Genomic DNA, 144179 nt, shown 5'->3' with positions numbered 1-144179 from the left:
CCTCATCAGGTCGGTTGTTTCCCTTGGAGACAATAGAGTCATCCATCTGCTGGGATCTTCAGTGGACAATCCCAATAGCCGTGGGAAGATAGGAGGCCTTTGGCATGGCCATAATTTGGTTTGCGTTAGTTACTAATCCTCCTTTTGTGTTATGTAACCCACGCTCCTTCCAGATAACAGCTTGGGACAGGAGGATATGGAAAGCATGTTTGGAATCTGTGTAGATGTTGAGGGACTGTTCCTGTGCCAGCTGGAAGGCATGGGTAAGGGCTATTAGTTCAGCCTGTTGGTTGGTGGTATGAGCAGGGAGGGCCTGTGCCTCCACCACCTCAATGTCTGACACTATGGCATAGCCACCTTTCCTGGCCCCTTCATGTAGAAATGAACTTCTGTCTGTATACCAGGTATAGATGGCTTGAGGCAATGTGCCCTCCTGTATGTGTGAGGGATGAGGTAGTAGTTCCTCTAAAGTTTCAGTCCAGGAGTGAGATAGGGAGTAGTTAGTATTAGGTTGAAGAGGAAAATTGGAAATATTAAGAGGTGGGCATGATTGAAAGGTGAGGGAGGAGTCTTCTATTAGAGCTATCTGAAGAGAAAGAACCCTGGAGGGAGGTAGGGTCTGTAAGCCTTTATAAGTTAGGAGCCGTGACAGGTTATGAGAAGAGAGGACAGTTATGGGCAATCCCAAGGTTAGTTTCTTTGACTCTCGAATAAGGAGTTCAGCAACTGCTAAGGCACGAATACAAGGTGCCCATCCCTGGATGGTTAGATCTAGTCTTTTTGACAAGTATGCTACAGGTGCAAAAGATAGTCCCAGGGCAAATCCCTCCTTTTCAGTTACATAGAGGGAAAAAGAATGAGTCAGGACAGGGAGATGTAAGGCTGGGGCCTTAAGGAGAACCTGTTGGAGCCTTTGAAAGGGCTTGGTAACAGGTTTGAGAAGAGGTTCATTGGTGGGGCATAACACTGCTTCATATAAGGGGTGAGAAAGTAGGGAAAAGAAAGGAATCAGACTGAATCAGATTCTTTCTATCTAAGGTAATAGCCTTGTGGGTTGGGGTAATTGTTAGTCCCAAATAGGTGACTTGAGGAGTAGACAGTTGGACTTTAGAAGGTGAGACCCTGTAGCCTTGACTGTAAAGGAAATTTAGAAGAGCAGAGGTGTCATCTTGGCTAATCTCTAGGGAGGGGCTACAGAGAAGGACATCATCTACATAAAGTACAATCTTAGATCTAGGGAGAGATAAAGAGAGCAGGTCAGAAGCCACAGCCTGGCCAAATAGGTGTGGGCTGTCCCGGAATCCCTGAGGTAGAACATTCCAGGTAAGTTGGGTAGAAAAGTGGGTGTCAGGATCTGTCCAGGTAAAGGCAAAAATGTCCTGTTACTGGGTGTCTAGAGGGATAGAGAAAAATGAATCCTGAGAGCTAGGACTGAAAAATGAGAAGTCCCTGAGGAGATAGTAGAAAAAAGTGTTTAAGGGTTAGCCACAACAGGATGGAGGGGAACCACTGCAGAATTAATGCGTCTGAGGTCTTGAACCAATCGATAGATACCATTAGGTTTCTTAACTGCCAGTATAGGAGTGTTAAAGGGGGAAGAGGTAGGGCGAAGGAATTTTATCCTTAAGAGGTCAGAAATGATAGGCTTAAGTTCCCTGAGGCTCTGGAGAGAGAGAGGATATTGAGCTTGGGTGATGTACCTGGTAGGGTCCAATAACTGGATGACAACAGGAGAATGATGTTTAGCAACAAAGGGATTGTGGACATCCCAAACTCAGGGGTCCATCCAAGAAGCTGGTAAGGGAAACATGTTAGTGTTAGTAGGTTGACTGGCTAGAAGGAGTAGAGGAACTGCTGGCGAACTTGGGTTTAGATGAATTGGGGAAGCAAAGCAAATAGAGGCTCCCAACTTAGCTAAAATATCCCTTCATAATAAAGGGATAGGACATGTAGGCACTACCAAAAAGAAATGGGTGAGAGGTACACCCCTAAAAGTGCAACTAAGTGGGAGATCTGGTGAGGAAGGTAAGGTTGTCCTTCTACCCTGACAATAAGAAAACGCAAAGGTGAAGTGGGTCCCCAAAACTCTGTCAGGACCAAGTAAGCGGGCCCAGTGTCCAAGAGGAAGGAGATGGGTCTTCCACATACCATAATAGCTACCCGGCACTCCCTGCTAGTGATAGGCGTGGACAGGTTGAGAGAGCTCCAGTCCATCTGTCCTCCATAGCCAATCCTAGATCAGCTGAAGGGTTCTCTGGGAGTGATGTCCCTCTGTTCTGGATGACATGAGGGCAATTGATAGACCAATGTCACTTCTGATGGCACCTAGGACATGGTCCCCTTGGCTTGCTGGGGTTGGGGCAAGCCCTCACTGAATGACCTTGTTGACCACACTTATATCAGGGGCCTGGTGGTCCCTGAGCCTTCAAAGACCAGGAGTCTGGAATAGCAGCTGAGGCTGGTCAGAGAGACTTTGCCAGCATCTGGTATTTCTGTTTTTGGGCTTTCTCATCTCTCTCATGGTACACATTGAAGGCCAGTGCCAAGACTTCTTCCTGTAGAGTTAGGGGCCCCTTCTTCAATCACCTCAGTTTAGCTTTTATGTCAGGGTAGCTCTGGGGAAAAAGTAGGTCATCAGAATTTGCTTACCTTCTGGGTTTTCAGGGTCCAGATTGGTATACTGCAATAAAGCTTTTGTAAGGCGTTCTAAAAAACAGTTTTCCTATTTGTCCTGGTCAGCCTCTTGGAGTTTCTCAAAGTTTACTGGCTTTAAGGCTGCCTTTCTTAGGCCTGCCAAAACACATGTTATAAATCTATATCTAGCTAAGATACCACCTGTGGAATTATAATCCCATTGAGGATCCTGGTCAGAAACTGCCTCAGATCCGATTGGATATGTTCCATCTGTCTGATGAATCTGATCTGCATGCAGTTTTGCCTCTTCCCAAACTCCCCTGCATTCATCAGGAAGTAAATTGTTAATAAGAATCATATGTACATCATGAAAAGTCGAGCTATAAGATTGAGTGATGTACTCGAGCTCTTTAATAAAAGCAGAGGAGTTAGAGGTATAGGAACCCAGTCTGCTCTCTATTTAAGAAAGTTCACTCAGTGAGAAAGGGACATGTACTCTGACCAGACCATCAATTCCAGACACTTCCCTTAGAGGAAGGACAGATGCTGGTTTAGGTGTCCCTGGAGGAGAAGGAATTGGAGGTTTAGCTATGGCCTTAGAACTCGTGATAGGAGAGGTATCCTTGTGAGAAGAAGAAGCTGAGGTAGCAGTTTGGGATTTAGGCAGCATGAAAACAGGTATGCAATGGAAGGGAGGCAGTTCATGACCTGCATCTAAGGGTGTAGTTTCATCTAACCGTGGTTGAGTAGGTTTCATGGCTAAAAGGACCTAGGGTGGGGAACAGGCAGAACACATAGAGGTATTAGAGTGAAGGTAGATGAATGCTTGGATATAGGGAACTGCTTTCCATTTTCCAGACTGCTGTATGTATGTATGAAGACTCTTTAAAATGATTGGGTCTAGCATGCCATTAGGTGGCCATTTTGAAGCATTATCTAGAGGGTACTGAATCCTGACCTTATTGCAGAGTTGTATCAGTTTGGAAGGCCTCAAGTCAGGTGTTAATTTTAGAGATTTGAGGTTTTTCAGGAGACAACCCAGTGGGGTGTCTGGGGGTACAGTTGAAGACAATTTAGCACCCACTGGGTGATGGAAGTGCTGTTACCAGACTGTTCATATCGGTGTCCCAAGAGAAAAGTCAGTAATGGATCAGGCAGGTGACCTAGATATCAGGTTGTCACGAGAATATCTAGGGGCCCTGGCTGTGGTGAACTCCTGGAGATTGCCAGAAAGCAGATCAACCTGGCACCAGGTATTTATCGGCTGCTGCAAGAGCTTGGGGGGAGGGGAGGTTATGAACTGCTTTCTAGGAGGGATGTCACCCAAAGGCCTAAGTCCCAAGTTATAGGTCAGCCAGAAGGCCAGTCATATGGACTGGGGCATTAAAATGCCAACCCCTCAGCCCAAGAAAGGCTGGCCAGGCACTAGCTGGGCATTTAGGGTCCCTCCCGCCAATGGGAAGCTCCTTACCAATCAATATGCTGGTGTGTGTTTGTAGGCTTTTGCAGTCTAGTATCAGGAAAGGTAGAACCGAGAGGTCTGTGTGGGCCTGTCTGGCTGCTTAGCCCCCATGGCACAGCACCATGTGAGGGGCCACAGTGGCACAGCTCACGTGGTGGAAGTTCCATGAGCCTTGAAGAAGAAGCAGCGGGTAGAGTTGGTCTGCAGTCAGTGACAGCAGGTAGCAGCAGATGGAACCACATGGTTTAGCAGTAGCAGGAAGTGGCAGTGGCAGAGGTGGAGGCAGGCCACATGGCATCAGTCCTGCATGGTCAAAGCAGCCAGCAGCTGGGGCTGCCAGAGGCTTCACAGGTTGCAGTTCCTGAAGTCTTCGGTCCCAATGCACCAATGATATCTGTCCGCACGTGGCTTAGAACAGATCACATGGTTCCAAGTGTGGTTTATTCAGAAAATAGGGCAAAGATGGAGGGGTGAGAAGAGGAAGAAGATGGAAGAAGAGAGTGAGGTCAGGTGGTTCTGATTGTTTTATATGGGCAATGATGTAGCCTCTCCCAGGTAAAGGTGGAAGGTAGCCAGGTGGATTCTGGGAATGTATGGTGGTTGCCTTGGCAATGACGGGAGGGTCGCCTAGATGTGATGTCACTAGGTTTGGAGCCTGATACCAACAACAATCTTACAATTGCTTTCAATGTATTGTCTAAAATATTTAATCCCAACTGTTGTTTCTACCCAGCTTTTGATTATTCACTTCCAAGAAAAAAAGACATACATAATCTTTATAATACACCTTTATCAGCACTAGAGCTAGAAAGATATCTATCCCCCCATGCTATTGTTATGTCTGTTTCCCAGCTGTTAATCCGATAATCCTAATATATTTTGCCATGTTTCATCCGGGCTGCTTTTAACTCCAATTAGCCAGGCAACATGGCCATTATTCTTAGACTCTTAGCTCATAGTGGCTTCCTCTACTTCCACCTTCTTTTTTCTCACCATGTTCTTCTCTGACACACCCCACACCCAAGCCTGTCTCTTTTTAGCCCATCTTTATTCACCAATCGGTGACAACTTTGGGGCAAGGTTATAGAGCATCACCTGGGTACCTGCAGACTCTCTGATCTCTAGGGCGGCAAGGGGCATGCAACCAGGCCTTGGGGCCACTATGTAACATTACATTATGAGCGAAACAGAACATCAACAACATAGAGTTAGCACCAACATACTTTATATTTTTGAGGCCATTGTGAAAGGTGATGTTTTCCTGATTTTTTCCCTCTATTTTGTTTGTCATTTGTATTTTGGAAGGCTATTGGTTTTTGTACATTAATTTTGTATTCAGCTACTTTGGGGAAAGTATTTATGATTTATAGAAGTTCCCTGATGAAAATTCTTGGTTCACTTATTTATACTATCATATCAATTACAAATAGTGTATTTTTAATTCTTTCCTTACCATCCAATTTGTATCTTCTTGATCTTCAGCTGTCACACTGTTCTAGCTATGACTTCAAGTGCTAAGGACAGCATACAATGACAGGGACTGCCTGCAGTAGGCAGGGATGGAGACATCTCAGAAGCCTGCAGCAGCTCCTTGTAAAAGAGGATGGTGTCTGGGACCCTGAGAAACAGGAGACGAATCCCTCCAGGGGACCCACCATCTGAAATAAGGGACTGCCTGCAGCAGCTCTTTGTAAACAACAGTTGTTCCCATTTCTCCTAACCTTAGCCCTGGAAAATGGCCCTATAGATTTGATTTGTGTGTGACTGTTTTTCAGATAGCCTTGGTGTGCATAATTATTCTATTATATCTGACTTTCCTAATTCTTTCTTTTTCTGCTCTGGTGAATTCTGTGAAACTAGATGTTCCTTGATGTAATAATTCTTAAACAATTAAAAATTGAGGCACAGGGCACACAGCACAGTCCTAATGGCCCAGGTGCATGCTGTGAGTTCTCATCTTTGAAACAATGCAAGAACTGCACAATGGTAGTTCTAGATTAATGCCTGACTTACAAAGAAAGTTTGAAGAAATTATTAGAAAATGAAAGAGAGCCAACATTGGGACCCCAAGAAAGAAAAAAAAAAACTATTAAAGTCATGAAATAAGTTTTGCACACCATTTAAGAGTGATTACTGGATAAGCAAGTATAGAATGCATAAAATTATATATTAGTAAAACTAAATCAAAACACTGAGATTCTTAGGAGAGTCATTGTGTGCAGTGTACAGAAATAGAAAGCTAGTGGAACTAATGAGTTAAGGGTTAACTTGATTCTTTCTGGCCACTGCCTTGCAGCTTTGCTCATGTCATTTATCATTAGAGCTTCACAGGAAAATGCAAGTAGCTCTGAAGTATAATAAGTTAAAAGTTACAGTTTAAATAAGGATAAGTTTGCAATTATTATTTTGGCTACAGGCCTGGGAGCAATATAAACGGCTTTTACATGGAAGGAAGAGAGGAAAGAGAGGGAGGGAAGGAGGGAAGGAGGGAGGGAGGGAAGGAGGGAGGGAGGGAGGGAGGGAGGGAGGGAAAGCTTGAAACTTTGGGGAACAACAAGAATTCTTAATTCTTCATGGGATGTGGTTATTCTTTTGAGTTTGATTTGGCAATGATTATACAATGTCTTTTATTTTACCTGCTCTTGGAATATCAATAAAAGACTGCAGCAAGAGAAAGGCTAGTGAGTGAGTGAGAGAGCTAATGAGAGGCTGAATGAAAGAGCATGTGAGGTGAATGTAGAGAGCTTGAGAAGAGCATGTGAAGAGTGAGTGAGGAGAGAATGTTAGGTGTGTATGGTGAGTGTGTGAGTGAAGGAAGAGTGCATGTGGTGTATGTGAGATGTGTGTGAAAAGTGTGTGTGAAACAGGAATGTGCAGAGGTGTGTAGGAGTGTGGGAGTTCAAGAAAAGAAAGGTGCATAGGAGAAAAGCAGAGCATGCAGGAGAATGCGGAGTATGTGCAGCCTCAAGCTGTGAGTGAACGAGTGAGAGAGAAAGAAAGCAAAGAGTGAGAGAGAAGAGAGAGAAACTTTAAGCCTTGAAAAATTGCCTGTCAGCTTGTACCCCCAAAGTAGTCTGTGTATATTTATTAATGTGCCTTCCAGATATCCCTGCTTCCAGTTAAGAACGCCAATCCTGTGTTGAGGCTGGTCCCTGACATTCAAGTACTATATTGAATAGATATAAAGAGAGTGGATATCCTCAGCTTGCTCATGATTTTACTGGAATTGTTTGAGTCTCTTTCCATTTATTTTGATCTTGGTTTTAGGATTGCTGTAAGTGCCTTTGTTATGTTCAGTTATGTCTCTCGAATCTTTTATCTCTTCAGGACATTTATGGAGAAGGGGTGTTTGATTTAGTCAAAGGCCATTTCTGCATGTTATGCGATGAAAATGTCTTTTTTTTTCAGTTCTTTTATTTAGTAGAGTGGATTATATTTATTGTTTTTTGTATATTGAACTATCCCGTCATCTCTGAGACAAAGCCTTCTTGATGTGTTTGGTGATCGTTTTGATGTGTTCTTGGAAGTATTTTATGAGTACTTTTGCATGTATATGTTTCTGTTATTCCCTGTAATTCCAGTGTTTTGTGGTTTGGAATCTGGGTAACTGAAGACTCATAAAATGAATTGGGTTATGTTTCTTCTGTTTATGTTTTTTGGAATAATTTATTTGGAATAATACTATTTTTAACTATTCTTTGAAAGTTGTAAGATTCTGTGCTAAAACCATGTGGCTCTGGGTTTTTGTGGTTTGGAGACTTTTAATGACTGTTTTTATTTAACTATAGGTTAAATAGGTCTATTTGTTTATCTGATGTTTTTTCACTTTGGAATGGGGTACCTAGCAACTCTTCTTCATACATGTTGACCCTAACAGGAACATGCTCTGTTAAGCTCCAGAGAATGTCGAGATCATCCAACTTGTCCTCAAGCCCAGAAAACGAGACTCCACTCCGGCAGCCGAGCTTGACCTCACTGGACAGATATGGGTTTCTCATCATCCCCCTGCTGCTTGTTTCCATCCAGGCCTTACATATGGAGATTCGAGGTTCAAGAGACCCGGACAGATAACAAACAGTCTTTCCAAACAGGGTCAGGAAACTGCTCCATAGCTGGATGCCAAGAACCAATCCAAATTGCTATCATCCCTATATCTGTTATCCCATCTAAATATTATGTTCTCTACACTTGCTTTCTCTTTGACCAGATAGAAAATTATTGTAGAAACTGGCCAGACAATTATGGAAAACGCACTGCTATATGTACCCTAGAGTGGCATGTTCACTTCTGATTGGCTGTTCACTCATTACCCATAATACGCCCCGGGATGGGCAGTGACTTTGGCGCGCTTTTTGCCTTTTGCACCTGCGCAGTCAGTTGTTTACTAGTGGGAGAACAGGATGCCCGCGCCATCTTGTAATGGCGAATGCAATCACGCTCACGCGGTTCCTAACACCTATTTTCGTTTATGATTTTGTTAATTTGGATACTTTCTCTCCACCTTTTACTGAGTTTACAGAAGGGTTTGTTTACCTTATTGATTTTGTCAAAGAACCAACTCTTTGTTTCATTGGTTCATTGTGTTGTTCTCTACTTTTTCATTTTACTATAATTCAGCTTAGAGGTTGATTACCTCTTGCTGTCTAGTCCTTTTGGGTGTGATTATTTTTTCTTGTGTGAGAGTTTTCAGTTGTGCTGCTCAGTTGCTCATATGACATCCATCTAAATTTTAGTTTGTTTTTATATTTCTGTCTTGACCCATTTTTAATTCAATACAGAGGTGTTCGCTTTCCATGTGTTTGTGAGCATGGTGTAACTGAATTCTTCAATGCTGTGCCAAAATACACTGCTTATTTCCACATCTTAGACAGCCACAAGCTTCTCCACAAACCACTGAGTTCTCAACAGGAATTTTCTGTTCTTCGTATTTGAGTTCCTTTGGCATACTTCCAGGTCCAGATATCCACTCCAATAATGCTTCTTCACATCTTCATATTCACAATTTTTTTTAAAGTACTGAATACATTTCATGCTAGCTGTATATGCATGAGAACATCTCTGACGGGATTTTCCCTTTCTTCTTCCAAAGCCCAGAGTTGCTTATAATATCTCATGTAGTTGTGTGATGATCCCTTTCTCCCGTGCTGGGTTTTGAACTGAGTTAATCTTGTACAGAGTTTTTGCATGCAGGCACAGCTTCCATAGAACTAGTTGTGCAATGACATTCACGTGACAGGTATGCAAACCAGATCAGGTGTCATGGTTGTTTACAGGATATTTACATGAGCGTGATGTAGTAGATGATTTCCCTCATTTTTTTTTTTTTGAAAACTTGTTCTCTTGAACATTGTGGCAATTACCAAGATCCTGGAATTTTAATTTAGTCATTATTTCTAACTTTTGTATTTTACTGGTTGACTATTCGAGAAAGTGTCTTTTCTACTGGTGATGTGGTATCCCCAGAGAGCTTTTTAGATATTAGTCACATAAGTATCCATCTCTGATTTGATTGAATCATAAAGTATATTTTAGCAAGCTTTGAAGCTGTGGTTGTAAGCATTAACCTTTACTGAGGAAACCTTTTTCTGCAGTTAATTCTATGATGTAAATGCAGCATTCAGAATTGTTGTTTCATATGCTTAGTTCTTAATATTACACTTATGATTCTGGGAAAGTGAGTAGTATGCATGTTGTGAGACTATATAAGGCCACACTGTTTTTGTTTTTGTTTTTGTTTTTTTTTTTTTACAGATTTTATATGTGCTATAGATCAAGACAAAATTAGAAAACTTCTGTTCAATAGTTCTTATCATTCAAGTATATGAGAAAAATGAACTCTAATTGACTTTGGCTCTTTTTTTCCTAGAAAAGTAAACTCTCTATAACACATGACCAAACTGACATCATGTTGTTGGGTTTTGGCTTTATTTTGTTGAAGAAGTATATCATCATTCTTTTGTCAAGTCTGCCTTAGATCTTATCGTGGACACCAACCTGGTCCCAAAAAGCATCTGCTTGCCTCTGCCTTTTAAGTGCTTGAATTCTCTGCAGGGATTCAGATTGCTCAAACACCCCCTTATTTTGTTATTTAATTTCATTATTTGTTGACAATCAGGGATGTGACTATGGTGTGCTCTCAGGAGGAGGGGCAATGTTTGGATCCTGCTCAACTAGCTTTGTAAAGAGACTGGATATGCCAAAATTGTCCGTTTTCTAGATGTAAGAATAGTTTTCTTCCCATCTCCTTTTCATGGCTCCTGAAAAACTAGTCTGCAAGTATGTAAGCTTTGTGTGAATGAGCCTCACATCTCACAGAAGAAAATTAAATTCTCAGAGGAGAAAAGTGTGTTGCATGATACTGTAAGGCCCCCACGAATGGAGGACCTCACCCAAGCCTCGGGAAATCGCGGCCACCCCAATAACTGCAAGACACCAAACTTGATGTAATCAGCAAGAGGCATATTTTAATCAGTATACTGAGGTCAAGACCTGTAGCCCACACAGGGGCAATGGGGTCTGACCCCGGGGCTTTGGAGACAGAGAGAATTTAAAGCCCCAAACCACAACTTGAGGAGGGGGACCACAACACAGGGGGAGTAAGGGAGGGCTATTGGAGACCACCTGTGGAAAGTACCAGCCCATTATTCAGTTTGTGACAGGGTACAAGGAACAAGCTATTCTCTAAGAGCCTATACATCATCAGCCAAGTTCCTGGTATCTAGGATGTACGGGCACGCTGAGAACTCCCAACTCAAACTCTCCTGGTATCCAGGGTGCACAACTCAAACTCTCCTGGTATCCAGGGTGCACAGGAATGCTAACTTGAACTCTCAGCTCAAACTCTATTCAATCTATCTTATGGTCAGTTTTTAGTTTCTGGTACCCATAGTGCTTGGTCACGCTATCTTGAACTCCCAGCTCTGAACTCTATTCAATCTATCATCTATTTTATCTTGTGGATAGCTAGTTTCCTAGGACCCAGAACGCAGAACAAGCTGATCTGCACTCTTGACTCCATCTGTGGAAGGTTTAAAAATTTTTAACCCTTTCAATACTATGTTCTTTATGTTTGTCCTTGTAGGAGGTGTTAGTCTTTCACTTTCGTTACATGATAAATTCTAAAACACAGTGGAGTATAATGCTGTCATCCCAATCATCCCATTCAGTGTCTACACTTGTATTTTGTTTGATCTGTGGTTAGGAGTGTTGGGATTCAAGTACTGCCAACTGAAAATGCTTCTTAAGTGTTTTTAATATTCTAACCCTGCATGACATCTGGGGAAATCATTTGTAGAATCCTTTATTTTGTTTTCTCTTTATCTACTGAGCACAGTACTATGTTTGAAATCCAAGTACTTACAGAAGAATTACTATCTCATGTTCAGGTTTCATTGATGAATCAGACCTGCTCATTTTTATGCAGATCCCCAAGATCTGGAATGTGGAAAAAAAATGAGACAGTACAAAATATACCATTTATTTTGGAGAAATTAAGGCAGGAATGTTAAGGAGTTCAGATGAAAGTGGAAATGAAATAGCAAGTACTGTTGAGATGATCCAGCAGTTAATAGCCCTTCTTTGTCTTGAAAAGAACATGGGTTCAGTTCCTTGCACCCACATGGAGGTTGACAAATCTCCATAACTTCAGTTCCAGAGATCTGATGCTTTTTCTTACCTCAGTTTACACAAGGCACAAATACAGAATACTCCGTACATGCTGTAAAACACAGATACCCATCACATTCAAAATCAAATGAAAATTTTAATAATAATGAAAGAGCAAATGAGACTGCTCTTGCCACATTCTGTTTCTCTACGAGCAATTCTAGAGCAGTCGTTCTCAAACTTCCTAAGACTGCGCACTTGAGTTCTGAAATCTTTGATTCAGTTCTGATCTGAGTTCTGATATATATCTACATGTGAGCAGACCTACCTGGAGATGGATAGAGGAATTATGTTTCAAATCTTATGATGTTGAGACAGTCTATGCCAGAAAGTTTGGTTGATAGAGTCAGCTAAGACCCAGAGACTAAGTGGACACACACCCAAGACTTAAGCTACTCTCCAGTTCCTGCCAGATTCCTGGTCTGGAACAGGTGCTACACTCCCCACATAAGGAAACCTAAAAGATAGAACTGGAACAAAGTTCTCCATGCTAATGAGGTACCCAAGAGGTCAGTTCAAGAACTTTGGAACACTTGTCTCTCCAGTAGACAGAGACTAATTAACATTCCTCAGACCACAGGGGCTGGGGACCAACCTGCAGGTGGGGGAGACCCAGAGCACATGGACACATTCCACGGGACAAGGGAAGTCCATGCCACCTCATTCCCTAAAGACCAATCAGTTTAAAAGTCACACTGTTCTGCCAATCATACTGTACCTAGTCACTGTTTCTCTATGCTACCCCTAGAAACTGTATAAAGGTCCACCAAATGAGCTGCCCGGGGTCATCAGCTTTCCTTTTGGATGCAGGATGACCCCAGCATTCTGGAACAATAAAATTCCTCTTGCATTTGCATTGATCCCTGGCTCTGTGTTGTTCAGTCAGGGGGTCCCTGGTAAGCTAAAGCTAGTCAGAGTCTTACATTTCCTGGAGGCCCTGAGGGCTTAACCACTTCCCTTCCTAGACATTCCTCCCTGCCAAAGGTGTTTAATCTCTGGTCAGACCCTGAGAAGTAAGTGTACAACTATTTTCCACAATAAACAGCCAATAAATGATATAGATAAACATGGGTTGTCTCTTTCATCTACCCCCACCCCATGGGGAACATGCAAAATGCCTTCATTTACAAACCCAGAGCTAAATCTCACATAGATCCCATCTGCCCTCCCAGACAACATTTTCAAGCTAAGGACAATCACTGATGAGCTAAGCTTGTACTCCCCCTTCCCCCAATCCCAGGCTACACTCTATCCTCAGCCTGTGGGTCCCCTGATTCCATTTTCTCAGCCCTTCTGTGACTCCCAGTGGTTCTTAGTTGTCCAAGAGTCAGAGAACTCCTTGGCCTTGGCCTCATCGCAGGACCAGAGACCCCCCCCCCCGAAACAAGCTCCAGCTTTCCCACATCTCAGATTGCTTTCCCACCCCCGGAGTGGCGTCTTGGTGCTTCCTTGAAGCCCAGGACCCACCTGGTGGCAGCATGGGATAAATTCAGTCAAACTCACTGCATTTCACCTCAGGAGCTGTCGTCCCCTGAGGTGGGTGGAACACAGACCAACATATGACCATTGTAAATATGTGATTCTAATGGACTTAGATACCACCCACGCCAAGAATCACAAGCCACAGTTTGAGAACAGCTGTTTGAGAGTATTCTAGAAAATGTTATTTATTATTGTACATGACAGTAATGACATCTCCATCCTATTCAAATCTCTATTGTGTCTTTATATCAATACAAATGATTTTATTACTTTAAAAATTACTTATAGAATCAGGAAAATTTGTGTCTCTAGATTTGTTTCCAGATCTTTTACCTATGAGGGGTTTTTTTTTGTTTTGTTTCTTTAGATTCAATTTCTTTAATAATTTCACTCCCCATTTTCTAAAACAAAGCCCTCAGGACTTTGATAAGAATCACTGGGTATCTAGAATTCTTTCCACTGCATTTTTTTAGGACATTGGTTTGTCTTAGATCAGTTTGTTAAACTGCAATGACAGTCTCCTGAGGAGGAAAGTCCAGATCAGCCGATGTAAAAAAAGATAGCAAAGTTAGGATAAAGAGATCATGTCTTATGGCAAGCAATGTTACTAAGAAGTACAGCATCTTAAACACAATCTTTTCTCAAGGTGTAAATAGGATAACATCATAAAATCTGTATCATATAATGAGATGAACTAAATGGGAATCTAATCAATCTGTCTTGCATAAAGCATGCACAGGCTATCTCAGTAGCACCAGAAACATGCACACACATAGCACAAGCAGCCCTGACCCCTTGTAGTGCAAAGATGTGGGTTCTTTAGGGTAGTCATTTTTACCAGATGATTCTTAGCTCTGTTAAGAATATTCTTGGTTTTAGAAGAGGAAAGTTTTCCCTTCATCTATCAGGTCCTAGGGAAAGCCTTAGATTGATATTGCCATCACAATTTCTTGATTTGGGGGTGCTGGGTGATATAGATGTTTCATTTATCATGGGAGAATAGAATATTTAAAATTTAAAATTAAATTTAAAATTTAAATTTAAAATTTAAAATCCAATTTAACTCATTATTGTTTTATGTCTTTACAGTACTATTAGATTTACTGATGAAACTTTAGCACAACACCTTTCTTTGATTGTGAGCAAGTATTCAGGGACATTTGCCATCAAGAATTATTAGGAAAGCTACTATAGTGTATGCTTCCACAGTACTGATGACCTACCATTCTACTTGTTACTGACCTGTTTCCAGAATGTGACATGAATTCTCTAGCCAAAAAGAAACATCATATTCAATCATAATGTGGTTAACTGTAATACTTTCTTGTCTGTTGCTTTCATAAAGCACCATGACCAATGCAACTTTAATATAAAAACCTTAGTTGGCTACTGGTTCCAAAGGGCTAAGATCCCATGGTGGAAGGCCTGATAGCAAGCAGCCATGTTGATGGAATAGAAATCTGAAAGATCACACCATCAGCCATGACTACTAAGTAGAATGTCAGAACTAAGCTGATTGAGCATCATTTTTCATTTCTTGAGAAACTGAGGCACACCCTCAGGTAATGAAGCATTCTGGCCATTTTGGGTTTCTCTGTATGGTTCTTTAGAAGTCAAAAAGTCCTGTCATATTCTCCAGTAGCCACATTCAAAATTAAAAATAGAGTATAGATGAGATCTTGGAAGGATTTGAGAACTCCCAATGACTGCAGGACACCCTGGGGAGCAGAACTGGTAAAGTTAGTGCAATGAGGGAGAAGCTTGGCAGGAAAATTGTTCTTAGACATTAATATTATGTACCCTGTAAAGTTTACAAATATCATTGTGTACTTGCACTTACAACTATTGGCTCTGGAAGTTATTACTACAATTTGTTTCTGGTAAGAATATAAAACTTCTGATTGCTCTCAGTAAAATTGCCATAGCCTGTCTTATCGTGGCCTCTACAACCTTAGTTTAATTTATTGCCTGCCTTATCAGGTAAACTTAGCCCAGTAAGTACCTACAGGCTCTGACACCTATATTCTCTCACATGCCTAGTCAAGAGCATTCTTTGCCAGCAGATTTTTTTTTTTAAAAAAAAAATAATCCCATGAGGAACCAGTGCAGATTTGATTGATTCAGAAAATACAGCTTGAGTTGATTGACTTAAACCCCATAGTAATGGTTTAACATTTATACTTTTTTGGACATTTATAAGCAAATTTATACTTTCCATTAATTTTCTATCATACAAATGCACTCTGTGATGTAAATACAGCATCCAGAAATGTGTCTTCGTATGTTACTGTCTTTTGGTGGTATTTATTTAGTTAGTTTTTATTTTTAAGACTGTGTTTCATTGTGTGAGACAATGTACAGTGCCAGGAAACTTGGTGAGGTTGAGCAGGTCTAAGACCCTGGCAGTGAGGTGCCCAAGTGAGATGGTAGGCATCTCTCTGCTCCCTACCAGATACCTGGCCTGAAATATATGCCAAACTTTCCACATAGGAAATGTGGCCTGTGGTCATGTAGCCCAAACAGAGTTCTCCATGCTAATGAGGTATCTAGAGGCCCTGAAGTTCTAGCCAATAACCTTCTCTTCCCAGACATTTCTTCCTGCAAAAGGTATCTAATATCTGGTCTGCCTGAGGAGTTGGTATGCACTCGTTTCCCACAATGAACAAGCAATAAACACTCTGGAACCCAGGAGTGTCTCTTTCATCAAGAACCACCATGAAGAGCATGGAGAAGGCCTTTAACTATGGAGCTGTGCCATCTAAACCTCCAGCAAAAAGCCCCTTTGTGCTCTCAGACAACTGTTAAGCTAAGGACTTTTACAGATGAGCTAAGCTGGCACTCCCATTTCCCACCCCATGTACCCCCAACTTCGTTCCCAACTCCCCGAGAACCAGGGACACCTGGATGCCTAGGAAATTGGGAGTCCCTGGTCCCGGGCTCATCATCGAGGAAGGATGGAACCCCATCCTTCATTTAGACTCCTCTTTGCTGGTTTTCCAGTGGTGACTGCATGCCCAGGAGTCAGGGAACTCCAGTTTCAGTCTGCCACATCCTAGGCTGCATTTCCCGACTCCCTGAGCAGTGTCTGGGAGCTTCACTTGAACCCAACACCTGACAGTGGAGGTGCAGGGTAACATCTCTGCATTTTGTCTGCCCTGCACCCTAGCAGCAGAACGAAAGACAGACTCAAAATTGTGTAGCGCTATCCATCCTGGAACTCACTACATAGTGGCTGGAATCAAACTCACAGAGATTGCCCTGCCTCTGACTTCCAAGGGCTGATAATAAAAGCATGTGTTGCCACTTTTGGATATATAAGCTGACTTCATAATGTTACACCTTAGAGTCTAAGAAGAGCAGAATGCATGCATGCTGTGGGAGGATATAATCCCACACCCTTATAAGAGAAATAGATCTATAAAATAGAACACAATTAGAAACCATGTTAAATAATTCTTATCACTCAACCATATGAGCATCATTTGACTCTAATTGTCTTCTGTCTATTTGGTTCAACAAAAGCACTCTTTTTCAAATTGACCTGATGTTATTATTTGGTTTTGGCTTTCTTTTGTTGAATAAACATATCATTCTGGTGCCCTATCTGGCTCAGAGCTCACCAAGTAGACAGATCCTGATCTCATAGGGGGTTTATCTGCTTCAGCCTCTAGAATGTAGGGATTAAAGCAGTGAATCTGCACAGATGACTCATACACTCACACTTTACTTCTAGGATTTGACTGCAGATCTGTGGCTGTTCACATCTCTCAGGAGGAGAGGTATAGATCCAGCTCAGTGGGTTTTGTACATAGAGTGAATGTGGCAGAATTGCAGTCGTCTGTTTTCTGAATGTGAGGATAATTTTCTTGCACTGTGCATTGTTCTTTTTCAGGTTTCTGGGGACTACTCTGCAAATTTGTGAGCTCTGTGTGAATGAATCTGACCTCTCACAGAGTAAACTGTAATCAATGGAAGAGAAAAGAGCAGTGCATTATACTTTGTCTGTTCTTCATATTGGTTCGTTTGGAAAGTATAAGGCATCTTTCATTTGTGTTCCAATATAACTTAAAAGGCTCAGGAGTACAAAACATTGTAATCCCAATCATTCAGTTCTATTTCTGCCATCTAGTTTTGATTGAGCTCTGATTAGAAATGCGAGAATTCATGTTATCCTAATTCAAAATACAGAGAATTTTCAGTATTCGTGCACCACACAACAGAGCTACACAGAGGAGCCGTGTCTCAGTTCCTAAGAGCATATGTGTTGTCCAACAGTCTTAGATGATCCCTTTTGGGGTCATGACCCACAGGTTGAGAACCACTGAACCATATCTTTGGTTTCAAGAGACCTGAGATCTTTTTCTGACCATAGCACACACCAAGCACAAACACAGGTCACATGCATACTTGTTGCAAAACAATACAATCCATAAGTTTAAAAATAAAATATAATAAAAATATTTAAAAGGAAAAGGGGACAAATGTGATATAAAATTTGTTTTTATACATTCTGTTTTTATAGAAATGGTTCTTGTATATGGTACTGTAAATCATTTCATGACTATCCTATTGGACACATTACTGACTTTCTATATAATAATACCAGAAGAAAATATAATTTATTTGACTGTGCATGTGTATGAAGATGCCTCCTATTCCATTTTTACCTATTTTGTATTAATGTTCATATTACATAAATTTCATTACCTCAACTTAAAAATCCTGTGAAATTAGTAATATTCTTTGCTCAACATTTCTTTTCTGATTGCCGAACTTTGAAGGTCTCTATAGTTTCTTTATACTCTATAACTTTAGGGATCAGTTTTTTTATTTCTGATTAAATATAAGGATATTAATAAGAATTACTGAAGCCGGGCAGTGGTGGCACACGCCTTTAATCCCAGCACTTGGGAGGCAGAGGCAGGCGGATTTCTGAGTTCAAGGCCAGCCTGGTCTACCAAGTGAGTTCCAGGACAGCCAAACCCTCAAAAAAACCTCAAAAAAAAAAAAAAAGAATTACTGAGTATCTCTGCAGAATATCAAACTGTTTATATTGTCTTCAGATTGATTTCTCTTGTTTTATCTCAATGCAATACTTTTAATTTATTTTGATTCTTGGTCTAATTTTTGGAAGTTTTAGAACTCTCTGTACCTTCTCAAAATGTCATTTATAGTTTAGACAACATTGTTCAAAAACAAATTGCTTAGTATCTAGAGAAATCAGAAATCTCACCAATTGTGTTTCACTGTTTTAGAGAAGTCTTATGTTACTTTTCACATGTCATGTATGTATTTTCTGATTCAATTTGCTGTTACTGATCATATGCATGTAGATCAATGAGCATTTATTAATTAATGAAAGAATGGACTATAATCAACCATTCAATCTAGAATCACATGTATGATATAGTTGAATTTAATGTTGTTTTTTCTTGTTTAGTAATAGAAAAGTCTGAACACTGACCTGCATGGTGACTGAAATAAGTTGGATTTCCACTGACACTGTGTCTCTCAGTTCGTTCCATTGCTTAGTCTGAAAGATTAGTTACTAAAAAACCTTGAACATGGACACTGACCAGGTATAGAGAGTAATCTCCTGCACATTAATTGAGAATTTTGTTTATGACTATTGCAGTGTAGCATGTAGACTCCAGACAGATACTAGTTTCACAATGTAACAGTGGGAAACCCAAGATACATGCCAAGTATAATGAGTGCTGCTCACAGACCAGATGTAACATGTTCCCTGAATGTCAGGTATAGTTTGTCAGCATCTCTAAATACACTATGTTTTTTGTAAAAACAACAGCAATAAAACCATCAGGGTGGTTATTGGACAAAAGTGAAGACAAATGCATTAAAGAGGTGAAAGAATTTGTCATCTGTGATTGAAATGGTGAATATGTGAATTTTTAATTCTGTGAAACAGAATCAGAAAACAAGGGAGGCAGAGGTCTGACCCTATAATGCTGGATGTTATCCTGACTCAATGAACAGTTTTTATAGAAATAATGTAGAATGTAGTTGCAGAAATTAAAGCATCAAGTCTTCTCCTTCCATGACATTTTTTTACTTGAATTCTCTGAATTTAACAGTTATCTATCTGACCTGCCATAGGAAGTTACTTAATCCTGGGCAATTCATTAATGGCTCTGACTAAAAATGACACCCATCCACTCTCTGCTATGAACTGCCAATAGACAGTCATAAAGTCTCTGAAACTCAGAGGCCCCTTTCTCAGCCTTGATAAAATACTGTTTGTTTCAATCTCATCAGACATTGTGCAGATGAACAGAAATAGCTATTTCAGGCCAGAAGTGCTTTTATTTTATTCTTCCCCGTTCTGTGGCTTTGGCTCTTCCGTTTTTGCACTATGTCTTCCAGGATGTTACCTCACCTGAATCACAAAGTCTTTCTTCAGTGACAGCCTCCTGAGGAGGAAAGTCGTCTGTCTTAGTTTGTGTTTTACTACTGTGATCACACAGTATAACCAAGGCATGTCTTATAAGTAACAACATTTAATTGGGGCTGACTTACAGGCTCAGAGGTTCAGTGTATTATCATCAAGGTGGGAACATGGCGCCATCCAGGGAGGCATGGCACAGGTAGAGCTGAGAGTTCTACATCTTCATCTGAAGGTTGCTAGCAGAATACTTGCTTCCAGGTAGCTAGCATGATGGTCTTAAAGCCCATACCCACAGTAAAACACCTACTCCAACAGAGTCACAACTTTTAATAGTGTCGTTCCCTGGGCCAAACATATACAAATCATCACATTGGATTCCCTGGCAGCAGGCAGCCATGTTGGTGGAATATAAAACTGAGAATTCACATCCTCCTTTGCAATCAGTAAAGAGGGAAAGAGAAAAATAAAGAGATTTGTGGGTTTTTTCCTCTGAGCCAAACACCAGTGAAACTACCCAATACATTGTGACCAACTAGGGACATAAATTTCAAATACATATGCCAATAGGAGACATTTAAACTAATACAATTACCCTTCTAATAGTCACGCTATAATTGTACCAAAAGGAACCTTTTTCAGGATTTTAATTCCATGTGAAAAATGTATCTTAAATTTCTTGTTTGTTCCTAAAACAGGGCTTCACTCTGCAGCCTATGGTGATCTATAACCTGATGTGGAGACTATAAATCTGCTGGCTGTGCATCCTTTGTTCTGAAAAGAAGTAAACTAACATATATATGTTATATGTATATGTGTGTTAGTTTACTTCTTTTCTATATACATAAACTTTAGATACTACCATGAGAAACAATGAATTAAGTAATAACTTTTAATGATTAGTTTCAGCCAAGCAGCATCAGAATTTGGTAGTTTTAGCCCTCTGGTTCTGGATTTACAATCAATAAAGGTATAGGACCATGGATGTTAATCTTGCACTCTAGTCAAGAAAACCCCCTGAGGCCAGGAATATGACAAAGGAGTTCCTGCATGAAGACTAGGATAGGCCTTTATGTAGAGTTGTTAAGGTGAAGCTTAGAATGCTTTAGAGACTCCAAGATGTTGGAGATTCCAGACTCTTGGGATAACTATCAAAAAGAGATTTAAAAAGGGGTGCCAGGGAAGAGTCAAACTAGCCCACTAGAGAGAATTCAGCAAAACAAGAATTTAAGAGACATCTAAGTCAGTTTCTACTAAATGTAGAGTTACAGGATTGGGACTTACCCTGCTGGTCTGTGGTCTTGGTTTGCAATATTACCACACTCTGTCTGATTTCCTGCATTTTGGAATGGTAACATATATTCTATTCCATAGTATTTTGGAAATATGTCTTCTTTTTACAGGAGGTTACAGTTAAGAGATTGTCTTGAATCTCACCTCAACTTTATTCTTAAAAACATTGTTGAGACAATGAAAGAACATGGGGACTATTTAGTATCCAGTGAGTATATTTTTTTATTAAAAATTGATATAGATATTCCTGGACTGGAAGTGGAAGATGGTAATTTACATTTTACAGGCTCCATATGCTCCTATGTTTGACTGCTTGTTCCTATGTCCCCAGTTAGCGGATTTATTTGAGATTGTTAGGAGGTGTGGTTTTATTCTTTTAGGCCCATGCCTGCCAACTGAGCTATCACTTTTTCCCCTCTAGACTGGAATTTTTAATGTAAAAATAGACATAACCTAGCACAACTATGTACATTTATATACTTTATCTCTAGTATGAATTTTCTGAAATAAAGCAAGATTGTATTAACTTGAAGGCTTAGTCAAATCCTTCAGGTTTCTCCCATTTTCTCTTTATAGATTTTATTTTCTCTTTGTATTTTTTGAGGTAGAATGAATAAAATAATTTTATGATAGATGTTTCTGCTTTGTTACATTTGAACAGATTTTTAAAGTACAAATTCTTAATGTTTTCTAAGATTAAACATTTCTAAAGGCTCTTACAAGTTTCTCATGTTCATAATTGTTTAGTATGGTTCCTGTTTTGCTTTGTTAATACAGAGCCCTGGGTAAACAGTGTGCCACACTCCACACCATTTTCAGATTTTGTTCGAGTATGAATTCTATAATGGCTTTTATAATGTATGGCAACTGAAAAATTACTTACATTTTTATTTCATTAGAATTCCTCAGTAGAGTGAATTATCTGATGCATTTCTATATTACAAGATGATGCTGAGACGTGAACAGATGATCAACTGTGTCTAAAATACCTTAAGCTCCATGATGGTATTATTCAAAAGGCAAAAAGAGCTCCATAGGTTTGTGGGGAAAATCATCAAAGGCTGATGCTGACCCTGTGTGCATAAATATAAAGGAGATAGTCAATCTATGTACATTACTATAATCTGACCAATAGTATTTTCTAAGTAACAGGAGACATTTTTGGTTGGATCTGAGCCTGGCCATGGAAGGAAACATAGTCATGACACTCCAAAAGCCAATGCCTAGATCAAGAGCTCTAGGAAGGAACACAGTTTCCTACATGTAGAAATATGCAAGCTTCCTTTAAATAGCTCTGTTTACATCATAGCCTAGTGCAGCTATCTGACTGGCTCGAAAACTTTGTTCACAAAACCAAAGTATTTTCAGAAATGTATAACTGAGCCAATAATGAGAACAACTGACTGGTGTCTGAACAGCCTATAATGGGAAGTCCAAATCATAGGAGACATTACTGAATTAGCTGTTAAATGATGGTAAGAGTTGGAGGTTGGAGATGTGAACTATAAAACCTTATCTTCTGAGATGACATAGAGGTACAATCATGAACAAATGACAGCATTCCTAACTACCCAAAAGTGGCACAAAATCATATATGAAATACCTGAGGGAATGACAGGGAAGATAACAGACAAGAAAACAAGAGTGGTATAGTGAGAAAAAATAAAAAGATAATGGTAAGCATGAACTATCATTACAGCTCAGTGAATAATTCCATATAATGTTTAAACATAAAACTTTATTAATGACAAAACTTAAACAATACCTATCCAAATACAACTGAAAAAGAAATACAGGACTATATAAACACAGTAGTGTATTTGGAAGCAAATTTTGGCATAGAAGCTTTCAAAAATACTTTTAAAAATATGTTTCTCACAAACAGGGGAAACATTATTTACCAGTAACAGAAAAACCCTTATTTTCCAGAAGGAAAATCACCAAGAAGCACAGGGTACCCTAAATATTGAGTGTCAGGGCCGCTGGTTTCAAGATTTCTGATCTTCATGTCACCTGATTCAAAACTTTCACAAATTCCAAATCTGGTAACTTCTGAATGATACACAGCAAGCACTGTAATACCTTCTCTGATACATACACACTCTTGTAGTTCATCAACATTGTCTTTCCTTTGAAACAGACTAAGACTAAATATACAATACTACCTTTCACAATACAAGATTATTAATCCCAAAGAAAAGTAGAATATGGATTTGCTAGTTGAATTAGTAATTCATCCTTTATTCTGATGATTTATCGTGTCTAACAATGTTTTAATACTATTCTTTATTCATGAGAGAAATGTACATACTGACCACTTGATTATACCCCTACAGATGGGGCACTTTCTCAGGGAAGGACCACATTTCTGGCAGATTACCAGATGACCACAAGGAATGAACACATTAGAAACCTTTCTGTTCATACACACTTTTCAAGTTCATTCTTCTTGCAATCTCCACACCAGTTCTTCCAATGACAAGTCTGAAACATCTTCCATTGGAATATACTTCCTATTCTTTTCCACAAAGTTTTCATACTGTGGGGTCTGAACTTTTCATACTGTCTGAACTTCCTTCAGACAGTTTTTGAAAATGTTGGCTACAGCATTTCCCTTGACTAAAACTCTAAAGCTCTCTTGCTTGTAAGGGTATCTGTGTTTTATGTCTGACAATATCATATTCCTGTTTTGTAATTACATTGGCCTCAAGAAGATTATCCAGAATAGGAAAGACACGTATCAATTGTTGAAAGAGAGCCATCTTATTCTTTCAAATTAATGACAAGTCACTTGATGCCATTTCTGCAGTTTGTATTTCCTTCTCTTCTTTCATGTTCAGCATAAAAAAGGCTGTCACAATATCATTAATGGTCCCTTAGTTCTCCCCAGTGACAAGGATTTGACACCAAACTGTGTTTTATCAGGCTTCTACTGAAGCCAACTTCCAAGGCTTCTTTAACCACAAGAGTGTTCATCATGATCACATTTTCTGAACTTTCACCAGGTCCTAAATGCACAGTTGAAGGGTGAGTCAATGTTTTCTTCTTCAAGAATGTCTAAAGTGGACAACATATGACCAAGAAGATGAGGGTATCTAGCTTGAATCTCCTCAAAAAACACCTTCCTCTTCATCCATATCAAAAACTTACACTTTGGAAAACATTTGGCGTGTTCTATTCAGGAGTCATCTCCACATTCTCACATCTCACGCCATGATTACAACAAAAGCAGTTGACATCATTATTGTGCTCCATATTTTAAAATCCAGCACTTGCAAGCTTCTCAGGCTGAACAGGAACACTTGATAGTCAGTACAAAAATGTCCTCATTTGTGCAGAGTGTGTCTGCATACTGAGATTTGATATATTAGACCTCTGTGTTTGAAGAATTCTCCAGAAATGGACAGTCTGGAAAATGTCTCCAGTGCTCTGACATAGCATTATGTTCCCAGTTCCTTCAGTTTTCAGTTGCTAAGTTTCAAACCATGGGCAAAACAGGCCACCCTGTCTCCAGGCCTTATGTACTAGAAGCTGGCCACCTCTGCTGGTGACAGAAAACTTAATGGCCACATATTGTAAGTAAGAAATCTGGCCACTTCCACCCTCATGGCTTAGTTGCAGGGATTAGTCCTCAATGCTTCCATGCTCTAGAATTTAAAGGGTTTGAAAACACATTAGAATGACTGCCACTATCTTCCAGAGGAGGTGATGAATGTGCAAACCTACTTCTCATGGAAGATGTGTTCTTAGATAGGGACTACAGAATAGCTGAAAGCAGAGTCTGTAAAAAGCAGCATCTGAGATAGAACTGGGATTTCCAATACAATTGTTCCTTTGTTTCCCATTGTCCAGCATCAGGCCCCAGCAGAAGCATTTGACTTTTTCATTCATACCTATGTAATAAAAGCAAGCATGAGCCAGAATCCTTTCTGAGACAGGAACTCCCAGTGGGAGAAAGCTGAGTGTGTGGGCATTCTATAGAGTTAACATGAAAAGCTATACTTCATTTTTTTTTTCCTTCTCTTTTGTGCAATTTGACAAGATTGTGCTATTCTCCATTATACTTTTAATCTTTTGGTACCTTGGACAAGTCTTTGGGAGATAGTTTTGTCCATGATTAGTAAAAGTATTTCTGACATCTTAAACTGCCATGTGAGGCTTCTCACTACTTCACACTAAGATTTCTACCACAGATATGAATGAAATAGCAGACACCTATTCACTGTATTCTGATCAGATTTATATGAGTTCATGTTTACATAGGTCAAATCTTTCTCATTTGCCAAGATACTATGCTACTCAGTACTCTGTGGGGGTCATATGATCATTTCTGGGTAACTTACAAGCTATTTATCCATAACTTACTTTTCATCACATGTTATAAAGCTTAGATACTAAGTCAATTGCTCATTGACTGTCTTGGTTAGGGTTTCCATTGCTGAGACCCCATGACTAAGGCAACTCTTATAAGGGACAACATTTAATTGGGGCTGGCTTACAGGTTCAGAGGTTCAGTCCATTTTCAGCAAGAGAGGGCTGCATGGTAATATCCAGGCAGGCATGGTAGTAGGTGGTTACTTATTTGTTTTAACTAGCTATTCTTGCTTCAGGCCAGATGACAAGGTATGCTCAGATTGGCTGCTTGTAGCTATGGTTGGCTAACCACAAGTTCCTGGATCCTATTCTCATTTCTGGGAAACAGAAACTCAGGCCTAGTCTTTGAAACTGCCAGTTTTTAGCCTGTTCCAGAATAAGCCTGGCTCTGGTTAACTCAGTCCTCTCAGTGTGTTTAGGTGACCCAAAAAATTCCACTTTCTCCATAATAGCTGAATACAAAATTAATGTAGAAAATCATTAGCCTTCCTATTTACAAATGACAAACAGATTTTTAAAAAGAACAATCAGAAAAACAGCACCTTTCACAATAGCTTCAAATAATATGAAATACGTTGAGGGTAACTTTGCAAGCAAGTGAAAGACTTATATAATTAAAATATCAAGTCTTTGGAGAAATTGAACATATTAAAAGATGGAAAGATCTCCCATGCTTGTGGATCAAGAAGACTAAGGTACTAAAAAAGCCATCTTACAAAAAGCAATATACATATTTAAGGCATTTCTCATCCAAATTCCAACACAGATTTTGAATGGGTAATAGCTTAAACAATCGTGAACAATAACAGAACTTCTGTGGTTCTCACCATTGAAATTTTTAAGTTTTCTATGAAACTATAATATAAAAATCTTAAAAAAATATTGGCAGAAAACAGACACATTGATCAATTAAAATGAATGAAAGACCTAGACACAAATACAAAGGGCCACATGATTTTTAATAAGGAAGCCAGAAATACAAACTGACAAAAGATAGCACTTTCAACAGCTAGTGCTGGCCTAACTGGATGTCTTCATCTAGAAGCATTGAAATGGATTCATACTTATCACTCAGCACAAAAGTCAAGTACAAATGGACCAAAGATCTGAATATAAAATTAAACACATTGAATCTGACAGAAGATAGAATGGGGAAGAAAAGTTAAGATATTGTCACAGGAGAAGACTTTATTTAAAACAAAAGAAAAATCAATAGTATGGGCTTTAAGAATAGTAATTAATAAATGGGGCCTTGGGAAACTGAAAAGCTTCTATGAAGCAAAGAATCCCATCATTTGGACAAAGCAGCAGCCTACAGAGTGGAGAAAATTTTACCAATTGCATACCCAGTATGGAAGTAATATCCAAAATATATTGTTAGAGTCTGTGAATTGCTGAAGAATAATACCCAAGACTCAAATAGTATACACAGGCAATGAGTGTTTATTCTGCAGAAATTACCAGAATGCTAGGGTACTCCATATCAAAATGGAGACCCTTTGAGTGGTTTGCAGGCCTCCTTTTATGCAGGTCTAGAGGAATTCAACTCCTTTGAGAGAAAAAAACAAAACTTTCAATTGAAAATTAGGGAGAGGTTTACTCAGGTGGTTAAAATTGCAATGCATCTGTAATGGCTTTTGCAAGCAATATTTCCATCCTTTCATCTCCTACCTTTGCTCTCAAGAGAGCATGGAGATTCAACCTTGGTATGTCTGAAAGTTACTGGTAGTGCTATAAGGATGAAGCAGTATCCCACTACTTGAAGTCCTCCAGGGTATCAAGCCCCATATCAGTTGCATTCACAAATCATGGTATCCTGATTTCCTGCCATTTTCCCTGGAACATATCTGTTTTGCAGGTTAAAAGCTTGAAGAACAAGAATATAGACTGGTGGAAGATCTAATAGAGGTAAACAAAAGGGTAGAAGATATCCATCCAACAGTTCCAAACCCTTGAGTTTCCTACCACCAGACTGACATGTTTGTACAGTATTAGGCTTGAAAGATGCCTTCTTTATCTTGCCCCTAGACAAGAACAGCCACTTTTTGCCTTTGAATGACAAGACCCAGAGAATGGATTCAGCAGACAGATGACTTGGAGAAGATTGCCACAAGGATGTAAAAACTCACCTACCGTTTTTGATGAGGCCATCCACCAGGACTTACATGAGTACAGGCAGATTATGCCACATAATTTTTTGCCCCAGTATATCGATGATTTGTTTTTGCCTACCACTGATGTTGACTCTTGCAGGAAAGCAACCAGCTCTCTTCTAGAAATAATGCAAGAACTCAGGTATAGGGTTTCAGCCAAGAAAACTTAGATCTGATGTGACTGACCTACTTGGGTTTCCGGATTAAGGGGGAAGGGTCAGTGAAGTCATTTTCAAGTCTATAAAAGACCATCTTAAGCATTCTGACACTTAAGACCAGGAATCTAGTACAGGAATTCCTGGGGTTGGCTGGTTTTTGTAGACTCTGTGTACCAGGTTTTGCTGAGATAGATAAATCCCTCTATGAGATCACTGGAGGCAGGAGGAAACTTTCATATCAACCAAAGAAAATAAGAAAGTTTTCAAGAATTGAAATTGCCACTGTTATCTGCCCCAGCACTGTCTCTTCTGATGCAACTAAAAAACTTTCATTTGCTTGTTGATGAAAGCCAAGGCATTACCAAAGGGGCACTGACACAAACTTTGAGTCCCTGGAGATGACAAGTGTCCTACCTATCTCTGAAATTGGATCCAGTGACAGCAGGATGGCCAAACTACTTGAGGATTATAGTGGCCACTGCCCTGCTAACTAAAGATGCAGACAAATTAACTTTGGAATAGACTCTGACCAAAACGTCCCCTCATGTCACAGAGGGAGATCTCAAGAGTTCCCCTCACCTGGATTTCAAATGCCCAGCTAACTCACTATCAGTCTCTATGGTTTAACCATTTCTGAGTGTCCTTTGCCCCAGCACCTCACTTAACCCTGCTACCCTGTTACCTAATCCAGACTTGGAAAACCCACTGATATATGAGTGCTTGGAAACCCTATAACATGTACATGGAATCTGACCCAAGCTGACCGACTGGCCCCAGCTCAAAGTAGATCTCATCATGGGCAATGATGGAAGCAGCTATATAGTAGATGGCTCCATGTATGCAGGAGTGGTAGTGGTGGATTTGGACAAGACAATATGGGCATTTCCTCTCCAGAACTGGACTTTAGCTCAAAGAGCAGAATTAATAGTCCTCATTGAATAAATTAAATTAGTCAAGGACAAAGTGTTTAAAATCTACACTGATAGGCAATATGCACTTGTTCACAGAGCAGTATATAATGAAAGGAGACTACTGACTGCAGAAAAAAGGCAATCAACAAACAGGAGATCTAAGATCTCCTAGCTTCTCCCTGGCTTCCAGAAAACCTGGTCACCATACATTGTCCTTGACATCAACAGGACAGACCCCTGAGGCCATCTATATCTGTAAAACAGACCTGATAGCTAAGGAGGCACCCAAATAGCCTGTGACACATTTGCTGGTGACCCTCCCAGACCTAAACTTACCTGGAAATCCAACCTATTCTAAGGAAAATGACTAGGCTAATTAACTCTTGCCTAATACCCACATAAAGGGTGGATGTCAACATATAACTGATGAAGAAAACTTCAAGCAAAAACTTTGGACAGAACTTTGGCTCAAGGTCTCCATGACAGCACACACTAGGAATAAATAAGTTGAAAAAATTAATATGTACAAAGTTCTTTATTCTAGGGCTAAGTAGAATAAAGCCAAGGAACTAAAGGATATTATTACTAGATGTCATTCTTGTCAGATGACAAGTCCAACTCCCCAAACAGCATATGCTAGAAGAGAAAAAGTAACTTCACTAGGAGTCTACTGGGAAATAGACTTCAGGTAAAACTAGGAAAATTTGGTTACAAATATCTTTTAATGTTTACAGATACCTTCTCAGAATGGAATGAGGCATTCCCAACCAAGAAAGAAACTGCTAAAACTGTAAATAAAAACTCATTGAGGATATAATTGATTTGGAATTCCTACAACCTTGGGGTCTGACAATGGACCAGACTTATCATTCAGGTTAGTCAAAGTTTAAAAAAAACATTGGGTGTAAATTGGAAACTTCATTGCACATACTATACCCAAAGTCCACGTGAGGTAGAAAGGATGAGTTGGACCTTTAAAGAGGCCTAAAGTAAATTAACTTCAGAAACTACCAATGACTGGATGTCTTTCCTTCCCTTTACTCTCTACACAGCTAGCAACACTCCTAATATAGATGGAATAACTCTTTATGAGATAATGTTTGGAAGGCCCTCTCATTTCCTTCCTCAAGTCAAGGCATATTTGCTATCTGAGATTTCTTTTTTGTTTGTTTGTTTTTGTTTGTTTTTTATTGGATATATTATTTACATTTCAGATGCCATCCCCTTTTCCCATTTCCCCTCCCTAGAAAACCCCTATCTCATGCCCCCTTCTCCTTTTTGCTTTTATACAATTTTTTATGTTAATCAAAGGCTTTATAAGTTTGGTAATGGGCAATATCAAGATGCCCATACAATCAGAATTGTAACCCAATAACCAACCTAGATATATCAACTCTCTTTGACTGGCAGAGACATGCCAATATCTGCCTCTATGTTCCCAAACCCCCTCTCTCTGTCATCACCTAGCTCATCCTCTCTTTCTCCTCTTCCTATCCTTACTCCTCCTTTTCCTCTGCATACTCCTCCCACCTTAGCTCCTCCTACATATCACACTTTCTGTTAAAACTTTTCAGTCAAGATATAATTAGAGCATAACTATACCAATTTGTATCAGTAAGATACAAGATAGACCTAATACCCAGTCCATCATTTTGTTGACTAACCAGAACCTCTGTCATCTCTCTTAACTAAAAGACTTAGTTCTGAACATGGTTTTTTCGTGGCTTTAGAGTGAATGTCAGCTGAAAACCATCCTCTCAAATTTGTTCTCTGAACATAAATAGCCTGAGTTGGCTATGAGACTATAGGGTTTCAACCCCATCAGAAATCCAGAATGACTGAGTTAACTGAAATTATGGGAAGCACAAAACATAGCTTCTAAAAACTTAGCCAATTTATAGAGACTGCTGAACACCTGAACAGTCCCTATACTACAAAATGTTGGAGCATGTGATCTTCAGCCTTCTGGCCCAGGATTATCTGACAGACCTAGTGATGCAGAATTATTAAGGGCTAATAATTCTGTATTGGCAGATATAATCAGTCTATTATTCCACAAGTGTGTCCTTTTCTGGACAGTGATTTGTCTGTAGATGAAAAGAGGCAATTCTTGCCTAGTGGTTGTCTCACCACAACTGAAGTAACTCCAAAGATGCTCAATTTCTTCTTAGAATCCAAGACAGGAAGCTGTCAGGAGGAGACAGGTCTCTAATCAAAAAAGACATTAATACAGAAATGTTTGTAATGTCAATTCTGTGGACTTCTGAAGTTTTGAAAACCAAATATCCATGTAGGGCAATCTGGACTGTTGTCTGTTAACTCCTCTCAGCTATTTCTAAATAAAATATATAAAACACCCTAACAATAAAGTCAGAACCATGAATTTGCTATAGGCCCTTAACTCACAGGTTAACCATCTCAAATCAGTTAGAAAAGTTAAAGGACTGGGTCTAAGTCTTATATTCCTAAATGTGTTATATAGGCACAATGCCTACAAGAGAAACAATATTAATCTCTCTTTTATATTAATAAGAAGCTCATACCAATGAAAACCTTAAATTTGAAATCAAAGTAAATTTTGTACCATTTAAGAAATTATAACTTCATCTTGATACTAATTATACATATTTCTACCAATAGGTTATTGCTATGCAATAAATCCTAGCTAATCCTCCCTGTTCCAACAAAACCACTACTTTTCCCTAGAAAGACAGCCCAATATTAACCACCTCAGTCCCCAAGCCCAGGGAATAGGGGTGCTGACTCTTCATTAACTTCTTCAAGCTGATTATGGGCATTGAGATAATAGAAGAGGGGTAGGGAAAAGAGTAAATTGATAAGCTTCTGACGCTGTGTCTTCACTGCATGCAGCTGAAATCCCAGGACATCAGAGGTTCAAGCAGGTCTGCTCAGCTTGCTTGATGAGTAGATATACCAAGGCTGTGTATTCTGCAATATTCACTTCTCAAAACAAATTTTAGTATCAAGATAACTTTTTGTTTGAATTCTGGAATCTAGTCTTCTGTTGGCCTGCCTGTGTCATGTCTAATCCATATAATTCTGGGAGTTTCTATGAGGGTGTGCTCCCACCATCCTCCCATTTCTGCCTCCCTGCTCTCAAATTCCCCAACACTATGGAATTCCAAACTTTCAGGCACCAAGGCCCTCCACTTCCACTGATGCCTAACCCCTTACCCCATCCCTTCTCCTCCAATTACTATGAGGGTGTGCTCCCACTGTTTTTCCATTCCCACCTCCCTGCTCTTGAATTTCCCCAACACTAGGGAATCCAAACTTTCAGGCACCAAGGCCGTGCACTTCCACTGATGCCTGGCAATGCCACCCTCAACTACCTATACAGGTGGAGCCATCAGTACCTCTTTGTGTTCTTGTTATGGAGATTTTAGAATGGCTACTCCAGCTTGTTTCTTAGGACCATTTGCTTGAAAAATTGTTTTCCAGCCTTTTATTCTAAGGTAGGGTCTGTCTTTGTCACTGAGGTGGGTTTCCTGTATGCAGCAAAATGCTGGTTCCTATTTACGTATCGAGTCAATTAGCCTATGTCATTTAATTGGATAATTGAGTCCATTGATGTTAAGAGATATTAAGGGACTGTGATTGTTGCTTCCTGATATTTTTGTTATTAGAGGTGGAACTATCTTTGTGTGGCTATCTTCCTTTGAATTTGTTGGAAGAGGATTACTTTCTTGCCTTTTGTAGGGTATAATTTCCCTCCTTGTATTGGAGCTTTTCCACTATTATCCTTTGTAATGCTGAGTTTGTGGAAAGATATTGTGTAAATTTGGTTTTGTTGTGGAATATCTTGATTTCCCCATCTATGGTAATTGAGAGTTTTGCTGGGTATAGTAGCCTGGGCTGGCATTTGTGTTCTCTTAGGGTCTGTATGACATCTGTCCAGCATCTTCTAGCTTTTATTGTACCTGGTGAGATGTCTGGTGTAATTCTGATAGGTCTGCCTGTATATGTTACTTGGTCTTTTTCCCTTACTGCATTTAATATTCTTTCTTTGTTTTGTGCACTTGGTGGTTTGATTATTATGTGACAGGAGGTATTTCTTTTCTGGTCTACTCTATTTGGCAAACTATAGACTTCTTGTATGTTTATGAGAATCTCGTTCTTTAGATTAGGGAAGTTTTCTTCTATAATTTTGTTGAAGATATTTATTGGTCCTTTAAGTTGGGAATCTTTACTGTCATCTATACCTATTATCCTTAGGTTTGGTCTTCTCATTGTGTCCTGGATTTCCTGGATGTTTTGTGTTAAGAACTTTTTGCATTTTGTGTTTTCTTTGACACTTGTGTCAATATTTTCTATGGTATCTTCTGCACCGGAAATTCTCTCTTCTATCTCTTGTATTCTGTTGGTCATGCTTGCATCTATGACTCCTGATTTCTTTCCTAGATTTTTTTCTCTCCAGGGTAGTCTTCCATTGAGATGTCTTTATTGTTTCTACTTCCATTTTTATGTCCTGTATGGTTTTGTTCAATTCCTTCACCTGTTTGGTTGTGTTCTCTTGTAATTCTTTAAGGAATTTTTGTGTTTCATCTTTAAGGGCTTCTATCTGTTTACCTGTGTTCTCAAATTCTTTGAGAGTGTTATTTATGTCCTTCCTAAAGTCCTCTATCATCATCATTAGAAGTGATTTTTAAATCCGAATCTTGCTTTCCTAATGATATGGGGAATTCAGGACTTTCTTGTGTGGGAGAACTAGCTTCTAATGATGCCAAGTACCCTGAGTTGCTGATGCTTATGTTCTTGAACTTGCCTTTTGACATCTGGATCTTTTTAGTGCTACCTTTCCTGTGTCTGAGTGGAGCCTGTCTTTTCTATTATCTTGGTTGTATCAGAACTGTGTGGTGTGGGTGTTACCACTGGGATTAGAGCTGGGTCCCAAAATCTGCTCAGTGCTCAGACACAGAGTGGAAGGAACCAGTGCTCCGGGCCAGGAGTGACTTCCTGGTCCTAGTGGGTCCCAGTTACTCTGTTTGGAGCTGGTGTTGCTTTCTCCTTACCTAAGAAACTGCCAGGGTTAGAGCTTTTGTGAGGCCCACTTCCTCTGGGTTCTGTGAGACTGGAGGCAGAGCTACTGCCTGGGATCTGCTCAGTCTCGGGCCCAGACTGAAAGGAACCACCGTTCTGGGCCAGTAGTTGATTTGCATTCTTGTCCATGTTGACCACCAGTTGTACCAGCACCATTTGTTGAAAATGCTGCCTTTTTCCCACTGGATGGTTTTTAGCTTCTTTGTCAAACATCAATCGGCCATAGGTGTGCGGGTTCATTTCTGGGTCTTCAATTCTCTTCCATTGATCTTCTTGCCCGTCTGTGTCATTTTTATCACTATTGCTCTGTAGTACAGGTTAAGGTCAGCGATGGTGATTCCCCCAGATATTCTTTTACTAATGAGAATAGTTGGGTTTTGGTTATTGCAAAAGAATTTAAGAATTGCTCTTTCTAACTCCATGAAGAATTGAATTGAAATTCAATGGGAATTGCATTGAATCTGTAGATTGCCTTTGGCAAGATGGCCATTTTTACTATATTACTCCTGTCAATCCATGAGCATGGGAGATGTTTCCGTCTTCTAAAGTCTTTGACTTCTTTCTTCAGAGACTTGGAGTTCTCATACATATTTATCATTTGTTCGGTTAGAGTCACACAAAGATATTTTATATTGTTTCTGACCATTGTGAAGGATGTCATTTCCCTAATTTCTTTCTCAGCCTATTTATCCTTTAAGTATTGAAAGGCTACTGATTTGTTTGAGTTAATTTTATATCCAGCCACTATGCTGAAGTTGTTTCTCAGAATTAGAAGTTTTCTGGTGGAATTTTTGGTGTCAATTAAGGATAATATCATATCATCTGCAAATAGTGAAATTTTGACTTCTTTTTTTATTTGTATCATTTGATATCCTTTTGTTGTCTAATTATCTTGCTAGAAATTCAAGTACTGTATTGAATTGATAGGGAGAGAGTGGACAGCCTTGTTTAGTCCCTGATCTTAGTGGTATTGCTTCAAGTTTCTTTCCATATCCTTTGATGCTAGCTAATGGTTTGCTGTATAGTGCTTTTACTATGTTTAGGTATGAGCCTTGAATTCCTGATTTTTTCAAGACTTTTAACATGAAGAGATGTTGAATTTTGTCAAATGCTTTTTCAGCATCTAATGATATCATCATGTAGGTTTTTTTCTTTGAGTTTGTTTGTGTAGTGGATTACCATGATAGATTTCCATATATTGAAACCATCTCTGCATCCCTGGGATGGAGCCTAGTTGACCATGGTGAAGGGACATTTTGATGTGCTCTTGGATTCAGTTGGTGAGAATTTTATTGAGTATTTTTTCACTGATATTCATAAGGTAAATTGATCTGAAATTCTCTTTCTTTGTTGGGTATTTGTGTGGTTTTGGTATCAGTGTAACTGTGGCTTCATAAAACAAATTGGGTAGTGTTTCTTCTGTTTCTATTTTGTGGAATAGTTTGAAGAGTATTGGTATTACATCTTCTTTGAAGGTCTGATAGAATTCTGCATTAAAACCACCTGGTCCTGTGCTTTTTATGGTTGGGAGACTTTTGATATCTGCTTCTATTTCTTTAGGGGTTATAGGACTGTTTAGACGGTTTATCTTATCCTGATTCAACTTTGGTACCTGGTAGCTGCCTAAAAATTATCCATTTCATCCAGATTTTCCAGTTTTGTTGAGCATAGGCTTTTGTAGTAGTATCTGATTTTTTAAAATTTCCTCAGGTTTTGTTGTCATATCTCCTTTTTCATTTCTGATTTTGTTAATTTGGATACTGTCTCTGTGCCCTCTGGTTAGTCTGGCTAAGGGTTTGTCTTTCTTGTTTATTTTCTCAAAGAACCAGCTCCTGGTTTGTTGATTCTTTGTATCATGCTTTTTGTTTTATTTGGTTAATTTCAGCCCTGCTTTTGATTATTTCCTGCTGTCTACTCCTCTTCAGTGTATTTGCTTCTTTTTGTTTTAGAACCTTCAGGTGTGGTGTCAAACTGCTAATGTATGCTCTCTCCAGTTTCTTTTTGGAGGCACTCCTAGCTCTGAGTTTCCCTCTTAGCCCTGGTTTCATGTGTCCCATAAATTTGCGTATGTTGTGCCTTCATTTTCATTAAATTCTAAAAAGTCTTTAAATTCTTTATTTCTGCCCTGACAAAGTTATCACTGAGTAGAGCGTTGTTCAGCTTCCATGTGTATATGGACTTTCTGTTGTTTTTGTTGTTACTGAAGACCAGCCTTAGTCCATGGTGATCTGACAGGATGCATGGAATTATTTCAATCTCCTTGAGTCTGTTGAGGCCTGTTTTGTGACCAATTATATGGTAAGTTTTGAAGAAGGTACCATGAGGTGTTAAGAAGGTATATTGTCTTGTTTTAGGATGAACTGTTGGATAGATATCTGTTAATTCCATTTGATTCATAACTTCTGTTAGTTTCATTGTGTCTCTCTTTGATTTTTGTCTGTCCATTGCTGAGATTAGGGTGTTGAAGTCTCCCACTATTATTGTGTGAAGTGCAATGTGTGCTTTGAGCTTTAGTAATGTTTCTGTTATGAATGTGGTTGCTCTGGCATTTGGAGCATAGATGTTCAGAATTGAGAGTTCATCTTGGTAAATTTTTCCTTTGAGGAGTAGGAAGTGTCTTTCCTTATCTTTTTTTGATAACTTTTGGATTAAAATTGAATTTATTCGATATTAAAATGGCTACTCAAGCTTGTTTCTTGGGACTATTTGTTTGGAAAATTGTTTCCCAGTTTTTTACTCTGAGGTAGTGTCTGTCTTTTTCATTGAGGTGCATTTCCTGTATGCAACAAAATGTTGGGTCCTGTTTATGTATCCAGTTTGTTAATCTAAGTCTTTTTATTGGGGAATTGTGTCCATTGATATTAAGAGATATTAAGTAATAGTGATTGTTGCTTCCTGTTGTTTTTGTTGTTCGAGTTGGAATTATGTTTGTGTGGCTATCTTCTTTTGTGTTTGTTGACAGAAGATTACTTTCTTGCTTTTCTAGAATGTAGTTTCCCTCCTTGTGTTGGAGTTTTTCATCTATTATCCTTTGTAGGGCTGGATTTTTAGAAAGGTATTGTTTAAATTTGATTTTGTCATGGAATATCTTGTTTTCTCCATTTATGGTAATTGAGAGTTTTGCTGGGTATAGTAGCCTGGGCTGGCATTTGTGTTGTCATAGTATCTGTATGACCTCTGCCCAAGATCCTGTCCCAGACTCCTCCTTGATTTCTGTGTCCTGAAGGCTCCAGGTGGGACCCTCTTGGGCCAGGTATTTGAGCAGAAGTGATGGTTTTACCTGTGCTCACAGGTGTGTCAGCAATCCTGAGAGACCTGGTCTCTTCTGGTGGGGCTTGGATATTGAGAGCTGTGGCACAGGATTAGCTCAAGGCACAGCTGAAAACCAGAAGGATCCTGTCTCAGGCTGCTCCTCAATTTCTGTGTCTATGGGCTCTGGGGATGAGGGTCCCTTGGAACATAAGTGTTGGTCCTATACCTGTGTCCACTGTTATGCCAGCACTCTTGGGAGACCAGCTCATTCCCTGTAGGATCCAAGTATGGAGAGCTGTGGCACGGGGTCAGCTTCTGGGAGCATATGGAAACCGGAAGCAAGACTGTCTTTCTTGGAAAAGGATTTATAACACACACTGCATTTGTAAGGTTTTTCTTCTGTATGAATTCTCTGGTGTATTCTAAAATGGTCTTGCTGGATGAAGGATTTGTCACATTTAATGCATTTGGAGGGTTTCTTTCCTCTATGAATTCTCTGGTAAGTACTAAGAATCATTTATCATTAAAGAATTTGTCACATTTCCTACATTTATGTTTTCCTCCTGTATGAATTATCTGAAGAGTTATAAGATAGCCTTTCCAAGTAATAAATTTGTTACATATACTGCACTTGTAAGGTTTTTCTCCTATATGAATTGTCTGATGAGTTCTAAGATACTCTTTCTGGGCAAAGGTATTCTCATATTCACTATGTGTAAAGTGTTAAATATCAGGGGAGCTTTAAAACCTGATATTTGCTACAATCATTTCATCTAAAAATGTTTTTTCTTATGAAGGTACTATAATGGTATTCATGGTGGGACAATGTATAAAATGACCTAGAACTTTGATTATATTCAATGGACTCTGTGCTCCATGGATTTTCTTATGATCTCTATACCTGAGCAGCACATAAAAGATTTGTCATAATCACTACATGTGTATATATTCTTTCTGGTGTTCATCTTTCAATGGCTTCCAAAATATGGTAAAAGCACTTACCATATTCTGTACATTTTTATGGATATTCTCCATAATGGGATTTCTAATGTATTTTGAGTTGTGACAAATGCAGAAAGGATTGACTATAGTTTGAACATTCATGGGGCCTCTCTAATATGAGCGCTCTCACGTCTATTGAGGCTTGAGTACATTCGGAAGCATTTTCCACATTGCCTGCATTTGTGTGGTTTCTTTCCACTATTTGCTCAATTCATCATGAGTTTGTTTAGAGTCAAAAACCTTTACATGCTCGGCATTGTTGTGTTCCTTTTTTTCTGTTTGGACTCTTGGATTAGACTTCTGATGGAAGGGAAATTTAAGAGAGGCTATGCAATTTTTGTATTTCCAAAGTTCTCTGGTGTTCCCAGTTTTTGTCTCTTTAGGTTTGGTGATTCAACACAAAGGTATCTCTATGGTTAGTTTTACAAGGCATACTTTGGGAGGATTCATGAATCCTTTTGCGAAGCTTGTTACATTTATAAGATTCCTCTTGGATAGTCACATACTCTTGGACAATATTCTTTATACCTTGATCCAAGACTTTACACTATATGTGATGATTCTCTAAAAAAATGAGTAAGTAGGGATGACAGGGATTGATGTATGAGTAACAGATTAAATAACCAATGTTTCTTATTGCTCTAGTTGGAACTTCACGTATTATATTCAATAAATAGGAAGAGACTGGAAGCCTTGTCTTGATCATGATTTTAATGGGATTGCTTTACGTTTCTCTCTATTTTATTTGATGTTGACTTTGAAGTGCTGGATATTGCTTTTATTGTGTTTAATATGTGCCTTGAATCTCCTCTCTCTTAAAGATTTTTAACATGAAAGGGTATTGTGTGTTTACAGCATCTAATGAGATGATCATGTGATTTTTTTTTCCTTTCACTTTGTTTATACAGTGGATTGCATTGATGGTAGAATTCTGTATTAACACCATCTGGCCCTAGGGGTTTTTTTTTTTTTTTTTTTTTTGTTTGGAAGACATTTAATGAATGTTTCTATTTCTTTAGTGGTTATAGGACTATTTAGATATTTTTACCTAATGCTGATTTAACTTTGGTAAGTAGCATCTGTGTAGAACATCATCCACTTCATTTATATTTTCCAGTGTTGAGGAGTACATGTTTTTGAAGTAAAACCTAATATTTTAAATTTCTCAGTTTCTGTTTTGGGGTCTCCCTTTTCTTAAGTGATTTTGTTCATTTGGATGCTGTCTCTGTGCCTTTTACTTAGTTTTGCTACAGGTTTGTCTACCTTGTTGATTTTCTCAAAGAACCAGCTCTTGGTTCTGTTGATTCTTTGTATTATATTATTTGTTTTTAATTGATCTCAGCCCAGAGTTTGACTCTTTCCCCCATTTACTACTCTTTGATGTGTTTGCTTCTTTTTGTTCTAGAGCTTTCAGGAATGCTAATAAGTTGCTAGTGTGAGAACTCTGTAATTTCTATATGAAGTCACTTAATGCTGTGAATCTCTTAGCACTTCTTTCATTGTGTCCCACTGGTTTGGGTAAGCTGTGCCTTTACTTTTATAGAATTCGAGAAAAGCTTTTAAGTTTTTAAATATTTCTTCCCTAACCATGTGATCATTGAGCAGAGTTTTTCAGGTTTCATGAGTATATAGGCTTTCTGTTGTTTCTGCTTTGGTGAAGTCCAGCCTTAATCCGTTGTGATCTAATGAGATGTGAGGGGTTATTTCAATATTTTATATGGGTTGTGGCTTACATTGTGCTCAATTATATGATTAATATTGGAGAAGGTTCTGCAAGGTGCTGAGAAGGATATTCGTTTGTTTTGGGTTCAAATCTTCTGGATTTTCATGGAGCTTGAGTATAATAAGCAAACAATGAAGGCATCAGTTCCCAGAAATGTTGAAGGAGATACTGGATATCATCTTTGTCCATTGCTCTAGTTATATCTCCGAGAGGTTTTTTTTTTTCAAGATTTAAATCTTTACAAGTTGGAATATTCTAACAATATGCAAGAAAGGAATTACTAAGAAAATGTGGTCTGAATCTTCCCTGGAAGTCAGCAAGGAAGGGAAAGAAAATGAATATGATTCATGTTACTTCCTGTGTATACTCAGGACCTCCATGTGCTTAACTTCTTGTATGCATCCCAGTATGCCAGGAAGAAGGTCACTAGCTTCCCTGTGTCCTCACAAAGAGCTCCTTGAGAAAAAGATGCTATAACTTACTGTTTAATTTTAACCTATTATTTTCTTAGATTTTCCCCACTTGAAAATGCTGCAATTTGTTCTTTCTCTGCTCTTGCTCTCTACCTGTGAGAATAATGCTTCAATTGTTAATAAACAAAACACAAAAGAAACAAACAAAATGCTCCATTCTGTTGGTCATGAAGAAAATGCACACCTACTAGGCAGGGAGACTTCTACTATACCTACTCATTTTCCACAAACAAGGTCCTCAACAATGATACATATTGCAGACAATGAAACAGAATGAAACCAGCAATACAGTGGCAGTGAAAATGCTACTTACTGCATCCCCCAAGCAAGTCAGTATGCAGGTATTAACATGCAAACAAGCAACAATATATGTAAGATTCTAATATATCATACATGTAGTTATTTATGAAATAACTAACTGAAATATTCTTCCAATGGGAGAGATTGGTTAAGTGTAAGGGTAGTAAGAGGCATAGGGCTTGAGGGTGGGCTAGGGGTAGAAACAGGCTTAAGTGTAGGAGTAAGGTTAGGGCGCTCAATCTCTCTTCTGATACCACCTGTCACAAACCTGTTCCAATCAAGCAAAAGTTCCCCCATCAACTCCGATTACCTCCCTTCCCCAAGCTGTTCCACAGGGTGATCTGCAGCTCAAGAGTAGCTTTCCTGTCTCTGAAAGGTAGTGTCTGAATCTGAGTTCCTAAAAACATAGCTTGTGAAAGTTCCTCCACGAATGCTAATCAGGTTCCTGTAATATGGCTTTTACCATGCTCTTCCACAAATGATACTTAATGTTTCAATTTCACAGATTCTGTTCCATTGGCCATCAACCCTCTGACATGGTGATAGTGTCTGCCCAGTAGAATTGCTTATTTCTCACTCTGCACAAGTGCTCCTCCACATACCCACCCGAACATATTTTGTGCACTCTGATCATATGCTTGCGGCCCCTTAGACAAGAAGTATGTATAAAAATCATTACAGAATAAAGAATATAATATTGTGTCATGGGTAAGATATCTTTTCATTGTACCCAAATTTGAAAAAACATAACATTGGAAATCTGTGTGTGTGTGTGTGTGTGTGTGTGTGTGTGTGTGTGTATAAACTTTAAGCCTGCAGTGGAGTCTAGATCCATTGAACATGTACAGTTCAAATCACCAGACACTGTCCATCTGATTGCAAATTTCCAGATTGTTAAGGGCCAGTAGAGACACCTAAGTTTTAACTGTTGGTTCTGTGAGAATCAATATCCTTGATGCAGCAAATGGTAGTAATTATTTGTGAGAGTTTGAAAGAATGGGCCTCTATGTACTCAAGATTCTACCAACAATGAGATCATTTTCCAACAAACTCCTGAGAACAACACAATGTTTTAACTCAGTGGTTTCTCATGAGTTTAATTAATTCCTTGTTTTTAAAATCAGTGAAAAATTATGTAGTGATATGGTTTCATAATATAGCACGTTGTGCCGGGCACTGGTGGTGCACACCTTTAATCCCAGCACTTGGGAGGCAGAGGCAGGTGGATTTCTGAGTTCGAGGACAGCCTGGTCTACAGAGTGAGTTCCAGGACAGCCAGGACTACACAGAGAATCCCTGTCTCAAAAAACCTTGGGTAAGGTCCAAATTCTGAGTCTTCCTGAAATTATAATAATAAATAAATATATATTTATATTATAGTATAAATATTTACTATAACAACATAAATATAAATAATATTATATTTGTAGTCCTTATTATAATAAATTTATTATTAATATTTATAATAATATAAATAATAAATTTATAATAATAATAAATATAATATTCTAATGTAATGCTTTGCCTTTGAGTGAAGACTTTCTCTTTTCTTTTCAGTACTTCAAAATGATTTTCCACAACTTTAAGATTCCTAAACTGTACTTCAACATGTACCTCATGTATTGTTCCTGGGTTAGCTTGTTAAAGCTTCATAATCTCATGTTATTTTTAAGATTGGACCCATGCATGAAGTTGAGATTAAGGTAATACCTTAGTAAAGCCAGTTATTGAAACTTGTTTCTGGATAAAATGGTCTCACAAGTATGATACTACCATTCTATGAATTATTTAATAAAAAGAACTTAACTCTAATTCATCCCTTGTGATATATAAAGAGGAGTGTTAAGCTACAACAGGACAGGCTACCACAATGGTCTGTAATATTTGCCCATAGGTAGCATTGTTCTGAGGGTAATTGGCGTTGACTTGAATAATGTATTAATATGAGTTAAGAGTCCCATAGGGACACAGTCCAGTGAATTTTGTCTGTCACCGACAACCTTGAAGGTATATATTCATTTGTATATATAGAACTTGGTAGAACTTTCTCTCACTCTTCTTGGAATTCAAGGTAGAAAGCAGCCTTATCCCTCAAACTCCCAAAGCTTCTACATTATGTCTATGTGGAGCCATTATAACTTAACCTAGTACTACTACGGCAGTAGGAAGAAGCATTGAACAGTCTCCCTTATTTTAGCTAACACAATTGCATTCTAATACAGTGTTCTAATATTTCTAATGCTACAGAACTGTCATATAATTCAAAGTATAATAATGCAGGTGGGTTTACCTAGAGACAAAGGAATGATCATCGGAAACATGTGTTTTCTTATGGTCTTATGTAACCTGTTAGAGGTTCATAATATCCCCAAAAGAATTGCTATACACAGGTTGAAAAATATTGGTCTACTATTAATTTCATGTTATAAGTATGGAGAAGTTAGTAATGGGTTCAGCATGTTGTGTGAGAGACATTTCCTACAGAGTTGCGACACACATATTCATCTACCCATCTCAAGTTCAAACAGAAAACAACCAAGTCCAACTTATCCGATCAATGAAATTTATTACAGTTACATACAGGACTATGGTGAAGAAGTTGGTGATCAGAGCCCAAGGGACTCATAGACAGTTGCTATCTTGAAACTTGAAACCAGCATAAGATACAGATTATGAATACTGAACACTCAGGGTAATCTGTGTTATCTGTAGGAATACCAGCACAATGAAGAGCATTCAATTTTGATGGCTCAGTTTCTCAAATCCTTTTTTAAGATGTATGATTTGTCTGAGTTTCTTCATTTCAGTTAAACATACAGAATGCTATTGGTGTCACTATATTTGAGAGGTGTATTATCTGCTGTAAACAGATTTCCTTCGCAATGGATTGTTTCAATCTCCAAGAAAGTCTTACACAATACTGCATTCTTGTGGCTTTTCTACTTGGTCTTCATGATGAAATATTTGATAGTGAACAACTTGAAAAATTTTCCTTGTCACATTTTCAGAGTTTCTCTAGCATAAATGCTTCAGTTTCTTAGATTTGAACATTACTTAAATGCTTTCACAAGTGCCTCATATTCACAATAAACTCTAGTGTGGAGCCTTAAGTGTTGCAAAGAATTTCACTTGAGTAAACTATATGCTACATGTTTTCCTGTGGGAACTTAACCCCCTACTATCTATTTCTAGATATTTTCTTAGACCTAATTTTCAGGTAAAGATCTTTCCTAATGTAACATTTGTGAGGTTTCTCTCCTGTGTGTATTCTCTAATCTACTGTCAGAGATGAGCTTATAGTAAAGGGTTTGAATATTTACATTGGAAAGGTGTCTCTCCTGTATGTATTCTTTGATGAGTTCTAGAATGATCTTCCTTGGTGAAGGGTTTGTATTACTTGCTTCATTTGTAAATATTCTCTAATGTATGCATTCTCTGATGAGTGCTAAGACTACATTTATATCTAAAGAATGTATTACATTCATTACATTTATATGGTTTCTCTCCTGTATGAATTCTCTGATGAATACTAAGAGTGTGTTTTTGAAAAAAACATTTGTCACATTCACTACATGTATAAGGTTTTTCTCCTGTGTGGATTCTCTGATGACTTTTAAGGCTGCTTTTGTAGGTAAAGCATTTGTCACATTCACTACATTTATAAGGTTTCTCTCCTGTGTGGATTCTCTGATGACTTCTAAGGTGACATTTGTGATTAAAGCATTTGTCACACTCACTACATTTGTAAGGTTTCTCTTCTGTATGAAATCTCTGGTGACTTCTAAGACTTCGTAAATAGGTAAAGGATTTGTCACATTCACCACATTTGTAAGGTTTCTCTGCTGAGTGAAACCTCTGATGGTTTCTAAGACCGCTTTTGTGAGTAAAGCATTTGTCACATTCACTACATTTAGAAGGTTTTTCTCCTGTATGAATTCTCTGATGACTTCTAAGATTATCTTTGTGAGTAAAGCATTTGTCACATTTGCTACATTTATACGGTTTTTCTCCAGTATGAATTCTCTGGTGAACAGTAACACTATATTTTTGGGTAAAGCATTTACCACATTCATGGCATTTATAAGGTTTCTCTCCTGTATGAATTCTCTGATGAATTAAAAGATTGCCTTTCTGGGTAAAAGATTTGTCACATTCAATACATTTGTATGGTTTCTCTCCTGTATGAATTCTCTGATGAATTCTAAGATCAGTTTTGAAGGTAAAGCATTTGTCACATTCACTACATTTATAAGGTTTCTCTCCTTTATGAATTTTCTGATGAATTAAAAGATTGCCTTTCTGGGTAAAAGATTTGTCACATTCAATACATTTGTATGGTTTCTCTCCTGTATGAATTCTCTGATGACACCGGAGTCTGGTTTTCAGGGCAAAAGATTTGTCACATTCACTACATTTGTAAGGTTTTTCTCCTGTATGAATTCTCTGATGACTTCTAAGGTCACCTTTGTGATTAAAGCATTTATTACATTGACTATATTTGTAAGGTTTCTCTCCTGTATGAATGGCCTGATGTTGTCTAAGTTTGTATTTCTTTGTGAAACATCTGGCACATTCACTACATTTGTTAGGTTTCTTTACACTATTGGCTTGTTTCAGACTAATTACTTGATTAGAGTCAAAAACCTTGTCAAGCACTGAAACATTGTGTTCTTTCTTTCCTATGTGGATTTCTTGATTTAAACCAATAATAGAACACAAATTTAAACAGTTTATATATTTGCAAGGTTCTCTTGTGTTTCCAGTTCCATGTTTGTTTAAGTTTGATGATTCAACACTTGTATCCTTGAAGTTAGTCTGGTAAAGTGCACTTTTGGTGTATTCATGAATGATTTTGCCACGCTCATGACATTTATAAGACTTCTCTTGGATATGCACATACTTGTGGACAATATGCTTTGTGCCTTGATCCAAGACATTCTCATATTTAGGACACATGCAATGATTCTCTGAAAAAAAAAAAGTGCAATTAGAGATGACAGGGATTAGTGGATAAGTAAGACAATATCTCCTGTTTCCTGAAATGTTCTAATATAAATTGATGATTCTCAAGGGTAGAGCTCTCACAAGTGGTCTTTCTTGTTTTACAATCATAACATGGATGCTTAGAACATCCTCAAATCTCATCTATAACAAATGACAGGAAATGAGACAGCCTCACAACCCATATATAAACTTTTTGAAGTGTTTTGAAGAAGGTAGAAAGAAGAGCTTGAGCAGTAAAGAACTTTGAGAAAGGAGTTCACTAAAAGATCATATAAACAATGTTTCTCTATTTTCTTGTTTCTGTTTTGTGACAGTGACACTGTGTAGCTTTGGTCAGGTATGAATTAATTGTGTAATCTACACTGGTGTGGAACTCAAAATAAAAGACCATGCTGGGTTAGTACTAAACATAGAGACCCCATGTCAAAAAGTCAAAAGATAACAACAAAGTTCTCAAACCAACAGCTCTTTCTCCATTTAAAACCTTCTCAATTTTTAAAATTCATAAATAAGTAAAGATTTTAATGCAATGGTAAATTAAAATATTCCAATTATTATGTGTGTGGCAATATATTTTCGTGCTCTGAATATTCATTTTTTTGGAACTTGGAAGTTTTGATTAAAAGCAGACAATAAGTTTGGGCACATTACTAAGAATATAACACTGTTTCTTCTCCAAAAGAATGGAAAGATATATAAAAGAATGAAAAGTTATGATGATAATCAGAATTTCTCTTATTTTGGGAGTATTTAGACCTTTCAGAGAGATAACATAAGCACACAGTAGGTTAATTAAAAAATTGTATCAGGAATAGTGTAAGTATTCTACAAGAAGATTATTCTTTGCTTCACTATGACATGACTTGAGTCCAGTGAGATCTCATTAGGATTAATATTTCCGGAATCTTTAATATTTTGATTTGTTTTCCCAAGATTGAATTTTATTGTATTTTACCTGATATTTCAGTTCATCTAAATCTTGCATTCTGTACATGTGTTGTTTGACTGTACCATTGACTGTTATGGAAGTTCAGCATTGTATGTCTCTCTACACTGTGGTGCACTTAACCTGTAGATTTTTTTATACTAATAATGTAGAATAAAGACTATTTTGAAGATCTGAATAAAGTGATGAAGTTGCATTACAAAAAAAAAAAAATTATTCTTACCCACAAAGAGTAGATTGTTGTAATTCTCCAACATCACATCCATGTACAATGCCCTCTGAGCACGGTCAAGACTTTCCCATTCCTCCTGTGAGAAGTTCACAGCCACATCCTTGAATGTTAACAGACTCTGTAATGGAAAATTACCTGTTTACTATGTTCTGCTGGAAGAAAGTGATTTCCCAGGTAAGAGTTCTAAAGAGTTTGAGGTAATTTGTGATAAAGTTGAGTCATGATAAATATTTAAGGACAAACAACATCTTCTAGAACTGCTTTAGCAATGTGTCATAGGTAAGCATTGCTGCTCTTTCATAGGCAATGTGTAGAATGATATACTATATTGCTTACATTCACAAAGTCTCTCCCCATCAATAACTTTCTAATGTTTTCTAAAACCTTAGCAGTAAATGAAGGTTTCGCCACTATGACTTCATTTGAAAATTTGTGTGCAGTTTGGATTCTATAATCCAAAGTTATTTCCCAGCTCACATATGGAACCACACAACAGCTTTTTAATTTTAATTCTTTGAAATCTAATGCTTTACAGGTTGAAATAATACACAGCATATATGCATATATTCAGCCAACTGAACCAACAAACATAAAAAAAATTAAATTAGTTTTAATAAAGGATGCAAAATAGTCAGTTTTTATTATATTTTCTATTTCTCTAAAACAGTATGACATAATAGAATTGTAATCAGCAAACTTTTAGGGAATATAACATACACATTTCCGGCCTAGATTCAGGAATGTACCTTTATGAAGTATAGGTTACTATGAAACAGAATCCCAGTGTCATATCACAGATGGTCAAGTTACAATAAGTAAAACTGTGATTATAAATTCTATAGCTGTCAGCCTTGCTCAACTATGGACACTCTACCATTTCTGTCTGTAGCTGGGGCTCACATGACTCTATTCTAAAATTCTCAGTTGACATCCTAAGACCTAGGTGCAGTGCTGTACTCTTTCTAGAAAAAAGACATAAAATATGAAATGCAGAACTATTGGATGAATCAAGAATTACATTTAATTCTTTAAAAATAAAAAGGAGTGTAACATCAGTGAACACAGTCAATATCCCAAAGGACATACAGAATCAAATACTTTGTGAAGTTTTTTTATAAGACTGTATTCATAACAGTAAATAGAAAAGCCAGTATTAGACAGTGAAAAATTATTGAAAGTTTTCACAAAGTTGATATATGTGACATAGTTAATAACAATATCATACATTCCATATGGTCTTTTACTACATGATAATTACATATGTATGTGTAAATAAACGGCATATGTGACAATGCATTCAACGGAAGTATAATCATTTTTGATCAAATCAAGTTTTTAAATTGAGAATTACACAAATTCTTCGTGGATTTTTAAAAACACTATTACTCGTGAGATGCACTGCATTGAAAATTCAAATCTTGTAATTTTAACTTTATCTTCTTTTCTCTCTACATACAAACAAAATGATTGCAGGTCACTCTTATGTGCACTTGAGTCCCAAATAATGGAAGCTGAATTCAGGATTTCAGGGGCACAATGCATTACACAGTGGACATCAAAATTTGAAGATAAAAAGTTATGTACTCAAAAAGTATTATTGTAAAGAAAAATTGCCACAGCCCTTCAGAGTTTTCCTCTATGTAATACATAGATCGAGAAAAAAACATAGGATGGATGAAACATTCATTTTGCTAAAGAAGAGAACAAATTAAGGACATTCACCTATGCTTAAAATTTGATGCACAGGCATAGTACCAAGATAATATTTTCCAGAAAATTCTTACTAACATGGCATGTACTGCAATACAAAGATACAGTAGTATTTATACTACATCTATAAACTGAAACAAAAGAGAAGAAAATAATCATCTGAATATTCAGAAGTGACCACACTAAGCACTAGGCAATCTCTCTCCTGAGACAAACAGATTTCAAGTGTCAAGAAACTCAAGATGACTATGTGACATAAGATGCTGAAAAGAGATATCAGAATACTACAATCTGCATCTCCTCACAAACACATCAATGTTATGGTAAGAGAAAGCCACATACCTTTCTATCATCTATGACTCTAGGGAGCTAAAATATTTACTCTCAGGTTTCAAGACAGTGATTGTCTTCTAATTCTCCAATTCCATAAATTCTGTTCTTCCATACGTTGCTCAGTGGTGTCAGTGTCTATGTATGCACAGATCTACATTCACAAGGTTGTTTCTGGAAACCTAACTATTTCTGAAATGCTATTTATGTGGCACATGAGACCTTGTTTCCCCAGAAATATTAAATGACACAAGTCCATTGAATATAGAAATTAGCTATCAAAAAATTCTGTGAGCATCAGTAACAATACATTCTCTTTTAGAACTGTAGATCATTGATCCTTGGAAATTTATGTCCTCACAGTATAAAATCCAGTAAAAATATAATTGGACAAGGCTGTGCTTGTTCCATTATAAGTGGAAGTACTAAACACATAATTTTGATTACTGGAGAAAAAGATACATGAGAGAGAAAAAAAAAACACTATAGATAACATTACCAGAGAAAGAAAAGTAAAGTTCTGATTGCCTTAAATAATGAAATATGGACAGGACACTCACCTGGGGAGCATTTACCAGGGAAGTATCCATTCTTCTTATTGCTCTTCTCCAAGTTTCTATCTCAGGAATATAAACTGGAAGTCTTACTGAAATTTCACTTCAAGCTTTCCAAAATTAAAAGCTAAAATTAATACAACTGTGTTATGAACAGTGGTAAACCATATAAACACACATAAAAACCAAAATGATACCGGAAATCTTGTCAAAATTCCTACAGACTGGAGAGCATGGAATGATATATTTAATATGGTAAGGAAAATAACTACAATCTGTGGCCTTTTTTTCAAACCTCAGCAGGTACTAGGCACAGATATAGGGTATATGCATGTCTGTGGCAAAAAACTACTACTCGGGGTTATTACTGGGAAATTATGTTTCAAGAACTAGAGCAGGGGCAAGTGAATCATAGGCAGAGTCATAGTGACCTGACCCCTGAACCTTCACCCAGCTGATACCCTGTTCTGAAAGATATCTGTACTCCCCCTGAACACCTCTGCTCCTGTGTCATCCCCTTTCCCACATCTTGCATTTTTGTGTTTATAACCCACATGTTAAAAAGTAAAAATTATGATTTGATAAAACACACACACACACAGTGTACCCTTGGTTCTGCTGACTTAGCTCCTGACAATCTATTTTCTTGTTCTCAGAAATACTTTGAATTATAAAACGTTACTGTGGTTTTTGTTAGTATGCTGGGTAAAATTATTTTTATTGATCTCATTTTAAACTTCAAAGTTTGTAGTGAGTTAAAATGTCCTTTAACAAAATTATGGGTCATGTTTATTTTCATATTGTAAAATGCTAGTTGATCTGTTGAACATTTTAAAAAACTGGATTCCTTTTTGAGAATTTCATATATGAACACTGTATTTGTATGGTTTTCCCCTTTCTCTCCTTCCTCCCACTTTTCCCATCCCCCCCATACTTTTTAGATACATCTTGTTATTTAATTATTGTTTATATATGTGTACATGTATAAGTATGTATGTTTATACGGGTATTGATGAATAAAGTGTTTTGAAAAGAAATTAAAAAATTAAAATTATTCAACAATTTATAATATGTTTTTAATAAACCATGTGATGTGCTACATGATTCAATAAAATGAATACATAGTAATAGTTACAAAAAAAAAAAAAAAAAGATGTCCCAACATACAACAAGGACATAGGCTCCACTATATTCATGGCGGCCTTATTTATAATAGCCAGAGCTGGAAAGAACCAGATGTCCTTTAACAAAGGAATGGATACAAAAAAAAGTCCTACATTTACACAATGGAGTACTACTCAGTTACTAAAAACAAGAATTCAGACAGAACCAGGCCTGGGTAAAATGCCTGCAGTTAGGGAACATGTGCCTTACCCAAACAGTAAAGGCAACGGTAGATTTTCCTGTCACTCTGGCCTGGGTCTTTGGAGCAGCTCTCTTAACCCTCCACAACACAACCCTATTCCAGAAGCCTGGTAGCTCTAAACTTTTTCAGGCTAGGCTTTTTCTCTTCCTTAATTTGCTTTGTATAGTCCATGCAACTTCTTTCTGTTCTCCTTCACTCTCCTGGTCCTGATAGTATCCCTGCTCCTTGGAGACCCTTCCCTCACACTGAGATTCAGGCAGCCAGCCACACAGCTCCAACTGCCAGACTCTTCGGACTTTCTCTGCACAGCCTCCCCGAATGCTTTCTGACAGCCTAGGCCTGAACTGGATCTAATAGGATACTATCCCAGTATCTGAGCCTTAGTGAATTCTCTGGAAGTCAGTGAACTCTCAACCAATCCAACCCTAGTGCAGAATTCATCCTGTGATATAGGTTTCATCACTAGATGGTGATTTGAAGGTAGTCTAAGGCAGGAACAATTTTGTCTTCAGGGAAGCATGCTAAAGGAACTCTAATATGCAGAACAGAAAATCACTTTTGAAAACTCAGTGGTTTATGGAGAAGCTTGTCAATTGTCTAAGATATAGAAATAAACAGTGTATTTGGCTCAGTCTTAAAGAATTCAGTTAGATAATACTCAAAAGCAAATGGAAAGTGATCAACTCTATATTATTAAAAATAAGTTAAGACAGAAGAAGAAACAAACTAAACCTACACAGATGTCATATTAGCAACTAAGCAGGAAAGTGAAAATTCTCAAACACAAAAAGGTAATCATAACCAAGAGGAGTAGACAACAAGAAATAATCAAAGTCAGGGCTGAAATCAATAAAATAGAGACATGGAGAAAAAGACAAGAAATCAAGGAAACAAAGAGTTGTTTCTATGACTAAATAAATAAATAAATAAATCAAGAGGATAGATCAAACTAACTATATCCCTGACCCTTATCCAAACTAACTATAAGTGCTCCAGTCCCACGGGGCATTGAACTGGGATCAGAAGACCTGGAAGAGAGAACTGGAGGACAGGGTAACTAGAAGAATGACAGCTTGTCTATAATCTGATCAAACCGGAATTTTAATTTTTTCACATAGGGATTATATACACATAGAGACAGGATGTGGGGAGAGGGATAGCGCAGGAACGTAGGTGTTCTCAGGGAGAGTACAGATATCTTCCAGAACAGAGTGTTGGCTGGGTGAAGAAGCAGGGAACAGGTCACTAGTACCCTCCACCAAGGCTACCTATCTACAAGACCTATGACTACTTGTTCTCATCCAGGCTGGGAGTTTTCCACCAAGACCACCCGTCCACAAGATCCACAGCTATCTGTTCTAGGGCCACTGCTGTCCCACACAGACCAAGCCTTTGTGTCAGTAGGCATGTATGGCTAACTTAGGCCTATGGCTGACTTAAACTTTCAGTGTATAAGCAAGGTTGCTCCCAACATATAAGGATGGGAGAAAATGTATAAATTAACAGAATCAGACACAACAATGGAAACATAACAACAGACAGATGATGTGTAAAAGAAATATATAGTTTAATCAATAGGTATCACATCTTAAACTTAAATCAAGATCAGATAATCAAAAAGACCTATTTAAAACCTAGTGAAATAGAAGTAGTCATTAAAGTCTCCCATTCAGATGGAATAAGCCCAGAATTCTACCACTTTCAAAGAACAGTTAAAATTAGTACTCCACAAATTATTCCACAAGAAACAGAAGGGTCATGAGGCTACAGTTACCCTGATACCCAAACCACATAAAGATGCAACTAAAAAGGAGAATTACACACCACTTTCCCTATGAACATACTTGCAAAAATACTCATAAAAGTACTTGTAAACACAATTCAAGAACACATTAGGAGATCAGCAACCATGATCATGAGATGAAGGAATGAATATCTGAACATACAAAAATCAGTAAATATAATCTACCAGATAAAACAAACTGAAAAAGAAAACACCTGATCATTTTGTTACCTGCACAAAGGCCTTTGACAAAATGCAACACCATTTCACCATAAAAGTCCTATAGAGATAAAATGCACAAGACACATACCTAAATATAATTAAGGAGGTTACAGCAAGCCTAGAGCCAAGGTTAAATTAAATGGAGAGAAACTCAAAGCAATTCCACTGAAATCAGCAAGAAAACAGGCTCTTCATTCTCTTTATATCTATTTCATAATAGTACTTGCATTCTTAGCAAGCCCCCCAAAAAACCAGCTCAATGAGATCAAGGTAAACATTAGATTTCCAATGAAGAAGTCAAACTCTTTACTTGCAAAGAATATGACATATCTCTATCTATATCTCCACCCATCTATATACACATGTTTCCCCCTAAAATAGCTGAATACAAAATTAATGCACAAACACCAATAGCCTTCCTATATACAAATGACAAATGGATTTTAAAAAGAAAAATCAGGAAAATAATACCTTTTACAATACCCTCAAATTATAAAAAATATGTATGTTCATGGTAACTCTGTGCAAGCAAGTGAAAGACTTCTATAATAAAAACTTTAAGTCTATGAAGAAAGTGAAGAAGATATTAGAAGATGGAAAGATCTCCCAAGCTCATGAATCAAGAGAATTAAGATATTAAAACAGGCCATCCTACCAAAAGCAATCTACGGATTCAAGGCATGTATCATCCAAATTCCAACACAAATGTTCACAGGTTTTAAATGGCTATCTTCACTTTTAAATAAATTCGGGAGGAAAAAAGGGAAAGTTGCTAAAACAATCATTAACAACAACAAAAAAAACCTGATGTTCTTACTTTCCCAATTTCAAGTTTTCTTAAAAACTACAGTATATGAAAACAAACAAATAAACAAACCTCAAAATATCAGAACAGACACATTGATCAATGAAAATGAATTGAAGACCTAGACATAAATACACATGGCCACCTGGTTTTTGATAAAGAAGCCAGAAATACAAACTGTGTAGTGAGCTGCGCCCTCTGGTGGCGGAAGCCTTAATAGCAAGCCATCAGCAGAACCACGCAGGTAAGCCAAGCTACTGTGTTCTCAGGAATGAGCGGGGAGTGTAGGAGCCGGTGGCCCTGTGCTACCCACAGGGCCACGGTCGGGCGTCTTAGCCTGTCCGGCGCTTGCCCCGCCCCCCGACTCCTAACCGGCTGCGGGGGGATGGAGCGCGCGAATCTGGCAGCCAGAAAAGTGCAGAGAGGCGAAACTACAAGCTGCCGGGCTCGGCGGGGCTCTGTCTCAGGATGCAGCTCACATCCTCTCAGGCGTATAGCCCCATATGTAAGCGCTAGGGCTAGGGACGCGCTATCCCACCGTTCCACCCAGGGTATAGTATTGGGCAAGCAGCCAATCGGGAATGTACACGCCACTCTAAGGGCTATTTAAGCTGGCACTGCTCGGGCTTCTTGGTCTTCCTCCTCATGGTACAATAAAACGTTCCTTGCAGAAGGATCCTAGCCCGTGTGCTTTCTTGCAGGCGAGAAAGAGCACAGTTTACAAATGAAAATGAATTGAAGACCTAGACATAAATACACACGGCCACCTGTTTTTTGATAAAGAAGCCAGAAATACAAACTGAAAAATTTTTTTTAACCATTTCCAACAAATAATGTTGGTTGAACTGGGTGTCTGCAACTAGAAGAATTCAAATGGATCCATACTTACAACCCAGCACAAAAATCAAGTACAAGTGGATCTAAGACCTCAACATAAAACCAAACACTTTGAATCTGACAGAAGATAGACTGGAGAATAGAAGTGAACATATTGTCACAGGAGAAGACTTTCTTTAAAACATAAGAAAAAAAACAACATAGGTGCTAAGAAAAGCAACTAATTAATGAGACCTCAGCAAACTGAAAAGCTTCTGTAAGGCAAAAGACACCATCATTTGGAGAAAGCAGCAGCCTACAGAGTGGAAAAAAAATGTGTATGAACTCTACTTTCAATAGATAACTAATATCCACAATATATAAGAACTCAAGAATCTAGCTTTGAAAAAAACAAACGTCCAATTTATAAACGCATTTCAAATCTAAACATGGAATTCTAGATGGAGGAAACTCAATGGCCAAAATGGACCTTAAAATATTCAACATGCTTAGTCTTTAGGGAAATGCAAACAAGACTGCAAGAAAATTATTCTGACCCACACAATCTAAACTGTTGTAGTTCTCCAACAGGTCTCTGAAAAAAAAGCCCTGACTGTAGGGTCTAGGCATTCCCACAACTGCAAGAAGTCCAGTTTGAGAAACTCATAACAACATACTACAAGACAACAATAAAAAAAACTAGTGCATGGACATAGTGCTTTTTTGAACCAAGGAGATATTTTTCTGATATATGTGAGCAGTCATAATATTTATTTAAAAGATGCTTTCCTATTTTTTTAAATCTATACCAACTTTTCTATCTATAAAAATAGAGTGTGGCCTGATATCATCCTCTCAACCAAATGCACACTGGGTTGGCCTTTTTATGTCTCAGAGAAACACAAGAGGAATGGCTAACTGAAGTGCCTATTAAAGCATCAAAGTCCACATTTTTGGCTAGATGCTTTCCTGGCTCCTCATTCCTCTCTTTGGTACCCTCCCCTCCCTTCCCCTCTCCTCCCTTCTCTTCCTTACTTCAGCATCCACCTCCATGCCCACTTCAGTCTGGCCTTTTCTTCAAGAGGCCTCTGGCTGTTTTCTTCCTCATACTGTAAAATCCAAAAAACACCCTGTAAGCACCATCTGCCCAAGAACCAAGAACCTTCTTGGAATGCTGGGAGTTCTACTTCTTGGAAAAATAGCAAAACCTCATGGTGGCCTATAGGTTTATCTTTATAAACCTCTGTAGCATGTGAGCAGAGTCCAACTCTTGGTCAGTCTTTTACACTTAATAACGCTTGCTCAAATGGTGGAATTGCTTTTTTTCTCCTACAAATCTGAGCATTATCATGACCTACAATAAACCTTCTCCTCAGCCACACCTTTGGGCAGTTGTCTTCTCTTTTTCACTCAGCCCTAAGGTGCCATGCTAATAACTAAGCATATGAACCTACATGTCTGAATGCTGAATTTACATCAAAGTGAACATGCATCGAAGATAAACTCTAATGGGGAGTAAAACTTTGCTTAGTAAAAGTTTAATGCTTACAGCCATCATTTTGGTGCTTTAAAATTTATATTTTCTGATTCAGTGAAATGTGTACTGGTTCCTCCTATGACTAATATCTACAAAGCTGTCTGGGGATGCCTATTCCCCAGGCCATAGGCCACTCTCCTGAGTAGGCAAGTGGTGGGGTAAGGTGGTTAAGAAAGCATGAATGAATTTAAGTTCGAGAAGCTTTGTAACTGCTGTTTCAAAGTTTGCTGTGTGCAATCTGCAGATACTGCAAATGTTCTACGAAATTATTTTAGGAAAATATTCTGGCAACCATAAGATAAATGAAAACATCACGATAAACCCCAGTCCATAGGATCTCAAACTTCCCAACAGCGACAAATAAACAAAACAGAACTGTGAGAGCACCTCCTAAGAGCAGCTGCGGAAAACACCCCCCTGCTCCGCTCCCGCCCGTTTCCCAGCCCCGCAGCTCCTCTGACCTGGGAGGTTCCAGGGTCCCCAGGCTGCGGTTCCCGCCGCTGCGCTGCCGACTGCTGACTCTCCCAGGCCCGCGATCGGGAAACAGGATCTGAGGAGAGTTTACACGCTTCAGAAAGAATCCGGCCAGGGTAACTCGCCCGCAGTTACAGTAGAGACCACGTTGCTCCAACAAGTACTTTAAATGGAACGATGGGTTTTCCGGTCTCTCAGGCCAGGCTATTTGGAGCGGCTCTCCTAGACCCGCCCAGTGCACCACGGTTCCGGTCACGTGATAGGTCTGACCCCACCCCCATTCAGGCCCGGCGCTTTTCCTCATTGATAACTTTTGAAGAGTCCAGCCAGCTGCATTCTTTTGTAAGTCAGCAGCCTGTCCGACGTGAAAATCCATCTTTACCCCTGATAGCTGAGTAACCCACGTGTACCCGAGCTCAGCGCTGGTTTGGGGGGTTGTAGTTTCCTCCGGAAACCGGAAAACTGTTCAGATGCAGTTTCCCGACCGCGGGCCTGGGCGAGTCAGCAGTCGGCAGCGCAGCGGCGGGAACCGCAGCCTGGGGACCCTGGAACCTCCCAGGTCAGAGGAGCTGCGGGGCTGGGAAACGGGCGGGAGCGGAGCAGGGGGGTGTTTTCCGCAGCTGCTCTTAAGGAGGCGGCTCCCACAATTCTGTGTGGATACCTTACGGATGTCCGGAAGTTGCGATCCTATGAACGGGGGGTTTATCTTGATTTTTTTTCCCCTTTATCCTATAGTTACCAGAATATTCAGTCATAAAATAACTCGTTAAAAAAAAATGCTACAGTACTCGCATTATCTGCTGTTTGCTATTGTGTCAGTTACAAAGCTTACGGAACGTAAATTTATTCACGCTAACTCCTGTGTTTTACTACTTGCTTATTCAAGAGAATGCCTTTTATCTTGCTTAGTAGAGCTTTGTATACATACTAATCATATGAAGAACCAGTGCAGATTTTTTTAAAACCATAGAATATACATTATCTATTGCTATAGTTATGATTGTTAATATTTACGAAGCAGACTTTTTAGTGTCCATAAATTTTTCATCTGGGTTTTATGCAGTTTAGGATGTAAGTGAAACATTAAGAAATGTGTCTTCATATGCTGAGTTATGTTATTCCTTAGGTCCCAGCCAGTATTGCTATGTGAGTGTATGAGACCACACTATTTTTATACCTAGAAAATCTACTATAAAGTTTTAGAAAGTATCTTTTGAATAATTATTATCCCCTTTATCAGAAAATTGTCTCCTTGGTTGAAGAAAAACACCCTGCCCTTACATATGTGGCCAAGCTGGTTTTTATTTTTTTTATTTTTTTTATTTTAGGGTTTTTTAATCATTCCGTGGTGTGACTGAAGACTTCTTGTAGGAGGAGTGACAATGCCTAGACCCTACTGACAGCCCTTTTTTTTTTCAGAGACCTCCTTTTCAACAAGTGCAGCAGTCTGGTTTCTGGGGTGACAATAATTTTCTTGCAGTCTCCCCAGCTCTTCTTCAGGATTTCTGGTAGAATGACTCTTCATGTGTCTGAGCTGTGTGTGAATGAGTCTCACATCTTATAGAGTACAGTCAAATCCTTACAGGGAAAGAGACATTTTTATTTGTGATAGTTCTCTCTTCCTCATGCTTATCCTTTTGGAGGTGTCATTTATTTTTGTCCCATGAAAAGTTCCTGGTGCTTTCTGATGACTCTTTCCCATATGCAGGTGTCACACTCCTCAGTCAGTCCTGCTCACCTGTGAGTCTCAATTAAGATCCCTGGATGGTGAAGAGAAGAGACTGTAGCAAAGGATCCAGGTATGTTAGAGGGATGGAGGAAGGGATGGGGAGGGGCTCAAGTCCCAGTAGAAGGAGGACATGAGATTGGTTTCACCACATTTAGTTTCATTCCAAATATTTCTAGATACTGCAGTGAGAATAGCATCTGAATGTTCTCATTGTAGGTATTAGAAGACTATGTAAGAATTAATACACAGAGGCAAACATAATTCAATTTGGTTTTGTGTGTGATGGATGCTGTCCCCCTTCCATTCACATCACTGATCATATCTTCTTACCAATATTAAATATTTTTGTTATTATAATTATAATATAATGTTTGTCAGAACAATGGGTGCCTCCTAGTTTTTCTTGCTTTTACAGTTTTGGGGCATTTTGCATTTCCTTTCTCTTGTCTTTTATGGTTAATTTCTCCATTTCCTAAAATAATGCCTGCAGGATTTTGATAAGATTTGATTAATATCTCTACAAAGTATTAAACTGTTGATATTACCTTCCCATTGATATCTACCATCATCTGTCTTCTTCTTAACTGTCAATATTTCGCAGTGCTATACTTTTAATATATTGTGAAATCACCCTTGATTTTGATCCTTCTCTTATATTTTTAAAAATTCTTCGTGGTTTCTCATTTCATGAATGTGCTTGGAAGAATTTCTCTATTTATATTTCAAAATGTCTATAGGATTTTGGTATTTCGAATCTTAAAATCATCCTTTTACATTTCTTCACATGATTGAATGAGAACAGGCTAGCAGTGACTCAATGTTCATTTCTTGTATATGTTCTCCTGTCTATTGATGCCAGGATTCAAGGTTCTTAAAGACGAAATTTTCTAAACTCAGGTCGTTACTAGGTTTGAAGACTTTTTTCTTGCTGTTACTGCTGGTTTTTGAGACACTTTGTCTATGTATTCCTGCCAGTTCTGGGCCTCTATACATAAGGCGTCCCCTGAACTCATAGATTTCTCTTCCTCAGCCTCTCCAGAGCTGGAATAAAAGGTTTATACCACCTGGCCTTCCTGACTTGTTCTGATACGGACACAGGGTACAATGCTGTATGAAATTTGAGAAGATTCTGTCTTCTGCTGTTGTGTGGATGGTTTTCTGGAGGCCTGCTACTCATTACTGTTTTTCTGTGCTGTCCATGGTCATCCTTATCAATAGTGGACATTGAAGCTTATCTGTATCACTGTCTCTCTGCTTCCTACACTTCTGTCCTTGCTTGTTTTATGTATTTGGAAACTTTTCTGAAATGCATTCTTGTTGATTATATAGTTCCCTGGAAATGTACCATTGGGTCATTTGTTAATATTCTTTGATTTGTAAGTTGATAAATTTTGATTTTTCTCTTACCTGTCACAATTGTGATCAACCTTCCTTAAAAATTTCCTTGAGTCTTAGCAATTTGTATTATTTATTTATTTATTTATTTATTTTTAATAAAGTCAGTGGCATTGTAATGGGCAGTGGTGACAGCCTTAGAAGCATCGTTGACTCAGTAGACATGATCCAGTGTAATGAGTGAATTTAACATATTAAAAGTATATAGCATCTCTTCAGATACAATTATATACCGTATAAGGTATTCAAGTGATACAAAAGCATTTTTCAGTGTCTTCACCTGAGAAGGACACTATTAGCCGCGTTTTCCTCCTGAGGTGGCTCATATTGAGTAAACTTTGCTTTCAGTTTCTTATTTTTGTCTGCAGTAGCATTGTTTCTCTTTCATTCTGCCAATTCTAAGCAAAGCAGCTCTATTTATGGGTTTTCCATGGTAGCAGCTCCTAAATGATGCTTTAAAAAATCCAGAGCACTGGTTGGCTTCTGTGGTTCTTAATATAAGGCTAGCAACCCTTATATCACAGTGCCAGCACCTTGGACTTCTCCAAGTACCTCCATAACTACTTGTGCTTCAAATCTGAAATGGGCATTAGTGACAGCCACAGAGGAGTAGGTGGCTCTGGAGACCTGAACTATTATGTTCTTTTTTTTTCTTAATAATCTCTTATGTAAATGTACTACATTTTTTTTTAAATTCTTTTGTTGATTCCAATTTCTGGGTATTATTAATAAAGCTGCAATCATCGTGTTTGAGCAAGGGTCCTTGGGTAGATTGGAGTGTCTTTGGCTATATGCCCTAGAGTGGTAGGAGTGGATCTTGAAGTAGTTTGATTCTGATCAATTTAAAGAACTGCCGCACTGATTTCCATAGTGGCTGTACAAGATTGCACTCCCCCCAGCAATGGAGGAGTGTTTCTGTTGCTCCACATCCTCTCCAGCATGAGCTGTCACTTGTGTTACTGATTTTTAGCTATTGTGACAAGTACAAGATGGGATCTCAAAGTAGTTTCGATTTGCATTTCCCTGGAGGCTAAGGGTTTGAGTATCTTAAAGCATGTTTTGGCTATTTGAGTTTCTTCCCTTTAGAACCCTCTGTTTAGATTTGTAACCCATTTTTAAATTGGATTACTGTTTTCTTTTGTTTTTTTTTCACAGCTAGTTTCCTAAGTTCTTGATATATTTTGGATACTAGTTCACTATTGGATGTAGAATTAGTAAGATCTTTTCCTACTCTGTAGACTGCTGCTTTGTCCAAGTGATGGTGTCCTTTGCCTTATAGAAGCTTTTCAGTTTCCTGTGGTCCCATTTATTAATTGTTAATCTCGGTGTGTATGCTACTGATGTTTTTCTTTCTTTCTTTTTTTTTTTCTTTTTCTTTTTTTTTTTCTTTTTTGCCATTTAAAGAACATCTCCTGTGACAATATGTTCAGTTTTCCTCACTGTCAGATTCAAAGTGTTTGGTTTTATGTTGAGGTCTTAGATCCACTTGTACTTGATTTTTGTGCTGGGTTGTAAGTATGGATCCATTTGAATTCTTCTAGTTGCAGACACCCTGTTCAACCAACATTATTTGTTGAAAGTGGTAAATTTTTTTTTCAGTTTGTATTTCTGGCTTCTTTATCAAAAACCAGGTGGCCATGTGTATTTATGTCTAGGTCTTCAATTCATTTTTATTGATCAATGGTTTTGTTGTTCCGATATTTTGAGGATATATATATATATTATATATAGTATATATCTATATATATACTTTATATAGTATATATAGTATATATATTCTATAGTATATATAGTATATATAAATATATATATTTTATATAAATATATATATAAATATATATAAATATATAAATATATAGTATATATATATACTATATATAATATATATCCTCAAAATATAGTATATATGTATATATTATATATAGTGTATTATATATAATACATATATATTATATATTATATATATTATATATTATATATACTATATATACTATATATAATATATAATATTATTATATATTATATATAATATCTATATAATATATAATATATAATATATATAATATATAATATATATACTATATATATATATACACACACACACACACACACACACACACACACACACATATATATATATAGTAGTTTTTAAGAAACTTGAAATTGGGAAAGGTGAGAACACCAGAAGTGTTTTTTTATTGTTAATGATTGTTTTAGCAATTCTCTCTTTTTTCCCTTATTTATATAAAAAGTGAAGTTAGCCATTTAAAACCTGTGAACATTTGTGTTGGAATTTGGATGATACATGCCTTGAATCTGTAGATTGCTTTTGGTAGGATGGCCTGTTTTAATATCTTAATTCTCTTGATCCACGAGCTTGGGAGATCTTTCCATCTTCTAATATCTTCTTTACTTTCTTCATAGACTTGAAGTTTTTATTATACAAGTCTTTCACTTGCTTGCACAGAGTTACCATCAACATAATTTTTTTTATTATTTGAGGGTATTATAAAAGGGGTCCTTTTTCTTATTTTTTTAAAAATTTATTTGGTTTTTGTATATAGGAAGGCTATTGGTGTTTGTGCATTAATTTTGTTTTCAGCTATTTTGGGGGCAAATTTTTATCAGTTGTAGATGTTCCCTAGTGGAATTTTTTGGGTCACTTATATATACTATCATATCATTTATAAGTAAGAATATTTTGACCTCTCCCTTTGTAATCCAATGTGTATTTTCCTTATCTTCTTCAGTTGTCTTATTGCTCTAGCTAAGAATTCAAGTATTATATTGAGCAGTCACAAAGAGCGTGAACAGCCTGATTTCTTCCTAATTTTAATCAATTGCTTTGAGTTTCTCATTATTTACTTTAATCTTAGCTCTAGGCTTGCTGTAACCTGCGTTTACTATATTTAGATGTGTCTCTTATATCTTTTATCTCCATAGGACTTTTATGATGAAATGGTGTTATAGTTTTTTTGTTTTTGTTTTTGTTTTTTGTTTGTTTGTTTGTTTTGTTTTGTTTTTTTGTTTTTTTTTTCCAAGACAGGGTTTTTCTGTATAGCCCTGGCTATCCTGGAACTCACTCTGTAGACCAGGCTGGCCTCGAAGTCAAAAATCCGCCTGCCTCTGCCTCCCAAGTGCTGGGATTAAAGGCGTGTGCCACTATTTGGTGGAGTAGAGGTTTTTAATATGTTTTTTTAATATGTTTTAGGATTCTCTGGATTTCGTCTGTGTCTGTTATTATGTTCCCACTTTGTGTCTGCTTTTGTTAATTTAGATATTTTCTCTCAGGCTTATAGTAAATTTGGATAAGGGGTTTGTATATCTTGTTGATTTTTATCAAAGAACCAAGTCTTTGTTTCATTGATTCCTTGTATTGTTCTGTTTCTATTTTATTGGTTTCAGCCCTGAGTAAGATTATTTTTTGCTGTCTACTCCTCTTGGGTGTGATTATTTTTTTGTGTGTGAGAGTTTTCAGTTGTGCTACTATGTTGTTAGTATGACATCTGTGCAGGTTTACTTTGTTTTTTACTTCTGTCTTAACCCATTTTTAATTTTTAATGTTTAATTTTAAGAGTTGTTCGCTTTCCATTTGCTTGTTAGCATGGTACAGCTGAATTTTTAAGCCTGAGCCAAATACACTGCTTATTTCTGCATCTTAAACAGCCACAAGCTTCTACATAAACCAGTACATTTTCAAAGGGATTTTCTGTTCTGCATATTAGCGCTCCTTTAGCATTCTTCCCAGAAAACTAAATTGTTCCTGACTTAGCACTACTCCAATATCACTAACTAGTGATGAAATCTACAGCACGGGGTGAATTCAGCACTAGGGTCAAATTGGCTAAGAGACCTTTGATTTCTTGAGCATTCACTATGAAGCTCTGATATAGGGTACAGCATCCTACTAGATCCAGCTTAGGCTCTCAGAAAGCATGTAGGGAGGCTGTGCAGGGAAGGTCCAAAGCAGCCTGGCAGCTGGAGCTCTGTGGAGCCTGCCTGAATCTCAGTGGGAGGGACTGGTTTCCATGGAAGGTTGGGGGATATTCTCAGGGCCAAGAGAGTGAAGGGATGAGTGAAGGGAGAGTGAAGAAAGTAATGAGATGGACAATACAGTGGTCCTTAAGGAAGAGAAAGCTCCTGGCCTGAAATGATTTAGAGCAACCACATTTCTGGAACCAGGTGTGATGGGTGGGGCTAAAAGTTTTGCTCCAAAGATCCAGGCCAGAGTGACAGGAAAATCCACCAATCCGTTCCCTTCCTGCAGGAGCCACTTGATCCGTAACCTAGGGCATTTTACCCTGGGCTATTCTTTCTGGAAACCTGAAAACTATTCAAAGATGCAGTTTCCTAGCTGTGGGCCTAGGAGAATCAGCAGTCAGCAGCAGAGCTGGAAGGAACTGCAGAGTGGCTGCCTTGGAACCTCCCACCCAAGTCAAAGGAGATGCAAGGCTGGGAAAGTGGCCTAACTGGAGCAGGGATAGATTTTCCACAGCTGCTCTGAAGGATGCAGGTCTCACAATTTTGTTTTGGATCCCTTCATTGTCAGGAAGTTTGAGATCCTATGAACCAGAGTTTACAGTAATTTTCTTTGATTTATCTTATTGTTGGTAGAATAGTCTTCTGCATTATCTCCTAGGGCATTTGTAGTATATGTAGTTTGCACAAGGATTTGTCTTTGCTACAGCAGATATAAAAGCACTAATTCAAATTCATCCTTGCATTTTAACTCCTGTCATTCATCATTTGCCTATGTAAGAGAGTGGCCTTTGGCCAGGGAAACAGGGATCCTCAGAGAGCTTTTTAGGTAGCAGTAATAAGAGGAACCAGTGCTGATTTGACTGACTTGGAAAGGAAGGGTCTAGACTGAATCAGGCTGTGAGCAGTGGGTTGGTTTAGTTTGTTTGTTTGGTTGGTTGGTTTTGGTTGGTGTTTTGTTTTTGTTTTTTTGTTTTTTAATTGACTTGTTTTGGACTTTTCCTGTTCTGGGAAACAGAAACTTAGGCCTCGTCTCCTAAACTGCCAGTTTGCAGCCTGTTATGGCATCAGCTTGGCTCTGGCTGACTCAGTCCTCTCGGTCCTCTGTCTAATTTATAACTGAATCAAATTATTGATTCATTGCTTCTTTTTCCCTAGTCATTAGCCAAGGGCTCAATTAGAACCTAAGAATGATAAGTTATTGCCTGTTGACTTATCATCTCAGGCTGTAAGGTAGGATAATAAACGTATTTTTCTTCTGTATCTAAATCCTGTTGGGATTAGGACTTTGTCCCTGGTGACCAGGCATGCTGAAAAGTTAGTCAAGGGCTAGGCAATGGGGCATTTATTAGAAGTATCTGGCTAGGTTGATACCGTTGAAAGGCAGGGAATTGTCATATCAGTTGGGCCTTCTTTCTTGTTAACATTACAGACTGTGGGTTGTATCATGGGTATTCTGTACTTTTAGGCTAATATCCACTTCTCAGTGAGTACATACCATTCAGGTCCTTTTGGGTTTAAGATACCTCACTCAGGATAATAAATTGTAGTTCCATTCGTTTGCCTGCAAAATTCATCATGTCTTCATTTTCAATAGATGAATTGCATTCCACTGTGTAAATGAACCACATTTTCTGTATACATTTTTCAGTTGAGGGATATCTGGCTTGTACCATTTTGCAGTTCCACCAGCAGTGGAAGAGTGTTCCTTTTTCTCACATCCTCATCAGCATGTGCTGTCTCTTGAGGTTTTGATCTTAGCCATTATGATTGGTGTAAGTGGGAAATCTCAGGGTAGTTTTGATTAACATTTCTCTGGTGACTAAGGATGTTCAACATTTCTTTATGTGCTTCTTGGCAATTTGAGGTTCCACCATTGAGAATTCTCTGTTTAGCTCTGTAACTCATTTTTTAATTGGGTTATTTGGTTTTTCTGGAGTCTAACTTCTTGAGTTCTTCATATATTTTGGATATTAGCCCTCTGAAATATAGAGTTAGGGAAAATCTCTTCCCAATCTGTAGGATGCCAGTTTGTCCTACTGATAGTGTCCTTTACCTTACAGAAGCTTTTCAGTTTCAAGAGGTCATATTTACTACTTTTTGATCTTCAAGCCTGAGCCATTGGTATTCTGTTGAGGAAATATTCCCCTGTGTCCATGGGTTCGAGGCTATTTCCCACTTTCTCTTTTATTAGATTCAGAATATCTGGTTTTATGTTGAGGTCCTTCACTTGGATTTGAGCTTTATGAAGGGTGATCAACATAAATGAATTTGCATTCTTCTATATGCAAACCACCAGTTAGACCACCACCATTTGTTGAAGATGCTTTCTTTCTTTTCCACTATATGGTTTTGGCTTCTTTATAAAAGATCAAATGTCTCTAGGTCTGTGGGTTTATTTTTAGGTCTCCAATTCTATTCCATTGATTGACCTGTCTGTCTCTGAACCAGTAATATGTGTTTTTTATCACTATTGCTCTGTAGTACAGTTTGAGGTCAAACATCGTGATTCCTCCTGATGTTCTTTTATTCTTCTGCTGGCAGTAGGCTGTGTGCATGATGTAAATTGACCTACATTCTGGCAAAGTTACCCCTCTAAAATAAATTAAAGTAAATAAATAAACTTTATTGTGAGAAGAGAAAATATAGACAGTCTGGAGGTATTGAATAGTAGTCCAGATAACAGTACAAGAACAAATGTAAACTTGTTCCTCTTAATGTGAAAGTAAATATGGAGCTTGGATATGTGACAGGACAGCTCACACCTTAAGTCAATATTGGAATTGTTAGAAATGATCTCTCTGTGTGATTTAAAAAAAAAAAAAAAAAAAGTTGTTTGTATAAATGGAGCCCAGAGTGGCAAACATCACATGCTCATTGTAATGTGGCAAAAGATTTATCATTTGATGATATCGTTAGGTACATAGCAATAACTTTTATGAGCATCCACTGTAATTGTGGAATAATTTATATTACAGTAAAATGCTGTCCATCTAGCATCTGTATTAGTAAAATAAGTTGGATTAAGGGATTCGTGTTAATTGTGTCCTTAGTCAAACTCAACAAAGTCTTCCATTCTACATATGGGAAGTGCACTGAAACCAAATACATTGAGTGATAGTCTCACTGTCATACTCAACTCCAGTGCGTATGGGACCAGGCAGCCACATGGTTCTGAACAGAAGACAAGGATGTGGGCATTAGTCTCATGCATCTGTGAATCCTCCCAACTGTGCCACATGGGGCCCCTAGGGAAAACCCTGTATTGCTTCTCTTTCCTGTCCCTTGTTACTCACATTTTCATATCCCATTGTTCCCCTTATATTTCCTGTATGGTTGAGGTTTGCAGTGGGTAGCCAACTACCCAATTCCAACTACCATGATATGAGACAGTATAGATTTCTATTGCTCACTCCTGAAGTGGATATTTAAGAGTTCTTTGAAAAGTCTGCTCTGTTGAATGTTATTTGTTGGGGCAAACACATAAAGGACCGTTTTTCTGAAGTAGGCTCAAGGAAAAGGATATCTTGATGAAGCAAATACGTGAAGGAGTGTTTTACTGAAGTGAACACAGGTGAAAGGATATTTTGTTAAAACAAGCACATGAAAGGACTCATGATGAAGGATTCTTCACTAACGACATGCATGTATTAGTCTGTTACATTGAGTAATTGAGCTCCATTTGGGAATCCATGGAGAGAAATGAACCAAAACACTTCTGGTGGTGTGCTGCGGCTTCTTGCCACTTCCAAGGACTGGGGTTGATTTGCAGAGTGATGTCAGCTGATACAGAGTTATATGGAGTTTTGTTGAGTCAAACTCACTTGCTGAGGCAAGTCACATGGTGAGGCAAGAACTGTGAAAGACACATGATGTTTGGAGGGAGTATAAATAGTACTCAACAAACTGGAGAGGGGCTTGCTTGTTGAGCTAGCTGGGCAACCTTGCTGAGAGAGTCCAGGCAAAGAACTCCTGATGTCCCTGCTGGTCATAATCCCTACTGCTGGCTCATGCCAATTCATCTGAGGCCTGGCTGTCTCTGTTAGGTTGTGCAACTGTTGCTGATTTGTGTTTGTTGTCAATACTCTACTGAACTGTACTGATGGTATATTTGTGGTATATTTGCAAGGGGATGGAGTTGCTGCTGCTGCTGACACTGCTGATTTCCTGAAATCCCTCAGATAAGATATGCTCCAAAGAACAATTTCTAAACAGATCCACTTCCCTGTATCTAAAGCTTATAAAAACCATCATTAGAAAGTAGGCTTCGAAAAACTACAGACTCCCCTTACTCCAGCTCTTAGAGCCTTTCACCTCCCCTCTCTTTGTATTCAACAATCTCTGAAATGAAAGTTTCCTGTTGCCAACTATGTGTTTTTGACTTAGGTTTTCAGCAGCACTGGGCTAAGTTATAAGCAGAATCATTTCAAGTCAATTCCAGGATTCCTACATTGTACTGGTTTGAATATTTTTGGCCCAGGGAGTGGCAGTTTTAGGAGGTTGAAGCCTCGTTGAAGGATGTGTGTGACTGTTGGGGTGGGCTTTGAGACCCTCCTTCTCGCTTCCTGTGAAATAGTCTTCTATTTGACTTTGGAACAAGTTGCTGAACTTTCAGCTCCTCTAGCGCCATGTCTGCCTGGATGTTCCCATGCTTCCTCCAGTGATAATAATAATGAACTGAACCTCTGAACCTATAAGCCAACCCTAATTCAATGTTGTCTTTTATAAACGTTGCTTTGGTCATGTTGTCTCTTCACAGTATTGCAGACCCTAAGTCAGAAGTTGGTGCCAAGGACTGAAGTATTGCTGTGATAGGTCTGACCATGTTTCTGTTTGGAGGAATGTGGATTTTGGAACTTTGGATTTGGGATGCAGTAGAATATTTTAAATGGGCTTAATGGATCATCCTAGTAGGAATCTGGAAGAGATTGATGCTGAGGGTGTTTTGAACATTGCAGCCCTGGCCCAAGCTGATGCAATGGAGAAGAATGTGGCCTACAGACTGATATTTTGATATGTTAGTGAAGAAATTGGCTGCTTTTTGCATTTGTAAGAGAGTATATCTGAGGCTAAGGTAAAGATTTGGATAAATTGAGAAACCCTGTCTCAAAAACAAAAAACAAACAAACAAAAAAAACCAAAAGATTTGGATAAATTTCCTTGACAAAGGAAGTCTCAAAAAAGCTTAGTATAAGTTCTGTTGTGTGGTTACTAACGTTCCCTCTCATAGAGATGTTCTTGATGAAAATGAAAAAGCTGAGAAAGAAAAATTACAAAACGTATGGTTCAAGTAATAAAGGGGCATCAGGAAGTACAGTTGAGGTAAATCCTGTATTCAAGGAGATTAAACAGATGAAGGTAAAGATGATATGAGGTCAACATATCTCTCAATATAAGATATCTCTCAATATAAAATATCTCTCAATAAGCTTATTGTTTGTGTCTGCAGTTGAACAAGGAATAGTTGTCATGTTGGTTGTTATAACCTGGTTATTGTTTTTATTTTGGACATTTAATCTGAGGAGTACTGGTCATGAAAAGCTTAGGCCCAGGCATGATGGTACACATCTTTAATCTTAGGAGACAGGCAAGGAGATATCTTGAGTTCAAGGCCAGCCTGGTAGATAAAGCATTTCAGGTAGAGTAAAGCTTAGGTCCATGTGTAGTGGACCACACCTTTAACCTCCGCATTCAGGAGACATAGCCATGCAGATCTCTGAGTTCAAGGTCAATCTGCAGGACAAGTTCCAGGTCAGCCAAGCTTAGGCAATGAATGAAATAATGGAAAACGGGAAGCTGGTGAAGATATAATAGACCCATGGGGCCATGTTCCAGTGCCAACATGCAGAAGAACTCGGCAGCTCCTGCTACGTGACTCTTGCTTTAGAGTCAAGAGTAGAAGGCATTACTGCTACAATTGATGCTGATTAAGTGGAACTAAGAAATTGGCAGTGATTAAGAAGAGTTTGGCATCAGTGAGGTAAAACCTTTTGAGAAGTATTTTCTGAGAGCACAAAGAAGCTCTCAAGAGATAGCCAAGGTTGTACTTTGTGCTGCAGCTGTACTTGGTACTGTGTAAGAGTCACCCAGGTAGTACTGGATTTGAATGCATAAAGGGTTAAAAAGAGAGCTGCTAAGGCCTGACATTCTCAGAGGCTAGGGAAGGCCATTGGTGAAGTTGTAGCCTAAGTTACAGTTGATGGCCCAAGACTGAAGGGGTCATGCAAAGAACTTCAGGCTTGGCACCATGAAAGGAGCCTATGATAGGCTATTGGTCTAGGGTAATTGCAAAAAAAAAAAAAAAAAAAAAAAACCCAAACATGTTGTAGATGGCCTTACCAAGGGATAACCAGCAAGAACATCAACAAGAGTGGAGTGGCATCAGGCAGACACTGGAGTGCTACAGAGGGTGGAGCTGGAGAAGTGACCCCAGCTGGAAAATCATGTGGGTGGGAATCCCAAACTTCAGGAAAAAGCAGCTGGAAATTTCAAGGTGCCTTGGAAACTCCAAGGTGTTAAGAGATGCCAGATCTGTGGAAGACCTGCCAGGGCAAGCTGCTAACAGGGAAAGGAATCAACCCAAGAGAAAAGTGTGTTCCAATCATCAAAGCTAAAAGGAGTTGTTCATCAGACAGGGAGATGCAGAATTTGAAGTTTGCCCAGCTGCCTTTTGCTCTTGCATTTGTCCAGTATTTCCTCACTATAACGTTTTGGAACAGTAATGTATATCTTGTCGTGTTGAAGGTATGCGGTCTGCATTTTTTAATAGGGTATTATAGTAAATTGACTGGATGAATCTCAGAAGAAACTTTGAACTTTGGACTTTTAATGTTGAAACTTCTGCACACTATGGGGACTTTTGAAGTCCTAGGAGCCATCAAGGAAAAGCTAAAAACTAGCAGGTGATCTTCCTGAGATGGTTCTACCATGAACTATAAAGTTAATGACTGATGTGCTTTTTGAGGCAAGGGTGAGAAGATTTTATCTGAGGAAAGATTCCTGCTATTGACGTGCTTAATGTGTGTAATGTTCTTTTATTACAATGACTATGTATTAGCTCACTCGTTTGAGCAGATTTTGGCAGAAGTGCAAAGATGTGCTGTCTTGTGGTGGTGCTATATAGACAAATACCTGATTCCTTAGTTCCTAATAATGATTCTATAAGAATTTCTAATACTAGTAAGATATTAAGATCTTTTATACGATGACTGCTATTAAGTCCTCTCTGATAATCAAAACTACAGTGAGAACTCTGCCAGTCAAGTGTCACCAGTGAATTGCTTCAGAGATAACAAACAGGCATCTACACATTAGAGCACATTCCAAGAGGTTGTAGAACCATTAACCAAAGGTCATAAAAAGGAAACTAAAGATTTACTATAGGTTCAATGACAGAAGATATAAACTACTGACTGGATTTTATCTATATAAAAGTTCACTAATAACTTAGTCAGAAAAATCACTGCTTTTAACTTTCAATGAACTTATTGAGCTTGTGACAGATAATGAATGTTTAGCCAGATAATTACTCCTAATGGATATGCATGTAAACATTCTCTGTTTTATACTTCTTATTCAATTTATGATTTGAATTTATATGTAAACTAATGGTCAACTTTATACCAAGTGATAATGTATTCTGAAGGATGTATTAAGTTCTGAGGACAAAGAGATGAAACAACTTAAGAAGAACTTAGAAGTAAAGGCATTGGAAGAAAAGGCATTGAGAATAAGGAATGCAGAGCAAGGTCATTGTTTCATCACAACAGGATGAAAGAGCAAGATAAGGAAAAAAGAGCAGAGAGAACCTTTTAAAGAGAACTGAAGAAGAACTTTTTAGAGAGAAGAACCTTGTAGAAAAACTTTCCTAGAGAACATTGATAGAAAACTTTTTAAAGAGAACTTAGAAATAAAGATTAAAATCACCTTTCAAAGTGCCCCTCTTTTCTTTCAGAGACTTCAACTAACAGGTAGTAAATAAAACAAAGGCTACCTTACTTAATCTCCTACTGTTTTTGATGAGGTGCTAAACAGTTTCTGGCCTGAGGGGAACTCAGACAGGCAGGTCAGCTACTGTCAGCAAAGTTACTAAGACTTATGATAGGTAAGCATTTTATTATTAAACAGCAACCCTAAATATCTCGAAAGACCAAGTCTTTCCTATACCAATGCACTTCCCTCTCCGCTGTCTCAAGAGGAACCAAGAAAAAAGTGCTGGGGCTGGGCCTCAGCAGAAGTTAGAGTAAATATATTTCTGATTATGCTATGGCTTGGTATAACCTCCATATAACTTATATATTTGAAGAAGCTTATGGGTGCCAAAAAGTAGAATGTGGTAGTTTAAATATGGTTGGCCCAGGGATTGACATTATTAGGAAATGTGGACTTGTTGGAGGAAGTGTGTCACTGTGGAGGACATAATTACTTTTGGGAAAGGTAATATATACCTTGAGCCATTGTATGTTAAAAGTATGTGGTCTGCCTTTTCATTTTGATTTTTACAGGGTCTTTCAGTTAAGATTGCATGACTCTTAGAATAGATTTTTAACTCTGAACTTTTAAACATGGTTGAAACTGTTAAAGAGTATAGAGACTTCTAAGTTGACCTCAATGCATTTCTGCATTATGTATGGCTACAAGGTTATGGGAGCCATGGAGTGGAATGTGGTAGTTTAAATAGGACTGACTTTCATAGATTTATGTACATAAGTGCTTTGTCAAAGGGAGTTGCACTATTAGGCCGCATGGCCTTGTTGGAGGAAGTGGGTCATGGGGTTAGGATTTAAGATGTAAGAAGCTCAGGCCTTGCCAGTGTATCTCAGTCTTCATTTCTGCTACTTCCAGATCAAGATATAGAATTCTCGGCTCCTTGTGCAGCATCATATCTGACTGCACACTGCCATGCATTCAGCCATAATGATAATGGATTAAACCTCTTGTCAGAAGCCATCTAGGAGAAAGGCTAAGACTAGTGGATGTCTTTCCTAAGATGGTCTACTTTTTTCCATGATCTGTAATTGATGAGCTCTTGGAGACAAGGCCCAAGAGACTTCATCTCAGAATTGACTCTTGTTATTGATATGCCTTTCCTGTCATTATTAAATTAATATAACAGTTCCTGGTCATTAGCCTACACTATTGGACAGATTTTCTTCAGATCAATGAAGATGTACTATCTTATAGTGATACTATGTAGACAAATACATGACTTCTTAAATCCTAATAATGACTATAGAATTCTTATGTTTACACTTTATACTAGTCATTATTGAACCCTTTATAGAAAGGGCTACAATTAAGGCCCTGCAAGTCTTAAAATGTCATAAGCTATTTGCAACTAGGAAATAATATATGCACGAAACAGATTTAGAATCTTTAAAAAACATTCTTTTCTGCTACACAACCATCATCTGTTAACTAACAGCCATAAACTGGGAATAAGCTGTTTATTGTTGGTACAAGAACAGAAGATAAAATATTGACTAAGATAAAATATTGTTTATCTATACATGACTTCGATACTAATGAGACACTAGACAGATGTTTTGTCTGTTGACATAGTGTGTGAACTTAGACCTAAGAATTATAGATTTAAACTCTCAATGAGCCTGTGGAGGTAATGGCAGATAATGAATGTTTAGTTAGATAACTAGTCTTGGTGGAAACTCATGTAAACATTTCTGTTGTGACTTCTTATTCAATTTATGATTTATTTGAATTTGGTTTTGAACTTATCTTCTGAGAAAAGATGCTTGAAATACCATGTGATCATGTATATAAGAACAAGGAATGATAAGGCAGAACAGAAGAATAGAAGACAGAGAGAACACAGCAAAGAAAAGCAGATAAATATAACAGGGCTGAAAAGAAAGCAGTGTAAAGGCAAGAAAGGGTTTTTTTCCCGCCTTATGTTTAGGCCTTTCCATAAGATTAACAAAGAGACGTGTCTTTTTCTTAAAGCTAAGCTTTTCCTTAAGATTAAGAAAGGGACAGGTTTTTTTTTTTTTTCAGGCCTTTCCCACCCCATCCCCTTTTTCTTTCTCTAAGAAATAAAAATTAGAATTGCTTTCAAAGTGGTTTTTTATTTCTGCAACAAACTCTAGCTGGCAATTAGTTAGTGTTAGTGAAATGAGGCTGGGGACTTTGGAGGACCTGTGTTGGGGAGTGGGTGGAGCACACAAAGAATGTCTTTACTTAATGCTCACTGTTTAATTAAGTGTTTAATTGAGTATTCCTTGCCTGAGGTCTTTGGTTTCTGGCCTCAAAATAACTTGGAGTCAAGACTGGTAAATGTTATTTTTATAGTAAAGTTAAGTAAAGTTGATTATATTAATTAACCTTTAGCCTCATAAAACTGAATTTTGTCCCCCCCCCAATGATGCCCCCCCACCACCGATGCTCCCCCAATTGTCTTTGTTCCAGTTCCAGGGAGAACACATGACAGGAGCAGGCTCTTGGCAACCTCTTAAAAGTGCAAGCCAGCTACAATGAAATGGTTTCCTTTGAGATTTGTAGTGGTCATAATGTCTCTTCAGAGCAATAGAAACCATGAGTCTATGTATTTAATCCACTTGGACTGAAATTTATGCAGGGTGATAGATATGGATTTTTTTGCATTCATCAACAAGGAAGAAGTTCAGTTAGACCAGTACCATTTGTTGAAGATGTTTTCTTTTTTCCATAGTGTATTTCTGGCTTCTTTATCAAAAATCAGGTGTCCATATGTATGTGGATTTTAGTCTGGGTCATTCATGTATATTATTATATAACTTACAAATAATTATTATTTGTAAGTTGTGTTTTTCCTTGACTCATTTATTTCTACTCTTACTTTAACTTGAACTCAATGTACTACATTGAACAGACAAGGAGAGAGTGGACAGCCTTGACTTGTTTTGAATTTTAGTAGAATCACTTTGAGTCTCTCTTCACTTAACTTGCTTTTAACTATGAACTTGCTGGAGATCACCTTAAATATGTTTCAGTATGTTCCTTGTGTTCCAGATCTATCCATGGATCATGTCAAAGGCTTCTAATGCAATGATAATGAGGATTCTTTTCTTTCAGTTTGTTTATCTGATGGATTACATTGACTTTATTATATATGCTTTCTGACTTAATGATATGGACTGAATCTCTGACCCTGTATGCCAACCCCAATTAAATGTGGTCCTTTATAAAAGTTGCCTTGGTCTTGGTGTCTCTTTACAGCAATGGAAACTCTAACAACAATATATATGTAGCAGTGCATCAGTCATAGATTCCCTTCTTGAGCCTGTGATCTTTCCTGTTCTTGACTTTTGGCTGGCTTCCAGTATCAGCTGTGCATTTCTTTTGTGGGATGACCTCAATTCAAGCCAGGAAGGCTTTTGTTACTTATAAAATAGTAGTGGTGCTATTGTACTGGTTGACATGCCTTGCCCTCCAGGTTGGTATTACAACACTAGAGGTTAGCATGTGAGAGTAACCACTGATGATTTGCTTTGCCCAGCAGTTTACACAGTGCTTTTAGCAGTTTGAATGCTACACCAGCGTATCCATAGCATTTTTAGACATTGAGTGGTCTCCTGACTTCTCAGCCTATTCTCTAGGAACGTGTAAAACAAAGTGATATTTTCTGGTATTTTAAAATAGCTTATTAAGAGTATTATCAGATTGGAGCTCTCTTGTGGAATGTTTGTAGTTTCTGAAGTAAAGAATTGTGTTTCCCAAATTATATAATTTGGGGAAAAATGCTTTCCTTGTTTTCTTATTTGTCATATTGAAAATTTTTGTAGGTCTTGCTTGCTCTTTGTAACCAATGATGCACTGTTATGAGTTATTATGGAGCAGTTGCACATTCTTGATTTTCTTCTGAGTATAGTAGAATGATGACAGCTCTTGTCAAATTTTGTAAAGACAGGGTTAGGATGTTGGCTACTATCTTCATTATTCTGTAGTATGTTTCTTCTACTCTTATGTGGGACAATGAACTGTGCCAGGAAACTTAGTAAGGTCTGAGAGATAGTAGGCACCTCCCTGCTCCCTCTTAGATGTTTGGCTGGGAATATGTGCCACACTCCCATGTAGCCCAAAATGGAGTTCTCCATGCTAATGAGGTACCTGGAGGCCTTGAGTGTTTAGCCAATAAGCTTCTCTTCCCAGACATTCCTTTCTGCAAAAGGTATTTAATCTCTCTCTGTTCCATCCTGAGATGTTGGTACACAGCCATTTCCCAAGATGAACATGGATAAACATGGACTGTCTCTTTCCTTGAGAACGATCGTAGGGAGCAAGAAGAAGGCCTTTGCCTACAGAGCTGCAGTTTAAGTCTTCCATAGAAGGCCAATCTGTGCCCAGAACCCTAATTTCAGCTTCCCACCCCCAGAGCAGTGTCTCAGCACTTCCCTAAAGCCCACCACCCAAGTGCTTCACAGATCAATACTCTGATAGTCTTCATTGCTTTCATAGTGAGCTAGTATGATAATTTGCCCAAGGCCTTTCATGGATATGTTGACATGAAAAGTTTTGTTTATAGGAAACTTGATTTTCCTCTTTAATTCTCAGTAATTATATAACTTTCTACAGCATGTCATCCTTCTGGTGTTTCTCATTGTCACCCTAAACTATATAGAGAATGGCATAGAGTGAGACCATGTAAGTGTCTGTTAAATGTCTAGAGAATTATTTAATATGAGAGAAATATAAGGTCAATATAATATATTGAAAGAATTGCATATATGCTAATATCATGGTCATGACAACTTTGTGTAGTAATAGTATTTTAACATTAAGAATGAGTACTTATCTTTGAGACATACATAAGTGTATATATATTTGTATGCCTGAGTGTGAATGTATATGTATAGGTATATTTGACAGGAGTCCCATGTCACACACTCCTATTTTCATGTGCAACTATATGGGTTATCATCATAGAGTAAATGCATAACAGTCAAGAACTGAAGAGTCTCATTGGAGTCATTACTAAATTTGGGAACCTGAAAACTGGCTGGAACAATATACCAAGACACAGATATATGCATGTCCAGGATGATGGTTCGAAAAGTGATAGGATTTTGACGGATCTGACATAATGAGTAAATCTTTTCTCCAAGGGGATATCCTGTAATGATTCACTTTATTTCTATGCACTTTATTTCTCTTATGCATAGCAGCCATCACAGAGTTTCTGTCATGATTGCTTCTTGAAGATTCTGCCTTGACATTGCCAAGCAAAATTATTTTCAACTCATGGGTTGTGACCTTTTGGGGTCAATTGACCCTTTCAAAAAAGTAGCTTAAGACTACCATATTTCTGATAGTATTAGTAACTGATATACCACTCCCGTAGTAATCTACAGGTTTGTCTACTGTAGCTGCCTGCAGCCACGAGTAACCGGGTTCTCCTGAGAGAAAGTCTAGGAATGAACAGGAATGGAGGGCGAGAGAAATGAGGGGCCAAGACAAAGTATTCTGATCAAGGCCCGAAGTTTAATAATTTGCTTTCACATATAAAGGGGAAGCCCCACCCCCCCAGAGTTTCTTCTCGGTTCAGCCCAGGGGCTGGGTAAGGAGATAGCTGTCCTGAAGGTGTCAAGGCTAGCTCAGCAGGCAGTCCATTCTTCTTAGCTAAGGTAGCAGGCCCCAAGGCTCCAAGGCTGGTAATGCAATGCATCTCCTAGGTCCTACTGTTGCTTGGTCTATTGTGGTAAATGACATTCCAGGCCTGCTCAGGCCTGGGGGAAGGGCACAGTCTACCATATTAACTTATGAGTTTCTTGTAGTATATTAAAAGGTCATAGCATTAAAGAGATAGATAGCCACTGGCTTAGAATATTTAACTCATGGACATTCACTATAAAGCCATGTTTGTCCTTGTCCCGCCCCACTCGACCAGCAAGGAAGACGTGAACAACCAGATAGCCTTCTCAATAGCCTTTATTGTAGAAGTGCTTCTTCATTTTGCAGGAGGACCCCGAGTGCCCAGGGCGAGCTGCTTATATACCCTCAGCCCTGGGCAGGGAAAACGTGTGGAGGTGCGCAATTGGTCAGAATTGCAGTGCTTCATTAGCATACCCCGCTTCGGAGGGGGTGATTGGTCAGGATTGCAGTACCTCATTAGCATATCCCACTTGGGAGGGGTTGGTGCCAAAACTGAATTGGCCCAAAGATGATCGCATGCGCAGTGCACTTGTTTACCAGTAGATCATACCAGAAGCCTGTGTCATCTTTACCAGCTGAGTCAGGTCAGCGGCCTACATCTCCCCCTTTTTTGTTTTATTGCAAACCCTGAGTCACAGAACAGGTACATGATAGTTGCCCTATGAGTGTAGTTGTACAGTGAGGGAAAGCAGAGGCCTGATCCCCTGTGCAAAATGAGATATTGTAATGGGTTTCTTCTCTTGTCGTCGTGCAATGAGTAATACTTCCCATACCCATCTCGATGCCTTTTGATGGGGAAAGGGCACCTCCTCCCTGGGGCGCTCGGGCTGGCTCCATGTGCAGAGAGGAGGTTTTGGCATCAAACCTTTGTGCAATCAGGCATACTTTCGGGAAATATAGCCACACTCGTGGAACATTCCCTGTCGAGTACCCACTCGAAAACACCCCAAACTGCCTGTAGTGTACTCTTTATGGGCTCGTATCTGCTGTAACCCACTCATAATTCCTTTAGGGTTGCAAGCCAAACATGGGGGTGGTTCACCATTCTCGATAGCGGCCAAGGCTTGGTAGACTATGGTTTTGTGCCTGGCATGGTCTCTTTTTAGTTTACAAAGAAGCCACATGCAAAAGACGCAACCGGCCAACACCACGGCTCCCCAAATAAAGACTCCTGCCCACTCTTTAAAAAAGGAAAAGGCATTGGTTATCCAGGAGGTGAGGTCACCCAGAGAAAGAGGCTCCAGTCTGGTCCCATTCAGCTGGGCGATCTGAGCAAACAATCTGGTCATCATTTCTTCTGTTTGCAACAACCAGTTGCCTCTCAGGTATTCCGACAGCACCCTGGATTGATTGACAGACTGAGAAAAGTTAGCTTGTAGGGGGGTGACACAGAGGCCTCCCATGGAGTATACACAGGAGGCCTGAATTCCCTTAAATAATTCTTCCAATTGGTTTTGGACTAAATCAATGCGCTGGTTGGCCAGCAGTATTCCAGAGGTAAGATGGGCATTAATTTCTCTCTGGGTAGTCAGTGCAGCAGCTGTCTGCTCCACAATGGAATTGACTGTCTCCTTTCTCTGTACCTGAGAGGCCATAGTGACTGCAGCAGTAGTGGCCATGGCGGCAGACACCACAATAGTGGCTACTATCGCTGCTGTGATACCAAAGTCACGCTTATGGCGCAAAAGGGTAAGTATGGGAAACTCTTTAGGATCAGCTTCAACTGGGATGGGTACAAAGGTTGGTAACCACACCACCAGAGCTGTGGTACTTGTCCCATCCCAGCACTCAGATATCAAGCAGGCAACCCCAGAGGCATTGCAACTTAGCGCCTCCTCTGAGGTATTAATCAGAATAAAGAAAAAGGGGGGCTTCACACAAACAGGAGCCCCTGTATAAGAATGGTTCCGTAATTGTCCATTAATCTTGATACCTGTTAAACTCACATTAGGATGCCTGATGGCACTAATATTGACTAATGAAAAATTGCCCCTTCTCAACCTAGAAAATGGGGTGAGAGAAGTAAAGGCTGACTTATTGTTAGAGAGCAGCCATTGATACCAGGGCCAGATATTACCTGGCCTGGTTGCAATCCTGGACCCATTGATATACTTGGCTCTAGACAAAGGAGGGCTAAATTCAAATCCAGAAGATAACTGGTTGTCCCGATAATCGGGACTCTGGCAAGGGGGAATAATCAGGGGGAAAATCTTGGTAGGGTGGACAATTAGGCAGGACTTTACCTTTAGTGGAATTGCCTTTGGTGGAATTAGCTTCAGAGGGTATAATTAGGTACTGAGACATAAGTAAGGTGGTAATATTAAGGGGGGAGCTAGAATTAGTACCCGTCTCTCCCGTACCCTGGCTAGAACCATAGCTCACTAGTGATAGAGCTGCGTGTAATACTCCGGTGCTCACACCCCCTAGATTCATGGAATCTAGCCAATTTACTAAATACCAGGATGCCAGGAAAATGCATAGAGAGACATTCTTATTAAAGGTAAAACATAAGGTGCCTGCCAAGGTATAATTGGTGGCTGTATAACTTGTGGGGGCCTCCTGAGTGGGAATAGTGCAAGGCATATCTTGCTCACAAGAGGTGGAGAAAAAGGTGGTCAGAATCGGGGAATTGCTATGGATGGGCATGGGAACTGGCCAAGTTCTGGCGATTGCCCACAGTTGGGTGGCTAATCCCTGAGTTACCAACAGCAGTAGACTCAGTGTCTGGATCCTCATGCGTGTCCACCACATTGTCTCGGTCCTGGGATGGTCTGATGCATCTGGTGAGACGTTCAGGGACCCAAATCGGATCTTCCTGGTCCTATGGAAAAACACAAACAGCTCCCCTGGATCTGGAAATAACCGGATCCGGACCATGCCATGAGCCTGTTAAGACATCTTTCCATTTTACTTCTTATTTAATGGTCAGGGTGGACAGTGAATGCCGGTCGGCCGCTGAGCGTCCATCCACATCAAGTGTCAAAAAATTTAGAGTAAAGAGGGCTAAGGAAAGTTGTTCTTTTGGGTAGTGGCCGTGAGCTATTCCCCTTTTCTGTTTTTGTAACAGTTCCTTTAGCGTGCGATGGGCACGTTCCACGATACCTTGACCTTGAGGGTTGTAGGGCAAACCAGTGATATGTTTCACATTCATGTTTTGATAAAATGTAGCGAAGGGCCTGGATGTATAAGCCAGTCCATTGTCTGTTTTAATGACATCGGGCTTGCCCCATGCTGCCCAAGCTGCAAGGCACTGACTTATCACGTTGCGGACCTTTTCCCCGCTTAGGGGAGAGGCATAGACAATGCCTGAGCATGTATCAACAGAAAAGTGAATATATTTAAGAGTTCCAAAGTAGGATATGTGGGTAACATCCATTTGCCAGAGTTTGAGAGGCAACAGGCCTCTAGGGTTAATGCCAATATGAGGCGGATGAAGAAATTGGGCACAATGTGGACAATTAATTACAATATCTCTGGCTGCCGCTCGTGGCAGCCGAAACATATGACGGAGTGTGGTGGATGGCACATGAAACTGCTTATGAAAAGCAGAGGCTTTGGTGATTGTATCCATGTGGAAGACAAATTCCATGCAGGTAGCAGCATCACCAGAGCATTACGCTCTGTCATAGGACCTGGCAGCATAGTATGGGCTCTCATATGTTGGATAAAAAACTTATTTTTTCTTAGCCAAATAAGCTTCTGGATCTGTTGGAGAAGGTGGCAGACAGGACTACTAGACTTAATAGGTCCCTCAAGTTCCAAAGAAGCTACAGCATTGACTACATAACTGGAATCTGATACCAAGTTAAATGGACCGGGGAAAGTTTGGAAGACCACCAAAACGATCTGGCACTCCACGAGCTGTGGAGTTCCAGGAGTGAACTGGATTTGTACTGGGGGTTCAGAACCAACAACGTAACTGCCAACCCCTGTTTTGGAGCCATCCGTGTATATGTCCACTGCCTCAGGTATAGGTAATGAGGCAGTAATTTTTGGAAATATAACAGGTTGATTAGCAACAAATTGAAGAATAGGGTTCTTGGGGAGATGATTATCAAAATCCTCATCAAAGCTGCATCTAAGAATGGTCCAGTCATCTATGGTGACACACAAGGTTTGCATTTGTTGACTAGTTTAAGGGGTGATAATTCTCATTGGAGGTACACTGAAGTGTGCCAAGCACAACTTGAGGCCCAATAAAGCTAACTGCGCAACGGCAGTGGGATAGTGTTCCAAGGTTTTATTAGGAGAAACATGAGGATGTATCCATAATAAGGGGCCCTCCTGCCATAATACCGCAGTAGACTGTCTCAGTGTCTAAAACACATAAAAGGATGGAATGCACATCACGGATGTGAGTAATTTGTGCTTTACTTAAAGTGGTTTCCACCTTATTCAAGGCCAACGTAGCATCTGATATGAGGCTCCTAGAGGGGTCAGGTAGAGATCCCCCTTCAAGATATCAAATAAGGGAACCAACTCATGTTTGGGGATCTTCAGATAAGGTCTAATCCAGTTGATATCACCCAATAACTTTTGAAAATCATTTAGAGTATGTAAATGATCTTTTCTTATGTTTATTTTTTGAGGTTTAATGTCCCTGGGAGATATTACTGCTCCCAGGAATCATCCCACCATTTCTGTTTGTACCTTCTCTGGAGCCACATATAAGTGTGCTTTCTCTAGTTGTTTAATTCGTGCTATATAAGCAGAGTCCAGCTGGTCTCTGGTGGGAGCTGCCAGCAAAATGTTATCCATGTAATGGCAAACTCTAACTTTCGGGAAGGCCTGCCTAACCGGCAGCAAAGCATGTCCTACATATAGCTGACACATAGTAGGACTGTTGGCCATCCCTTGTGGTAGCACCCGCCACTGATAACGTGCGTCGGGTTCTTCATTATTTATGGCAAGGACAGTAAAAGCAAATAGCTCGCAATCGGCAGGGGCTAATGGTATGGAAAAGAAGCAATCCTTGATATCAATAATAAAAACAGGCCATTCTATTGGCAGGCTAGAAAGCAGAGGGAGGCCTCGTTGAATGGGGCCCATAGGCTGCATCTGGGCGTTAATGGCCCGCAAATCATGCAGCAATCTCCACTTCCCCGATTTCTTTTTTATTACAAAGATCGGGGTGTTCCAGGGGGACTGGGATGGTTCTACATGTCCTGCCTCTAATTGTTCTTGCACCAAGGCTCTTGCTGCCTGTAACTTTTCTATAGGTAACGGCCACTGAGGGACCCACACTGGGTCCCCCGTTTTCCAAGTGATAGGTATATATCCCTCAGTGGCCCCTAAGAAAAATTCAGCCCAGTCCTATCATATTTGGGATGACCACATCTGGGGTACCCTGCATATTCTTTCCCAGCCCTTTGCCTGGCATATAGCCCATGCTCTGCATCATGTCTTGCGATTGAGGAGAGTAATCATTTGTAAGTCTCATGCCTCATTGTGTTAATACGTCCCTTCCCCATAAGGTGACCGGGAGGTCCAAAACATATGGTGTAAACCTTCCAGTTTTCCCTTCCTGATCGTTTCATACCAGTTCCTTAGAGTTTATCATGGGGGAGGATTCATAACCCAATCCTCGAAAGTTTTGGGCAGACCTCTGGGTCGGCCATTTGGCAGGCCAGTCATGGGCAGATATGATGCTACGATCTGCCCCTGTGTCTAACAGTCCCAAAAAGGATCGACCCTCTACCCAAAGCATCATCATAGGGCAATCTTGTAATTCCAAGGAAAGATAGGCGAAACGAGACCCAGTGGACCCGAGCCTGCTATCACCTCTGACTTTGTTATAAGATGGAAAATAGCTATGCAAACTGGGCAATACGAACAGTTGGGCTATCCTATCCCCTGGGGAAATGGCCGTAATTCCCCTCCGAGAGGAGGCCAATATTTTGACTTTTCTAGTATAATCTGCATCTATGACTCCTGGAATAATCTGTAACCCCTTCAGAGCTGAAGATGATCGTCCCAAGAGCAGGCCTACAGTATCTTTGGGCAATGGTCCTGAAAAGTCAGACTCTATAGGCTGCACTCCCATTTGCGGTGTCAGCACGAGTCTGGTGGTGGCACTGAGGTCCAATCCTGCTGAACCCAGAGTGACCCTCCTTGGTTTTGAGGGATTCGCAGAGACGGACTCTGAATGGCCCCATACATTTGCGGGCCCTGGGGTCGTGGGCCCTTCTGCCCGTTTTTGGACGAGCACCACCATAGTTATTACTTAGGAGGCATCCATTAATATCTTTGACAGAGCGACATTCATGTGCCCAATGATTCCCCTTCCTACATCTGGGACAAGGCCCCGGGCCCTGTGTTTGTTGTCCCATATTCTTATTCCTTTCGGGGCACTGTTTTTTGAAATGTCCGAGTTTCCCGCATGTAAAGCAGGCTCCAGTTCTCCCTACTCCTTTTGTAGCTTGTAAAACAGCAACTGCCCAATAAAGGAGAAGTATCTGGAAATTTGACGAAGGTTATTTAGGGACTCACGGAGCCATTTTCCGACTTTGTGGCATGTATGATGGAAGCAGCAGGGAGGATCTTTGGCAACCCAGATACAGCCATGCCATTGGTAGAACAGCTTATATACGAACAGTGTACTAAGGAGTGTAGGACTGCTATCACTCTGTGGAAGGCTAAAGGACTGCAGGCATGGATGAAGGCATGCAGGGAGATAGGAGGCTGTCTAATGCAGGATTAGCAGCTGCTGTTTTACAAGCTACAAAAGGAGTAGGGAGAACCAAAGCCTGCTTTACATGCGGGAAACTCGGACATTTCAAAAAACAGTGCCCCGAAAGGAATAAGAATATGGGACAACAAACACAGGGCCCGGGGCCTTGTCCCAGATGTAGGAAGGGGATGATGAGAAAAGCGGCAATCAGTGGATCAACGCCAAAGCTCAGCATAGTCAGTCAGATACAGGGCTAATATTGCTTCGTTCCCTTGGAAACTTCCCCCGTCGCTTTATCGCTGACGGATAAATTGCCGCTATACCGTGGACTTCCAAATCTCCGCTATACCACGGACTTACCGGTACCACCACTTCTAAGGTGAAGAATTCTGGATCCGTGAGAATTTCTCCTCAGGTTCCCAGGTTTCTTCTTTCCCGGGTTTCTTCTTGTTCCCGGGTTTCGGCACCACTTGTCGTGCCCCACTCGACCAGCAAGGAAGACGTGAGCAACCGGATCCTTCTCAACAGCCTTTATTGTAGAAGCGCTTCTTCATTTTGCAGGGAACCCCGAGTGTCCAGGGCGAGCTGCTTATATACCCTCAGCCCTGGACGGGGAAAGCGCGTGGAGGTACTCAATTGGTCAGAATTGCAGTGCTTCATTAGCATACCCCGCTTCGGAGGGGGTGATTGGTCAGGATTGCAGTACCTCATTAGCATATCCTACTCGGGAGGGGTTGACACCAAAACTGAATTGGCCCAAAGATGATCGCATGCGCAGTGCACTTGTTTACCAGTAGATCATACCAGAAGCCAGCGCCATCTTGACCAGCTGAGTCGGGTCGGCGGCCTACATGTCCTGAATTATAATATTCTACTTATAAATGCATTCATGTGGATTTCAAGTAATCAGTATTCTTACTACACAAAGGTGGCTTAGTAAAAAAGGAAGAGTAAATGGGAAAGATACATTTACTTCAGGAACAATGTAAAGCCTTTTTAGATCATGATGAAAATGACTGTAACTAGATCTGATGACAATCAGTTTCATAAAAACATGGTACTTCCTTACTGACATAAATTGGTATAGTTATGCTCTAACTGTATTTTGAGTGAAAAGTTTTATTTTAACAGGAAGGGTGATATGTAGGAGGAGCTAAGGTGGGAGGAGTAAGGAGAGGAGGAGGAGAAGGAGAGTAGGAGCTAGGTGATGAGAGAGAGAGAGGGGTGTCAGACATGGAGGCAGATGTTCACATGTCTCCGCCAGTCAAAGATAGTTGATATATCTAGGTTGGGTATTAGGTTACACTTCTGATTGATGTTGAACATTTCCAAATTTATAAAGCCATTGGTTAACAGTAAAAAGTTGTATAAAAGCAAAAAGGAAAAGGGGGTATGGGATAGGGGTTTTCTAGGGAAGGAAAATGGGGAAAGGGGATGGCATCTGAAATGTAAATAAAATATCCAATAAAAAAAGGAAAAAAAGAAATGTCAAAAATAAGAAGAAAGAAAAAGCATGATGGTTCACTGTTCATAATTCAAAATAAGTAAAATAAAAGTAACATTTTGTGAGAAAAAAAAACCCATGGTGCTTTCCAGATAGAATCTCTGTCTGTTCCCCACAACCACAGGGAACACATGGAAAATAGATGTACTGAATCTTCCAGATAGAATGAAATGATATTTGAACAAAGGGTCAGATATTGTATTCTAGTGTGATGACTAATCAAACTCCATTTAATGTTAAGCATCATCTTAGTACCTACTAGCCATGTGTCCCTGACTCTGGTCCTTGAATGGTAAGTTGCCCGTAATAACCATGAATAGTAATGTTTTGCAGCAGGTATACATTTGTTCTGTTTGTGCCTCTTAAGTACTGAGGTTTGAAAAAGGCCTGAGATTATAGTCATTTTCCTTGCCACATTAAATGTCATCCGATGCTCTTCTTTCTGTGGGAATGTTGACAAGTAATTGTATCTTTTTTGTTTTTGTGTCCTTATGTGGTTTAGCATTGTCTATAACAGAATTGTATTAATTTTAGCTTTTAATTTTTGCAAACTTGATGTGAAATTTCAATTTGAATTTCAGTCTATATTGCTGAGACAGAAACTCAGAGAACAGCAAGAAGAATGAATGCTTCTCTGGTATGTGCTCCCCAGGTCAGTGTCCTGTCTTCATTTCTTTGAAAATTCGTTTTATTATTTAAACTGTTCAAGACATTAGTTCTCTGCCTATAGTAATGTTATCTAAAGTGTTTGTTTTCTGATTAGTCTTTGTTCTTCTCCAATAATCAAAATTAACTCTTTAGATCTTTTACTTATGATAGGACCAGCACAGCCTTGCCCAATTATGTTTTCACTGGATGTTATACTGACAGGACCTAAATTTTCAAGGACTGAAGACCTGCAGTTCTTAAAGACAATGTGTTGTAAATGATGTTCAAAAAATATATTTATGGGCAATTTCTACATTGCATGGACTTGTGTTCATTAGGAAAGGAAGGTCTCCTGTGTCATATAAATTGCATTTCAGAAATAGTATAGTCAGGTTTTCAGAAATAACCTTGTAAATTTGGATCTGCACATACATGTACAGTGACATCATTGAGCAATATCTGGAAAAGTAGAATTTATGGAAGAGTAGAATTATAATACACTCACTGTATTGAATCCTAGTAGTAAATATGTCAGCTCCCAAGTGGCACAGATGATGGAATGAATATGTGATTTTCTCTTGCAATAACATAGATGTGATTGTAGGTTGATGCAAATTTCAGTAATCTGGCATCTATCTCTTTTTGGCATTTTATGTCACACAGTGATCATTGGTGTTTTGACACGTGAAATCTGTTTGTCTTCGGAGACATTCTGCCCAGTCTCAGTGTATGTGGTAGTTTGAATATGCTTGGCCCAGGGAATGGTCTTGGTAAGAGTAGGTGTGGCCATGTCAGAGGAAGTGTGTAACTATGGGGGTGGGCCTTGATACTCTTCTCCTGGCTGCCTGAAGCCAGTTTGCTCCTGGCTTCCTTTGGATGAAGATAGAGAATTCTTAACCTCCTCCAGTGTTGTCTTAGTTAGGGTTTTACTGCTGTGAACAGACACTATGACCAATGCAAGTCTTAAATAATATTTAATTGGGTCTGCCTTACAGGTTCAGAGGTTCAGTCCATTATCATCAAGGAGGGAACATGACAGAATTCAGGCAGGCATGGTGCAAGAGGAGCTAAGAATTCTGCATCTTCATCTGAAGGCTGCTAGCAGAATACTCACTTCCAGGCAGTTAAGACTAGGGTATTAAAGCCCACACCCACAATGACAGACCTATTTCAACAAGGCTACACCTCCTAATAGTGCCACTCCCTGGCCTAAGCATATATAAACCGTCACAAGCACCATGCCTGCCTTGACTCTGCCATGATTCCCACCATGATGACAAAGACTGTACCTCAGAACCTGTAAGCCAGTCCCAATTAAATGCTGTCTTTTATAAGAGGTGCATTTGTCTTGGTGTGTCTTCACAGCAATAAAACCCTAAGACAACGAGGACATTTCTAGTATATGGATAGTTATTTTCTTTTTCTCTTTAGTTTCATTTTTTATAAGTAGTGTAAACACTGCTGTCTTGAACTTTGTAGTGCATTACATAGAATATATTAGTAAGAATTTTCTGGAGAGTATTACCGTGATCCTGTGGGAAAGTCATCAATTTCAAGCATGAATGAATTTCTCTCTTATATTGTTCTCTCTTTTTTCTTTAGCAGAAAGAATGTTATATCCACCCTATGTTTTTCTACTTTCCCAAGCTATGTATTACATAGGGAACTAAATCTTCCTTTACAATAATATTTTATTTTAACTATATAAATGCTCATCTGCATATTTTTATGTACACTGGATGATACATTATGCCCCTGTATACCTGAGTTTAGCAACAAGCCCCAGGGACTGAAGTCACACATAGCAGTAAGCTGTAATACGTGTTGAAAGAAAAGAAAATATAGTTAACATTTAAAGATTCAAATTTTCAGTAAGTCAGTCTCATGAGCAATAATGTTTTTTTTTAAATTTCTGAATAATTAGTATAATTCTTTCTCAATTAAAAAACTTGATTAGATCACATCAAATGATTCTACTTCATCTGAATGCACTGTCACATATGCCATTTATTTTCACATATAGTAATTATAGTGAAAGACCATATAGAATTTATGAAATTGTTAATATCTGTATTGCATATGAAAATGTTGAGAAAAAAATTAAATAATTTTAATGCTGTCTAATGCTGTTTTTTTCTATTTTATTATTTGGAATATAGTTTATGACTATTTTAGATAGCATCTTTTATTAAAATTCAAAGTTAATTTTCTTTTATGTATGTTGCTACATTTGCTTGAATATTTGTACATGTCCTGTGTATCCCTTCAGCCTGTAGAGCTCAGAAGAGAGCTTTGGATTTTAATCAATTGGGATTAAAAATCTGTTGTATAGTTCCATGCGGGTGCTGGGAAACAACTTTAGATTATACAATCCAAATTTCAGATGGAATTTTAATGAAGTGGTGGTGGCATATCCTTCATCTGCAGCTTAGGTTGTAGAAAACATCAGAAAATTCCTGTAGGGGAGGGACATTATAAATGTAAGAAATACAGTATTTTATTCTATACATTGTATAAGAGCTGCAATGCTTAACTTCTGTCACATTTCTTGAACATTTGTAGAAGATGTTTGTCTTCACATATTTGCAATGACTCATGACATATTTCTTCATATTTTAGGTCTTTTCTACCTAGGAAAACACTTGTGTCCAGCAGCACTTGGTAAACAGGTATTTTTCCATTACAGGATCTATTAACATTCAAGGATGTGGCTGTGGATTTCTCACAAGATGAATGGAAATATCTTGACTGTGCTCAGAGGGAATTGTATGTGGATGTGATGTTGGAGAATTACAAAAATTTATTCTTTGTGGGTAAGAATAATCTTTTTGTAGAATTCCTGATTCATTCGTTGAATTTACCTACTGTGTGTTTATGTAAACTCTCTAAAATTACCCCCTTTCTCAGTCCACCCTTCCATAGTTCCTCACCCCATTCCTCCTCCTCACTGTCTCCAAGAGGATGTCTGCTCCCCCAGCACTTGACACTCCCTGGGACCTCAAGTCTCTTGAGGGTTAGGGGCTTCTGAGATCTCTCAGACCCAGAGCCACCAACAGAGAATATACACGAGCTACTCTGAGACCCCTGACATATATACAGCAGAGGACTACCTGGTCTGGCTTCAGTGGGAGAAGATTCACAACATGGTTTTTATATCATGAGTTTCATGCCAACATGGATTACCTGATGAATTCCTAGTTGACAAAAGCTACACAGTGTCACTGTGTCACAACACATAAAGAAGAAAATAGAGAAATTTTGTTTATATGATCCTTCAGTGAGCTCCTTTTGCAAAGTTCTTTAATGCTTGATCCTACCTTCTGCAAAGTACTGTGTTAAATAAGAATTAGAAGGCTATTGATATTTTCAGTTATTTGATATAGAAGAGATTTGCGGTTCTTCTAAGCAAACATGTCATGATTTTGAAATAGAAAGACCTCTCTTGAGATCCCTGTCCTTGAGAATGGCTAATTTACCTTAGAAGGCTTCAGCAAACACAGGATATTCTCTTACTTATCGATTGATACCTGTCATCTCTAATTGTACTTTTTTTCAGAGAGTCATCGTTTATCTCATAAATTTGAGAACATCTTGGATGAAGACACACAGTGTATTGTCCACAAACATGTGAATATCCAGTCATATAAATGTCATGAACTTGGAAAACTCATTCATGACTCTACCCAGAGTACATCTTACGCAACTAGTCACAGAGATACGTCTCTTGAATCATCATGCGTAAACAGACATGATTCTGTGAATACCAAAGAACCTTGCAGATATAAAAATTGTGTAAACTGCTTAAATTTGTGCTCTATCATTAGTCTTTATCAAGGAACCCACATAGGACAAAAAGAACACAATACAGAGTTTGATAAGGTTTTTGACACTCAACATGAACTCATGCTTATACAAACCAATAGTGGAAATAAACCTTACAAATGTAGTAAATGTGACAAATGCTTTACCCGCAAAGGAGATCTTTGGAGTCATCAGAGAATTCATACAGGAGAGAAACCTTACAAATGTAGTGAATGTGACAGATGCTTTACCCGCAAAGGAGACGTTATTATTCATGAAAGAATTCATACAGGAGAAAAACCTTATAAATGTATTGAATGTGGTAAATGCTTTACCCACAAAGGTGGTCTTAGAAGTCATCAAAGGATTCATACAGGAGGAAAACCTTACAAATGTTGTGAATGTATTAAATCTTTTAACCGGAAACGCAATCTTAGAATTCACCAGAGAATTCATACAGGAGAGAAACCTTACAAATGTCCTGAATGTGCCAAATGCTTTACACGCAAAGGAGATCTTATTATTCATCATAGAATTCATACAGGAGAGAAACCTTACAAGTGTAATGAATGTGAAAAATGCTTTACTGTCAAAAGTGACCTTGGAATTCATCAGCGAATTCATACAGGAGGGAAACCTTACAAATGTAGTGAATGTATCAAATCTTTTACACAGAAAGGCAATCTTAGAAGACATCAGAGAATTCATACAGGAGAGAAACCTTACAAATGTAATGAATGTAACAAATGTTTCACCCAGAAAGACATTCTTATAAGACATCAGAGAATTCATACAGGAGAGAAACCTTACAAATGTAGTGAATGTGACAAATGCTTTACCCAGAAAGGCGATCTTATAAGACATCAGAGAATTCATACAGGAGAGAAACCTTATAAGTGTAGTGAATGTGAAAAATGTTTTACCCTAAAAAGTGAGCTTAGAATTCATCAGCGAATTCATATAGGAGGTAAACCATACAATTGTAGTGAATGTGAGAAATGCTTTACCCAAAAATGCAGTCTTAATATTCATCAGAGAACGCATGCAGCAGAGAAACTGTATAAATATAGTGAATGATAAATTCTTTACCCAGAAATGTAATCTTAGCACTCATTAGAAAATACATACAGGAGAGAAATATTATAAATGAGGTGAATAAGACAAATTGTTTACAAATAAATATCATTTTAGAAGTCATCAGAGAGTATGTACAGGAGAGAGACCTTACAAATGCAGTAAATGTGCAAATATTTTACTGTTGACTTATCTCTTAGAATACATCAGAGAACACATAAAGGAGAGAAACCATACAGATACAATGTATTTGAAAAGTTCTTTTCCAAAATCTCAGGTCTAAAAAAATATCTTGTAATTCATGGGTGGAAAAAGTTTCCACTGGGAAAAGTGGCATATGCTTTATTCAAGCAGTACTTTGGTGGCACTTCAGTCTCTGCACTATGTTTCTTGTGTCATGAACATAAGAATCTTGTGAAAACCTTTATGTAAATGCTCAAATCTTAAAGACTATTAAGCACTTACGCTAAGAGAACCTTTCAAAATGTGACAATGAAAGAAAATTTTCTTTAAACCTTTTTACTTGTTTACCCTTCAAATAGTTCATAATAAAAACCAAGTGGGGAAGCCAGAAAATGTGATATTCTATAGCAGTTCCTTGGAGACTGAAATATCCATTGCAAAGGGAATTACCCACTGATTAAGATTGGTAATGCTCCCAAAATAACGACACCAGTAGCATTCTGTATGTCTAATTCGGATGAAAAATCTCAGACAAATTATACTTCTTAAAAGGAGATATGGCAAACTAAGCGAACAAAATATGATGTTCTTTATCCTTAGATGTGCTCACAGATATACAACTTCCTCCAAATGTCCAGTATTTATAATCTATATCATATGCTGTTTTCAACTTTTAGGATAGCAACTATGTTTGAATCTGTTGGATTTGACCACTAACTCCTTGCCCATACTCCTGTGTGTAACTCCAATAAATCTCATTGATTCAACAAGTTGAACTTGTTTGTTTTCAGTTTCCACTTGTGGTGGGGCAGGTGAGTGTATATGTTGCATTTCCCCAAAAATTTCTCTCATAAAACATAGCTTAATCCACTAAGATTTTCTGCAAACTTGTAACATAACATTAATAGCAGTGTTTTTCATCCAGTGGTTGGCAACTCATTTGGGAGTGGAATGACCTTCTCATGGAGATTGCTGAAGACCATAGGAAAACACATATTTTCAATGGTTTTAGGACTAAGACACCATTTCTTTGTCTCCAGGTATGTCTGCCTGATAAGAATACATTGAGTTGTGTGACAGTGCTGCATTTGTGAGAGAATGAATGCATTTGTGTTAAATAAAATATAGAAGATTGTGTTCAGTGTTCCAGGCTTACTGGCATAGGCGTACTAGGTAACCTTACAATGGCTCTGCACTCAAAGAATGGAGAGTCTTTGGAGCCTGAGCAAAAGTATGTTCTCTTCCTTGAATTCAAATAAGATTCAAAGAACAAATGAAAATCTTCATATTTGTCGGTGACAGGCATTATCCACTGGGTTGTGTCTCTATGTGGATCTTAACTCATAGGCCTTGATTCAACCCAAATCCAATACCCTCAGAACAATTCTTCCTATGGGCAGATACTACAGACCATTGTGGTGTCCCCCTGTCCTGTTGTACCTTAATACTCTACTTTATATACTACATGAAATGAATTAGATTTGTTATTTTTGTTGAATAATTTATAGAATGTTAATATTATACACGTCCCAGAACACTTACTGTGAAATAAAACTCAGTACCTGGCTTTACAAAGGTGTTTTCTTCATCTTAATTTCACATGTGATTACATTCTTAGAAATATGAGATTATGAAGCTTTCAAAAGCTAACCAGTGAACAGTAGATGAGGTACATGTTCATTTACAGTTTAGAAGTACCAAATGTGTCCTGGAAATTAACTTTTAAGAACTGAAAAACAAGGAGAAAGTCTTCCCTCCAAGCCAAAGCATTATACTAGAATATTGATACTAAATTGAGAAAGACGTAGAAAAATTGGAACTTTAGGCAAAGTGGTATGTTAATAGTGAGCAAATCTATGTAATTACATAATTTTTTGGTGATTTAAAAAAATAAGCAAGTCATTTAACTCATGAGAAATTAGGAAATTATGTTGCTTCCTGTTTTGAGTGTTGGTTGAAACATGAGCTCATTTTTAGTAAAACTTGAGTACATAGAGGCTCCTCCTTTCAAATGATCATAAACAGTTTCTATCAGTTGCTGTGTGCGGGATGTTGAAACTCTCACACCAGGCACTTGACAGGTGTCTAGACTGACCCTTAAAACTCTGGAAATTGCAACCAGCTGGACTGTCTTTGGTGATTCCAATTTCACTTGTTGAATGGATCTAATACTCACTGCTTGATGACCTTTGGATTCTTATCCTGAATCTTAAATGGTAAGTTTTTAAACTTTTATACAATGAAAAGATATAAATTTTGCAGGCAAATGGGTGGAACTTGAGAATACTGTCCTTAGCGAGGTAACCCAATCCCAAAAAATGCGTGGTATATACTCAATTGTAAGTGGATATTAGTCTTAAAATACAGGTACCATGTTACTCTCCACAGACTCAAATAAGATAAATAAGAAGGAAGGTCCAAGGGAGGAAGTTTGAATTTCACTTAGAAGGTGGAATAAAATAATCATAAGAGGTAGATGGAGGAATGGGGAGGGGAATGGAGGATTCGAGATTAAGTTTGTGGAAGGACAAGAGAGATGGATAGATGGCCATAAAAATGAGTGTAAATTTGCACCTGGTGGGGGTGAGGAGGTAGGGAACATCTTCAGAATGAGACAGACCTGGGATAAGGGAGGTGCCCAAGAATCAATGGGGGTGACATTAGCTGTGACTCACTACATTGGAGGTATGGAACCTGAAGAGGCTACCTCCTATAGGCAGACAGGAACACCAGTCAAGCAATAGAGACCCCAACCCACCCACAAAATTTTCAACCCAAAATTTATCCTGTCTGCCAGTAATACAGGCATAGGGAATGGAGCAGAAGCTAAGGGATTGGCCAACCAATAACTGGCACAACTTGAGACCCATCCCATCGGCAAGCACCCATCTCTGACACTATTAATGGTACTCTGTCATGCTGGCAAACAGAAGTATGTTGTCTTCTGAGATTCCACACCCAGCAGCTGACTCCTACATATACAGGCACAATAGCCAAACAGTGGATGGAGTTTGGGGACTCATACAAGAACAGGAGGAAGGATTGCCGCCCCTGAAAGGGATAGGAACTCTATGGGAAGACCAACAGAGTCAACAAATCTGGACCCTTGAGCCTGTCAGTGTCTGAGCTACCAAAGAAAATATAGGCTCAACCTAGGCCTCCATGCTTATATGTAGCAGATGTGCAGCTTGATCTTCATGTTGGTCTCGAATAACTGGCTATCTCAAAAGCTGTTGTCTGTACTTAGGATATGGTCTACTAGCCGTGCTTCTTTGTCTGGCCTCAGTGGGAGAGAAAGTGCTTGGCCTGGCAGAAACTAGAATTAACAGGGTTGAGGGAATACTCAGAGAAGAAGTGGAGAGGGGGTTTGGGGAAGGATTGTTGAAAGGGGTAATGGGGTGGGGGGACAGTAGGTAAGATGTAATATCAATAAGTTAAAAAAAAGATTATAAACCACAGGATGTCTAGACCAAGACCTAAAGTAAGCAGTTGAGTCAGAACACCAATCTAAAGAGAAGGCTGATCAAGAGTCACCTGGTTCATTTCCCAAAAACTGTCCTTGCTTCCCCTTATTGTATCACTCTTACCCTAAAATATTAACAAGATGCTCATTCTAATTCTATAATATTGACTAAACTATGGTTGCTCAAAAAAAAAAAAAAACCCCACACAAAACAATCAAAAGCAATTATGTGATAATGCCTTGTGTAGAAATCTACAGAGTTGAGACAAATGTAGTTTATACATTTAATAACTCTAGCCGTGGTTTTCACCTTTTGCAACATCTCTCGAATTGGCAAAGGAAACAAATTTGTTTTTCATCTTTTAAATTTAAGTTTCATCCTGTGGGTTCTCTCTCAGAGATCTTGAAATCTGCAAAAGAGAACAGCAGGAATCAATCTAAATTCCAGAAGTTTTCTAATTGCCCCAAAAGCAAATAGCACTGAGTCTTCAAAGGACCGATAATGCAAGTCCTCTACCAGATTATTCTTAGGTAAAATATTCTGGTAACTACAAATTGTATGAAAGAAATCAAAATTAATTCAGTGTATTTGATCAGACTCCTGGTTATGTTCTTTGCCATTTCTCAACCCACTTTCTCTGACTTGGGAGGTTCCTGGCCTACCAGGCTTCAGCTGCCACTGCACTAGTGATTGGTAACGTTCCTAGGCCACTACATGAAGTTCTTGTTAGTGAGAGGAATTTTCATGCCATTGCAAAATCCAGGCCTTTTACATATGCCCTTGTTATGGAACTATTTGTTCCCTATGGCCTCTGGAAATGAAGGGTTTTCCTTCCCATCCTTCCTGCTTTTAGGTCCTCTGTGCATCCTCTGGACTCACCGCTCCAAGTTTTGGTCGTGTGGTTCCTCTAATCTCTATGCTACTTACTTCTCTAGTCCAGCCAGTCTCTACGTCTTTTTCTGCCCCACCTGGATCTGTCCAATCCACTCTGTCTCAGGCTGTGTTCCAGACAGTTTCAGATGTCAGGCTGTCCTAGATTTACTCTAGAGAAGCTCCCCCAACCCCTTATGCTTGCTGTCAGCCTAGGACAGAACCACACCTAGTAGGACCCTAGAACCTGGCCACACACCATGGGTTCTGAACACTTCACATACAGGTTATCCTGCCTAAATTGTCATCTTGGAATTCCAGCCTCTTGGATAAAATATACACAGCAAAAGAAAACAAACACCCTAATTTTGATGCTCAGTTCTCATTTCCACAATACAGTATTACAACTTAAGACAAAAATACCCTTGCCTACAATCACTCATTCCTCAGCAGTGTCCCCTAAGAAGAGTGATACAAATTATTCCAAAGTCACAGAAGGAGAAAAAAAGCAATTGGAGAATGTTCAAGGACCAAAGTATGCAAAGAGGTAACAAGCATATGCATGAAATCAAAGACGACAAAATGATTGGTAGTCAAGAAAACATGAACAAATGGCTAAAAGAGATGATGACAATGAAGTTATGAAAACTCAATTCAAAGAGATAGCGAAAGAAAGCCGAACTTGAAGGTAAATAAAAGCTGGGCGGTGGTGGCACATGCCTTTAATCCCAGCACTTGGGAGGCAGAGGCAGGCGAATTTCTGAGTTCGAGGCCAGCCTGGTCTACAGAGTGAGTTCCAGGACAGCCAGGGCTACACAGAGAAACCCTGTCTCAAAAAAAAAACAAAAAACAAAAAACAAAAAAAAACAAAAAACAAAAAAAACAAAAAAAGAAGGTAAATAAGAACGGAAAAACTCACCAAATGTAAAAGAAATTTTATGGATCAGAAGAAATTAGGTAGGAGACTGTCTGAGCATGAAGACAGTGTAGGAGAAACAAATGCCTCATTGAAAAAAAGTTCTAATTTGTTTTAACTTAGTCATTTTGCATCCTGCTCATTGCCTTTGTCTTGTTCACACTCCCACAATCCTTTCCTGTATTTCCCAATCCACCTCTCTTCAAAGCAGGTGGGGGTACCATGTACCCTGGCACATCAAATCTCTGGGAGGCTAGGCACTTCCTCTCCGGTTGAGACCAGGAAAGGCAGCCGAGCTAGAAGGACATATCCCATACACAAGAAGAGCTTTTAAAATAGCCACCCCTTCCCAGCTCTAGCTGTTCAGGACACACATGATAACCAAGCTGCACATCTGCTACATTCGTGCAGGGAGGCCTAGATCCAGCCTGTGTATGTTCTCTGGCTGGTGGTTCAGACTCTGAGAGCCCTAAGGGCCCAGGTTAGTTGACTCTGTTGGTCTTCCTGTGGAGTTCCCATCTTTTTTGGGGGGGAGGGGGGGAGGTTGCAATCCTATTTCCTAGCAAACAGACCTAAGAAGCAAGCTGAAGTAACCATTTTAATATAGAATAAAATAGACTTTCAACAAAAAATAATCAAAAGAGACAGTTCATACTCATCAAAGGTAAAATCTACCCAAGAAAAGATCTCAGTACCACTCATGGTTTCCCCAAGTTGAAATTTTGTGCTATCCATTCTATGGTCTGTCATAGCCTTCCCTTCTGTCATTCCTTTAAATGTCTCTTTTAAACGAACAAAGACAAATGACTAATCAGGTGTTTTATTTTGCATTGAGATCTTGGAAAAACTAGTTTATAGGAGTAGGTTCTTTATAGAGTTATTTGTGTCTCAACTACTATGTGCAAGGAAGGACATGAAATCATTTTGGAATGTGTGTGAACTGCATGGAAATTATATTTCACATTTTGTATATTTAAATTAGGAAATAGTTTTCACGAGTATGTGATAAAAGCAAACACCATGGGATTTGCATAAGGAAATTCTTAAAGTGAAAAACTGATCCTCTGAACAAAAAGTGAGATCTCAATATTACTCAAGTGGTCTGAACTGAACTTCAGCTACACCCTGAAATATGACACTTTGCAGAAGGCATTCCATGTACAGTAGGTGAAATACATACCATTGTCAGGTTTGCTTTGCTAAAACTTCATCATACAACCTGTTGTATGTGGTTAGAATGTCTCCTGGAGTTCAGGTGTAGGAAATGTTGTAAAACTGTATAGCTTGGCAAATCTGTTTTCATGGTTTTGCACATGATCTAGACTTCACCCTGAACCTCTCCTGCCTTATTTCAACATATGTCAAACAAAGGCTAATGACAAGGATCATTTCACAGAGACTGATGAAAGTATGGGTTTATCTCCTTCAGGATCATCCTGTACAGTCCTGTCCTCATGTATGTTGTATAGATTTATTATCTACTTTACATGTTATGTTTCAGGCATAGTGATGAAGAAACTAGCAATTACTTTAACTTGTTCACATTGAAGTTGAATTTACAAATTCAACTTGTTCTTCGGTCATTGGAAAGTGCCTTAATCATGAGGGTCTAACTATGAATTCAGACCCAAACATAAACCAAGACAATTCCAGGTAATGTCTATCACTGGCACACAGTTTTGAAACTATACTTTTAGTTGATTCTCTGTAGCTCTCTCATTCTTCATGGCTGCTGAAAAAAATAGCATGTTCTTCTTTGATGCTCCATAAACTTCTACATTCTGTCTCTGCATAAACTCTGTCAATAGGCCACAGACTGTGATAGTAAGCCTGAAACATGGACCATAATCTTTCCTTTTACAGGTGACTCAGCAATTTGTCTTGCACAAAAATGGAAAGAGTACAGCAACACATTCCTTGGGAACATTCTGTTCTGTTGCTGACTCATGTCTGAAGAGATTGACACACATACACATATTCACACGCACACATGCTGCTGCTATCTCACAGGTAAATATAACCCAAAGTACAATGCCTTTAGACACTTTTTTAAATATGTAAGAAAAGACAAACCTGTATGCTCAGTGGCCTTGAGAAGGACCGGAGTCTAAGAAAAGTACTGACTGGTGGTTTGTAAATTCAACTTCAATGTGAAAAAGTTAAAGTAATTACTCATTTCTTCATCACTGCACCTGAAACATGACATGTAAAGTAAATAATAAATCTATACAACATACATGAGGATAGTACTTCAGGATGTGCCTGAAGGAGATAAACCCATACTTTCATCAGTCTCTGTGAAATGATCTTTGCCATTAGCCTTTGTTTCACATATGTTGAAATAAGGCAAGAAAGGTTCAAGGTGGGTTCCTTCCGGTCTGGGGCAAAAAACTGAGCAGATCCAAGACGGGAGCTCTGCCCCCAATCACACAGAACCCAGTGGAAGTGGGGCTCCCAGGAACTCTAACCCGGGCAGTATTTTAGGTAAGCAGACAGCAACATTCACCCCAAACAGGGAGTAACTGGCACCCACAAGGACCCAAGAAGTCACTCCCGGCCCAGAGCACTGACTCCTTCGGGTCTGGGCCAGAGCACTGAGCAGATCTTAGGTGGCAACTCTGCCCCCAATCTCTAAGAACCCAGAGGAAGTGGGGATCCCAGGTGCTCTAACTCAGGCAGTATCTTAGGTAAGCAGACAGGAAGGCCTGCCCCAAACAGGGAGTAACTGGGACCCACAAGGACCCAGGAAGTCACTCCTGGCCTGGAACACTGGTTTCCTTTGGTCTGGGCCAGAGCACTGAGCAGATCTTGGGCGGCAGCTCTGCCCCCAATCTCTAAGAACCCAGAGGAAACAGGGCTCCCAGAGCTCTAACCTGGGCAGCATCCTGTCTGCGCTTGAGCACTGAGCAGATTTTGGTAAGCACCAGCGCTTACCTCGGTAGTTACACCCACCCCACAGAGTTCTGATAAAACCAAGATAATAGGAAAGACAGGCTCCAGTCAGGGACAGGGCAGGTAGCACTAAAGAGATACAGATGGCAAAAGGCAAGCGCAAGAACATAAGCATCAGTAACCCAGGGTACTCAACATCATTAGAACCTAGTTCTCCCACACTAGAAAGTCCTGAATTCCCCATATCACCAGGAAAGCAAGATTCAGATTTAAAATCACTTCTAATGACAATGATAGAGTACTTTAAGAAGGACATAAAAAAGACTCTCAAAGAATTTGAGGAGAACACAGGTAAACAGGTAGAAGCCCTTAAAGAGGAAACATAAAAATCCCTTAAAGAATTACAAGAGAACACAACTAAACAGGTGAAGGAATTGAACAAAACCATCCAGGACATAAAGATGGAAGTAGAAACAATCAAGAAATCACAAAGGGAGACTACCCTCAATCAGGAGTCATAGACACAAGCATTACCAACAGAATACAAGAGATAGAAAAGAAAATCTCAGGTGCAGAAGATAACATAGAAAATATCAACACAACTGTCAAAGAAAATACAACATGCAAAAAGTTCTTAACACAAAATATCCAGGAAATCCAGGACACAATGAGGAGACCAAACTTAAGGATAATAGGTATATATGAGACTGAAGATTCACAACTTACAGGGCCAATAAATATCTTCAACAAAATTATAGAAGAAAACTTCCCTAATCTAAAGAAAGAGATGCCCATAAACATACAAGAAGCCTATAGAATGCCAAATAAACTAGACCAGAAAAGAAATACCTCCTGTCACATAATAATCAAAACACCAAGTGCACAAAACAAAGAAAGAATATTAAATGCAGTAAGGGAGAAAGGCCAAGTAACATATGAAGGCAGACCTATCAGAATTACATCAGACTTCTCACCAGATACTATAAAAGCTAGAAGATGCTGGACAGATGTCATACAGACCCGTAGAGAACACAAATGCCAGCCCAGGGTATTATACCCAGCAAAACTCTCAATTACCGTAGATGGAGAAACCAAGATATTCCATGACAAAACCAAATTTACACAATATCTTTCCACAAACCCAGCACTACAAAGGATAATAGCAGGAAAGCTCCAATACAAGGAGGGAAATTATACCCTAGAAAGAGCAAGAAAGTAATTCTCTTCCAACAAATCCAAAAGAAGATATCTACACAAAGATAACTTCACCTCTAATAACAAAAATAACAGGAGACAACAATCTCTATTCCTTAATATCTCTTAACATCAATGGACTCAGTTCCCCAATTAAAAGACATAGGCTAATGGACTGGATACATAATCGAGACCCAGCATTTTGCTGCATACAGGAAACCCACCTCAGTGCAAAGACAGATTCTACCTTAGAGTAAAAGGCTGGGAAACAAATTTTCAAGCAAATGGTCCGAAGAAACAAACTGGAGTAGCCATTCTAAAATCTCCAGCCTGAGAACACAATAGGATGGACTCATGTCTCCACCTGTATAGGTAGTTGAGGGTGGCCTTGTCAGGCATCAGTGGAAGTGGACAGCCTAAGTACCTGGAAGTTTGTATTCCCTAGTGTTGCGGAATTTCAAGAGCAGAGAGGTGGGAATGAGAGGATGTTGGGTGCAAACCCTCGTAGTAATTGAAGCAGGGGGATAGGGTAAGGAGTTAGGCATCAGTGGAAGTAGATGGCCTTGGTGCCTTTAAGTTTGGATTCCCTACTGTTGGGGAATTTAAGAGTAGGGAGGTGAAAATGGGAGGATGGTGGTAGTACACCCTCATAGAAACTCCAAGAATTATATGGATTACACATGACAGATGCAGGCTGCCAGAAGACTAGATTCCAGAATTCAAACAAAAAAATTATCTTGATACTAAAATTTGTTTTGATAATTGTATATTGCAGAATACATAGCCTTGGTGTATCTACTCATCATGTCTGCTGAGCAGACCTGATCGAACCTCTGATGTCCTGGAATTGTAGCTGGATGCAGTGAAGACACAGCGTCAGAGGCTTATCAATTTACTCTTCTCCCTGCCCCTCTTCTAATATCTCAACACCTATAATCAGCTTGAAGAAGTTAATGAAGAGTCGAGGCCCCTATTCCCTGGGCTTGGGGTCTGAAGTGGTTAATATTGAGCTGTCTTTCTAGGGAAAATTAGTGGTTTTGTTGGAACAGGGAGGATTAGCTAGGATTTATTGCATAACCATAACCTACTGGTAGAAATATGTATAATTATTATTAAGATGAAGTTATAATTGCTTAAATGGTACAAAATTTGCTTGGATTTCAAATTTAAGGTTTTCATTGGTACGAGCTTCTTATTAATATAAAAGTGAGATGAATATTGTTACTATCATAGGCATTACACCTGTATAACATATTTAGGAATACAAGGCTTAGACCCAGTCCTTCTTTAACTTTTTTAATTTATTTGAGATGGTTAGCCTGTGAGTTAAGGGCCTATAGCAAATTCATAGCTTTGAGTTTATTGTTAGGGTGGTTTCTATATTTTTTTCTTTTAGAAATAGCTGAGAGGAGTTAACAGACAACAGTCCAGATAGCCTTACATGGATAGTTGGTTTTCAAAATATCAGAAATCCACAGGATTAACATTAGAAACATTTCTGTATTAATGTTCATTTTGATTAGAGACCTGTCTGCTCCTGACAGCTTCCTGTCTTGGATTCTAAGAAGAAATTGAGCATCTTTGGAGTTATTCCAATTGTGGTGAGTCAGCCACTAGGCAACAATTGCCTCTTTCCATCTACAGACAAATCACTGTCCAGAAAAGGACACACTTACAGAATAGTCGACTGATTATATCTGCCAAGACAGAGAAATCAGCCCTTAATAATTCTGCATCACTAGGTCTGTCAGATGATCCTGGGCCAGAAGGCTAAAGATTGGATGCTCCAATGTTATGTAGTATAGGGACTGTCCAGGTGTTCAGCGGTCTCTATAAATTTGCTATGGTTTAGAAGCTATGCTTTGTGCTTCCCATAATTTCAGTTAACTCAGTCATTCTGGATTTCTGATGGGGTTGAAAACTTATAGTCTCATAACCAATCCTTGCTATTTACTTTGAGAGAAAAGATTTGAGATAATGGTTTTCAGCTGACATTCATTCTAAAGCCAAGGAAAAAGCCAGGTTCAGAACTAAGTCTTTTGGTTAGCATAGATGACAGAGGTTCTGGTTAGTCAACAAAATGATGGGCTGGGTATTAGGTCTATCTTGCACCTTACTGACACAAATTGGTATAATTATGCTCTAACTGTATTTTAAGAGAAAAGTTTTATTTTAACAGGAAGGGTGATATGTAGGAGGAGCTAAGGTGGGAGAAGTAAGGAGAAGAGGAGTAAGGAGAGGAGGAGGGGAAGGAGAGGAGGAGCTAGGTGATGAGAGAGAAAGAGAGAGGGGGGCCAGACATGGAGGCAGATGTTCACATGTCTCTGCCAGTCAAAGATAGTTGATATATCTAGGTTGGGTATTAGGTTACACTTCTGATTGATATTGAGCATTACCAAATTTATAAAGCCATTGTTTAACATTAAAAAAATTGTATAAAAGCAAAAAGGAGAAGGGGGCATGAGATAGGAGTTTTCTAGGGAGAGGAAATAGGGAAAGGGGATGGCATCTGAAATGTAAATAAAATATCCAATTAAAAAAAGAAAAAAAAGGAAAAAAGAAAGGTTCAAGGTGGAGTCTAGATCATATGCAAAACCATGAAAACAGATTTGCCAAGCTATACAGTTTTATAATATATATATATATATGATTTTCCAATTATGACAATAAAAACCATTATTTTAGAAAGATGTGTAAAATTAAAGTTAGTATTCATCATTTCCAAAAACACGGCAGATGTGTGAGTTTTATTAATATTTACTAAACACAGTAATTTTTTATGATTATTTTTGATTTTCCTTATTTAAATTTTTTCTCTCCACAAAGATTTTATTGAAGACATCCAACCATTCCTATTAAATTAAGATAGTAATAGCGGGTCCCTGTTCCGGAGGGTGTCCCATGACAATCTCTGACCCGGCTGGGCACACGGTGTGAGCAGGAAGGGTCCACTGCTGCTTCCACCCACATTTCAGCTGTCCATAGATCTCTGGTTTGGCCTGGTGCAGGAGGTCCAGGCCAAAGGGGACAGAGTGCAAGCAGGAAGGGGGAATTTGGCTCTGCTGTCTCTGCTGCTGCACCTGTCTCTCTCAGCTCTCTTGAGCCAGTCCCGGCTGTGCCAGTGAGGCGCCAGCTAGCTAGTGTTACAGCTCTTGCTCAGCTGGTGAGGTGCCACCTAGCTGGCGAGGAGAGGGACCAAAAGGCACCTAGGGAAAGCAGATCTCTTCCCAAGTGTTACACCTCTGGTGACAGAAACTCTTGAACGACAGGATGATTTTTGCACACCTTTACTTCTCCTGAATAGTGCCCTTATATACAGTTTGGGGGTGGGTTAAGGTCTGGCAGCAGGTAACCCCTATTGGCTTGGTCTGAGAGCTTGGGGATGCCTCATCTACATGTGAGAGAGCCTGAGGCACCATTCCTAAGTGACCGGTGGCCATAGACCTCTCTTTGGGAGGGGCTGTGGGGGGCTGAGACTGAGTGAAAAGAGCCAGGCATAGTCTTCTGTCCCATGAGGGCCCAGGGTTCGAAGCTTGTGCTCAAACAGGCACCCAGCTGCTTCTCACAGCCCACCGCCCTCCAAGTAATCACTCACTCCATGGATTTGCCAAGAATTTTTATAAATTTGTGAAAAGGACCATTTTATTTGAGACAGAATGTCTGTATGTTGTTCTGGCCAAACTCAAACTCACACATATCTGGCTGTGTCTACCTACCATGAGCTGAGTTTAAAGGAATGCACAACCATGTCTTGCTCATGTGCTCATTCAAATATTGATGACAGCTGATTTCTTTGAACAAAGTGGTGGATGTCTGCTTCTCCTTCACAAGGACACTCATTTTCATCTGTGTTTCAGTAATGAAGTTTGGTTGGGCCATTAGTCAGCCATTGGGTGCTGATATTAGTGATGCCTTGTTAACAGAGACTGGATTTCAAGTGTCAGCAGGCATTGAGCTGCAATGGTTGCTCTTGTAAACCGTGTCAACTGTGAAATCCTGCCCATAGACAAGGACAACCAAACCCTGCAACAAATGAGTTGAACAGTTCAGACAACATTTATTAAACATGCAATTCAAGAATAATCCCAGAGAGTGCAGGGGTTCCAAAATCAGATTCTGCTCAAGTGGAAATGGCTGCCATAAACTGGTGTAGTTATTCAAAGATCATCAATCAGAGGGACATTGGGCTCTGCAGTTTCTGTATAGAGATGCCATTGTTTCAGAGAGCTAATGAACATACATCTGGTGTCTGTCCCAGTTGTGGTTCCCATGTAGTTAGTCACCAGTACCTCAATAACCTAACTTTCTTGACTACTACTGTCTCATGTTCATCAGTGCTGATTCAACAAAACTCGATGGACCTTCTCACATAATTATGAAAAAACAAGACAGCATACTTTTTGTTGTTTTTGCATTTAAGCAACAAATTGTAATTTTATGTAAGTGTACCTCAATACTGGGGTCACAAAAAGGTTCCCAAGGAGTATTTTTACATTTACTTAAATACAAATGTCCCAATTCAGTGAAATGTATGTGAAATTCAAGTATCTTTTGTATTTGTTCTTTGTAACCCACTAAATTCACTAATGTCCATAAATCTTTGTTTCTTGGTATTTCTAGTATAAATCCTTGGTGGCTCTGAATGTTGTGATTGGAGTAAATAGTCTTCAAAATGTCTTGAGAATGGAAACATGAATGGGCAACATGCTCTTGGGAATTTCTAAGCTCTCCTTGTGCAAACATACCTTATCTCTAAGTTCCTCATATTTTTGCTATCTCTGCATTTGCCTCCAGAATATTTTGAAGCTGCATAAAGATGAAACATTATTAAATCACTTCCTTTCATTTCCCTTCAGTAGGTGTTATCTGATTTGTTTGCAGTTTTAACATTAGGTAATGATTTGGCAAATTTTGTTCATTCGATGAGATTCTCTAAAGTAGAAATTAGTTTTTTTTTTTTTTACAATCCTTGTTTTTTATTTTTCTCTTTGTTTTTATTTATTAATCATTTTATTTGTTATGTGTTTATTTATTTGTTATCCCCCTTCCCAGTCTCCTTTCCATTAACCCCCCCCACCCTATCCCTCTCCTCTTTGCCTCTAAGACAGTGCTCCCCCACCCACCCACTCCCACCTCACCCTTCTAGCATCCCCCTTCTATGGGGCATCATACAGGACCAAGTGCCTCCCCTCCCACTGATGCCAGATGAGGCAGTCCTCTGCCATATATACACTTTGGCTAGTGGTTTAGACCCTGGACGCTCCAAGATTAACTGATACTGTTATTCCTATGAAGACATGAACATATTTGGGTTAAAATTTTTGAGATGAGTTGGTGGCCCCATCCCTCGACTGGGGACCATGCGTATCTACTGGAGGTGGTCTCTACAGGTTCTATCTCCCCTTCTCTGTGCATTTCAGCTAAAGTCATCCCCGGTGGGTCCTGGGAGCCTCTTGTTTCCCTGGCATCTGAGACCTTCCACTGGCTATCCTCAGTTCCTCATCCCTCCTGCTATATAGTTTTATTCGATTTCTTGACCCTCTGAACCTCTCTCCTGTCTCCTCCATTATCTGATATTGCCCCTTATTTCTTCCCCCTCCTCTCTCCCTCCCACATCCCCTCCTCCCTCCACCTCCTACAATCACCATGTTCACCCCCAGTGCAGTACTGAAGCATCCACACTCTGCTCTTTCATCTTCCTAAGCTCCATATGGTCTGTGGGTTATTGGGCATATATTCTCTTATCAGTGAGTACAGGGGCCTTTTAAATTTCATAACAATGACCCAGCTATACCACTTCTAGGAATATACTCAAAAAAATCCTCCACCATACCACAAAGACACATGCTTCACTATGTCTGTCCACACCAGCCTTATTTATAATAGCTATTTAAAAACAATGACATTGAGCCGGGCAGTGGTGGCACACACCTATAATTCCAGCACTTGGGAGGCAGAGGCAGCAGGCAGATTTCTGAGTTTGAGGCCAGCCTAGTCTACAGAGTGAGTTCCAGGATAGCCAGTGCTACACAGAGGAACCCTGTCTCGAAAAAACAAACAAACAAACAAAAACAAAAAAAAGCCAAGGACATCATGAAGTTTGCTGTCAAATTGATGGAACTAAAAAAATATCATTCTGAGTAAGGTAATCCAGAAAGGAAAGGACTGGAAAGGACATGCATGATATGTACTCACTGATAAGTGGATATTAGCCTAAAAGTTCAGAATACCCATGATACAACTCACAGAGTATAGGAAGCTTTAAAAAGAAGGTAGACCCAAGTGTGGATACCTCTAACACACTTAGAAGCAGGAACAAAATAATCATGGGAGGTAGAGGGAGAAAATGACCTGGGTGGCAGAGGGGAGGAGGAGAGGAAAGGGGAGCAGGATCAGGTATTGGTGAAGACAGGAGAGAAGCCCAGAGGGCCAGGAGAATGAATCAAAATATGCAGCAGTGGGAGCTGAAGGGCAGGGGGAACCTCTAGAAAATCCCAGAGACCTAGTGAGAGGCTACCAGGACTCAGTGGGGATGACATTAGCCGAAATGCCCAACAGTGGGAGATGAAACCTGAAGATATCACCACCAGAAGATACACATTGCCCCCAGTTGAGGCAGGAGGGCACCCACACATCTTCAAGATTTTTAACCCAGAATTGTTCCTATCTAAAGAAAATGCAGGGAAAAAAATGGAGCAGAGACTGAAAGAAAGGCTACTCAGTGACCAGCCCAACTTCGTATCCATCCTATGCACTGACACTATTACTGATGGCATATTGTGCTTACAGACAGGAGCCTAGCATAGCTGTCCTCTGAGAGGCTCTCCCAACAGCTGACTGAGACAAATGCAGACTACCATTGGATTGAGGTTAGGAAGAGTTAGGGAAAGAACTAAAGGAGCTGAGAGGGATTGCAACTCTATAGAAAGGACAACAGTGTCAACTAACCTGGACACTTCAGAACTCCCAGAGACTAAGCCCAAAACCAAGGAGCATACATGGACTGCTTCATGGCCCTGGACACATGTTTAGCAGATGTCTACCTTGTCTGGTCTCACTGGGAGCTTAATCTTGTCGAAACTTGATGCCCCAGGGAAGAGGGGTGCTGTTGGGGGTGAGGTTGGGGTGAGTGGGAAGGTGAGAGAGCAACCTCTCAGAGGCAGGGAAGGGAGGGGGATGGAGAGAAGAACTTGTGGAGGGAGGACCAGGAAAGGGACAACATTTGGAATGTAAATAAATGAAATAATTTAATAATTAAAGCAAAACAAAACAAACAAACAAACAAACAAACAAAAAAAACCAACCCAACCAAACAAGTACAATGAATATGGCAACAGCTTTATCCAGAAACCTCTTAGGATACAACAGACAATTCAAACAGCAGAGAAGCATTATAAACGTAGTGAATGTGAGAAATCGTTTCAGTGGGTTTAGGTCTTAGAAGTCATCAGAAAATTCACATAGGAACAAACTTACAAATGCAGTGGATGTGAGAAAAACTTTATCAATTCTTCAAGATTCCTGAGGATGAATACAAAAGCTGGGCATCGTGAGTGCTGTATGCTGGAGGCAGACACAGGCCAATCTCTGCACATTCTGGGCTAAGTAAAAAGACCCTGTCTCAAAAAAATGTTTAAAAAAAGGAAAAAATTTAAAATAGAAACATATTTACAATTTGATTTGCATCCACCACAGGTGGAAAATTAATGGTAAAGTGTTATATAGTAAATGTGCATGATTATAGCCACACCTGTGTAGCTTGCAAAAGCATATGTAGTGACTTAATCACATCTTCAGTTGATCCTTATGTGATTAAAAACTAAAAGCATTTTACACGAGAATTCATAGGCTTTATGTGTCACTGTCTTGCATAAGTTAGTGGTGGAACATGGAAATTGGAAAGGATGGGTTAAATTAAATGACAAAAGCATTGTTGTATCCAAACTAAAAAAAGAGAACACTGTTTGAAACATCAGTACATACATTCACTTCTTGTGGGATTACGTTTAAGAGAATATTCCGGCAAACATATGAAATAAATGAAAAAAAAATCTAGGTAAGGCCCATATCATAAGATCTCACCCATATGAACAACAGTAAGATATACACAGCAAAAATGTGAGACTCCATCACTAAAGCAGCAGAGAAACTCATCAGAACCCCACTCATTCTGCGTATCTGCCAGGCCTGCAGTTCCTTTGACTTGGGAAGTTCCAAGCAGTTATCACCTGTGCACTGATGACAAGTGACATTCCCAGAACAAGCCATATGGCTCTTAAAGGTGTGGCAAGATTCCTAGACCCTGAAAAATGTCAGGCCTATTTGTTTAATCCCTGATCTCAATCCATGAGGATACTGGAGGTCCCTCAGAAGAGATTCTTTTTCAGTTCCTCAATGCTTTGAGTCTTTAGGGCATCCTCAAACCCCACTTCAAATGTCCATGCTTATGGTTGTATTCCAACTCTAATTCTTCCCAAGCTAGGCAATTACTTCAAGGCTAACCAATTTTCCACTCCATCCCCTGACCCATCTCCCACTCTGTCTCAGGTAGACTTCCACATAGCTTCAGGTTGTCCTGGATATATTCTATTTAGGCACAGCCACCCTACCAGCGCGTTACCTGCCTAGAGCAGAGGCGGACCTAATAGGTTGCTCTACCTCAATACCTAGCCCCCAATCTTAGATTCTCAACTCTGAAGGAAAACATTCCACATTAAAATCCCAGCCTTTTGACCTAAAATCCCATAGCAAAAGACAACTAGAACCAAAGCAATATTTCAATATTTAGAAGGAGTAACTAAATACTCAAGGGAGCAAATATGGAGACAAAGTGTGGGACAGAATCTGAAGGAGAGGTTGTATGGAGACCATTCCACCTGGGTATTCATTCCATGTGCAGTCACCAAAAATAAATGAAAGGAAGGGAAAGCTGACAGAAGCCTGATAAGGCTGTCTCCTTAGAGGTGCCACAGAGTCTGACATACCCAAAGGCAGATACTTGCAGCTAACCATTAATCTGATCAAAGGTTCCCAATGGAGAAGTTAGAGAGTAACCTGAAGGAACTGAAAAGGTTGGTGGCCCCATGAGGAGAGCAACAATACCAACCAGCCAGAACTCCCCAGGGTCTAAACCACCAGCCTAGGAGCACATATGGAGGGACACATGACTCCAGCTGTATATGTAGGGGAGGATGGCCTTGTTGGCCATAGGTGGGAGATGAGATCTTTGGTACCTAGAAGGCTGAACACTGAGTGTGTGTGGGGGGGATCTGAGGGTGGGGGGGGTAGGTGGGTAAACACCCTCATAGAAGCAAGAGGAGGGGGGATGGGATAAGGGGTTCCTGGGTGGTGGTGGGGGAATGGGGTAAGGGGATAAAATTTGAAATGTAAATATTATATCCAATAAAAGAGGGGGAAAAAAGAAAAGCTGTTAGAACCAACATCCTTAATAAAATATCAGCCCTGTTAAAAAAACTATCTTGATACTAAAATTTGTTTTGAGAATTGTATATTGCAGAATGATCAGCCTTGGTGTATCTACACATCAAACATGCTGGGCAGAACTGCTCAAACCTCTGAGGTCCGGGAATTCCATCTGGAGGCAGTGAAGACACAGCATCAGAGGAATATCAATTTCCTCTTCCCCCCATTCCTCTTCTAATATCTCAACGACCATAGTCAGCTTGAAGAAGCTAATGAAGAGTCAGCACCCTATTCCCTGGGCTTGGGGACTAAGGTGGTAAATGTTGGGCTGTCTTTCTAGGGAAAATTAGTGGTTTTGTGGGAATAGAGAGGATTAGCTAGGATTTATTGCATAGCCATAACCTATTAGTAGAAATCTGTACAATTATTATCAAGATGAAGTTATAAATTCTTAAATGGCACCAATTTACTTTGATTACAAATTTTAAAGTTTTCATTGGTACAAGCTTCTTATTGATATAAAACTGAGATGAATATTGTTACTCTCATAGGCATTGTACCAGTATTGTATACAGTAATTGTACCATTTAAGAATACAAGGCTTAGACCCAGTCCTTCTTTAACTTTTTAAACTGATTTGAGATGGTCAGCCTGTGAGTTAAGTGACTATAGCAAATTCATGGCTTGGAGTTTATTGTTAGGGTGTTTTCTATATTTTATTTAGAAATAGCTGAGTGGAGTTAACAGACAACAGACCAGATTACTTTACATGGATAGTTGGTTTTCAAAACATCAGAAATCCACAGAATTGACATGACAAACATTTCTGTATTAATGTTCATTTTGATTAGAGACCTGTCTGCTCATGACAGCTTCCTATATTGAATTCTAAGAAGAAATTGAGCATCCTTGGAGTTACTCCAGTTGTGGTGAGTCAGCCACTAGACAAGAATTGCCTCTTTCCATCTACAGACAAATTACTGTCCAGAAACGGACACATTTGCAGAATAGTCGACTGATTATATCTGCCTAGACAGAGTAATCGGCCCTTAATAATTCTGCAGCACTAAGGTCTGTCAGATGATCCTGGGCCAGAAGGCAGAAGAACAGATGTTCCAACATTTTGTAGTAGAGGGAATGTCCAGGTGTTCAGAGGTCTCTATAAATTGGCTAAGTTTTAGAAGCTATGCTTTAGGGAACTGCAGGTGGCTTGGCCCTTAAGGCTCCTGCCCGCAGAGGGCGCACCGTCTTTAGGTGCGCGGGTTCGAGTCCCGCTGCTGTGTCCCATTTCCCCAGTCTTGTGGGAAAAAAAAAAAAAGAAGCTATACTTTGTGGTTCCCACAATTATAGTTAACTCAGTCATTCTAGATTTCTGACAGGGTTGAAAACTTTTAGTCTCATAGCCAATCTTGGCTATTTACCTCGAGAGAAAAGATTTGAGTGGATGGTCGGCAGCTGACATTCATCCTAAAGCCAAGGAAAAGGCCAGGTTCAGAACTAAGTGTTTTAGTTAGGATAGATGACAGAGGTTCTGGTTAGTCAACAAAATGATGGACAGGGTATTAGGACTATCTTGTACCTCACTGGTACAAATTGGCATAATTATGTTCTAAATGTATTTTGAGAGAAAAGTTTCATTTTAACAGGAAGGGTGATATGTAGGAGGAACTAAGGTGGGAGGAGTACTGAGAGGAAGAGAAAGAGTAAGAAGAGGAGAAGAAGAAGGAGAGGAGAAGCTAGGTGATGAGAGAGAGAAAGAGGGGGGAGACAGGGAGGCAGATGTTCATGTATCTCCACCAGTCAAAGATAGTTGTTATATCTAGGTTGGGTAGTGGGTTACACCTCTGATTGAACAATACCAAACTTATAAAGCCTATGATTAACATTTTTTAAAAAAAATGTATAAGTGCAAAAAGGAAAAGGGGGTATGGGATAGGGGTTTTCTAAGGGGGGGAATGGGGAAAGGGGATGGCATCTGAAGTGTAAATAAAATATCCAATAAAAAAAGAGAATGGGAACAAAAAAAAAAAAAAAAAAAAAGAAAAGAAAAAAGAGAAGTTTGGAGGACATTTGGACCAGGAGAAGCACCTAGTCACCCAAGCTGCTATAAGACTCCAGGGTGAAGGCTCAGAACTTAGGAACCAGTGCCCTAAGGAAAGAGCATGGCAGGGCCTTGAGTATTATCTGGAGACCCAGCTGCAGATTAAGACAGGACCAAAGACTCACTGGAAACTTGAAGAAAGCAAGGCTGTCTATGTCTCAGACTTTGGTTTAATGAGAAGACTATTTTAGAAGTCAGAACTAAAGAAAATACAGGTGTCCATGGCTCCCACTCCCACCTCAGTATGAAAAACATACCTACCACTATGCTGTGTTTGCCAGGATTCCAGTGAGGCTGAGACCCAGTACATAGTCTTGTGTACTTTGCACCCTGGGTGCTGTGATAGATGGTAATCAATAAGCAGAACATTAAGCTGGCCTGGATAAAGTACAGTGTGTCAATCTGCTGTCTGTTGTAACAAGTGCCTGAAATAAACACCTTAAAAGGGGAAAAAAAAAGTGAAATTCATGTCAGGCACGGTGGAGTAGGTCTTTCATCCTAGCACTCAAGAGGCAGAGGCAGGCATAGCTTTATGAGATAGAAGCAAGTCTGCTATCTATATCGGGTTACAGTCCAGGTAGGGATACCGAGGGAGACTCTGTTTCAGAAACAAACAAACAAACAAACAAACAGAAAAGTTAGTTAAATGTCCATCCTACCAAACATATTCAATGTATTCCTCATCCAAATTCCAGCCTGTATGTTACAGACAAGAGTGATAAACTGATGTGCCAGGAACAAATGCCCTTTCCCTTGAAAATTCACGCAGTTCCATGACCGTTTTCCTTACCATCCTGATCCTGACCATGAGTCCCCTGTGCACAGACTATTAAATATTATAAACTCAAGGTGTCGTTTCATATTTTCCTGGCTACCAAAATTCTGTTGTGCTATCATTATATTTTCGCTTATATGAACTGCAGCTTATGCTGACGTTTTCATTAATGTTATGGTTGTTAAGACTATTTACAGAAAAAATATTTGAGCAAAGTATTTGCATTATCTATTTCTTTGCTATTGTGGCCATGAAAATTCTCCTGGAGTTTAACTTTATCCATGCTTTCCAACTGCCCTATTTTACTACTTGCTCTTTCTACAGAGTGTTCTTTGTCCCTGGAGCTCCGGTGAGAGCTTGCCCAGTTCCCTCTCACCATTCTCTGTCCCATATGTTTTTATCTACATTTTCATGTGATTAGTCCTTGTACTTCATGCATGTTTTGAGACTGGCTTTGAGAGGGAGCCAGGCTTTTTGACTTATATTTAGTATTTTGTGTAGGGAACGGAACAAAAGAAATCAGAAATCCGGGTGTTGGTTTGTCTTTTGGTGTGTAGGTTTAGTTCCGGAGGCTTGTATTCCAAGCTAAGAAGTTAGGCTACCTACCTTTTCTCCGAGGGGTTCAGAACTATCAGATATGGGATGTAACATCCTACCAGATCCAGTTCTGGTCTAGCTAGCTCCAGGCATGGGGGAGGGAGGTTATTCAGAGCAGGTCCAGCTTGACAGCTGGAGCTGAGTGACAGGAAGCCTGAGACTGAATGAGAGGGACAAGAATCCCTGGGGCACGGATACTCTTAGGACTAGGAGAGTGACGCAAAAAGGAAAAGGGCTGGGTGGAGTCTACAAAATAAGGAAGGAAAGCCCGGAGTTTGAAAGGCTTTAGGGGAATCCCGTGACCACAACCAGGAGGTAGTGGGCGGGTCTAGAATTATCCAGGTCAGAGTGACAGGAAAATCCACCATTCCTCTTGCTACTGAGTGAGCCACCGGTTTCCTAATCACAGGCCGGTTTCCACGTCGGAATTCTCACCAGACCTTGGAAAACTCTCCTCAGGTCCTGTTTCCTGGCTGCGGGCCTGGGAGAGTCAGCAGTCGGCAGCGCAGCGGCGGGAACCGCAGCCTGGGGACCCTGGAACCTCCCAGGTCAGAGGAGCTGCGGGGCTGGGAAACGGGCGGGAGCGGAGCAGGGGGGTGTTTTCCGCAGCTGCTCTTAGGAGTCGCTCTCACAATTTTGTTGTGGATATCTTACCCTTGTCGGGAAATTTGAGATCTGGTATTTATCCTCCCCTCCCCCCCCGTCCCCCCCCCCCCCCCCGGTTACCAGAATATTCAGTCATTAAATAACTCATTAAAAATGTGGTAGAGCAGTTACGTTATCTACTGTTTGCTGGGTTGGCAATTACAAAGCTCCTGGAACGTAAATTCTTTTATGCTTTCTAACTTCCTCGTTTTACTAATTGCTTATTCAAAAGAATGCCTTCATCCCTGGTTAACAGGAATCCCCAGAGAGCTTCGTGAAGAAATATTTTGTAAAGATTTGCTGTGAACAGGGTTGCATAAGAAACCGGTGCAGATGTTATTGAGCCAGAAAATATACTTAGTCGAGCGCTACAGTTAGGACGATAAACATTAACATTTACTAACCAGACATTTTAGTGGCTATGAATGTTTCATCTGAGTTCTATGCAGTTTAGGATGTACATAAACCATTCAGAAATGTGTCTTCATGGGCTGAGTTTTTACGGTACACCTTAGGACCAGGCAAACTCAGTATTGCTGTGTGAGTCACACCACACTATTTGTATAATTAGAAAATCCACTATAGATTAAAATAAAGTTTTTTTTTAAAATAAAGTTTTAGAAAGTATCTTTAAAATAATTATTATCAATCATCTGTATCAGAAAATTGTCTCCTCAGTTGAAGGAAAGCACTCTGCCCATACATATATAGCCAAGCTGTTGTATTTTATTTTAGGGTTTGTTATTCAGGGATGTGACTGTGAACTTCTTGTAGGAGGAGTGGAAATGCCTTGACCCTGCAGACAGAGCTTTTTGCAGAGATCTCCCTTTGGCCAAGTGCAGCAGCCTGGTTTCTGTGGGTGACAAGAGTTTTCTTGCACTCTCCCTAGCTCCTCCTCAGGATTCCTGGGAAATGACTCTGCATGTGTCTCTGTGTGTGAATGAGTCTCACATCTCACAGAGTGAAGTGAAATCGTTAGATGAAAGAGACATTTTTATTTGTGATATTTTCTCTCTCCCTCATGTTTATCCTTTTTGAGGAGGCATCATTTATTTTTGTTCCATGAAAAGTTCTGGGTGCTTTCTGATGAATCTTTTCCATATACAAGGGCCCGCTCCTCAGTCAGTCCTGCTCACCTGTGAGTCTGAGAGCCCTGGATGGTGAAGAGAGGAAACTATAGGAAAGGATCCAGGTATGTTATAGGGATTGAGGAAGGGATGGGGAGAGGTACAAGTCACAGTAAAAAAGAACATGAGATTTCTATTGCCAGATTCTATTTCATTCCAGATGTTTCTAGATAATTGCACTGAGAATGATATCAGAATATTCCATTCCCATTGTAGGTATTAGAAGACTCTCCATGTGAGAATTAACATACAGAGGTAAATGTAATTTAATTTGGTTTTGTATGTGAAGGATGCTGTCCCCTTCTCATTCATATCACTGATCATATCTTCCTATCAATACTAAATATTTTTTATATAGTTTTAGTATACTGTATAGTCGGAAAAGTTATTGCCTCTTAGTTTTTCCTGCTCTTAGAGTTTTGGAGCATTTTGTAGATTTTTTTTTAAGTTCTCTTATCTTTTATGGTTAATTTCTCCATTTCCTAAAATAATGCCAGCAGGATTTTGATAAGATTTGGTTAATATCTATGAAGACTATAAAGCTATATCTACATTGCCTTCTACTGATAACTCTGTGGTCTGTCTTTATGTTAACAATCCATGGTTTATGTAGCTTTAATTGCTGTGTGTTTTAGAATCACCTCTGGGTATCTCCCGCCTCTCGTAATTTTTGAAGTCTTATGGCTCTTGCAATTTTAAAAATTTTAGGAAGATTTTCTTTACATAAAACATGCCTATAGGATCTTGGTACCAATTTCTTACAATATTCATAAAGCACAAACATGTTTTTATATTTCTTCACCCATTTGAAGGAGAACATGCAAGTGGTAAGTCAGTATTCACATGTTTTTAATGTAGTTTTCTCTTCTCTATCTACTGTTGATGTAGGCAGTCCAGGACAATGGAATTCTTGGAGAAGACACTTTTGAGACATTGATCTTTACTAGGTTGGTAGACTTGTTCCCTTTCTAAGATATGGTCACAGGTGAGCATGCTGGTTGAAGTTTGAGAAAAGTGAGCATCTTTTACTGTTGTGTGCATGATTCTCTGGATCCCTGCTAGGTATCATTAGTTCTCTGTGTTGTTCATGGTTGTCTTTCTCAATGGTTGACATTAAGCTTCCTGTATTACCATCTCGCTGCTTCCTACTGTTCTGTCATCTCTGCTTCCTACAGTTCTGTCATTGATTGTTTCATGTGTTTGGACGCATGTTTTGTAAAATGCATTCGTTTATGTTGATCAATAGCTTTCTAGAAATGGAACATTTGATTTTTTTGTTAATAAACTTTGTTTTGTGTGTTGATATGCCTGGCTTTTCCTCTTACCTGCCACAATTGCGACCAACCCTCTTCACAGAAAATCTTTACAAAATATTTCTTCACTCTAACCCTTTGTAGCCTTATATTTGAAGTAAGTATTTTCATAGAAAGTATATATTTTGAGTTTAGTGTGTTTTTCTTTTTCTTTAGAAGCTGTATCCCATTTTCATGTTTGGTTTGGGGAATATTATCTATATTCATTCACAAAATTCCTGAAGGAACATAGAAACACATAAAACCACTTTGTTCATTTTTCTTTATGACATTTTCCCCTCTTTCCGGGTTTCTTTGTATTTCATTGATATTTTGCAGTATATTTTATTCCTTGAGAAACTTGAGTAGTATTTTCTCTAGGTTCTTGTTTGGTCATTCACAAAGTTGCACACTGCTTGCCTGGTGGCTTCAGTGAGTTGAATTTCTATGACACTGTTTCTCTGTGTTCTCCCTCCTACATTGTTTCTAATTTTTGTTATTGTTTGGGACATTTAGTGTGGACACTGACTAGACAGAAAGAAGATTGTGGTGTACATGAAATGTGCACTTCTTTGTGACTAAATGTTTTGAGCATGTACTATTTAATTTTGGCTCTTTCAACTTTTTTTTTTGCTTTTTAAAATTACACTATTACTTGCTTTTTGTTTTATTTTTAAACTTGGGAAAATCTGCAGGTTTGTTTATTATACTATGAAATGTTTGTGATAAATATCTTAAGTCTATAGGCTGTTTCTTCATATACTCAGTTATTACAGTTGGCTCTAGCTTGTGTGTCTTGATAGTTGGTAATCTGTTCAGAAACTATGCCCCTATGTCTGTATATGAGTTCATTTTTCCTTGTGTTGCTCTGTAAGTTTCACCAATTGATGAAATTTGACCTGATTTCATTTGTTTATATATTACTTACTTTTCCATGCAGGACTTGTTGATAAGGCTGCCTATTTTTGTAACATAACTTTTGATGTGTTGGTGAAATTCAGTTGGTCATAGATGCTTGGGCTTTTTCTGTCTCTGCTGCTCTTATTGCCTGGGTGTTTTGCCATGCTGTTTTTTTTTTTTCTTGTACATCTGTAATATCATCCAAAATCACAGATGCTATGACTCAAGCTGGCTACATGTTTCTGGGGTTGCTCAACATACTCATGATCTTTGTGCCACCATATATATCTGTAGGACTCTTTTTTTTCCATATCTGTGAAGTAAATATGGGGAGCTTGTGAGTTTTAAGTTAATCATGTAAATCTTCAACACTGAGCTTTTTCACCGTAATATATTCAATTCCATGTGCATGTTTTCCATCTTCCCATGTCATTCTTTATTTCTTCAGTGCATTTAAGTTTCCATTTTAAAGGTCTGTCTTGTTTTTGGTTAGTTTTTTAAGAGCTATTTCTTCTTTGTTTACTGTTCAGATTTAATTGAATACATAAAAGCAACGTATAGTATAAGACTTTTCTAATTGTGTGGTTTTATAGATGATAAAAAAAATTCTTCCTCCAAATAGACACTTATTTCCTTTTTAACATCTCATTTGTATAAATTGTTTGCTTTTTATAATTAACAAATGTTGATATTTATTTATTACATTGCTCTATTCACTTACTGTGTTAGCCCTTTGTCACCCTCTGTCCCATCCTAGGTTAGACATGTTTCTTCCCAGTTGTCCTCCTCATATTTCGTGAATGATTTTTGTCCAGGATTGGGCCAGGTAGCCAGGATTTCACATGTCTGTAATTTCAACTGTCATGTCATATAGCAAGACTGTTTTTTATGTGCCACCTCCTCATCCAGCTCTTAAAATCTTTTCTTTTTTTCTGCTGTAATATTCTTTGCAATTTAGATGTGGAGGGTATGGAATTTCCATTATACCATAGGCAGTACGAAGTCAATGGTTGTCAGTATTTGAGCAGTTATGAGTCTCATTTTTATATTACTGTTGCCCACTGAAAGCACAGTTTCTTGGACAAAGGCAGAAAGTAGTTCCAGGCTATGGTGTGAACAGAACCATGTAAAGGCTGCTTGAGTAGTTGTAGATAATGTCAAGCCCTTCTAGGACTTATGACCTTTCCAATCACTGGCTTTTGTTTCCATATATATCCTTCTGTGAGGTGACCTCAGAATCAGAAAACCTTCTGTTACCCACAAAATCATTGACACTATGACACCGTTGGGCATGCCTTGCCTTGCAGATTGAGATTAGAGCACACAGATCCAAATCTGGGTATGGCCATTTTTAACATGGCCTCTTGCCCAAGCCGGCATGGCAATTTTTGACACTGTGAGGGTCCAAGATATTTGTAGACACTGTGTGTGGTCTGCTGAATTCTAAGCATCTTCTTGTTGGTATAGGGAAAAAAGTGAGGTTGTGTGTCAGGTACATAGCTTATTAAGATGCTGTTAGGTGTCAGCTTTCTCGTGGATATTTATAACTTTAAATTACAGAATTCTATTTTTTAAATAAGCAGCCCACTTGCTTTCTTACTCTCCCATATTGTCTCATTTAAAATTTTCTCTTTCCATGAACTGTGTACCCACTGATGAAATGTGTTGGGTGTGAAGGACACACTTCTCTGTTCTGATTAGAGGGAATTGATTCCAGCTGTCCTTTTGTATTGTTAGGTTCAGGTTTGTGTCTCATTGTGTTCCTTGGGCACAGGTATATTCCTTTTGTTCTCATGTTCTTCAGAGGACATATTTTTATAAGGAACATATGTGATATTTAGCCACAGGCCTTCCAGGGAATCTATTGTCATGGTCATGTTTCTTCTGAATCTACATATTTGTGTCTTAAATTGATTAATTCATAGGTGTTAAAAAAGAGTCTTATATTCTTGGCATTAAATCTGCTTGTATTCTATTCTCATGTAATTTAGAGGCAATCTCTTTGTCTCTGTCCATCCTTGGCAACGGGTCTTTGATTTTTCTTTGTGTATATTTGTTTGGACTTAACTGCGTTGGGTGTTGAGGTAAAGCTATGATGGTTTCTAGTGTTCCTTTTATTTGAGTTTGAGATAATATTCTTCTTGTGCGGTATTAGTATAGGATTTGTTTAAAGGAAAGAAGCATTCTTTGGTGAATCTGCCCATTTCTCAGACATCCTTAGAGCAATTGTTTACTACTTAAGTCTCAGTACTGCTTAATGCCTTTTCTAGGTTTGTAATGTAGAAGGCTAAATGGTCACTTGTTTCTAAGAGCTTGTCCTTTCTTCTTCAATAGTTCTGTGTGTGTGTGTGTGTGTGTGTGTGTGTGTGTGTGTGTGTATTTGACTTTCCACAGCACTCCGAAAGGTATCATTGATGTTGCTGGCATACATTACAATGTTCCCTATTCAGCTCTAGTTATCTTACTTGGGGATTCACATTTTTAGTTTGGATTAGGTGAAAAATGCTTCCTCAGATTTTTTTGTCCCTTCACAGAAACAAGTCTGTTGCCTTGACTCATTGAAATGTTTTTGAGTCTTTATTCTATGATTTTCTACACAACAAAGTAATATCTTTCTCTATACTATTTCAGAGTGACTTGTTCTTATGCCAGAAGCCAGAAGCCACATAATCATGGACAAATGCTTTTTACAACCAGCAACTCTTATTGCCAAAACTTCTCAGTGTCTCTTTGTCACCTCATTTTTGTGTGTCTGTATCTTTTATGATCTGGCTGGCACTCAGGATTATATTCTAAGAAAGTTTCTTTAGTAATCCATGAATTCTCTCCCTGTTCATTGATTTGAGTGTCCATAATAGCTAATTAAGGAACAATTAACCAAGTGCTGGAGAGGTGGCTCAGCAGTTAAGAGCGGTTGTTTCTAGGCTCAGTTCCAAGTATATACATGGTGACTTTACAGCCTTCTGTAACTCAGGTTCTAAAGGATCCATTGTCCTCTTATGGGTACTGCAGCTATGGCAAGTAAGAAATGCACAGACCTACCTGCAGGCAAACACCCATACGTAGCAAATTAAAGTACATAAATCTTAAGAAAAAGAAACAGTAAATAATTTGGAGGTACTATATAATGATTCAAGTTAACAGTATAGGTAAGAGTTTGGAAGTTTTTCTGCTAGTGTGAGAGTAAATGTGGAGCCTGAATAAGTGATTTCCAATGGACAAACTTAAGGAATAAATGTCAAGTCAGTGATATGTATTGGTTTTTATTGTTGTGTGCTGGGGACCAGCCATGACTGTTCTCTTTTCTGTTTCTGTCTCAATGGTAGCAGAAGAGGAGAAGAGTGCCAGTCGGGGCAAAACCTGGTCTTGGGAGATATTAGGGTTGCTGTTTAAATAAATTTACCTGTCTTAAGTCTAAGTGACTTTCCTGTGGTAGCTGACCTGCTTGTCTGAGTTCCTCTGAGACCAGAAAACTTTAGACTCTGGCATTTAGCACCTCACAGTCAAACAGTGGGGGATTAAGCAAAATGGCCTTTGTTCTATCTCTATAGCAACTTTTTGATTCTAACTCCCAGCCTGTTAGTTGAAGTCACAGGAAGAAAAACATATAATTTGAAAAGTGATTTTAGCCTTTATTTCTAGGTTATCTGTAAAAAGTATTTCTCTTGCTCTCTAAAAATTCTCCAAAGTTTTCTCCAAAACAGTTCTGTGTTCTCTTCTAATCTTGCTCTCTCCTCCTGCTCTGATGTAACAATGCCCTTGCTCCAAATGCCATACATTGTTCTTTCATAGTCTTTTGTACCCTTTCAAGGAGAATATGTCACATGGTTTATCCAAGCATCTTTACACACACACACACACACACACACACACACACACACACACACACACACAAGTTCACTAGAATTGAATAAGTTTACAACAGAGATGTTTACATGCACATCCAATTAGAGTAATTATCTAGTTAAACATTCATTATCTGTCACTAGTTCTCCAAGTGCATGGAGAATTAAAGAATTAAAGCGTACCTAAGTTGAAATTGAAATGGTTGTAAACATTAACTGTTACTGAGGAAATTTTTTTTTGTCCAGCTAATTTTCTGGGACATATATGTATTATTGGATGCAAATACCACATTCAAAAATGTTGTTTTATAATACATGTTCAGTTCTAAATATTGCATCTTATTGTCTGGAAAAGTGAGCATGTATCAGGCCACACTCTTTTTGCAGTTATTAGATGTACTATAGGTTAGGACAAAATTCTTACCTGTGATTCAACTAAGAGCCCTGGATGTTGATCAGAGAGGAGACTGTAAGCAAGAGATTCAAATATGTTAGAAGGATTGTGAAAGGTGTGAGGTGGGGCTCAGGTGAGAGTAGAAAGAGGACATGAATTTGGTTTTGTCAGTTTGTTTTGTACTAATGGTTCTGGAAATTTTTTCTGAGAATACTCTTAGATGTGGTAATATGGTTGTACAGTAGGCAATCAGATGTTCTTAGTATTTGATTAGACTAGTTTCGAGTCTCTGAAATAGCTTTTGCCTACGGAAATGCAGTTTCTTTGATCCAGACTGAAAGCAGCAACACACTTACTATGAGTGTGATTCAACACTTGTGAACTTGTAGGAAATGTCAGTGGCGGATTCTCTTCTAAGTCCTGTTATCTTCATAACATTGGCATTTGTCCAGGTTCCCTCTGTTATCTGTTCTCTGTCCCTACCCTCCCCAGCTACCCCCACCCCCCCCCCAATACACACCTGGTAGAGCTGGCCTCAGATTTAGCCAGAAAGCCTTCTGTTACCCACACGACAGTCTTGCTACTATCACAGCTGTGGGTATACTTTGCCTGAAAAATTGAGATTATAGAAAACAGGATCCAAACCCAGGTATGGACATTGACAGTTCTGCTGCTCATCCCAGTCTACACAGCAGTTTTCGAGACTATGAATGCTACCACCAGGGAGTCTAAGATATTTGTAGGTAGTGTTCCTGGTCTGATCTGAGTTTTTTTAGTTTTTGGGTTTTTGTTGTTGTTGTTATGGTTGTTGTTTTGTTTTTTTTTCTCAAGAAGGTTCACCTGCTTTCTGACTCTCCTATATTGATTGTCCCCTTTAAATTTTTCTCTGGCTTTTTGGAAATGTGTTCTCACTGGTGCACTGTTTTGAGTTAGTCCAATTAGAGGAGAAGAGTTACAGTTTTTTTTTTGTTTGTTTGTTTGTTTGTTTTTTTGGTTTTTTGGTTTTTTTTTTGTTTTTTTTTTTTGTTTTTTTTTTTTTGTTTTTTTTTTTTTGTTTTGTTTTTTTGCTTTAGCTGTGCTTCTCTTTGTCTTTATGTTCTCCCACTCTTAGAAGCTTTTATACTCAGCAAATGTCATATTTTACTGCAGGGTTTTTAAGTGTATATTGGCATGATCATTTTTCTTCACTTACTTGTGTCTACATATTTGGTGTCTTCCATTGATTAGTTTGTAGGAGGTGAAAGAGTCTTACGTTCTGATGTTAACTCATCATTCTTTCCATTTCCATGGAATTTAGAGACAGTCTCTGTGTCTGTGTAGTTCTTCGAATCTGGTCTCTGATTTTTCTTTGCATATAATTGTTTGAGCTTCCCTGCTTTGGGCATTCAAGTAAATTCAGCTTTATATAATCACTTTCTAGTGTTCCTCAGATTAACTTATTCACTTGTTTCTAGCAACTGATCATTTAATCTTCAATTCTGATTTATTTGTATATTACTTTTTACAGCACTGCATAATATAATGCTGATGTCATTGTTATACATTGGAGTATCCTCTTTTTCTCTCTTGTTCTAATACATAGTCATTTTTTGTTTTTTTTTTTTCTAGGTGAACAAAGGTTTGTCACTACTTTAGTCTCTGCACAGAGACAAGTTTGTTGTATTGAATGATTATGTTATCTTTGAGTCTGTTTCATTAATTGTGGAGAACCATTTTGCTACTTCTCTGAAGCAGAGAAAAAAAGAGAGAGATAGAGAGAGAGAGAGAGAGAGAGAGAGAGAGAGAGAGAGAGAGAGAGAGAGAGAGAGAGAAAGTCTACCTGCCTAGCAAAGTCAAAATAGGTCAGAGCCTGTTGGCAGATTTTCTGCCGGCTGAGGTATGAAATGATAAGAAGAGGTACACCTGAGGCTCAAGGTTAGGGACTGGAGATCATTTTCAGCTTGGTGGAAGGAACAGAGGCTTTAGGGATGGGAACAAATATTTCCTGTACATCTTAACAAAATTGTTTCTGTTAGCTTGTGGTTTTGCTTCCCATGGTACTGTAGTATAAGAAAGCTATAAGAGAAATACACTTGCAGCTGGTGTGGTATTAACCAAGCAGCCCTCCCATACCTGTCTCTTGAATCTTTTTTCTATGTTTCCTATAATCAGCTTCTCTCCCCCTCAGAGACTTCATACAGGCCAGACCAGTACAATTAGTTACTACATAAGCTTACTAATATCTTTCTACATTCTACTTCAGATTGATTTTTTCATTCTTTTAAGCACTGAGGTATGTAGTTGTGGACAAAAGTCTTTCCAAACCAGTGTCTCTTGCTGCCAAACATTTCTATATGTCTTGGTCACCTCATTTCTATGTGATTATCCTTCCTGAGCTGGCACTCAATTTGACACTTTGAGAACAAGTTCTCTGTGCTCCATAAAGTCTGTCTCACTGTTCTTTGATTTAAATCTCTATAATAAAGAATTAATAATTAAAAGCAGGAGATGTAGCTCAGTGGGTAAGGGCACTTGTTTTTTCAGTTTCCAGATTAAGTTCCCTATAATTCCCTGGAGCCTTTATATTCATCCAGAACTCAGATTCCAGCCTTCTTGTGCCTGCTGTAGGCTCTAGGGACATGATGTAAACAGATCAACATGGAGGCAAAGATACCCTTCCAAATAAAATTAAAATAAATAAACCTTTTTAGAAAAAAACTATAAACAATCTGGAGGTACTGAAAAGTATTCAAGATAACAGTACAGGAACAAACATAGTGTTGTCAGTCCTAATGTGAGAGTAGAGATGGAGCCAGGATATGTGACACAACAGCCGACATCGTAAGTCAACATTGGAAGAGTTAGGAATGATCCCTGTTTAAGATAAATAAAGTTGTTTGTGTACATGGACCCTACAGTGCTGAATATCCTATGTCCTTTATAATGTGGCAAAAGATTTATCATATTGATGATGAAGTTAGGCACATAGCTGTTAAGCTTTATGAAGATCCATCCTAATTGTGGAATAATTTATAATACAGGAAAATGCTCCTACCCAGCATCTGCATTAGCATATGTTGGATTAAGGGCTCTGTTTTAATTGTGTCCTAAATCAAACACAGCAATCTCTTCCATGCTATTCATATGAGAAGTACATTGAAACCAAACACATTGAGTGACATTCTCATTGTCACGCTCACTCTAGTGCCAGTGGGTCAGATATTATATTCTAGTGTGATGGCTAATCAAACTCCATTTAATGTTAGGCATCCATCATAGTACCGACTTGCCATTTGCCCCGACTCAAGTCTTTGAATGACAAGTTCGCAGTAATAACCCTGAATAGTAGTGTTTTGTAGCAGGTGTTTTGTAGTAGTGTTTTGTGCCTGGTGCCTGCAGAGGTTAGAAAAAAGCCTCAGACTGTAGTCATTCTTTTCTGTCACATTAATATATCATCTTATGCTCTCCTGTCTGTATGAATATTGATAAGATTTCTGGTATCAGTTTTGCTTTTGTGTCTTTTTATGTGCATTGTCCATAACAAAGTTGTATTTATTTTAGCTCTTAATTTTGAAAACCTTGATGTGAATGGTTATTCCAGTCAGTATTTCTGACACAGAAACTTGGAGAAAAACAATAAGAAGAATGGATGCTTCTCTGGTAAATGCCTCCCAGGTCAGTGTCCTGTCCACATTTTTTTGAAAATTCCTTTTATTATTTAAACCATTCAAGATTTTAGTTCTCTACCTCTTGTAATGTTATCGAAAGTATTTGTTTTCTGTAATTTATCTTTGTTCTTCCCCAATGATCTAAATTAAATCTTTAGATCTTTCACTTCTAATGGGACAAGCACAGCCATGCCCCATTGTATTTTCACTGGATTTTATACTGTGAGAACATAAATTTCCAAGAACTGAACCTGACATTCTGAAAGAGATTGTATTATAAATGGGGGGTCAAAGAATATGCTGATGGCTAATTTCTACATAGGATGGACTTGTGTACTTTAATATTAGTGGGTTAGGAAGGTCTTTTGTGCCACATAAATTACATTTCAGGAATAGTTAGGTTTCTAGAAACAACCTTGTGAATGTAGATCTGCAAATATATGGACATTGACATCACTGAGCAATGTATGGAAGAAGAGAAATTATGGAATTGTAGAATTAGAAGACAATCACTGTCTTGAAACCTGTGAGTAAATATTTTAGCTCCCTAGAGTCATAGATGATGGAAAGAATATGTGGCTTTCTCTTACCATAACATTGATGTGTTCGTGAGGAGATGCAGGTTGCAGTATTCTGATATCTCTTTTCGGCACTTTATGTCACACAGTGATCATATTCTTTCTTGTTCTAGAAGGGGTACAGCATTCTACCTAGGCCTCAGGATGTCAACTAAGTATTTTAGACTAGAGTCAGGTGAGACCCAGTTACAGACAGGATTAATATAATGTCCACAGTTGAGCAAGGCTGACAGCTGTAGAATTTAGAAGCACAGTCTTACTCACTGTAACTTGACCATCTGAGATGTGACACTGGGATTCTGGTTGATAAAAACTCTATAATTTATAATGGTACATTCCTACATGTAGGCCTTACATGCAAATGCTATATTCCCTAAAAGTTTGTTGTTTATGATTCCACTATGTAATCCTGTTTCAGAGAAAAAGAAAATAAAATAAAGACTAGGACCATTTTAGGTAACATTCTTTATTAAAATTAAATTTCAGGGTTTTGTTTTTGTTTTTGTTTTTTTTTTGTTGTTGTTTTGTTTTTTGAGACGGGGTTTCTCTAATTAGCCCTGGCTGTCCTGGAACTCACTCTGTAGACCAGGCTGGCCTCGAACTCAGAAATACACCTGCCTCTGCCTCCCAAGTGCTGGAATTAAAGGCATGTGCCACAACTGCCCGGCTTCAGTTTTCTTTTATGTATGTTTGTATATTTGCCTGAATATCTGCATATGTGCACTGTATTCCTCCAGCCTGTAGAGTTCAGAAGAGAGCATTGGATTTCAAAGAATTGGGATTAACAATCTGTTATGTAGTTTCATGCGGGTGCTGGGGAACAATTTTGGATTATGGAATTCAAACTGGAGACAAATTGTCAAATGAAGTGATGGTAACAAATCCTTTACCTATTCTTAAGGTCTTAAAAAATAATCACCCCTTCACAATAGTCACAAATAATATAAAATACCTTGGTGTGAATCTAACCAAGCAAGTAAAAGGACTGTATGACAAGAAAAAAATCAGAAAATTCATGAAGAGGAGAGACCTTATGAATATAATCAACATAGTACAGCATTCTATACATTGTTAATAAGAGCAGCAACACTTAACTTGTGACATATTTCTATAAGATTTCTAGAAGATGTTTATCTTTGAATATTTGCTGTGACTCATCATTATCACAAATTACTTCATTAGATCTTTTTTACCTAGGAAAATATTTTGTCCAGAAGCACATAGTAAACAGGTAATTTTCCATTACAGAGTCAGTTAACATTCAAGGATGTGGCTGTGGACTTCTCACAGGAGGAATGGGAAAGTCTTGACCGTGCTCAGAGGGCATTGTACATGGATGTGATGCTGGAGAATTACAACAATCTGGTTTTTGTGGGTAAGAATACTCTTCTTGTAGAATTCCTGATTCATTCTTTGAATTAACCTCCTGTGGAAACTCTCTGACATATCGAGAGACTCCCAGAATTAAGGAAATTCTGCTTAACAACATATCTTCTTCATTGTGTTTCCTTTACATTTCTTTCCATTCTTTGCAAGAGGAACCATTGTTGTATTCCATGGAATCTCTCCAAACATTGTATCTACTTTTAATTAAAACGTCCAAGTTTAAAAACAGTTAAATATTCAGAGCAAAAAAAAATATATTGTCACACCTGCAATAAGTGGAATAAACTAGTTTCACTGTTGCATTAAAGTTCTCACTTGTTTGTGAATTTAAAAATGAAGAAAGTTCTAAATAAAGAACTGTTGGTTCTGAGAATTTTTTTTTTGCTTATTTTTTTTTAACTTATTGACTTGTTGTCTCTATGTTTATTACTGTTATAGCATGGTTTTATATTATGAGTTCCATGCTAATGTGGTTTGCTTAATGAATTTCTAGCTGACCAAAGCTATATATTGTCACCCTGTCACAAACCATGAAAATAGAGAAACTTTATGTGATCCTTCAGAGAGTTCCTTTCTCAAAGTCTTTAATGCTCCATCACCTATTCTTCTTATCTTCTGCAAAACACAGTGTTTAAATAAGAATTAGAAGGACATTATTTCCTGTCATTTGATATAGATGAGTTTTGAGGTTGTTCTAAGCATCTATGTAATGACTGTGAAACCAGAAAGACCTCTCTTAAGACCTCTGTCCTTGAGAATGGTTAATTTACCTTAGAAAATTTCAGGAAACACGGGATATTGTCTTACTCATTTACTAATCCCTGTCATCTCTAATTGCAACTTTTTTTTCAGAGAATCATTGCATATGTCATAAATATGAGAACTTCTTGGATCAAGATGCACAGCATATTGTCCACGAGCATGTGAATATCCAAGAGAAGTCTTATAAATGTCATGAGCTTGGCAAAATCATTCATGAATCCACCCAAAGTGCACCTTATAAAACTAACCTCAGGGATACATCTGTTGAATCATCAAACCTCAAGAGACATGAAACCGGAAACACCAGAGAACTTTCCAAATATAAAAACTGTATAAAATGTTTAAATTTGTGTTCTAGAATTAGTCTGAATCAAGGAATCCACATAGAAAAGAAAGATGATGAGGTTTTTGACTCTAAACAAAACCTCATGCTCAAACCAACCAATAGTGGGAAAAAACCTTACAAATGTAATGATTATGACAAATGCTTCATCCAGAAAGGTGATCTTAGAAGTCATCAGAGAATGCATACCGGAGAGAAACCTTACAAATGTAGTGAATGTGACAAATGCTTTACCATCAAAAGTGATCTTAGAGTTCATCAGAAAATTCATACAGGAGAGAAACCTCATAAATGTTGTGAGTGTGAAAAATGCTTTACCAACAAATATCATCTTAGAATTCATCAGAGAGTACATTCAGGAGAGAAACCTTACAAATGTGGAGAATGTGACAAATCTTTTACCCAGAAAGGCAATCTTAGAAGTCATCAGAGAATGCATACCGGAGAGAAACCTTACAAATGTAGTGAATGTGACAGATGCTTTACCCAGAAATGCAGTCTTATTATTCATCAGATAATTCATACTGGAGAGAAACCTTACAAATGTACTGAATGTGACAAATGCTTTTCTAACAAAAGTGATCTTAAAATTCATCAGAGAATTCATACAGGAGAGAAACCTTACAAATGTAGTATATGTGACAAATGCTTTACCCACAAATGCAGTCTTAGTATTCATCAGAGACTACATTCAGGAGAGAAACCATACAAATGTACAGAATGTGACAAGTGCTTTACCCAAAAATGCAGTCTTCTTATTCATCAGAGGATTCATACAGGAGAGAAACCTTACAAGTGTACTGAATGTGACAAATGCTTTACCAACAAAAGTGATCTTAGAAGTCATGAGAGAATTCATACAGGAGAGAAACCTTACAAATGTACTGAATGTGACAAATGCTTTACCCACAAGTGCAGTCTTAGTATTCATCAGGGAATTCATGGAGGAGTAAAACCTTAAAAATATCATGAGTATCATAAATTCTTTAACCAGAAACACTCATCAGAGAATGCAAACAGTAGAGAAACTTTAGAAATGAAGTAAGAGAAAAAACATTTACCAAGGGAGATCATCTTAGAACTCAACAGAGACATTATATAGGAGTGACAACTTACAACTGTAGTAAATGTACAAATTTTTTACTGTTGGCTTATCTCTTGAATACATCAAAGAAAACATACAGGAGAAAAATCTCTGAAATGTAATGTATGAGGACATTTCTTTACCTGACTCTCAAGTCTAAGAAAATATCTGGAAATTTATAGCAAAGAAAATGTCTCCACTGGGAAAAAATGTGGCATGTGCTTTATAAAAGTTGTATTCTTCGCAACACTTCACATTAGAGAATTATTATCAACATAAGAAATTTGTGAACCCCTTTAGGTAATGTTCAGATATTAAAATCTATCCAGCATTTGTTCTGAGAGAAACTCTGAAAATGTGACAATGAAGGAAATAGTTCATTAAAGTGTTTAATTTCTCCCCTAAATATTCAATAATGAAGACAAAGTGGGAAAGCCAGAAGAATGTGATGCTGTGTAACAGTTTCCTGGAGACTGAAATAATCCATTGCAAAGAGAAACTGATTAAGGCAGGTAATACACCTCTTAAAAAATTAATATTCTGTACATTTAACTCAAATGAAGAAACTCAGACCAGTTATACTTCTTAAAAGAGGGCATGACAAACTGAGCCACTAAGATAGGATGCTCTTTATCCTATAGATATGCCTACTGATATGCAGTTTGCTCCAAGTGTCCATTCATAATCTGAATCATATGCTGGTTTTAAGTTTCAACATAGCAATTGTCTTTGTCTCTCCATAATTGATTCTGCAGTAATCTATCATGAATAATCGCCAGATTTTCCTAATGTTAATGTGATTGACTTTCTATATAAAAAGTAATGATAGGGGAGGTTATAATTTACTAAACTGCGTGTCACTGATTATGTCACTATTCTCTTCATATATCTTTTGTGTCCTCAGCAGGAGTAAATGATTTTCATTATAATTTTAGTGTATGGTTAATTTGGGGGAAATTCATTCTTCTTTGTTTAGATTTTTATCTTTTTGAAGGTTTGGGTAGTTTCTCCAAATTCCACTTGTTTTGTGGTCAAGTTTTCTATTTTCACAAATGATACCAGCAGAATTTTGATAAGAATTGCTTACTATAACCACAGGATGTAAAACTCTGTTTGGATTGCTTTTCCATTAATATCTTTTGTCATCCTGAGGCAAAACTCAATAATTTTCATTACTATAATTTTAATATTGATTTTTTGCATATTTGGATGCTTTCTCGAATGTTTATATCATCTTCACATTACTTTTTCTAGGTTGTAGGAATGGTTTGATTTGTTAAAAACAAATTGTTTAGAATGTTTACATAAGAGAAACTTACTTGACAATTGTGTTCCCATGGTTAAATGAGAACATTCTAATGTGTAAGTATTCACATATCATATATGTATTCTTCTGTTTTATATCTCCTGTTGATTTTCTTATGCATGTTGGTCAGTGAGTCGTTATTCATTATTGAAAGAATGTATTTCAGTTAGTCATTTCATACACAACTACCTGTATGATATATTTGAGTCTTAGTTAATTTTTTGCTTGTTTGGTTGTTTGAAAACTGCACATCGACTTGCATGATAGCTACATTTCTACTGACACTGTACCTCTGCTTTCCGTTTGTTGAGTTATTGGCTGTATTTGTCAGTTTTGAGGACCTTGTGTATGGACAATGAGTGGGCATAGTGGAAATCTCCCAGCCTAGGAGATGTGCATTTTATTCATGACTAACAGAGTGGAGCATGTTTAATGTGCATATTGTCCTTTTGAATTCCTTTTTACCAAGATACATTAAAATTATTCACGTATTTCTTCATTTAATTATCATTTATTTACTTTATTTTTTCTCTATTTTATTCTACATTCTGGCTATTAACCAGTTGTACTATGAATAGCTAACTGATCAATTTGTCAATTGAAAGAAAAAATTTCAATCACAATACATGGAGAAACCAGTATATCCAATATATTCCACGACCAAACTACACTTATACAATATTTTTCTACTACTCCAGTTCTACAGAGGATAGTAAAAGGTAAAGTCCAACACAAAGAGGGTAACCACACCCAGGAAAACACAAGAAAAGAAAATAATCATCTCTCAGTAAAACCAAAAGAACACACACACTCACACACTCACACACACTGAGTACTACAGCAACCATCAAAATAACTGAAACTAACAATCACTAGTCATTAGTACCTCTCAGCATCAATGGTCTCAATTTACTAATAAAAATAAACAGGTTTACAGACTGGATGCCAAAACAGGATCCATTATTCTGCTGCATACAAACACACCCCAGCAAAAAAGATAGACATTATCTATCTAAAGGGCTGGAAAATGTTTTATAAGCAAATGGACTAAAGAAAACCTGGAGTAGACATTCTAAAATGTGATAAAATAGATTTTCAACCAAAAGTAATCAAAAGGGATGAGAAAGGACACATCATACTCATCAAAGGAAAAGTCCACCAAGATGAAGATTCAGTTCTGAACATCTATACCACAAATTCAAGGGCACACACATTTGTAAAAGAAACTTTACTTAAGCTCAAATAACACATTGAACCCCACACAATTATAGTGGGGTACTTCAATACCCCACTCTCACCAATGGATAGGTCATTGTAACAGAATATAAAGAGAAAAGCAATGAAACTAATAGCTATTATAAACCAAATGGATGTAACTTATTTCAACAGAATTTTTCATCTCAAAACAATAAAATATGCTTCTTCTCAGCACCTCTTGGAACCTTCTCCAAAATTGAATATACAATCAGTCACAAAACAAGGTTCAACAGATACAAGAAGATTCAAATAAACTCTTGCATCTTATCAGTTCACCATGGATTAAGGCAGGACTTCAACTACAGAAACAAAAAAACCCCACAAACTTACGGAAACTGAACAACTTTCTATTCAATGATCACTGTGTTAAGGAAGAAATAATGAAAGAAATTAAAGACTTTCTAAAATTCAAAGAAAAGGCAAAACATACCCAAACTTGGGAATTTGGGGGGCAAATGGATGGAACTTGAGAATATCAACCTTAGTGAGGTAACCCAGTCTCAAAAGGACATGCATGGTATAAACTCACTTACAATTAGATATTAGTGATAAAATACAAGATACCCATATAACTTCAATTATTTTCAAATCTTATTTTTAAATGATGTTTCTTAAATGATTTAACCTTATTTGTAAGCCAACCACCCACCTGAAGTATTGGAAAAGAAAGAAAAAGGGGGAGAAGTGGACCTGCTTAGAAGGTTCTTTGGAGTAACTCTTGTCTGTGTTGTCTAGAAATCAGGTTCTGAAGTTAGCCTGCAGCAGCAGCTTGGATACACCAGCAGTCCAGTTTGGTAGAGTTGGGTAAGCTAGAATAGTGACAAGACCTAGCAGAGACAGTCAGGCCTCAGCCTCAGGTTAAGTCAGCAGGAGGGACCAACAGGAATACCAGAAGTTCTCGGCTGTGCCTATCTCAGGGAAGCAAAGATCAGTGAAGACTTGAGAGCATTGCACAGCTAACTGAACCAGCAAGATAAGCTCTGTCTCCATCACTTCATGGCATTCTACTTTTACCCTCCAAACATCACGTGTCCTTTACTTGCCTTGCCTCAGCATGGCTCTTGCCTCACCATGTGTCTTATCTCAGCACGGGTCTTTGGAAGTGGCAGCACACTGTAGTACACCACAAGTTTCTTGGTGCATTTCTCTGTATGGCGACCTGACAACTGCAGCTCAACTACACAACATAAAGCCAACCAATACATGTGTGTTCTTAGCAAAGAATCCTTCATCACGTGTCCTTCCACATGCTTGCTTTAGCAGAACATCCTCTCTCCTGTGTCTACTTCAGTGAAACATTCCTTCATGAGTCTGACTTAGCCTATCACAACTGTGTCCACTTTAATGAAATGTTCCTTCATGTGTTTGCCCCAGCAAAATACCATCCACCCGACTTTCCAAAGAAGCCTTTAAGTTTTTACTTTTTACCTATGCTATACTCCAGAGACCCAAAGAAGCTAAGTAAGAAGGAAGGCCTAAGCAAGGATGCTTGAATCTCACTTACAAGACCTAATAAAATAGTCATAAGAGGCAGATGGAGGGAGGGAATTGAGTGGGAGAGGGGATTGGGAGGGAAACTGTGGGGTTCAGGATCAGGTGTCAGGAGAGGTAGTAGAGGTGGCTGGATTGCCATGAGAATTAATGGCATCTGCAGCTGGTGGGGTTGGTGAGCATTTTGAATACATGCCAGAGACCTGGAATATAGGAGGCTCCCAAGAATTAGTGGGGGTAACATTAGCTGAGACAATAGTGAGGATATGAAACCTAAAGAAGCCACCTTCTGTAGCCAGGCAGGAACCCCAGTAGTGTGATAGGGACACCAGACCACTAACAAAACTATCAACCCAAATTTATCCTGTCTACAAGAAATGCAGGGATTGTGGATGGAGCAGAGACTGAGGGAATGCCCAGCCAATAACTGGCCCAATTTGAAACCCATCCCATAGGCAAGCACCAATCCTTGACACTATTAATGACACTTTGGTATGCTCATTGACAAGAGTCTAGCATAGCTGCCCTCTGAGAGGCTCTACTCAGCAGCTGACTCATACATATGCAGACACCTACAGCCAAATAGCAATTGGAGTTTAGGGATTCCTATGGAAGAATAGGAGGAAGATCTGTGATGTGTAAGGGGTTAGGGACTCCACAGGAAGTCCAACAGAATCAACTAACTTGAACCCTTGGGCTATTAGAGACTGAACCACCAACCAAAGAACATACATACAGAGGGTGGACCTAGGCCTTGTTGCACATATGTAGGAAAGGTGCAGCTTGGTCTTCATGTGTGTACTGAACAATTTGAGCAGGAGCTATCCCAAAAGCTGTTGGCTATACATGGAATATGTTCTTCTAGCTCGGCAGTCTTGTCTGGCCTCAGTGGGAGAGGATGTGTCTAGCTTCACAGAGCCTTGATGTTCTGGGGTCAGGGATTATTCAGGGGAACTCCCATCTGCTCAGAAGAGATGGGGAGGGAGGATGGGGAAGGATATGTGGGCGTGACCAGGAGGGGGACAGTGAGCAGGATGTAAAGTGAATAAAAAACAACAACAATAAAAACTTGGAGATATCTCATACTAGCAACTTAATAGCACATATGAATGCTCTGGAACAAAAAAAGGTAACACACCAAAGATGAGTAGGAAGCAGGAAATAGTCAAACTCAGGGTTTAAATCAATCAGAAACAAAACAAACAATACAATCAATCAACAAAACCAGGAGCTGGTTCTTTGAGAAAATCAACAAGATAGATAAACCCTTAGCAAAACTAACTAAAATGCACAGAGACCATATCCAAATTAACAAATCACAAATGAAAGGGAGACAAAACAGAAACTGAGGTGACCTAAAAAATCATTAGATCTTACCTCAAAAACCTTCACTCCATAAAAAAAATGGAACCTCTAAGTGAAATGGATGATTTTCTAGACAGATACAATGTACTGAAGTAAAATCAAGATCCAGTAAACTGAAAACACCCAAGGAAATAGAAGCAGTCATTAAAAGTTTTCCAACCAAAAAAATAAATAAAAAGCCCATGGCCAGGTGGTTTTAGTACAGAATTCTACCACACAATCAAAGAAGAGCTAATATGAATACTCTTCAAACTATTGTACAATAATAAAAACAGAAGGAACACACCTAGTTTCTTCTATGAGGCCTCAAACACCCTGATAGCTAAACCACACAAAGACTAAACAATGGAAGAATCTCAGACCACTTTGGCTAGTGAACATCGATTCAAAGATTCGCAACAAAATACTCACAAACTGAATCCAAGAACACATGAAAGATGTCATTCAACATGATAAAGTAGGCTTCATCCAACGAATGCAAGAATGACTCAATATACAAAACAGTGTAATCCAGTGTATAAGAGAAAACTGAAAAAAACCATGGCATGATCATCTCATTAGATGCTGAAAAAGCCTTTGACAGAATCCAACGCCTCTTCATGTTAAAAGTCCGGAAGAGATTAGGGATAAAAGGCACATACCTAAAATAAGTAAGGCAATATACAGCAAGCAAATAGGAAACATCAAGATCTTCACTAACCCTATATCTGACAGAAGACTAATATTTTAAATATATAAAGAACTCAGATTGTTAGACTCCCAACAAACCAAATAACCCAATTTAAAATGTGGTATATAACTAAACAGAATTATCAGCAGAAGAATTTGAAATCATCGGGAAGCACTTAAAGAAATGTTCAACATTCTTAATCATCAGGTGGCAGGAGCCAGCCTGGCTGGGAATAGTTTGAAGTAGGACACAGCATCAGATGTAGTTTTAAAACTGATGCTAACTATACTGAATGCTTGCTAGTAAATTTTGCCTCTTGCATATTCTATGGCTGAAAACTGCTGACTTCTTTTCTCTTTAACTCTGTTTTTAAAAATAAATCTATGATTCATTAAATGCTGTATTTTATTTTATAAGTCTGTAAGTGTTCTGTGTTTCATTATGCACTGAAAACTCTATTACTGTTCTGTGCTTCATTAAGCACTGAGGAAACAACTCTTATTGTTCTTTGATAAAAATTCAACTCCTTGTGCTTAAATAAGCACTAATATCTGGCAATTATCACATGCCGTTTAGAAAGAGGAATTCAGTAAAGGATTTATTGCTAATGCTACTTTTTCTGGAGAGCCTGTGTAGTTAACTACATGTGAACCAGCTAGAAAGAAAAGAAAAAGAATCAAAATGCATTATACAGGCAAATATGTAGACATATATACATTATTACCCCCACAGTGTCCAGGCCCAATCATTTGTCACAATCAACTCCACAAGTATTCATGAATGCTTACATACATACATATACATATGCACATATATGTAGACAAACATACATATATATTTGGAAGGATGGATGGATGGATGGATGGATGGATGGATGGATGGATGAGACAGAGCTCCCCAAGCCAGACCATGGAACCAACAATTTTATTTCTTTTCTCTGGCCTTTTAATATATTTTTAGACCAACTTTTTTAGAAAAACACCTCAGATAAAATGTTAATATAAAATGGGAGTTACAGAAGGATGTTGATAATAAATTCAAAGCAGTTTTTCATTCTGTATGCCCGTTATACATTCAAAGCTTTTACATGGCCTTGCCTTCACAGTACATATTTGTGGCTATATCCTTGGACCTAAATGTTTTTCTTTGAACACAAATTTGTTCCAACTCTATTTCTTTTTTTTTAGTGTAATTATGGATGCTCATTTTATTTCTTATTAAGCAGCTGTTACTTATAATATGAGTAATCGGAACATTCTAGTCTTGATTCTAACTTTATTACATCTTTCTAACAAAGCAACTAAGACCATCTCTTAATTTTTCCCTACAATTATTTTAATCAAATCAGGAATTCCATAGAATATTTAATTTATGTAAACAGCATTAATTCATAAAAATTTATCTTATGTTAATCTGCAAGAAATATGGTCAATAGAGTAATAGTATTAAATTAATTTAATAATGACAGGAAAGGCATATCACTTTTAAGAAGCAATCCTGAGATGAAGTCTTTTTGGAACCTTGCTATCAAGCTCACCCAACGCAGACCAAGAAAAATGGCGGGTCACCTCTAGGAAGGCTACCTGTTAGCCTTAGCCTATCCCAAACATCACCTGACAATCAGGGAAATGCAAATTAAAATGATTGTGAGATTCCATCTTACACCCATCAGAATGGCTGAGATCAAAAACTCAAGGGACAGCACATGCTGGAGAGAATGCAAAGAAAGATGAAAACTCATCCACTGCTGGTGGGATTGCAATCTACTACAACCACTGTGGAAATCAATTTGGCAGTTTCTAAAAAGAAAAAGAAAAAAAATAGAGCTCTATCTGAAGTCCCAGCTATACTGTTCCTGGGCACATACCTAAAAGATGCTCTACCATATCTGAAGGCTTGTGCTCCACTATGTTCTTAACAGCTTTATTCATAGTAGACAGAAACTGGGAACCACCCAGATATCCCTCAACTGAAGAATGGATACAGAAATTATGGTTCTTTCATACAATGATATACTATTCAGCTATTAAAAGCAAAGACATCATGAATTTTCACTCAAAGGGGTAGGACTAGAAATTATCCTGCAAGAGGTAACGCAGACCCAAAAGAACCTGCTTGCTATGTACTACTCACTGATAAGTAAATATTAGCCATAAAATACAAGATACCCATCATTCATCCCACAGACCCAAAGAAGTTAAACAAGGAGGAAGACCTAAAGGAAGATGCTTGAATCTCTCTTAGAAGGAGGAATAAAAGAGTCATAGGAGACAGGGGGAGTGAGGAAACTGAGCTTCATGGAAATACTATTTCACATTTTGTTAACTTAAATAATGAACTAATTTTCACATGTATGAAATAAAAAAGCAAAGGCCACAAGATTTGTATAAGGAGATTCAGAAATTTAAAAACAGGTCGTCTGGCTCAACTTGAATTAAACAAAAAAGGTGATCTCAATATTAGTCAAGTGCTCAGTAATGAACTCAAGCCACAGCCTGAAATGTAACATTTGACAGAAGGAATTACATGTATGGTAAGTGAAATACATGACATTTGTCAAGTTTACTTTGCTAAAATTCATTACACAATTTGTTTTATGTGGTGAGAATGTCTTCTGAAGTTCAGGTGTTTGCCTGTGGTAGAACATGTTCTTGGGTCATTGGAAAGTGCCTGAACCATGAGGGTCTAACCATGAATTTATAGAAATACAAAAACAAAGCCGAGTCTTGGTGATGTCTGTCAACAGCACACAGCTTTGGAGCTATATTCTTATTTGTTTCCTCTGTAGATTTCTCCCACTCTCCGTGACTGCTACAAATATAAGACTCTTCTCTGATGCTCCATAAATCTCTACATTCTGTCTATATCTATAAATTCTATCAACGAGCCAAGGACTGTGGCTGTAAGCCTGGAACGTGCTGACTAGAGCTGACTCAGCAGTTACTCTTGTGGGCACGCCCGCGCGCCCGAGCGCGCGCGCGCGCGCACACACACACACACACACACACACAAAGATCATCAGTACAGAATTCACTGGGAACAGTCTGTTCTACTGCTGATTCTAAATTATGTGTCTAAAGATATTTACACACATAAGCATACACACACATATACTATTGCTATCTCACATCTAAAACTACCTCAAAGTACAATGTCTTAAGGCACTTCTTTAAATATGAAGGAAAAGGCAAACCTGTGTGCTCAGTGGCCTTGACAAGAACTGGATTCTAAGAAAAGTACTGACTGGTGGTTTATAAATTCAACTTCAATGTGAACAAGTTAAGATTCCAGTTAGACTACCAGGTAATTTCTACTGTCTTCATTCCTGTCTATGAAACATGACATGCAAAGTAGATAATAATAATACACAATCTACATGAGGACAGGACTGTGCAATATAATCCTGATGGAGATAGCTCCATTGTTTCAATCTCTGTGAGATGATCCTTGTTATTAGCCTTTGTTCCACATGTATTAAAATAAGACAAGAGAGGTTCAGGGTGGAGTTTAGATCACATACAAATTATGAGTTCCTATGTAAACTAAAACATGTTTTTACCCAGTAATCAGTTTATCATTTAAAATACATATATGATTTTCTAATACATTATGACAACAGCAAAAATATTGCTTTATAAAGATATATAAAACTAAAGTTAATATTTATCATTTCCAAAAACAAAGTGGTTATGTGATTTTTGTTAAATCTTACACAATTATATGTTCTCTAAGATTAGTTTTGATTTTCCTTAGAGAGTTATATTTTATCTCTTCACAAAGATTTTATTTAACACATCTAACCATATTATTAATAATCACTCATTTTGTGGGTTTGCCAAGATTCCTTATGAATTTGCTATAAGGACCTTTGGCTTTGGTCCTTATATAAGTTGAACTCAAACACACAGAGATATGATTGTATCTACCTATCAAGACCTGGGGTTAAAAAGGTGTAACCATGTCTGGCTCGTGTGTTCTTCCAAATATTGATGACAGCACCCTTCTTTCAACAAAAGGTGTTGATACCTACTTCTACTTCACAAGAAAGCTCATTTTCCTTTGTTTCAGAAAGGAAGTTTGCTTAGGTCATTAGTCACTCATGGGATGCTGATATTAGTGATGCCTTTTTAATAGAGTTTAGATTTGAAGCATAAGCAGGCATTGAGCTGCAGTGGTTGCTCCTGCAAATAGTGATGATGATGACCCTTAACTTCTGCACTCGAAAAGGACAACTGAACCCCACAACAGATGAGTTGAGCAGTTCACTTTATTACACATATAAGCAAAGAGTAACTCCAGAAACTGCAGGCGTTCAACACCAGAGTGTGCTCAGGTAAAAATGGCTGTATTGAGCTGCTGTGCTTATCCAAAGGTAATCAATAAGAGGAACATTGGTCTCTCCAGTATCTTCTTAAAGAAGCTTTGATTCAGTGAGCCTCTGAACTTGCCCTCAGGGGTCTGTCCAGATTATTATTTTCCCTATGTAGTTAGTCACTAATTTTTACTATTTAACCTAACTGGCTTCTGCCTCATGTTCATCAGCTCAAATTCAACAATTGATAAACCTCATCATATAATTATGTAAAAACAAGATAGCATAATTGTTTTGTTTTTGCATTTAAAGCAGCAAATTGTAATTGTATGTTAGCAAACCTCAGTATTGGAATCACAAACAGCTACTTAAGAAATATTTTTACATTTACTCAAATATAATGAGCATCATCCAGTGAAACACATGAGAAATTCAAGTAACACTTTAGATTTGTCCTTTGTAATCCATCGGCTTCTCTAATGTTCACAGATCTTTGTGTCTTGGTATTTCTAGTATGAATCCACTATTACTGTGTGTTGTGGTTGGAGTAAATGCTACTCAAAATGTCTTGAGCATGGAAACATGAATTAGCTACATGCTCTTGGAAATTTCTAATCTGTCCATGATTAAACACAAGTTATCACATTCCCATTATCTTTTTAAAGTTCCTCATATTTTAACTATTTGTACAGTTTGCCTTCTGAATATTTTGAAGCTGGATAAAGATAAGCAATCATTAAAACATTTTCTTTCATTTTCCTTCAGTATTTTCTGATTTGTCTGTAGTTTTAATGTTAGGTCAAGATGTGACAAATTTGGTGCAATTGATGGGATTCTCTAGAGTATAAATTAGGTTTTATTTTCTTTAATTTTTTATACTTCTTTTATGTTTATAGAAGTTTTCTCTCATGTTTGTTTTTGTAATACATATATGCAGTGTCCATAGCAATGGCAAGATGAGGACATTAGGTTTTCTTGGAACTGCACTTATAGACAATTGGAAGCTGCCAGTTGTGGGCTGGAAATTGAACCCCATTCTCTAAAAGAACAGCTACTGTTCTTCACCACAGAGCCATCATTTCAGCTCCTCTTGACTGCAATTTTTAATGTACAAATAGAAATGAACATAGTACAACTATATACATCAATATACCCCCCCCCCCGTGCAGAATGAATATTCAGACAGAAAAGGTTGAATGAACTTGAAGGCTTGGTCACATCTTGCAGGTTTCTCCCCTTGTCTCTTTACAGAATTTCTTTTTATTTTGTTGTTTCAGTTTGGTTTTTTGAGTGGAATGAGTAAAATAACTTTACGACAGTCTTTTGTATATTGTTACATTTGAACAATTTTCTTTAGTACAAGTTCTTAATGTTTTCTGAGATTAAACATCTATTAAGGGACTTCATAATTTTCTCATAATGGTTTTGTATAAACTCTGCTCTACTTTCTGAATGAAGATTTCTGGGAAAACAATGTGTCACAATCCTCACTGTTGTCAGGTTTCTTTCCAGTATGAATTCTGTAATGGCTTTTACAAGGCATGGCAACTGAAAACTTACAACATTTTTTGTTTTTACCTCAGTAGTGTTTCTTATTAGAATGAATTATCTCATGTATTTTTATATTCCAACAAGAAAGTATTGTGAAGTCCCCAGACTTCCTACAGTGTCTAAAAATACCCTAGTCTCAATGGTGATATTAATTAAAGTGCTAAAATTTCTCTGCTGGCTGGTGTGGAAATTCATGAAAGGCAATGTTGATCCTGTGTGCTTCAATATAAAGGAGCTAGTCAGGGTGTGTATATTAGTAAAATCATACCAAGAATGTTTTCTGAGTAACAGGGGTGTTTTGTTTGTTTGTTTTTATCCGAGCATATTCATAGAGAAAAGAGAGGCATGACATTGGAAACTTGGCCACAAGCTAATGGCTAGATCAAGGGGTCTAGGAGAGAATCTAGTCCTCACAGTGTGCTACATGCACATATACTTACACTTCTTTTAATGGCTCTTTTTACACCATAGCCTGGTGATAATTTCAGAATGGCTCAAAAACATTCTTTCCAAAGCAAAACAAAACAAAACAAAGAACAAAAACAAAGTAATTTCAAAAACTCATAACTGGTCAAATAATAAGAACAACTGACTGCTGCCTAAAAAGTTCACAATGGGAAACTCTGACCCCAGGGAACATTACAGAAGAAGGGGGTAAATGACTATAAGAGCTAAAGGATGCAGATATAGGTTATGAAACCTTATCTTTTGAGATGACACAAAAGTACAATCATGAACACATGACAGCATTCCTAACTGCCCAAGAGTATCACGAAATCATACATGAAATAACAGAGAAAATGATGGGGAAGAAAAAAAGACAAGAAAAGAGGAGTGGGCTGTAGGCAGATAAAGAGGACAATGGTGAACATTAACTACTATCTCAGTGCAGTGAATAATTACTTTCAATATCACAATTTAAAATAGCAAAACAAGCAATATCTTATCAAATACAAGTAAAGAAGAAATACTACTATGTATTTGGAAGCAAAATATGTAAGCTTTAATCAACAAGCAATTAGAATAGCTTCATAATACATTATTATTATCAAGCATGGCATTGAACAATGTGAAATTTTCTCATACACATGCAAAGAGACATATCATGAAAATCTCAGTATTCATAAAAATAACCAGTATGAGCAATTTAACAACCATTACAATCAATATGCCTATGATGTACTTCACAAATACAATATAGAACATCCTGAGAATATAGAGCATGCCAGGCACATAGAATGGTGCTTGATCAATTTAAGCTTTAATTGCAGATGACAATGACCAACAATACTATGGGAGTTGTATAAGCATACACAACATAATTCATTAACATAACAGAACTAGAATTAGCCCAAAAGAATATCCATATGAATTTCAAAAATTCCATAAACAAGTATTACATATTAGGCAGAATTGTAACCAAGTTTTTTTGTCAAAGGTATCTATCCAGGAATAGTATCCTGGGTCCCATTCTTTCCCACTGTAAAATAAATCACAGATGTTGATGTATGATCTAGAATACAGAAACCTGAAGAGTAACATAACACCAAAGAGAAATACATACATCTGTAGACACAGAGAACTAGTTTCTGAACGTAACAACACATTACCAGGCCACAGAGACGAAACTGACAAATAGTGACAAACAGGACTTCATGTAATTAAACTCCACATAGATATGGCCTAAAATTAAACTACAGCTACACAGATTTTACAATGGATACATTAATCTGTTAACTATCTCAAGTCACATAATAAAACTTAGAATACATTAAGAGTTTAATGAAAATGGAAAGCAAAAACAACAATAACAACAGGAACAAGAACAATAACCAAAAGTAAGACAAATCAAATCAAACAAACATATCTCCAAACATAACAACCTAACCCATGAGGAAGTCAAAAACTTAAACAGGCAGAAAAGCACTTGAAACTACCAACAGGTATGTGCTAAGTTTGCTTCACATTATTAGCCACAGAGAACATTGTCATCTATAATACAATGAACTTCCTTTCAAACTGGTAATGATCTATAACTAATGCTAATGACAATGTATGAAAAAGAACATAGAGGCACAGTGTCAACCAGAATTCAAGTTGCAGCAGCAACCATGCAAGTCAGCACAGGCAAGTCTACATAAACAACACAAAAACTGTTAACTTCAGCAAGCCTTCACAAGAGTGAGGGATTAGAAATTGAGGGTCATTCAGAACAACTTCAATAATGTTTAATCTACCTCTAAATATGAATAAATAAATGTTTCAATTGACTATACATTCAATAAAAGAGAAACATTTTAGTTAATGAAATTAATGTGTTAAATTATATGAGAATTACCCTGTTCTCATTACTTTTGAATATACTATTCCTCACAGCAATAACTTAAAAGAATATTTTCATCTTCTACTTTTAACTTCTTATGTATTTGAGATCTAGTATCTAATGGATTTTAGGATCTATAAACAACTATCATTTATGACATCTTAATTTTTTTCTAGGAAGCAAAGAGTAAAAATTATAAACTGTCTCCATTGTGAATGTTCAAGAAATATAAACCTGGGGTTTGGTAATATGACTTAGCATTTAGAGAACTTGTTCTTATAGAAGAACTGGGTTAACTTCACAGCACCCACATTGGCAACTCACTAGAGTTGAAAAAAGCAGTGCCTTCTTCAGGCCTGCATTGTCACTGCAAGAGCATGCAGTACACACAATTACATACAGAAGAATATCCAAATCCTTGAATAAAAATAAATATTTTAAAAAATATAAATAAAAATTTCCACACTAAAACTATTTTTCCAGACTATCACCTTTGAAATATCCCTATAAAGTCAATTTAAAGAGTTCAATTTTGCTGATTTTTTTTTAAGCTTTAGAAAGTATATTATTATCAAGATCCTGCAGCTAGCCTTAGATTCATCTGGTAACCAAGCCCATGAGTTTGTTGTTGTTATTGTTTTTTGTTTTGTTTTTCATTTTTTGTTTGTTTGTTTTACACATCCCTGTAACACTTTCATGAATGAGGGGAAAGCTACTTCAAAGCTTAGTCAGATGGGTAGAAATTAGTAGGCATGATTTCTTTTAACCTTAATCCATAAAACTCTCCCTGAGTCCTTTTCATCATAGCTACAACGCATTACTAGCCCATGTGAATATTTTCATGAATTAGGCAAATACTTCAATTGCCTATATATTGCAACATCTTTCCTTCAAAGGCCATGGAATATTCTTTGTCCA

General features: G+C 38.5%; 3 protein-coding genes, 1 long non-coding RNA gene and 1 pseudogene across 7 annotated transcripts; 2 read left to right on the top strand and 3 right to left on the bottom strand.

The window, feature by feature from the left end:
• Positions 1-23229: 23229 nt before the first annotated feature.
• On the bottom strand, positions 23230-25054 carry LOC143440923 (baculoviral IAP repeat-containing protein 2 pseudogene; annotated as a pseudogene).
• Positions 25055-42892: 17838 nt separating this feature from the next.
• On the bottom strand, positions 42893-56393 carry LOC143440924 (uncharacterized). Of its 2 annotated transcripts, none has more exons than XM_076927848.1 (4): positions 56113-56393; positions 49129-49249; positions 46520-46646; positions 42893-45313 (listed from the first exon to the last, which is right to left on the bottom strand). In XM_076927848.1, the coding sequence occupies exons 2-4, from the start codon at positions 49156-49158 to the stop codon at positions 43749-43751; spliced, it is 1722 nt and encodes a 573-aa protein (XP_076783963.1). In that variant the 5' UTR covers positions 49159-49249; positions 56113-56393; the 3' UTR covers positions 42893-43748. The 2 variants fall into 2 exon arrangements, with proteins under 2 accessions (XP_076783963.1, XP_076783964.1); XM_076927849.1 differs by having other exon boundaries at positions 49129-49232.
• Positions 56394-56407: 14 nt separating this feature from the next.
• On the top strand, positions 56408-130791 carry LOC143440601 (uncharacterized). Its single transcript, XM_076927406.1, has 7 exons — positions 56408-56684; positions 57834-57924; positions 85627-85697; positions 88380-88506; positions 89250-90563; positions 90655-90736; positions 128038-130791. Exons 3-7 carry the CDS (start codon positions 85668-85670, stop codon positions 128861-128863), a joined length of 2379 nt encoding a protein of 792 aa, XP_076783521.1. The 5' UTR covers positions 56408-56684; positions 57834-57924; positions 85627-85667; the 3' UTR covers positions 128864-130791.
• LOC143440926 (uncharacterized) lies at positions 92974-104700 on the top strand. The gene is made up of 2 exons (XR_013108238.1): positions 92974-98011; positions 100863-104700. It is a non-coding gene; the product is annotated as an uncharacterized LOC143440926 (long non-coding RNA).
• LOC143440925 (uncharacterized) lies at positions 94501-113126 on the bottom strand. Of its 3 annotated transcripts, XR_013108236.1 has the most exons (5): positions 112993-113126; positions 111873-112049; positions 107564-107703; positions 103804-104110; positions 94501-94624 (listed from the first exon to the last, which is right to left on the bottom strand). XR_013108236.1 is itself a non-coding variant. In XM_076927850.1 (4 exons), the coding sequence occupies exons 1-3, from the start codon at positions 113035-113037 to the stop codon at positions 104021-104023; spliced, it is 312 nt and encodes a 103-aa protein (XP_076783965.1). In that variant the 5' UTR covers positions 113038-113126; the 3' UTR covers positions 94501-94624; positions 103804-104020. The 3 variants fall into 3 exon arrangements, 1 of the variants encoding a protein (XP_076783965.1); XR_013108237.1 differs by lacking the exon at positions 107564-107703 and having other exon boundaries at positions 111869-112049; XM_076927850.1 differs by lacking the exon at positions 107564-107703.
• Positions 130792-144179: the final 13388 nt, after the last annotated feature.

The sequence above is a fragment of the Arvicanthis niloticus genome, chromosome 30 (assembly GCF_011762505.2).
Source record: "Arvicanthis niloticus isolate mArvNil1 chromosome 30, mArvNil1.pat.X, whole genome shotgun sequence".
Classification (NCBI taxonomy): Eukaryota; Metazoa; Chordata; class Mammalia; order Rodentia; family Muridae; genus Arvicanthis; species Arvicanthis niloticus.
Note: the sequence above shows the minus strand (reverse complement) of the source record. Positions and strands in the feature narration are given on the sequence as shown.

What these genes read in the sequence shown, in the direction of transcription:
- LOC143440924 (XM_076927848.1), bottom strand. Translation starts at nt 49,158, where the DNA reads ATGGATACTTCCCTGGTAAATGCTCCCCAG. An exon ending in CCCTGGTAAATGCTCCCCAG is followed by an intron (nt 46,647 to 49,128) that starts GTGAGTGTCCTG and finishes TTTCCATTACAG; the next exon opens with AGTCTGTTAACATTCAAGGA. An exon ending in CAACAATCTACTCTTTGTGG is followed by an intron (nt 45,314 to 46,519) that starts GTAAGAATAATT and finishes TTTTTTTTTCAG; the next exon opens with AGAATCATTGCATGTGTCCT.
- LOC143440601 (XM_076927406.1), top strand. Translation starts at nt 85,668, where the DNA reads ATGAATGCTTCTCTGGTATGTGCTCCCCAG. An exon ending in CAAAAATTTATTCTTTGTGG is followed by an intron (nt 88,507 to 89,249) that starts GTAAGAATAATC and finishes ACTTTTTTTCAG; the next exon opens with AGAGTCATCGTTTATCTCAT. An exon ending in AGAGAAACTGTATAAATATA is followed by an intron (nt 90,564 to 90,654) that starts GTGAATGATAAA and finishes GAGGTGAATAAG; the next exon opens with ACAAATTGTTTACAAATAAA.
- LOC143440925 (XM_076927850.1), bottom strand. Translation starts at nt 113,037, where the DNA reads ATGTTACATCCCATATCTGATAGTTCTGAACCCCTCGGAGAAAAG. An exon ending in CTGAACCCCTCGGAGAAAAG is followed by an intron (nt 112,050 to 112,992) that starts GTAGGTAGCCTA and finishes TCCCCTTTTAAG; the next exon opens with GTGTTTATTTCAGGCACTTG. An exon ending in CTGGCAAACACAGCATAGTG is followed by an intron (nt 104,111 to 111,872) that starts GTAGGTATGTTT and finishes CATTTGTTGCAG; the next exon opens with GGTTTGGTTGTCCTTGTCTA.